The 144,179-nt window shown below is 42.6% G+C and overlaps 1 protein-coding gene across 1 annotated transcript; it reads left to right on the plus strand.

The window, feature by feature from the left end:
- Positions 1-13,984: 13,984 nt before the first annotated feature.
- On the plus strand, positions 13,985-105,301 carry SH2D4B (SH2 domain containing 4B; the record flags this gene model as incomplete). Its single annotated transcript, XM_081953593.1, has 8 exons — positions 13,985-14,165; positions 39,169-39,328; positions 43,345-43,495; positions 59,654-59,801; positions 71,832-72,042; positions 76,120-76,247; positions 103,603-103,823; positions 105,209-105,301. 8 exons carry the CDS (start codon positions 13,985-13,987, stop codon positions 105,299-105,301), a joined length of 1,293 nt encoding a protein of 430 aa, XP_081809719.1.
- Positions 105,302-144,179: the final 38,878 nt, after the last annotated feature.

Here is a 144,179-nt window from a genome sequence, read left to right on the forward strand (position 1 = left end):
CTAAAAATGTAAACCCTTGTATTCAGGGTTTCGGGTGAGTGGTAGTGGTGTTACTGATGAAATACAGCCAGGCATATCTGGAAGTAGGTAAAGAAGAATTTACTCATAATTTTTTAAAGCAGGAGCTTTTAAATATTGCACAGTACTTCACAAAGAGGATGGAAGAGAATTTTGTACAGGGTGAGAAGTTATAACGCGGGAAATTATTTTAATTTGTAAGCACAGTACATGTCCCCTCCCCCTCCCTCCTTTCCCCTCTCTCTCTCCAATAGTAAGTCCAATGCAGGTAGTCCTCGGCTTACTATCATAATTGAGCCCAAAATGTATGCTGCTAAGCAAGACAATTGTTAAGTAACTTGTACCTGGTGGTCAATCTGCAGAGGATTTATCAATAAGGAAGCAAAATCCAGTCCCAAACTCAAACATATGAACTGGCAATGAGTCCATTTCCTAAAATGCCATTTAAAGTTCATTAAAATCCACCAACAGCAAACCGATCATGAATGAGGGTTAGGTGTCAAGAAAAGATTTGCAAGAGAAAGGATGAATAAAAGAACAATGGGTGCCCCAATACGAGGTGGCAATTTGGTTTTGCTCAGGAGTTTGTTCACTTGGCTTTGCAATACTCCCTTCCTCTACCAGAGAGGAATGATTAATTTATGGATAATAGAGTTGGAAGGGACCTTGGAGCAGGGGTGAAATCCTCCCAGTTCTCCAAACCAGGCATAAACATCCCTGGTGGCCCCGCTCTCGCCCGGTCACCTGCTTGCCCGTTCACTCATCGGTTTGCTTCAGGCCACTTGGCGTTTCGCTTCTGCCCCACCTGCCCCATTTACCCTCTGTATAAGGTTCCTTTGCCCTGTGGCCTAGCTATTAGGGGACCTTTGCTCCATGGCCTATCAACTTTCCCCCCAGCTTCTAACTTACTTACCTTCGCTCTTCAGATCGAATCCGAGCTGCTTTGCTGTTTGAAGAACCGCCTGCCTTGCTGTTCGCCTGCTCAGTTGCTTTTGAAATCCCTGACTTTCTGCCTGTCCTCCATCTCTTCGGCTAGCAACTGAATCTGCTTGCCTGCCTTGTGCTTCAATTGGGAAAGTAAGTGAGGTGTTCTTTTTTTACTTTTTTAAAAAAAAGGTTATTTGGTTTTTTTTTTTTTAGGATTTTATTTTAAGGAAATAATATTCATTGTGTGAGAGTTGCACAATGGCATTGTGTTTTTGTTAAATGTGTAAGTTGCTTTTTGAGCTCTTTGTGGCTCTGTGAGTTTCCTGCTTGTGGCCATTTTATGTGCTTTTGCAATTCTGCTTGGGCAGGCGGTTGGACTAGATGACCTGCAAGGTCCCTCTGTTAGTCTGTTAAATGTATTAAGTCTTTTGCAGGGGGCCAGTTGCTGTGAGGTACAGCTGCTTTTGCATTGTGAGTGAGTTGCACAATGTTGTGAATCAGTTGTGTTGTTTTTGTGTAAAGTGTGAAAGTTGCTTTTTGAGCTCTTTGTGGCTCTGTGAGTTTCCTGCTTGTGGCAGGGGCTGTTTTGTGTGAGGTGCAGCTGCTTCTGCATTGTGTTGTTTTTGTGTTAAAACTAGTTTTTGTGTTTTGTGTGCTTTTGTATTGTTCCCATCAGTGGTCTTCAGCTAACAAAGCTCTTTTTCTTCCTTTTGCAGTAGCAACCTTTACCAGCAAGGATGAAAAGGCAACAAACTATTATTGCTCTTATGTAAGTATTCTTACATAAGTATTCTTCATAATTCTTATTTAAGTATTAAATGCATGAAATAATTGGTATATTTTCTTTTTGTAGGTCATAAGGGCAAAGAAGTGACATTGACTTGGCCACTCTCACCTGGTCACATGACCACCAAGCCATGCCACCAAGCCACACCCACAGAACTGGTAGAGAAAATGTTTAAATTTCGCCACTGCCTTGGAGGTCTTTTAACCCAACTCGTGTGGCTGGCTGGGGAATTCTGGGAGTTGAAGTCCACAAGTCTTAAAGTTCCCAAGTTTGGACACCCCTGTCCTAAACCATTCCAGACAAGTGGCTGTCCTGTCTCTTCTTAAAAACCTCCAGCAATAAATCAATTGTGGGTATATTCTGACCAAAAGAGAATCTCCAAGAGACCCTATGGTTGGTGAAGCTCATTAGGGCTTGTTTTCTTGCTTGGTACTATCTATATGTCATGCCAGGTGATCCCACCTGTACAGTAATTTTGTCACCACAACTGATTGGTTCAGGAAGAATGCTGGAGAATTGTCTTATCCTGAATCAGACTGATGGTCTGCTTGTCTCAGGGTGGCTAAGATCAATTTTCTGTTGTTCTTCAGCCATTCAGAGTAGAATCTTTCTTGGCCTGAGCAAAGAGATTCAACTAAGACTTTCCTACATGCAGAAGGAAGATGCAACAAGGATGCACCCCTCCTCCCAAAATAGGAGCGTGTTTTGCAATAGGAAAGGATGTGTTGACTAATGCTTCGGGTTTATTTTTCCTTTTCCTTTTCTATTCATCAGAGAATCCCAGACTCTTTTTGTCTTTTGCTCTGTATTTTTTAGAATTACATGGTTGTTCCCAAAACTACAGAGTTTACGTGGGCTGCCCTTGTGATGTTAACAATACTACTATCCTGGCAGCACCACAGAAAGCATTCATCATTTCTGCTTAAGTATAGTGATTGTCTACAGATTTAATAACATAAAAAGGACTAATCCTGAAAAAGCATCATACTGATGTACCTCTTTTTTTTCAGTGATGAAACCTGGCATTCAGACACCTATATAGGCAGCCCTCGACTTATAACCATAATTGGGACAAACATTTCCATTGCTAAGCAACGTAGCAATGAGTGGCACTTGATTTTACGACCATTTTTTGATATGGTTATTAAGCTTCTTGTCCTGCCTTCTGATGCTTTGGAGAATAGGTTGCCCCCCACTTCTTTGTGGCAGCTCCTCAAATATTAGAACACTGCTATCATGTCTCCCCAGGTCCTTCTCTTCACTAGACTAGCCATGCAAGGTTTCTGTTTTAGCCTCCAGTCCCCTAATCATCTTGATTGGTCTTCTCTGCTCTTTCTAGAATCTCAACACCTTTTTATATCATGGCAACCAGAACTGTATGCAGTATTCCGTGTCTAGTCCAATTCTCTGTGAAGTACGGGAAAAGCAGTTAAATTGTTTATATATTTAGAACAGAATAGAATAACAGAATTGGAAGAGACCTTCCTATCTTGTCCAACTGCCTGCTCAAACAGGAGTCCCTGTACCATTTCTGACAAATGGCAGTCCAATTTCTTCTTGAAAGCCTCCAGTGATGAAGCTCCCACAACTTCTGAAGACAACTTCTGTATTATTGGTTGATTGTCAGAAAATTTCTCCTTATTTCTAGGTTGAATCTCTCCTTGTTCCGTTTCCATCCATTATTTCTTGTCTGGCCTTCAGCTGCTTTGGAAAATGGTTGACTCCCTCTTCTCCAGCCCAACCGCCCAACCAAAGAATCTCTAAGACTGCCCCCACCCACACAGACAGTCAAGACACCAGAATATAAACTGACAGCAAACAGCACTCCTTACTAGCACTCTCTCCCTCCCTCCCTCCCTCCCTCCCTCCCTCCCTCCCTCCCTTTGTTCTTCCCTCCCTTCCTTGTTAGGGTAATGAAACTTCTGCAAAAAAAACAAGCAAGCTAAGAGAGCACCAAGGACTCCTAATCAAACATTCCCTCCATGCCAGTCATGAAGATCCTCATGGAATTGACTTCCAACCATGTATGGGGAAAAGATTAGAAATATGTACAGTAGAAGACAAGTCGGAAGACAGAGTTTAATAATCAATTTATGATGTCAGTTATTTTTAAGCAACCTAGTTCAAGCCAGGTGGTGTGTTCAATTTCAATTTCAACATTTAGCTTGTATATCTTTAGAAAACAATGTGTAGAAGATCCATGGTTCCACTAAAGGTAGGATAAGCCACAATGTTTTTTCAGAACTTATTTGGCATGCCAGATTCTCCAGTTGGACAGACAACAGCCCGTCCTTATTCCATCCATATATTGGGTGGTGAGCCATTTTCTCATTATTTCCCTCCCACTTCCTCTTTGTCACGTCTGGTGTCCAATCCTGCTCTACATCCCCTTACTTGGAACCACTGCTATTCTTGGCCAAAACATGACCATGAGATATCTTCCCCAGCTATTATGGTGTCAATTAGTTTCTTGAGATGCATCCCTCTCGAAGGGATGCCCCCATGTTTTCGAATGATAGTGCCTGGCAACCCCTGCCACAACTACCTGCTAGTATTGAAGAACAATGCAAATTGGAGTTTATCAACATCTGTAAACCCATTAAAGGAGTGATAATTCTCCTCTTAGAATCATGATTTCCAAAGCAGCTTAGAGGATATTGATTGTTGCATGAGCTAGTGATTCTAAGAACACTTCTAAATGATGACAAAATAGACATTCAAAAGTATCTTAGTTCAGGGAAGGGTTATGTTTCACTTAAGCCCACCCTCCCCTCCCCTCCCCTCCCTCCCTCCCTCCCTTCCTTTCTTCTAAAGAAAACATAGTTCAGTCTGTCCATTGGAGGTCACTATAGGCTTAGGCATGTTCTTGGAAGAACTGCATGAGACAAACCAATCACATTAAGGAGAGAACAGTGATTTTTGGAATAGTTCAAAGCAGGAAATATTTGTTTCGCCATAAAATCCTCTCTATATTTTTCTGAAATGATCCTAGAAGCGGAAGACAAAGTTGATGACAATGATGCCTCATGCACAGTGGTGGGATTCAAGTAATTTAACAACCGGTTCTCTGCCCTAATGATTTCTTCCAACAACCAGTTCACCAAACTGCTCAAAAAGTTAACAACCGGTTCTCCGAAAGTGGTGCGAACTGGCTGAATCCAACCACTGCTCGTGCCATACCAAAAGTTCTGAAAACTGTTTGGATGTAAAATGTTATATTTATTAGAACAATGCATGTGTTCCTGCAATATCTTTAGCTAGCCCAGACCCTTGGGAATCAAATCCAGTCAAAACAATCTGGCAGATAGTGGAAATAGTAAAAGCAGCAATAGCAACTTCCAAAATCTTAGGCTCAGATCTCTTCAATATCTTCATAAATGATTTAGATATGGACTCATCAGATTTGTAGATGATCCCAGGCTGGGGAGAATAACCAACACTTTAGATGATAGACTCAAGATCCATAAGGATCTTCACAGGGGTTGGACTAGATTACTTCCATGTTCGCTTGCATCTCTCTATGTTCTCTGTTCCATTTAGTCACAAACAGCCCCATTCATTTTAAAGTTGGTCGCAAACTCCACTCACCCTGCGCACGCCCTGGTCCCACCCAAGGAGGCAAGCTGTGGGGTGGGGGAAAGGGGGGAGTCTGTGGCTCCACGTCTCTCGATCTTCTTCCCCGCCTCGGTTCTGCAGGTGAGAGGTGCTGCTGCTGAAGTGGCACAGCGGTGGCAGCGGCGGCGGGGGAGTCAGGGCGCTGCCCACTGAGCAGCATGACCCACAGCTAGCCCAGGAGCAGTAGCCGCCACCAGCCCCCCTGACACCATCGCTTGCTACCACTTAGGCCAGAGGCCGGGCATGCAGAGTGGGCGTGGTGGCAGCAATGGCAGCCAAGCAGCAGCAGCGCTTTGGTGGGCGCTGAGAGAAGGAAGGAGTGAAGGAGGCTGCAGGCTCATTTGCCCTTGGCAACGCAACCTCCTTTTGTTCTCTGCTGCCTGAATGAATGAAGGAGGTGTCAACGTTCCAAATATCATGCAGAATTAAATCAGAGTCCAAGGCAGAGCTATCCTTAAAGTTCCAATTTAATAAGACAGACATGTTGGCACAAACTGTGGAACCCCAAATCTGAAAGCTTCCTAGGTTTCCACCCAGTTGAAAGTTCATGATCTTGTCCCCACACTCACAAGTTCATCACATGGTCCAATCTTCCTCTGCCACACTGGCATTTCCACCCATCTAGTTCCACTCAGATGCAGAGGTGCAGAGACAAAGAATGACCTTGATTTCTAGAAAGGAATTTTTTATTTTGAAAACAAACACATTCTACTCCTTACTATTCCCCCCTCCCAATTCCCCACTAATGAACAGCATAGTAAAGAAAGAGAGAGTGTGTTGCAGGCCAAAGATCTTAAAAGGAAATATAACTGCAGGCCTGACAGAAAGGAGATCGTGTAGCCAAGGCAAATGAGCCTGCAGCTTCCTTCCCTCACAGTTCACACCTTTGGGCAATGGGAGGGGGGCTTTCTCACACGCTTTTGGAGAAAGAAAGAAGGTGTGCAAGAAAGCCCCCCCCCACTGCCCAAACATGTGAATGAAGGAGGCTGCAGGCTCCTTTGCCCTCAGCTACGCGACTTCCTTTCGTTCTCTGTTGCCCCAACGATTGAAGGAGACAGAGAGGGAATGAAAGGAGATCATGTAGCTGAGGCAAATGAGCCTGCAGCTTCCTTCCTTCACAGTTCACACGTTCGGGCAATAGGGGGAGCTTTCTTGCATGCCTTCGGAGAAAGAAAGAAGGTGTGTGAGAAAGCCCCCTCCCCCACTGCCTCTCAGAGGTGGGGCGATTGGTGAGCCAGCCAATCAGTGAGCGGTGGGTGGGGAAAGCTTGGTGTGGATGGGCGGGGCGAGCGAGTGAGCGGTGACCAGACGGGGTACTCTCCCACCAGATGAACGGGTTCTAAAAGGTACGGTAAATTTGACGAACCCCTTCTGGCATACCGGTGTGAACTGGGAGCAACCCACCCCTTAATCACTCCTTCAAGTTGTCCCTCCATTCCTGTCTCTCTTATACATTCCCAGATATACGGTACATTAATTTGCAGAAACAGTTCATAAAGTCCTATTTGCTCAATCTGGGAATCATCCATTTTCAAATGTGAAATGTATGAATTGGTTCTCTAACTGGAAAAGTTTTAGAAAACCATCCAGTAAACCCTTCTATGAAAGCTTCCCCATTTTAGTGAAGATCTTTTTGTCAAATGTAGGAAAGGAGTGGAGTCAAAAGAGGAATCAGTCTAGAATCCCTTTGCAGTCACAAGCAAACTGAGTCCAGTCTCCTTTGAATTCTATTTATTTTTATTTATTTATTTTGTTAAGCATGTATTAGATAACGTATATAAGTATAAACATGATTTTGGATACATGAAATGGATATGAATAAAAAGAAACATTAGGACAGGGATGGTAGGCACGTTGGTGCGCTTATGCACGCCCCTCACAGACCTCTTAGGAATGGGGTGAGGTCGACGGTAGACAGTCTAAGGTTAAGGTTTTGGGGGTTTGGGGAAGAAACCACAGAGTCGGGTACAGCATTCCAGGCATTGGCCACTCTGTTGCTGAAGTCGTATTTTCTGCAATCAAGTTTGGAGCAGTTTACCTTAAGTTTTATCTATTGTGTGCTCGTGTATTGTTGTGGTTGAAGCTGAAGTAGTTATTGACAGATAGGACATTGTAGCGGATAATTTTATGTACTACGCTTAGGTCAGACCGAAGGCAGCGTAATTCTAAATTGTCTAAGCCCAAAATTTCAAGTCTGGTGGCATAAGGTATTCTGTTACAAGCAGAGGAACAGAGGACTCTTCTCATGAAATACCTCTGGGCTTGTTCAATTGTATTAATGTCCGATATGCAGTGCGGGTTCCAGACAGATGAGCTGTATTCAAGAATTGGTTTAGCAAATGTTTTGTATGCTCTGGTTAGTAGTACAATATTACCAGATGTTGATCTTATCTAACTCTAAGCAGCTGCTAATCTTTAGTTGAAAAGATTCCTGTCCATAAGCATGAGTGACAATAAATCAATTGAATTAGACCTTCACGTGTGGACCTGATCTTTCCTGCCTGACCCTGGAAGACTGATAAAGAATTAGAAAGCCGGTGTCCTAATATACATGGGATATATGAGTTCTAAATGATAAGTAGATCACTTGCTGGGATATTCTTGTAAATAAGTCTCATTAAAGAAACATATTTGGCACCTAAAACACAACATTATTACTTTCCAAAATGCTCAAAATTGGGCTTACAGTGCTGGTGGGCAAGAGGGCCCAACAGAAAGTTGTTAAAATTATTTAGTTGAAATAAGACTATTCCCTCTTTTGCCAAATTTAGATTCTAGGGGATTATGGAACAGTATCAACCATTCCCTTCATTAAGCACTAATGAAGTGGAACAGTAATGTCCACTAGCCATAATCTAGCAGCACATCATGAGATTTCACAAATCAAAATGTCTGGAGAAATAAAACAATTTATCACCCAGTATCTCCAGGATTGTTAGGTAGGGGCCAATTAGCCGCATTGAGAGCGGCTAAACGTAGACATTGTGCCGCTCTCATTGCATCTGCGGATAACCGCCCTGCCGCCCTGTTTAGGGTGACCCGCTCTCTCCTGTCGCAGGAGACGCGAGAGGCACCCTTGCAGGGAAGAGCAGAGGAGTTTGGGGAATATCTGCAAGACAAAGTCGCTCAGATCCGGAGCGGATGGCCCCCCCCCCAGTGGACCGGACGAGCCGACATCAGTGAGTCTTGTGAGCCCACTCTGGGAGGAGTTTGACTCTGTTGCCCCCGAGGATTTAGACGGGTTGCGTGGACGGCTGCGACCCACCACATGTTCAATGGACCCGTGCCCCTCCTGGTTGGTACTGGCATCCTGGGAGGTGACGCGAGGCTGGCTTCTGGGCCTGGTGAACGCCTCATTGAGCGAGGGTTCCTTATTGACTGCCTTGAAAGAGGCGGTGGTGAGGCCCCTGCTCAAGAGGCCTTCACTTGACCCAACGGAGCTAGCTAGTTATCGTCCAGTCTCCAACCTCCCCTTTTTAACGAAGGTTGTTGAGAATGTGGTGGCGCAGCAATTTCCACGTCACCTCGACGAATCCGTATATCTAGACCCACGCCAGTCCGGCTTCCGACCCGGGCACAGCACCGAGACAGCCTTGGTCGCGTTGGTGGATGATCTCTGGAGGGCCAGAGATAGAGGTTGCTCCTCTATCCTGGTCCTATTAGACCTCTCAGCGGCTTTTGATACCATCGACCATGGTATCCTATTGCGCCGGCTAGAGGGGATGGGAGTCGGAGGCACCGTTTTACGGTGGTTCGGCTCCTACCTCTCCGGCCGGATGCAATATGTGTTGACTGGGGGGCAGAGGTCGACCCTGAGGCCACTCTCTTGTGGGGTGCCGCAGGGGTCGGTCCTCTCGCCCCTTTTGTTCAACGCATATGTGAAGCCGCTGGGTGAGATCATCCGTGGTTTTGGGGTTGAGTACCATCTGTACGCTGATGATACTCAGTTGTACATCTCAACCCCAAGCCACCCCAACGAGGCTGTCGAAGTGATGTCCCGGTGTTTGGAAGCCGTCAGGGTCTGGATGGGGGACAACAGACTCAAGCTCAACCCCTCCAAGACTGAGTGGCTGTGGCTACCGGCACCTCGGTTCAGCCAGTTGATTCCATCACTGGCCATAGGGGGCAAACAATTGCCCCCTGTGGAACGGGCGCGCAATTTGGGCGTCCTCCTAGACGCCCGGCTGTCAATGGATGATCATGTGGCAGCCGTGGCAAGGGGGGCATTCCACCAGGTTCGCCTGGTGCGCCAACTGCGCCCCCTTCTGGACCGTGATGCCCTACGCACAGTCACTCACGCACTGGTGACGTCTCGCCTGGACTACTGTAACACTCTCTACATGGGGCTTCCCTTGGGACGCGCCCGAAGACTGCAGCTAGTCCAGAACGCAGCCACGCGGGTAGTCATGGGGAGTACTAGGTACTCCCACGTAACACCTCTCCTGCGCGAGCTGCACTGGCTACCTGTGGTCTTTCGGGTGCGTTTCAAGGTTCTGATCACCATTTTTAAAGCGCTCCATGGCATAGGGCCTAGTTACCTGCGGGATCGCATCCTCCCACATACATCCCTGCAGCCAATCCGCTCTCACAGGGAGGGCCTTCTCCTGGTGCCGTCCACGAGGCAATGCCAACGGGCGACACCGAGGAGTAGGGCCTTCTCTGTGATGGGCCCAACCCTCTGGAACGACCTCCCCCCCGACATTAGAACCACTACTGACCTCCGCTCCTTCCGACAGAAACTGAAGACACACCTGTTCCGACTGGCTGGTTTGGCATAATTTATAACGTCTACCTCCTGGCATACACATTCTTACTGGTTTTTAGAGGGATATTGTTTTAAATTTAATCTGATATTTTAAACTTTTGTATTGATTTATTTATTAGCAGTACAGTTTGCCATATTTTATCCTCCTTATATATATATACATGTATTTCTGTAGCTATTTCTATGTTTTAATCTGTTGTATTTTAATACGGACTGTACACCGCCCCGAGTCCCTTTCGGGAGAGGGGGCGGTATATAAACGCTAATAATAAATAAATAAATAAATAAATAAATAAATAAATAAATTACTATCCCGTTAGCGACAACATCCAAAATTTTGCTATCTGGGAGCAGATAAATCAATTTCTCTGCCATTATCCCAAGCTTGCTTTTGTGTAAATAAACTCTTGACCCAGCTTTCCAAAAGACATCCATTTCCCCCCTTATTATGCCAAGCAAATCTCCATTTCTTAAAATGTGAGGTTTTTTTTTACAATACCAACTAATGGTCCAAAAAAATTGGGGGGAATCAAATATTTTTATATTGTTTCTGACAAGGAAAGTAGTTTAATTTTGGTCCATGAATGATAGTAAGAAATGGCTCTTCCACATCCTATGGAAAAATATAACATACAGTGAAGAAATGAGGAGATGGGAGATAATTCTTGTGTCCACAGTGTACACTTCATAGCCAAATTTATGGACTTCAGGCTAATTTATGGACTTCAGTTGCTATGCTCTTCAACAATAATTCTCATTTTGCTCAGAATGGAGGTACAAAAGGTTTTGGGCTGTTGTTAGATTAAAAAGTGGGAATTGCTTCGGGTAGATTTCCATGAGATTCTATATTCCTGTGTGGAATGCAAATTTCTGAAAATGAAAATTCGATAGATCCTGAGAATAATCAGTTCTTATTTGGCAATTTTTTGTTTCTTTCTGGGGAATGGCTGCCCCCCCCCCCCCCCTTTTAGTATGGCTAACTCTAGGGACACTTCAGCTTGTTGATGAATATTTCCATCTTGGGTTTGAACAGGTCTGTCTTGTAGGGCTATGTATAACTTTGAAATTCCAAAATTTCAAAAAAAAGTGCTTGCTATTTGACAACCACTCTCAAGAATATCCAGTTCAGTTTTGCAGCCATCTCACTCTCTGTGTCAGCCTCTGCTTCGCTACTTGCTGCCATAGAAACGGGGAGGGGGGGCATGGTATTTGAGATGGGAAATAATTGGTACAGGAGTGATAGTTAAAAAGGGAGTTTTGTTCTCACCATCTTCTGTGCATGCTGATGGCCAATGTTTGGAGTTGGTCAAGGCCAACCGTCCTGCATACCAACCTGATGATGCTTCTTGGAGATGCACCCACATGACACCTAGGGGATTTGCAGATTGGGCAATGGGGTGGGGGTTGTTGGGGGGAGGGGGTTGGGCAAATGTTTGATATGTATGCTTTCGCATGTTTCTGCCTCAGACCTTGCTTTACTTCGCTGCTATCTTTTCATAACCAGTAAAAGTATTCTTAATTCTACAAATGGAGTTAAGTGGTTTCTTTCTTGGTTGCTGAAGGAGGCGTGCTTGACACTCAGTAAATAATGATATCCAATTCTAGCAGCCCTTTTATTTTTATTTCGATTGTCTATAATAACAGAATCTCAAAGATCTGATTGTAGTGAACCTCTTCCTTCGTTTTGTAATCAGGGAAAGGAATGTCTGAGTTATTTTAGGAGATTAATTAGAATAGAGCGAGAAGATCTTGAAGGTCTTCTAGGCCAACCCCTTGCCCAAGGCAGGAGTTTTTATGCCACCCTGGACAAATGGTTGTCCAATCTTTTCCTGAAAATCACCAGGGAACACCCACACTTCTGGGGGCAAGCTGTTCCATTGCTTAGTCATTCTCATCGTTCAGAAATTCCTCCTTAGTTCCAGGTTGGATCTCCCTGTGATGAGTTTCCACCCATGCTTTCTTATCTTGCCTTCTGGTGCTTTGGAGAATAGGTTGACCCCCTTTTCCCTGTGACAGCCACTCAAGTACTGGAAGGGAGCTATCACATCGTCACCCCTAAACCTTCTCTTCATTAGACTAAACATACCTGATACGAATTAACCCACAGACCCCTTATCATCTTTGTTGGTCTTCTCTGGTAGGTCTAAGCAAAATGTTGTTGAGACCCCAGAAAGAGTGCAGAGAAGAGCAACAAAGATGATTAGGGGAATGGAAGCTAAAGCATATAAAGAATGTTTGCTGGAATTGGATATGTCTAGTTTGATGAAAAGAAGGACTAGGAGTGACATGATAGCAGTGTTCCAATGTCTCTGGAGCTGCCACAAAGAAGAGGGAGTCAAGCTATTCTCCAAAACATCTAAAGGCAGGAGAAGAAGCAATAGATGGAAACTAATCAAGGAGAGAAGCAACCTAGAACCAAGGAGACATTTCCTGACAGTTAGAACAATTAATCAATGGAACAACTTGCCTCCAGAAGTTGTAAATCCTCCAACACTGGAAGTTTTTAATAATAGATTGGGTAACCATTTGTCTGAAGTGTAGGGTTTCCTGCCTAAGCAGGGGGTTGGAGTAGAAGACCTCCAAGATCCCTTCCAACTCTGTTATTCTATTCTATTCTAAAATCTCTGGTTATTGTTAATTAGGGAAACATGTTCCTTCCTTATCTCAGAATCCTACGTGAAACTCTAGAGCGCTTCTAAAGGTTCCACTTATTCCATTTGCAATCAGGATCTTTAAATGGGATCCAAATGTGGACTATGAAATGGGGGGGGGAGGGGGGAAATCAGACTATTTAGGTCCATTTCTCTCTGATTTGATGCCATTCTGACGGGAGTTCATAAAGGTATCAAATTTGGGAAACTGAACTTGTGCTGCTTGATAGCTTGGGATCATTGCAGGCAATAAAAAGTGGCATCTGTGTTATTTTAACAGAGATCCTAAAGGGCCATCAATATTATTTCATTAAGAACAAGGAAATACCAGTAAGCAGCCAAAGGTCACTGTTGACTTAAAAAGCAATCTTGTTTCCTTCTCTTTCCCTGCAATGGAAAATACACTGATGGGTGAAAAGACTTAGTGCACCTGAGCTGCCAAAGGCTAAATTAATATTAATTATCTGCCCTATGAATCTGGAAAGGCGGCCTCCCTCCATCTTTCTCTCCACCTCTTTCTGCAAGACGAGAAATCCTTTTTCATTAGGAGATGCTGAATCACCGTGCTGGTGTTTTTGTTTGTGTGTGTGTGTTGTTGACAGTAACTAAACATGACCCTGGAGCGAGCAGGTGGTAGCATAGGTTACAGCGATGAAGGTATTCAGGTGTTCATCTATTCCAAGGGGAGATCAGTTCCCTGAGATGACATGGATATCACTGGTGTAGCTGTTACTTTTATCCATGACATCACTGATTTAAAAAATGGGAAAAAAGCAGCAGAGGGATGTATACTCAGTGCAATGCCTGGTATTGTGCTACACACCGAGCAGAAACCAGGTGCCATATTCTGATTTTAAAGATATTCTGAACTCTCCTCCGGCAACTAACAAGAGCAAACATCTCATGTTTCTTGTCTGCCTTTTGGGCACATACAATAAGCCTTGGCTCCATCCTTCTTATGGCATATCTGATGATGGGTGAAACCCTCAAGAGTTGTTTTTGGAATCCCTAAAGGAATGCCAGGGGACAGGAAGGAACCCAACAACACTTACTAGAAGTATCTCCCCTTGTGTTTTGTTTTTTCCTCATTGGTTCTGAAAAAAAATTCGGATTTTCACCTGGTAGGCTTGGATGGAACTTGAGTGACTTTGAGCTGAGCCTCCTTTCTTCCCTTCACCTTGCTTTTTGAAGGCTCTACCTGTCTGGTAGCTCAGCCTGGCCATGCTGCAGCAAATTTTGCGAGACCTGTACATTGATCCTGAGCTTCTGGCGGAGCTGAACGAAGAACAGAAACACATCCTCTTTTACAAGATGAGGGAAGAGCAAGTCAGGCGATGGGAAGAAGAAGAGCAGGGATGCCAAGGAGACGTTAGCCTGAAGAGGACAAGGAGATTTCAACAGAGTAAGATGGGCTATTTTTGTTTCCCTCTTGTCCATAGATCAATCCTGCAAAGTTGTGTACAGTCTACATATTCTTCTACTTAGCAGTTGTCCATGAATTCAATGGGTACAAATGAGGAAAATGATATTTACTGATTTATTGACTTAGCGACTGCCTGGCTGAGTGACTGACTGACAGATGTTTGTTTGTTTGTTTGGTTCATTCATTCATTCATTCCCTGCCTTTGTTATTCTAGTGGCTTGCCCTGTCGGTGTTGCTGGGAGTGAGCTTAGAGGTTGCTTGGTTGGGCAGTTTACTGTTAGTTTGTTCCTTGATTGGGGCATTGTTTACTTTTTGATTGTTGGTCTGATGTTAATCTTGGAGATAATCTCTGCTCATCTTGGTGTTGAATGCTGGTGGGGAGGTGTTTTGCTCCTTCTGTTCACTTTTAGGCAAAGCCTTAGAAGAGGGATCCCCAACAGGGGTGGGTTTCAATTTTTTTTTACTACCGGTTCTGGGGGTGTGGCTAGATGGGGGCATGTGACTGAGTGGGAGTGGCCAACTTGATGCATTCACGCCCATGCCCACTCAGTCATATGCCCCCCCACCTAGCCATGCCTACACAACTGGTGAAAATTTCTGTTTTGTCAGCTGGGAGGCTGGCAAAGAAGCCTCGCTTTCCCACCGTTGCAGCTGCTTCTTCCTCAGTGCCAAATGATCCATGTCCCCTCTACACACACACACACACACACACACACACACACACCATCTATCTGCTTTGTGCAGCCGGGAGGGTGAGCGTGTGCAGGGAGACACCCCTCAAGCGAGCACCAAAGCACAGCAAGGATGCATGCAGGGCAGGTGACTGCTTGCTTAAGGAGGGTCTTAACAGGATGCAAAAGGACTCAGCTTCTCTCCTGCACTAAGGCTCCAACCATCACTTTGCTGTGTTATTCTGAGCAGAGCCAGAAGAATTGCGGGGCTTCAGGACTGGCTGGTGGGGAGGGCGGGTAGGCTAGCATGAATGCTTACCTGTGTGTAGGGAGCTACGCTGGCTTTGTCCTTAAAGGCTGCTGCTCCGCACCTTTTGAACTTTATCAGGCGTGGAGAAAAGCAACCCTATGAAGGGACCAAGCCTCCTGCTGAACTTGGAAGCTGAGAGGCTTCTTTTCCACCCAGCGGCTGGTGCAGGACACTGAAAAGATCTCTGGTCGCTGCTGCCATCTTCGCACATGCGCAGCTTTCTTCTCACCGGCTGGAGGACTTTTCAGCACCCCGCAGCCAGCGGCTGGGTGGAAACGAAGCCTCCGAAGAGGAAACTGAGAGGCTTCTTTGCCAGCCAGCAGCTTCCAAGCTCTGGTCAGCTTGCCATCTGACAGATGTGGCTGGGAGAGTGAGCAGCAACTAGGGGACTGGTTCGAGGATGTGGTCAGCCTGTCAGTAGTACCGGTTTGGAGAGCCAGCCCCAATTTTTACTACTGATTTGGCCGAATCGGTCCGAACCGGTAGGAACCCACCTCTGATCCCCAACCTCCAGGCCATGGACTGGCAGAAGTCCGTGGCTCACCCAGAACCAGGCTTTGCAAAGGAGTGAAGCCCCATCTGTGCATGTGCAGGATCCAGGCAGAGCATGAAATCACACATCCTCAAATCTGTGGAAAAACCTCCCTCCATGGAACTGGTCCCTGGCGCTGCCTTGGAATGCAAACTAAGAGCAAACCCCACTCCTTTTTGGCACTGATGATGTTACCTATTTGGGTAATGAAATGTCTGCAAGAAAAGCACTGAACTCAGAGAGCACCAAGAACCCCTCAGACATTTTCTGCTTTACAGGACTTGGAAATTGAGGTTGTTTAGGTTGGATACCTTTTTCTTTTCAGCGTCCTTACTTAATCTTGGCTCATCCCTTTGGGCTTAACGATATGGTGTTTTCACTTCGCTGGGAAATTTTTTATTCCCTTTTAAAGGGTGCACTTAAAAAGGAACAATTCACAACTCCAACAAATAACCTTGTTATACGATCTGTGCTGCATGACAAACCTGAGCAATGTGGCAGAACATGAAAGTTATTAAATAGCCCACATTATGTTTAAGCTGCTAGACGTTCGGCATGGCACATTATAATGGATATTTAATGCAGTATTAATGCAATCTTCCTTTTCTCTCTCTTGCCGATAAGATAAGAAGACAGAGCATTTCATTTTGCAATCACCGACAAACAGTTCCTAGAAACTTTTGAGAAAATCAGACAGAGAGATGAGGCAGCTCTGTAGAGCAGAGCTTCCCAGAACGAAGTCCTTTCGGTCAATGGCTGAAAAGGAAAATAAATAGAATGTTCTGCTTTATAATTTAGCCAGAAGCAGAATACCAAGCTTCTAGAAAACCCAGAGGCTTCATCTTTTCTGTGGACGCTTCTTTGTGGAGGCTGAGATTGCAAACTTTAATTCTCTTTTGAGCCAGAAGACTTAGACTTTGAATTTGAACAGAATAACAAAGGGACCGTAGAGATCTTCTAGTCCAATCCCTTGCTGAGACAGGAAACCCTATATACCTTTTCATATAAATGGTTGTCTTGTAAAACCTTCCAGTGATGGAGCAGCCACAAATTCAGGAGGCAAGCCATTCCACTGATTGATTGTTCTCATTGTGAAGAAATTTCTCTTTAGTTCTAGATTGTTTCTGTCCTTGATTAGTTTTCATCCAACTTAGTTTTTCCCATTTTCCAGAATTCTCCAACCAACACAAGCATTGCTAGGAATTCTGGTCTCTCTGTGTGCATATGTATGTGTAAAGTCCACACACTTGGAGGTTACCAAGACTGAGTTAGGTCTAGAACAAGACTATAGAACAAGACTATCAAGGAGAGAAGTGACCTAGAACTAAGGAGAAATTTCCTGACAGTGAGAACAATTAACAGTGGAACAGGTCACTTTCAGAAATTGGGGCATTCCATCCCTGGAGGTTTTTAAGAAAAGATTGGACACCATTTGTCTGAAATGCTACAGGGTCTTTTGCTTGAGCAGGGGGTTGGACTAGAAGACCTCCAAGGTCCCTTCCAACTTTGTTATTCTTCATTCTTTAGAGAGGCTTATCCAGGTATGGACAACATGTAATGGTCACATTCCAAAAGGTGAATCAAAAGATATAAACTAGCAGAACTTTCATCTGAAGTGGAGATGGATGAAAACTTTCCTTGCAGTAGAGAGTAATATTTATGAGTCCAATACAATAGCTACATAGCTATGAGTAAATTCCACAAAATAAAATTTGACTTGCTTCTCTGTGGACATGTAAAGTGGCATGCTGTGATTTCTTTCTAAGATTTACTGGCTGGCTGTAGCTGGTAGATCTAGAGGCAGTGTAAAATAAAAACACAGATCAATCCATATAAATGAAAGAAAAGCACATTCAAATAAAACCATGGATTAGAAATAGAATAGAATGGAATGGAATGCAGAATAGAATAGAATAGAATGGGATGGGATGCAGAATAGAATGGAATGGAATAGAATGGAATGGAATGCAGAATAGAATAGAATAGAATAGAATAGGATGGGATGGGATGCAGAATAGAATGGAATGGAATAGAATGGAATGGAATGCAGAATAGAATAGAACGGAATGGAATGGAATGCAGAATAGAATAGAACGGAATGGAATGGAATGCAGAATAGAATGGAATGGAATGGGATGGAATGGAATGCAGAATAATATAGAACAGAATGGAATGGGATGCAGACTAGACTAGACTAGACCAGAGGAGAGGAGAGCAGAAGAGAGCAGAATAGGCTTTATTTGGCCAAGTGTGGTTAATCACATTAGGAACTGTCTCCTGTAAGAGATAAAAGTGGAAAAGTGCTATTTTGTGTCCAGTGGCAAATCCAGAGGATTTGTTTTTCAAAGAACATGACAGTAATTTCCTTCATATTTCCATCCATATGATTCCTTGAATTTTCCTCTTTTTCACCTATCCCCTGCTTGCATCACATGCCCCAAACAGACTCATTATCTGGGCCAATCTGTTTGAGATTTTTGAGACATGCCTCTTCAGTTGACTTGGCAACAATTCCCAAGTTTGATTTTGAATTTGGAAGCTGCTTTCCTAGGTTGGTTAACTTCATTTATACAAGCACTTCTCAACCATCATGGATTACTTTCAGCTTCTCCCTCTCCTTTTGACTTTAGCACCAAGAGGAAGCCTACCTGGGCTCTGACGTCCTGTAACATTAGTCTCAACCTCACTGAAGTCACATTGTACCATGGAGAACATTCTTCTACGATAGAAAATACCAGATACATGGTCTAACATGTGTCTGAAATTAAATAATCAGTCAAAACAATTGTTCAAAAATTATCAAATGGAATTGTTGGCTTTGGGCCACATCACTCAATTGCTCATCAACTTAGCTTGTGTCAAAATTATAGAATTCAAGTAATACTCTGATTATGTCAGTAATTAGCCGTGACTTCCATTTTTGTTAACAGAGCAGTTTTGTTAATCAACTGCTGTCATCAATTATATAATAATTAAAGTATACTTAAAAATCTGATCTTGAAGGGTTGAACAGGATGATCAGAGTGATTTTACTGATGCTAAGAGAATTGCAGGTTTTAGGAAATAATGTTGTAGAATTGTGCAGCATCTGGCTGGGTTTTGGCAGGGTAAAAATTGCATCTTTCTTTACATTAATAGCTGGGTGTGTGAGACTCGCAGCATGTTTTGAAATTCCCCTTTGTTGGAAGAAAAATGCTAGTTTCAAATGACTGGAGAGGCTCTAAATGATCGTTTTATTTAGCAAAACTAACAGGTTACACTGAGTGTGTTGCATCTATGCCATGCTATCTCTCTGCCTTGCAGGACTACACAAAATCTATATAGGTGGTTTCATCAAAGAATTACAGAAAAAGTGCACATTATACTGGAATAACCACCACCACTAAATACATAGAAATAGCACAGGAAAAAGAAATGTGTGTATTTCTCAGATGTGAGAGGCGACAAAAATGGCACCAAAGATCCTTGATCACAGGCTCTGCTGCCACTGCTTTATTGTTATTCTAGCAAGCTGCCTTCTTCCCTTTTTCACAATTGCAACAGAAAAGAGATAAGTGCCTCTTACCTGTTACAGAGCACATTCCCAGTTCCTCAACAACTTCCAAGGACATTAAAATAGGACGCAAATTCTAAGCTATGTTGGTGCTCCTGACAAAGACCTCTTGATCTTTGATTATGTAGCACCTTGCAGTGATAATTGATAATTGATCAGGAGTTATATAAGATATACACATCACAAATATGTGTGGAAATCAATTCTATATGACCATCTACTGAAATGGGATGCAAGGACTTAGGACAATATTTTTCAGTGGAGGTTGCAATGGTAACCAATACAAGCTATAGGTACTGAGAGAAAATGCAGCATTACTAATAAATGTGGGTAGATTATAATATCCTCCATATATGAATATAGTGCTACCTTGCTACTCAGTGTTAATTGGTTTTGATGAGTCCAAAAATGGTGAGTACCAAACAAATTCCGCCCCTAAGGAATAATGTAGTGAATTACAAGACAGCTGACACTGACAGGTTTCAGTTTGTGCATTGAGTACCAAACAAACGATGAGTAGAGGAACAAAATGTTTGTGTCAAAATGTGTTGAGTATCAAATTCAATGAATTGCAAAGCAGTTGAGTATTGAGCTACTGTTGTAGTCAGCAACTCTATACATTGGAATGTATTGAGCAGGTCTGAAAAAAGTGAGTGTGAGTTGGGATAGATAGATAGATAGATAGATAGATAGATAGATAGATAGATAGATAGATAGTAGTAGATTGATAGATAGAATAACTTTATTGTCATTTTGAATGTACACTAATGAACTTACATTAAAATGAAATTTTATTGCATACAGCTGTCGAAGGGTCACCTTTGAGGGTCCAATATACACTACATAAACATGACAATACAAATAAAAATAAAATTTTGCATATACCCACATATAATACATAACACAGAGAAACAACACAGTCTAATCTGGATGTGTACATGTACAGGGTGAAAAAAATGTGAGTTTGCCAGATGAATGGCATATAGGGAACAAATTGAAGTTGACCTATAAGGTTTCTACCAGGACTTCTGTTCAAGTCTGAATTCCCAATCTCCTATCTCAAGCTGGTTATGGCCACTACTTAGAATGGATTACACCTTCCAGCATCCTTGCTGGTCTGCTTTGAAAGCTGGTGGACAAGAACCATCCTTTGCCTGATTATTTCCAACAGTCAGAAAATGTCTCCCTGCTCCATATTTTGTTAACATATTAAATAATTTAAAAGGATTGGCATACCGAGAAAAGTCTGAAGGAACTTGTCGGCCAAAAGTCTTTAAAAAAATAAAATAACCAACAATGAGCATGTGGCAGCTGTACGGAGTTGTTTTGTCCTAGCTTGATTTTTACAGGTGTGCCCAATATACAGATTCGGGTTTCCCCAGATTTGCCAATATGACATCTCTAATAAAATGGAACTTTGAGGAAACTCAACCCTTGGAGTCTTCTTTCGTTGGGGGTGTTGCTTGGAACCCTGACATAAGACCCTGCCGACTCCAGGGTGCACAGATAAAAATTAAGCTAGGGTGGGGATGAAAGGGGTGGAGCTGCCCCCCTTACCTTGGACAGTTGCAGCCAGGCCTCTCACACCTCGGCCCATTTCTTCTGCGGCAAGGCTTTCCTGAAGTCCGATAACAGAGCTCCTGATCAATGCAGAGCTCTGCTATCAGCTGCAGATGCCTTCAGGATAGCCTTGCTGGTCTTGCCGGATGAAGAAGTTCTTGAAGGCCTCTGATAGCAAAAAAAGAGGCTGGGGGTGACATGCGCAAGTTGAGGTGAGTCAGGGGATGACAAGCCTCCCCCCTGAAAATAAGACTTGGTGTCCTTTTTGGTGGCAAAAAATATAAGACAGGGTCTTATTTTTGGGGAAACATGGTAGAATATCTACCCTGAGAGTGCTTGCCAAATCAGAAGCTGAGCGTATCACCCATAGAGAAGGACTGAGACAAGTAGAAAATCGTAACAGGCAAATGACACCTGTCTTCTCTATTTGAACCGAATACTTAAGGAGAGACATATTGGGGATTATGAGCAGATTTTTCTGAATGGAAGAAGGAAAACAGAACAACATTTCCTTCCTGGAATTGCTGAAATGCTGGAAGCAAGTTTTGAGCTAAAGGAAAAGGTGAAAGGCAAAAGGCCCCCTCCCCTAAAATTGCAATCTCTATAAAGAGCTAGTATTTTCAGGTATTTGCTAGTGCATGAGAAGTAACGGAAGCAGCTTAGCTAGTAAAATTCTCAAAACATGCTTGCTCAATTGCATGCAACTTCATGTAAAGGAAACCTGATGGTTGCAAGAGCAGGGAACAAATTATCATGCAATGGTTTGAGGAAAGAGGTTGGCATGCTGTGCTATTTGTTACTGGAAATTAAGGGCAAACATGCTGATGATTGTTAGACAATATTAACAAATCTTTTGTAAGGTTACAGGCTGACCTGAGAGGAGACATAGAGGAGATACTTAAGGAGAAGTTTCTGTAAAAACTGTACTGTTGAAGGAGTGGCCTTTGCAAAGGCCTAGTAGGAACGATCCCCTGTGGTGTCCTTTCTTCTACCTAGAACAGGGGTGTCAAACTTGATTTCATTGATGGCAGCATCAGGGTTATGTTTGACCTCGGGGGGGGGGCGTGGTCAGGTTGGGCATGGCCAGCTTGATGTCACTCGTGTCGGGGGGCGCCTGTGATGGCCCAAGCACTCTGCCAGGGAAACCTGCTCCCGAGCTCTGTTTCTGGCGGGGACAGCCTCCTGAAATCTTCTGCCAGTGTAAAAGGAACTGTGGCCCTCCTGAGTTCCATTTTCATTGGCAGAGGCACTGTGGTTCAGTCCTTCGCTGTTTCCAGGGCAGCCCCATGGGCCAGATCTAAGCACCCCGTGGGCCAGATCTGTTCCACGGGCTTTTACACCCCTGGTTTAGAATAAAGCTTTTGCAAATCTCCACCTCAAGGTGTGGTTTATTGGGCATTGCATACTGGGAAGAACCAGTTTTCTGAGACAACAGACCCTTAGTTTTGTATGGGTGTGGGTCCAAGTGTGTAAGCTTAGTATTGCATTGCTAGGCTTTGCTTACCTAGCCTTTGTGTTCTTCAAATCTCAGAAGTAAGTTGTTAACATGGTGATACCAGAGGTGGATTTCTGCCGGTTGCCCTGGATTGGTCAAACCGGTAGTGGCGGCAGCAGGAGGCTCCTCCCACCCATCTGGATGCTTCTGCACATGCACAGAAGCATCGCATGCGTGCATGAACACAAGCAGAATGGTAGCAAAATAAATTGAAACCCACCACTGGGTCATACAGTTATTGCCCTGTGCTGCTTCTGTGTTTAGAAGGCATGGTAATGTATAATGGTCTCCCAGGCTCACATCCTCTGGTTCTTTATTCTGAAATCCATACTTAATTATGCATAGAATACCATTACATGACATGCAATTTTTTTTTGGGGGGGGGGCGGGGACGGGAAGTATTCTTAAGAATAATTTCATTCAAATCAGGAATCTACTTACAAGTGCTTCACCTGCAAGAGTCATGATGTATACATGTGTGAGCTATTCATCTAAACTGGCCTGTACTCACGTGCAGAAATTGGATTCTCAGTAAGGGAAATAGAACGCAAATTGGCTCAAAGCCATCTCTTTCAAAATACCTAGAAACTCAAACTCCCAAAGTTTCAAAAGATCTAACTGGATAATTGTTACAGGTATTCACAAATGATTCCGGCTGAAAACAACAATACTAAATAATGCAGTTGGAGAACATCAAGCAAGAAGTTAAATATAAACCCCAGCATATTTTGTGACTAGGTCTGTAACTAAGAGTCTCTGGCCATAAGGCCTGGGAGAATTGGAACCTGAAGGATAACATTGATATGGCAGAACAAACTATTTCTTTCTTTTCCTTGCTGTTTGGTTCAGCTGTGTGGTTTTGAGTTTATTGGCCTTTTCCATCTCTCTGTTTCTTCATATACTTGTCTGGTTCAGTGGTGGGTTTCCATTTTTTTTACTCCTGGTTTGCTTGTGTGCAACGCTTGTGTGTGACGCTGTGCATGCATGCAGAAGCTTCTGGGTGGGTGGGCGGAGCCTCCCGCTGCCGCCACTACTGGTTTGACCGATCCAGTATGAGTAGGTCTGGAGTTCCTGTAACTTTGGTAAGCTTCTTATACCCTAATTTCTCCCTTTGCTGTTGGATTTAAAACTAAAACCTATCATTGTTTTTCCAGTGTAGGGTTTGGACTATAACCGCACCTACCTTCAATGATCCTGATGATCCTGTCTAAGGTGGGAGGGGTGGGGGGGAGAAGTGAAGGCTGAGGAGGGGAAAAGGGGACCTCTTTTCAATCAAACGTGGTGGATGCTTCACTGCATGTCTTAGGTGGAACAGATGGCCAGATACCCTGCAACACTGGTAAACAATGTAGAAATTCAGGCAGACTTGTGATATACATTAGTGACTGGACCATTACTAAGAACTGTGGTAGCATAGTGTATGTACATTGCATGTTGACTCTGCCACTGCCAAGAGTGCGATTCTGACAACTCAAGGATGACTCAGCCTTCCGAGGGGGGTAAGGACCCAGATTGTTGGGGGCAATACACTGATTCTGTAAAACTCCTGGTGCTGTAAAGACTGTGAAGTGTTGTTGTTGTTAGTTGTGAAGTCATGTCCAACCCATTGCAACCCCATGGACAATGTTCATCCAAGACTTCCTGTCCTCTACTATCCTCCATTTAAGCTCACACCTACTGCTTTGGTGACTCCATCCAGCCATCTCATTCTCTGTCATTCCCTTCCTCAATCTTTCCCAGCATTAGGTTCTTCTCCAGTGACTCCTTCCTTCTCATTAGATGGCCAAAGTATTTGAGTTTCATCTCCAGGATCTGGCCTTCTAAAGAGTTGTCAGGGTTGATCTCCTCTAGGACTGACTGGTTTGATCGTCTTGCAGTCCCAGGGACTTGCAGGAGTCTTCTCCAGCACCACAGTTCAAAGGTCTCAATTCTTTGGCACTCAGCCTTTCTTATGGTCCAACTTTCACAGCCATACATTGCAACTGGGAAAACCATAGCCTTGATTATATGCACTTTTGTTGGCAGGGTGATGTCTCTGCTTTTTTAGTATGCTGTCTAGATTTGCCATAGCTTTCCTCTCCAGGAGCAATTTCTTGACTGCAATCCCCTTCTGCGGTGATCTTGGAGCTCAGGAAAATAAAATCTGTCACTACCTCCATTTCCTCCCCATCTAATTACTACGAATTGAGAGGGCTGCATGCCATGATCTTAGTTTTTTTAATGTTGAGTTTGAAGCCAACTTTGCACTCTTCTTCTTCACCCGCATCAAGAGGCTCTTTAGTTCCTCTTCACTTTCTGCCATTAGAGTGGTAACATCTCCATATCTGACATTGTTGATATTTCTCCCGGCAATCTTAATTCCAACTTTTGATTCCTCTAACACTGCCTTTCTCATGATGTGCTCTGCATATAAGTTAAATAGGCAGGGTGACAGTATACAGCCTTGCTGGACTCTTTTCCCAATTTTAAAACAATCAGTCGTTCCATGTCCAGTTCTCACTGTTGCTTCTTGACCCGCATATAGGTTTCTCAAGAGATAAATAAGTTGCTCGGAGGGTCGTTTTAAGGAGGAGGAGGAGCTTCCGGGGAAATGGCTGCTGACTGCTGAGCTCCGTACTTCCACGGAGCTCTTTGACGGGGGAGGGGGCGCCCCTGGCCCTCTTTCCATCACGAGGGTTGGGAATTAAGAGCAACGACCACCCTGGCTTTCCATGGAGCCTTAATTGGCCCTCCAGGGTGGTCAAACAGCCAGGACAGATGAAGAAACAGCCCCAGCTGGAGCCGAAATGAGAGTTGGAGGTGGAGTCGGCATTGGAGCTTCAGCTGGAGGTCGGCGAATGGCGGCGGCGGCGACTGCGGTGATAGGGGCAGAGGCTGGATGAACGGGTGGCAGCGACGGCATCCCAGCGGCATCCCAGCGACCCGGGCGGCGCAAGGGCAGTATCGGCGATGCTAGCAAGGCCAAATTGGAGGGTGAGGACTGCAGAAAGGCCGTTCGGGGGTTTGCATGAGGCTCGAGACGCTGGAGGCCGAAGAAGGCCTGCGGGAGAGCCGTAGGCCGGCCGGAGCAGCGCTCGGGCCAGGACTAACATCGGGGGGGCCGCTGAAGTTGGGGGGAGGCAGGCTACGATGGGGCTTGCCCTTAAAGAGCTATGCTGGAGCCTGGCAGAAGGAGGGAGCCCTGTGGCACCAAGGGCAGGACAGGTCTGTGCCCAGGAGATTGGCAGGAGGCTTCCACTGGCAGGAGGTTTAGTGCCAGGAAGAGAAAGGATTTATCAACCCCTGCCATTTACCTGCCATGGCTAACCCGCCCGCTTGTCACTTGTTTACTTATTATTTTGACTATCTATAACTATGGACTACTGTGTGTGCCTGCGGGACTACCCCCCACCATCTTTCACCAGCTTTCACCCGCTTACCATCAAATTTACCATCAATTTTACCATCAAACTCCATCAAATATCTACTTAGACTGCCTGCCCACCCACACCACAGATTGCCTATTGGCCTCCACCATGTACCATCTACTTTCCACCTATTTGCCATTTATCCACCATCTACCTATTATCCACGTACTGACTTACCATCTGATGTGGAACCTGGCTTGCTGACTTAATTAACATCTATAGCACCCTGGCCCTTGCTGCAGCTCCCCCCAGTATACACTCGAGGTCAGATTTGCTCCTGCTGCGGGAGTCCCCCCTCTCGCAGGTGTGGCCCTCCGCCCTTTCAAGGGCCCACCTTGATGACGGATTCATTAATCCCGAGAGGTGGAGGAAGCGGAGACTCAGGGGGTTTTTAGTCAAATGTTTTTTAAATTTTTTTAGGGGTTCAGGGGTTGGGAGGTGGGTGGGTCAGATCAGGAGCGATGACGAAGCCAGGTCACCAGGTGGGGTCTTGAGCAGAAGGAGCAGAGAGGAGGAGGGGGGAGAGGATACCATTCCTATACAGGGCTCCTTGATTCCAACGGTCGTAGGGAGGGGCAGATATGAGGACAGATTAACAACTCGCAGTCGGTTGGGAGACCGTGGGTGCTGGTTACACCCGGTCGCTTGTACCAACCCCCGCGTTCTAGGTGGTCAGGATTTGCAGGCCCAGGGCCTGAGGCTGCTGTTATGCAATGCGAGGTCCGTTATCAATAAGGCCCCCCTCATTCATGATTTAATTTTGGAGGGGGAGCCGGACCTCGCGGGAATAACGGAAACCTGGTTGGGCCACGAGGGAGGGTTACCCCTCGTGGAGATGTGCCCACCAGGTTACCAAGCATTTCACCAGCCCCGGGCCCGGGGAAGGGGCGGTGGGGTAGCAGTGATTATCCGGGAGGACTTAGAGCCGAGGGAGTCCACTGTGCCACAGACGTCCGGTTGTGAATCCCTTGTTGTGAAATGGGGCCCTGGGAGGCAGTTGGGCCTGCTGATAGTATACCTGGCTCCCCGCCATACATCAGCGACCCTGCCTGAGCTCCTCGAGCTAATCTCATCGGTGGCGGTTGAGACCCCCAAACTTTTAGTAATGGGGGACTTTAACCTGCCGTCAGTGGGAGAAGCTTCAGAGGGGGTTCGGGAGTTCATGGCTTCCATGACAGCCATGGACCTGACTCAAATGATTCAGGGCCCGACACACGAGGGAGGTCACACCTTGGACCTCGTTTTTGTCTCTCGCCAGTGGTTGAGTGATCTGGGAGGAGTGAATTTAACCATCACTCCTCTATCATGGTCAGATCACTCACTCCTCCGACTTGACTTCCCTGGTGCTACCCCTCGCTGCGGGGAGGCGGAACCGGAAAACACTAGATGGTTCCACCCCAGGCGCTTAATGGAACCAGATAGGTTCCAGACGGAGCTTGGGCCACCTCCTGCAGCCCTGACCCGCCCTCGGGTAGAGGACCTGGTGGCCGCGTGGAATAATGCGACTACCGGGGCCTTGAACCGGGTGGCGCCTTTGCGGCCTCTCCGGCGGCAACGATCCACCCTGGCTCCTTGGTTCACCGAGGAGCTAAGGGTGATGAAGCGCCGCAAGAGATGCCTAGAGAGTCGTTGGAGATCCTCCCGATCCGAATTGGACCAAGCACAGGTACGAGCCCATTTAAGGACGTACCTAGTGGCATTGAGAACGGCTAAACGTCAATACTGTGCCGCTCTCATTGCATCCGCAGAGAACCGCCCTGCCACCCTGTTTCGGGTGTCCCGCTCCCTTCTGTTTCAGAGGCCGCGGGAGGCCCCTCTACAGGGTAGAGCAGAGGAGTTTGGGAAATACCTGCTGGATAAAGTCGCTCAAATCCGGAAGGATTGGGTCCCCTTCAGTGGCCCAGTCGAGACGCCAGTGGCGAGTCTTGAGAAACCTTTTTGGGAGGAGTTTGACTTGGTTGCCATCGAGGATTTGGACAGATTGCGTGGACGACTGCGACCTACCACATGTTTGCTGGACCCGTGTCCCTCCTGGCTTGTACTGGCTTCCTGGGAGGTTACACGCGACTGGCTCCTGGGCCTAGTGAACGCTTCGCTGGGTGAGGGGTCTCTCCCGGCCGCCTTGAAAGAGGCGGTGGTGAGACCCTTGCTCAAGAAGCCTTCCCTGGACCCTACGGAGCTGGCCAATTATCGTCCTGTCTCCAACCTTCCCTTTTTGGCGAAGGTTGTAGAGAGTGTGGTGGCTTCTCAGTTCCCACGACATCTGGAGGAGAATGATTATCTAGACCCGCGCCAGTCCGGCTTTCGCCCTGGGCACAGCACTGAGACGGCCTTGGTCGCGTTGGTAGACGATCTCTGGAGGGCCAGAGATAGGGGTTGCTCCTCTATCCTGGTCCTATTAGACCTCTCGGCGGCTTTTGATACCATCGACCATGGTATCCTGTTGCACCGACTGGAGGGGTTGGGGGTCCGGGGCACCGTTTTGCGGTGGTTCGGCTCCTACCTCTCCGGCCGGACGCAACGTGTGTTGGCAGGGGGGCAGAGGTCGACCCTAAGCCCCCTTACTTGTGGGGTGCCACAGGGGTCGGTCCTCTCGCCGCTCCTGTTCAACACATACATGAAGCCGCTGGGTGAGATCATCCGTGGTTTCGGGGTGGGATATCATCTGTACGCTGATGATACTCAGCTGTACATCTCCACCCCGAACCACCCCAACAAGGCCATCGAAGTGATGTCCCGGTGTGTGGAAGCCGTACGGGTCTGGATGGATGACAACCGACTCAGGCTCAACCCTTCCAAGACGGAGTGGCTGTGGGTTCCGGCCCCCCGGTTCAACCAGATAATTCCATCTCTGGCCATTGGGGGCATTCAACTTGCCCCCGTGGAGCGGGCGCGCAATTTGGGCGTCCTCCTGGATGCCAGGCTGTCCATGGATGAACATGTGACAGCCGTGGCCAGGGGGGCGTTCCACCAGGTTCGCCTGGTGCGCCAATTGCGCCCCCTATTGGACCGGGACGCCTTACGCACAGTCACCCATGCGCTGGTGACGTCTCGCCTGGACTACTGTAACGCTCTCTACATGGGGCTCCCCTTGAAATGCACTCGGAGACTGCAGTTGGTCCAGAATGCGGCCGCGCGGGTGATTATGGGGAGTACCAAGTACTCCCATGTGACACCTCTCCTGCGCGAGCTGCACTGGCTCCCTGTGGTCTATCGAGTGCGTTTCAAGGTTTTGATTACGATCTTTAAAGCGCTCCATGGCTCAGGACCTAGTTACCTGCGGGATCGTATTCTGCCCCATACATCCCTACGACCCATCCGCTCGCACAGAGAGGGACTTCTCCAGGTGCCGTCTACCAGACAGTGCCATGGGGCGGCGCCTAGGAGCAGAGCCTTCTCTGTGGCGGGCCCAGCCCTGTGGAATGACCTCCCCCCGGACATTAGGACTACTACTGACCTCCGCTCCTTCCGTGTCAAGCTCAAGACCCACCTTTTCCAAATAGCTGGCCTGGCTCGACCATAATTTAGTAACGCTCCTGATGGGTTTTTAATTTGGTAATTTTATTAGGGGATTTTAAATTGTGTTTTTTAACTGTCTTTCACTTAAGTCCATCCTCCTCCATGCACATATGTATATGTCTCTGTTTTTGTATATATGTTTGTCTTATGTGTATTTTTATCTGCTTGATTGTACGCCGCCCCGAGTCCTTCGGGAGAGGGGTGCGGCTAATCAAATAAAATTATTATTATTATTATTATTATTATTATTATTATTATTATTATTATTATTATTATTATTATTATTATTATTATTATTATTATTATTATTATTATTATTATTATTATTAAGCATTCCGAAGGCTTCAGGGATCGTCCGGAGGCTTCCCTGACGCCTTCGGAGCGCTTAAATGACCCTCCGAGCAACCCGGAAGTCACTTCAGGTTTGCTCAGAGGGTGGTTTTAAGCATTCCAAAGGCTTCAGGGAAGCCTCCGGATGGTCCCTGAAGCCTCTGGAGGGGCAGGGGAGGCTCTTTTCGCCCTCCCCAGGCTCCTATAAAGCCTCTGGAGCCTGGGGAGGGCAGAAAAAGCATGTAAAAATGGGGGGGGGTTGCACGTTGTGCACGCATGCGCACTGGGGGGGGATGTCACGCGTTGCATTATGGGTGCGGCACGCCCGCACATGACCCCCCTGCGCTCCCCCCACTTGTGGCACGTGAGCCAAAAAAGGTTCGTCATCGCTGTTCTAGGGTGTCTGGCTCGAGGTCAGTGACCACCCCATCGCGGTTATCAGGGATGTTAAACTCGTTCTTATATATAGTTATTCTGTGTAATTTTGCCACCTCTTCTTAATCTCTTCTGCCTCTGTTAGGTCCCTGCCATCTGGGTCCTTTATATGCCCACCTTTGCATGAAATGTTCCCTTCATATCTCCAATTTTCTTGAAGAGATCTCTGGTCCTCCCTATTCTATTGTTTTCTTCTATTTCTTTGCACTGTTCATTTAAGAAGGCATGTCACTTTATGAAGTGGTATATAATTCTAAACACTATTGCTGTTGCTACTATAGTGAGGAGCTTCTTCTTCTCTTCCTCTTTTTCTCCTTTTCTCCTTCTCCTCCTCCTCTTCTTCCCTCGTCCTCTACTTTCTCTTTCTCCTCTTTCTCTCCTTCTTCTTCTCTCCACCTCCTCCTCTCCACCTCCTTTCCTCCTCTTCTTTCTTCCTCCCTCCTCCTCCTCTTCTCTTCTTCTCCTGCTCTCCTCCTCCTCCTCCTCCTCCTCCTCCTCCTCCTCCTCCTCCTCCTCCTCCTCCTCCTCCAAAAAGGCAAGCCTGTCCTAGCAAGTACTACCAAAGGCAAGCATCAACACCATTTTAATGTGTGTCTAGGAGAAGGACATCCATAGGTGCAGAGGTAAGTGGGGAGAAGCACCACATTATAGAAGTTTCCTGCATCAGTTTTTATCAGGAAACTATCAAGTGTAGAAGTCCTTTAATTTTTCCAGTGATTCCTAAAGCCACATTTTAGTTAAACACTAATTAAATTAGCAGTTAATCTGTCATAGAATAGAGTGATGGAAAACTACCTGAATACTGCATTTGGCTGAGTGTTGCAACTTTGTCTAATGAGTGGTATATCTCTGAGATGTGATATTCGGTTGGGCTTGCAATAGACTTTCTGAAAAAGGGAATCAATTTCTGGAGGTGAAGATGGCTAGCAATTAGGATTTGTCAGGGGTGCCATAGTTGCTAAAAACAATGATAAATCAGCCTGCTTGCAATAAGCTGATTCCAGCAATATTTCATCAACTCCAGCTCCAGTTATTTTAGATAGTGTTTAATTAGCAACATGAATGCAAATGAATATAGGCATCAAATGAGAAAAGCATGACCTCCTTGTATCCACTTGACTCTGGGCCAGACACAGGTTTTCTTACAATATGGTGAATATCTGTAGCTCAGGTGTAGGAAGAGGGTGGAGTTTGAGTTTGTGGGTTGGTTTCTGAATGTTTCATTATCAGACTAGGTAATATCTACAGGAGAATTTGGGGAATGTCAGTGTTTGTGTTCTGCTTATAAGGGCTTCGGGTGGTCAGTAGGTCTTGTGATGGGAGGATCACACCAGGTGAGGGTCTAATGATGGGTCTTGTGATGGGTCAGGTGTGGGTCATGTCAGGTGAGGGTCTTGTGAAGAGTCTTATAATGGGTCTTGTCTTGTGGGAGGTCTTGAGATGGGGAGGTCACATCAGGTGAGGGTCATTGGGAGGTGAATTGCTGGTTGGGACTGGTTGTGGGTTGGTTGAAGGTCAGAGCTGTCACTGGTTGGTTGTGTGGGTGATTTGAATTCTCAGAGGTTGTAGGCCGATGTGTTTGTTGGTGGAATTGCTTGTGGAGTGCCAGGCTTCGATAAACTCGCATGCATGGCAGCGTGACCAAGGATTTTTGTATTGCTGCAATCAAATTGGTGTTGTTTGGTGTCAGTGTGGGTTATTAGGAATAGCCATTAGGGATTTTGGATTGTGGCATTTGATTGCCAGCTAGGAATCATGGATCCTGGTTTTCAATTGATGTGATCCCATATAGAATTGGTTGCAATAGTTAGAGTTGATTTTGTAAATTACATTGTTTCTTTCATCCTTCTATATCTTGTCATTGGTTCTGGATAATTCCTGGTGGAGTGTGGCTGTCGGTTTGTGGGCTGGTTTTTTTACATTGTCTAAAAAGGTCAGATTGTACTGGTAATTGTGGTATTTGCACACTTCGTTGCAACAGCTATCTATTGCAAGCTTCTTCAAACAAAGAAACGAACAGGTTGCAGGATTTTCAGACTTTGGCACTGACAACTAGGCATAAATAATTTATGTTCGGCCTCACTGTGACAATTTGTGGATTCGTTTGGCCTTGATATTTTCCATAGCTAAATATCAAGCATGCAAGTGGCCAGAGGGCAGAGATACAAGGGGCCATTAGAAATTGATCCAATCATATTTAGTTTCAGGTATTACCGCAGCTCCTACTTCTGTGTAATGGAGGCTTGGTTGATTCTTTCCTTTCTAGGAATCTGTGTTTGGAACTGACTTGGATGACCAACAATATTTATTATGGGGTGTTAAGGCAGTTCCCATCATTCAGAGGTGGCCTCTCTTGATGTGCAGTGCAAACAATAAACTTTATTCTTGCCGATGGAGGAGGCAGACAGGCCAAGCAATAAAAGACAACTCTTCACTATTTACCTGACTTTGTGTGCACTTCATATGCCAGTTCCATATGGTTTTCCATATGATGCCCATGCCATCAAGTAAGAATAACGAACCTCTTGAAAAAAATTCAACAAACCATGCTACATTGTCCAACAGAGAATGAATCAGAAAAGATTTGGCCCAAGTAGAAGGTCCAAGATTATCTCATGAATGATGATGATACTGATAATTATGATGTGAACTGTTCAGTTGTGTCAAACTCTTGATAATTCTATGGTCCACTTCTCTCCACATCTTCTAATCTTTCACATCTTTTTTGACCCAAAGGTGCTTTTTCAAGAGGCAACTAGACTTTCTGATTTTTCTTTGAAGACATGATCAGAAAGTCCAGTTGTCTCTTGAAAAAGTACCTTTGGGTCATCCATGACCTGGATGAAGGAGAATCTCCATAGACACTTCTTTTTTGAGTTGTTCTAGGCTCTGGATGGTGTGAGCTTTGATGGTGTCCAGTCACCATGTTCTTTGGTAGCCTGGTTTCCTTTTACTGCTAAGTCTTCCAAACTATCATTGTTTTCGTCAGCAAATTCCCCTCTTCTCATGGACTACGAACTAATGGTCAGTTGGTTTACATTTTTATACAACTGATACAGGACTTTATTAAATTTTAGAACAATTCCCCCTTCCTTCTTCTACAGCTTGATCTGCTATTTTAAAGCTGAAACATTATTTTTATCTAGGAATGGTTTCATTGTCTTCATTTATAAATACCTCTGCAATTTTTCTGCCGAAAATTTTCACCAAGCTCCTTCTCCAATTTTCTCTGCACTTAAAACACATCATCTGGTAGAACAAGCAAGTACTTTTTAGTCGAAAGTGGCAAGAGTTACTTCTTTTCTTTCAACTGAAGCAGAATATTTGAAAAAAAAAGAATAATAAAAACAACAATAATGAGCACCATTCCAATATTTGAGGGGCTCCTACAAAGACGAGGGGGTCAAACCACTTTCCAAAGTACCAATATGCAAGACAAGAAACAATGGGTGGAAACTAACCAAGGAGAGAAGCAACCTAAGAACTAAGGAAATTTTTCCTAATGGTGACAGCAATCAACCAATGGAACAACTGCCCTTCTGAAGTTGTGGGTACTCTTATCACTGGAGGCTTTCAAAAAGAGATTGGACAGCCATTTATCTGGAATGGTATAGGACCGTGATGGCAAACTTATGGCACGTGTGCCAGAAGTGGCATGCAGAGCCCTCTCTGTGGGCACGCGTGCCATTACCAGCTGCACTTCCAGATTCTGTCTCATGCATGCACACTGGCCAGCTGGTTCTCACACATGTGCACGACAAAATCTGGAAGTACAGCTAGCGATGGCGCGCATGTGTGTGTGGCCAGCTAGTATCTTCCAGGTTCCATTGCTTGCATGCATGATGACTGGCTGGCCAGTGCACATGCACATGACGGAACCCAAAAGTGCAATTGGCTACCACGCATATGCACACTGCCCAGCTGCTCTCTTCCAGGTTTTGGGGCTCCAGCGTGTGTGCTCCTGTTTCGGCACTCCATGCCAAAAAGGTTAGCAGCCACTGGTACATGGTCTCCTGCTCAAGCAGGGGGTTGGACTAGAAGACCTCCAAGGTCCCTTCCAACTCTATTATTCTATGTTGTCCTAATTTGTCAAAAATTTGACTCCTTCCAGATGGGTAAAGTTGCCACCCAACCTACATAGATGGTGCTAACAGAGCAGCGATGGCAAACCTTTTTTGGCTCGCGTGCCACAAGGGGGGGGGAACGCAGGGGGGGCGTGTGCGGGTGTGCCGCACCCATAATGCAATGCACAACCCCCCCAGTGCGCATGCGCCCACAACGTGCGACCCCCCCATTTTTACATGCTTTTTTTGCCCTCCTCAGGCTACAGAGGCTTTATAGGAGCCTGGGGAGGGCGAAAAGAGCCTCCCCCGCCCCCCTGGAGGCCCTCCGGAGGCTTCAGGGAATGTCTGGAGGCTTCCCTGAAGCCTTCGGAATGCTTAAAATGACCCTCTGAGGAAACCGGAAGTGACTTCCGGTTTGCTCGGAGGGTCGTTTTAAGCGTTCCAAAGACTTCAGGGAACCTCCAGAGGCTTCCCTGACGCCTTCGGAGCACTTAAAACGACCCTCCAAGGGTTGTTTTAAGTGTTCCAAAGGCTTCAGGGAAGCCTCTGGACTGTCCCTGAAGCCTCCGGGGGGGAGAGGCTCTTTTTACCATCCCCAGGCTTCTATAAAGCCTCTGGAGCCTGGGGAGGGCGAAAAATGGCTTTTAAAAAGGTGAACTTAGCTGGCCAGCGCGTGCATGCGCGCTGGCCAGCTAACAGGGCAGCACCTTGCGTGCCCTGACAAATGGCTCCGCGTGCCACCTGTGGCACGCGTGCCATAGGTTCGCCATCACTGTAATAGAGTGACTTTCATAAGAAAGTCAGCTGAGCATGTCCACTGTACATTAACCGTTGTCTTTTGCAAACTCTGAGATTTTTTTTTAAAAAACAGGTTTTTTCCCCCCAAACCCGAGCTTGGAAAAGAACAACCTCAGCTTCTGGTGTGCACTGTATTAGACAGGTCAGTTCATTCGAGATGAATGATTCTTCAACAGCCCCATCTTGAACTTGCTATTGCTCTCTAGGGTCTTGTTTCTGCGGTTCATTGCGATGAATTTCAGCCAGAAGCCATTTCTATTAATCTGTTGTACAAAGGACTGGAAAAGCACAAGCAAATATTATGGTTCCAAAATGAGGATTCTCTACATTTTACAAGTACTAACGAAGGTTCATTTTCTGGGTTACATTAGTCAGAGCCTTGTGCTGATGCTGCAAATTGGGCTGCCGGAAGGAGAATTTGCCCTAATGTCATTTCTTGGATAGGGGCTAAAATCACTGGTGCTTGGAGCAATTCACCATTAAGCAGATAGTTCCTGGATTCTTTCTGTTCTTTTTAAGTCAGGAATTGGGGATGGTGGTTTTTTAAAATGATTCTTCTTTACTGGAAAACTGTATGTGTTAATACGTTTAGATATTACATGGTTAAGCCTTGCATTCTTGGACTACACACTGGTTTCTATTTAGTTAGGTGCATTGAAGGTATTGATTGCAAAGTCTATGAAGGTTCTCCATCATCCAGGTCTTGGTTGTCCCAAAGGTGCTTTTCAAAAGGCAACTAGACTTTCTTGGTGTTTTCCTTGAAAACTTTTCTCTTCTCATGCAAAAACCTTCTTGAGTTCTGATTAAATGGTGAGGAATGGAAAGGTTTATATTCTTTGCAGTCTTTTGGTCATTAGCACCTTTGGGGGCTGTTGACTGTGATATAGCAAAGCATGAGAAATATGGGACCAAGATACCTGGCAGATAGTTCAGGTCCCTCCATTAAAAGGGTCCATTTGGTGGGACCACGCAGAACCTTCTCCATGGTAGTTCCCTCCCTCTGGAATATCATCCCCTTGGAAATAAGACTGGCCCTCACTTTATCATTTCTTCAAATAGTCCAAAGACATGTTTTTTCCATTCATTTAATGTTCAACTATTCGTGATGCCTCCTCTGGATGCTTTCCCAGATACCTCTCCAGATGTCAGCCCGGAGGAGGATGAACCAGTTGTAGACATGTCTGGAGGGAAGTTGGTCAATGGCTCCAAGCAGCCGTCTGAGAGGGATTTGGCTGAAGCACAGCTGCAGCAGGAGCAGTGCAGACTCATGAGGAGGCAGCCTCACCCTTCTTGATGGGCTGTACCAAAAGCTCACTCCTGCCTTTTCTCTGACTTATGTATTCTTGGGTCAGGTGAAGAAGCAGTTCCTCTTCCTCATCTCTGACCAATGGCAGCTGCCTGCTTTCCCCATCTGGAGCCTCAAGGCTCTCCTGCTGCAACTGTGCTTCAACCAAATCCCTCTCCGATGGCTGCTCAGAGCCACTGACCAATTGCCCTCCACACGTGCCTGGAACTGGTTTATCCCCCTCTGAGGTGACATCTGGAGTCATCACACTATTTCACCTAATTCACTACCTTATGAACTTACGTCCACGAGTTTTCTCTTTGTCCAGAGTGGGATTCCAAGAATTGGGTATGTCTACTCTAGTGAAAAGAATGACTAGGGGTGACATGATAAGCAGTGTTCCAGCATTTCAGGAGCTGCCACAAAGAAGAGGGTGTCAAGCTATTCTCCAAAGAACCTGATTGCAGAACAAAAAGTAATGGATGGAAACTTATCAAGGAGAAATCCAACCTTGAAATAAGGAGAAATTTCCTGTCAGTGAGAACAACAACAATGGAATGACTTTATCTCCAGAAGTTGTGAGTGATCCATCACTGGAGATTTTCCAGAAGAGATTGGACAAAGATTTGTCCATAATGTATAGGTTTCCTGATTGAGCAGGGGGTTGGACTAGAAGACCTCCAAGGTCCCTTCCAACTCGGTTATTCTGTATTAAGCAGGTCTCTTCACTGCCTCTCCATTCTACTGTGGTTACTGCCTCTGCTCTCAGTACAGCCATCTTCAATTCACCATTGCTTCTCCAGAAGTCCTCTCTATTTCTGTATCTTTAAATCTGGAAAGAAGAATAAATACATTTAACAGTAAAGTAAGATACAACATGAGAGCATGATAAATACAATAAAAAGATATGAGAATTATAGACATTGGGAAAATAAAGATGAGTGCATTTCGGGAAAGAAAGATTGAGCAAAGATTAGAAGGTTGGCTGTTTGATTCAATCGGCAAGTAAATTTTTAAACACACAACTAACTGTAGATAACACAAGCTATGTAGGAAAACAGCAATGATTAATAATAGTCATAAAATAAACAGAACACATGGAGGAATGAAATTTTTAAAAGTCAGTGGGAAAGAAAATTGGAGGCAGTTCTTATGTATCCAAAACAGATTAGCCTAGCAATATAAAAGCATAATAAGGCATTGCAGCTTACAAGTCCACAAATATGTTTCATTAGAGATGAGAGCTAATGAATCTTAAATGTATTAAAAAGGAAGCCAAAAGCTGAATAAATACACATGTATAATAGCTGAAAAAACCCCCCACCTTGATTTACTGTGATGTTATTCTTGGAAAAAGACATAAGAGGAGGTAACAAAGAGCCTTTCCCAACCAGTTACTCATGTTGGAATTAAATTGTCATAATCCTCAGCCAATACATCTAGGATCATTGATTGATTATGTACATTCAAGTCACTGTTGGCTCTTAGTATAATACAGTTATAATAATATAAATTTAGTTTGATTGATTATGTACATTCAAGTCACTGTTGGCTCTTAGTATAATACAGTTATAATAATATAAATTTAGTTTGTCCATGATGATTCTCTCTAACTTGGTCCTTCAGACTTAAAGTTATTTTGATTTTTTTCTTTGAATAACCCTGTAATCTCTTCCATCGTGGTGGTCTTGGTGACTGAACGGAGCTTGGGAATTTACTGGCTGGATGCCCTTCCTGACACCTGCATGGAGTTCACCGCAGACAATTATTCCACAGAGAGAAATATCTGCCACTACCTAGGATCGAACTCACAGCTTCCAGATTGTGAGGCGAGAGCTCCACCTCTAAGTCATTGCGCCTCTTAGAAAATAAAAGAAAGTATATAACTTAAAAAAGATGGCAGAAAAACCAAAAATTTTGGCACAGTGCAACAAGGTGTTTATTTATCTCTATAAAGTCTGGATCAACAAGAAAAACAGTAATAACCGTGTTGCTTCTATGAAAGCCAATTTATAAAACAACCATGCCTTCATTTGCAGGAAGTCAGTTTATCGTATCAGCCTATACCCAGAAAAAGATTAGCTTGTGACAATAGGGAAGTGGTGAAATTTATTTTATAATTTAAGGATGCAGGAGATAGACATTGTAGATCCTTGTCAAGAGCCGATGCATACTTTGCATCTGGTTATTCCAAGAAGTCAAGGAAATACACAGGTCCCCTCCAAGGTCTCTTCCAATGCTGTTATTTTGTAATTCATGTAATTCTATTATTCTGTATATGGTGAAGACTCTCTTCAAGCCAGGGGTGGGTTCCTGCCAGTTCTAACCTCTTCTATAGAAGAGGTGCCACAAATCTACAGTGCCATTTAGAACCGGTTCCAGCTCCTTCCCCCCGCCCGTCTGCACATCATCAAGATGAAGAATGAGAGGAGGAATTCTGGGAGTTGAAGTCCACAAGTCTTAAAGCTGTCAAGTTTGAACACCCCTGGTTTTTTTTCTAAAGGGTTAGGGGTGCAAGGGACTTGTAACCTGACAGCTTTAAGACTTGTGTGCTTCAAATGTCAGAGTTTTTGAGCCAACATTTTGATTGCTAAGCAAGAGCGTTGTTAAGTGAGTTTCATCACATTTTACAAGTTGGCCATGATCACCCGGTCACATGGCTGGCAAGCCACTCCCACAAAGCAGCCACATCTACAGAAGAGGTTCTAAACATTTTTGAAACCCACCACTGCTTCAAGCACTACCTTAACTAGGCCCTTCCAGATACAGTGAATGCCCTTTCTCCAGCAAAGTAAAACAACTTGGCCCCTCTGCTCATTTTTCTAGAAGCAGGTGGTCAGGTCCTTTGCAAGGCAACTTCAGAGAAACGCTTTGTTTGCACCATGGCTGAAATGAAGTTCTCCTTCATGAACTTGAACAAGGCCAGTGCTTAGTTCTCATTCCTTGTATTTTAAGACGTGTGTTGTTTGATTGATGGCTCTGAGACTTTCCCTTCTGGCAACATGTTTGCATGGCTATTCCAGGTGACAGGAAACATGTTCAGTGGCTTCAGGGAGCTGATGGCGAGGTCTGGGTTTGGATCATGGGAGAAGCCCCTGGAGACAAGTCATATGAGCAAATTTCAGAGGAGCGTCTTGCAGAACGAGCCAGACAGCAGGCCCAGAAGGAAGCAGAAGAACTATGGTGAGTATCTGCGAATCAATCACATCTAGAATATTGCTGTCAAAAAAACTACTGAATGAGAATTATTTTGGAATTCTATTGGATAATGTTGTCTTTGAAATGTATACTCATTTCTGAAAATGCCAAATCTCAGTGGGAAATAATATCTTGCTTGGACTCAGAAACTAAGCTGGGTCATACATAGATATGTTTGGAGTATAAGACGCAGCCCCCCTGCTAAAAGAGGGTGAAAATTTGGGTGCATCTTATACACCTAATGTAGCCCCACCCACCCACTGGGCCCCACCCTTTGGCCTCTGCCTCCCAGCAATTTACCTCTTTGCAGCAAATGGGACTTGCGGAGGCTTCAATAACCTATAGCAATCCCTGCAGCTTCTAACAGCTGATGATCCGGAGAAATTGAAAGTGAAACTACCTGTTTGCTCCACATGGCAATTTGCTGGGGGGCAGATTTTTTTTCTTGTGCTAATCAGGCTGTTTGCTGCAAGGAGGTAAGTCAACAACTATAAATGCCTATGGAATGTTCAAATTGTTAGACTTATTTTTTAAAGACTGCTTTATTATTGTTCTAGACAACTTAATAAAATGAAGAGGCTTTTTAAAATAAATGCTTGATCTGAAGAGGCCCAGTGCTATTGTTTTAAAAAGTGCTATTTTTTTAAATAGCAGAGAATAACTATACTTCCAGAAAGCACATTTCAACAGCGTCTGTACAAGTATAGTCTGAAATATAACACTACAAACAGTGTATTTTGTTTGTACTGTTTGTTGCAAGGAGGCAAATTGCTGGGAGGCAGAGGCAGATATTTTCCCCTTGTTTTCCTCCTGGAAATCTAGGTGCGTCTTATACTTCGGAGCATCTTATACTCCGAAAAATATGGTACATATGAAGAACGGTTGCAGGAACTGAGCATGGCTAGTCTAGTGAAGAGAAGGACCAGGGAAGGCATGATAGCATCTTCCAAAACTTGAAGGGCTGCCACAAAGAGGAAGGGGCCAAGCTATTTTCCAAGGTACCTGAGGCCAGACAAGGAATAATGGATAGAAGCTGACCAAGGAGAGATTCAACCTAGAAATAAGGAGAATTTTTCTGACAGTGAGAACAAGCAACCGATGGAACAGAAGTTGCCTTCAGAAGTTGTGGGACCTTCATCACTGGAGGCTTTCAAGAAGAGATTGGACTGCCATCTGTCAGAAATGGTGTAGGGTCTCATGCTTGGGTGGGGAGTTGGACTAGATGACCTACAAGATCCCTTCCAACTCTGTCATTCTGTATTCTATGGTTAGTATTTGGATGGAGACCATCAGAGAATCCCAGGGCTGTAGTTTAAACTGGAAAGTCAAAAGAAACTCCCAGATGGAGACAAATATGGATGCAAGCTATTTGTGAACATGGACATGTCCATGAAGTCACGAGGAATTCCATTGGATAGAAATTTTAAATTTCTTTCAAAACTCTTCAGAACTTCAAGTCTCTCTCTTAAATTATCTCTCTTAAGTATCTATCTTAAATCTAAAATGATATAAGAATAACAAGTAGAACTGTTTGATTTATACTTGAATATAAAATAATGTTTTGTTAGACTTACCAAAATCAGTTTCTCTCTCCCTCTCTCTCCCTCTCTCTCTCTCTCTCTCTCTCTCTCTCTCTCTCTCTCTCTCTCACACACACACACACACACACACACACACACATGTAAGTTGCGGAGTCATGTTCTACCCATAACCCTAACCCTAACCCTAACCCTATGGACAACATTCCTCCAGGCCTTCCTATCTTCTACCATCCTCTGGTAAGCTCAAACCTACTGTTTTGGTGACTCCATCAAGCCACCTCATTCTCTATCATCCCCTTCTTCTTTTGCTATCCATCTTTCCCAGCATTAGGCTCTTCTCCAGTGAGTCCCTCCTTCTCATTAGATGGTCAAAGTATTTGAATTTCATCTTCAGGATCTGGCCTTCTAAAGAGCTGTCAGATTCTTGATGCTTCTAAAAACTCTGGACATGAATTGAGAGAATGAGGATATAGGCAGTTATCCTGATCAGCAATCAGCAATGTCCCCTGTGAACTTCAGTGTGTGTACATAATAATAATAATAATAATAATAATAATAATAATAATAATAATAATAATAATAATAATAATAATAATAATAATAATAATAATAATAATAATAATAATAATAATAATAATAATGATAATAATAATGATAATAATAATAAAAAAAATATTTATTTCTTAGCCGCACACTCTCCCGAAGGACTCGGGGCGGCGTACAACAAAACATAGGAAATAAATATATCGACATACATATAACAAAACATATACAAAGACATATACATGACATATACAAGGAGGAGGTGAACTGATAGATAAAAACAAGTAAAAACACAATGTTTAAAAACCCCTAAATAAATTGAATGCAATTAAAATACCCCAAATAAAAAAACCCGTCAGGAGCGATATAGTTGGATCAAAGTTGAGCCAGGCCAGCAACTTGAAAAAGGTGGGTCTTGAGCTTTACACGAAAGGAGCGGAGGTCAGAGGTATTCCTAATATCCGGAGGGAGGTCATTCCACAGGGCTGGGCCCGCCACAGAGAAGGCTCTACTCCTAGGCGCCGCCCCTCGACACTGCCTGGTGGACGGCACCTGGAGGAGGCCCTCTCTGTGCGAGCGGATTGGTCGCAGGGATGTATGGGGCAGAATACGATCCCGCAAGTAACTAGGTCCTGAGCCATGGAGCGCTTTAAAGATTGTTATCAAAACCTTGAAACGCACCCGATAGACCACAGGAAGCCAGTGCAGCTCGCGCAGGAACGGTGTCACATGGGAGTACCTAGTACTCCCCATAATTACCCGCGCGGCTGCGTTCTGGACCAACTGTAGCCTCCGGGTGCATTTCAAGGGAAGCCCCATGTAGAGAGCGTTACAGTAGTCCAAGCGAGACGTCACCAGCGCATGAGTGACTGTGCGTAAGGCGTCCCGGTCCAGTAGGGGGCGCAATTGGCGCACCAGGCGAACCTGGTGGAACGCCCCCCTTGCCACGGCTGTCACATGGTCATCCATGGACAGCCGGGCATCCAGGAGGATGCCCAAATTGCGCGCCCGCTCCACGGGGGCAAGTTGAATGCCCCCGATGGCCAATGATGGAATTAATTGGCTGAACCGGGGAGCCGGTACCCACAGCCACTCCGTCTTGGAGGGGTTGAGTTTGAGTCGGTTGTCATCCATCCAGATCCGTACGGCTTCCACACACCGGGACATCACTTCGATGGCCTCGTTGGGGTGGTTCGGGGTGGAAAAGTACAGCTGAGTATCATCAGCGTACAGATGGTATCCCACCCCGAAACCACAGATGATCTCACCCAGCGGCTTCATATATGTGTTGAACAGGAGTGGCGAGAGGACCGACCCCTGTGGCACCCCACAAGTAAGGGGGCGTAGGGTCGACCTCTCCTCCCCTGCCAACACACGCTGCGTCTGGCCAGAAAGGTAGGAGCCAAACCACCACAAAACGGTGCCCCGGACCCCCAACCCCTCCAGCCGGCGCAGCAGGATACCATGGTCGATGGTATCAAAAGCCGCCGAGAGGTCTAATAGGACCAGGATAGAGGAACAACCTCTATCTCTGGCCCTCCAGAGATCATCCACCAACGTGACCAAGGTCGTCTCCGTGCTGTGACCAGGGCGGAAGCCGGACTGGCGTGGGTCTAGATAATCATTTTCCTCCAGATGCCGTGGAAACTGGTAGGCCACCACACTCTCTACAACCTTCGTCAAAAAGGGAAGGTTGGAGACAGGACGATAATTGGCCGGCTCCAAAGGATCCAGGGAAGGCTTCTTGAGCAAGGGTCTCACCACCGCCTCTTTCTGACATGAGATTATGTCATTATGATGGCTGTTGGAAAAAATGCCAAGGTTGTCCAGTATTCTTAGACTTTTGTTCTACATGAAAACTTAAGATTGACTTACTCTTCCTTACCTTGCCTCTCTTTCTTTTTTCTTTTTGGGAAGGAAACAAAAGGAAGCTGAAATCACGAAGAAGTTCCGTGATGCTATGGCAAAGGAGAAAGCTCGAATAGTGGCAGAGAAATGGAAGATAGAGGCAGAAGATCGCAAAGCAGCCAAATTGATGGAGGAGGAGAAAATCCAGGAGGAACTAAAGGTTGGGTCATTCTTTCAACGATCTTGCCTTCTAATGTTTGAGTTTGTACCTCTTAAGAATATTTCTGTTCTGTTCTGTATCTACTCTGCTCTGCTCCTCTTCACATCTATTCCATTCATAGTACATTGGGATTTAGTTATTTCCAAGATATTAGCTATCAGAAAGTAGATGAGGAGGTAATCACTCTCCACCCACATTAAGAGAAATATACATACAGAATGATCATGTTACCTATTGTAGATAGGTTTTGAAAGGTTTAATTTTGGTTAGTAATTCAATGGAGGTGAAGTAGAAATTACCAGGGCTACTAGGAAATACTAGAAATACCAGTAAACATTTCTTAGGTTGGAATCTTACAGAAGGATATTGTTTTTGAAAAAGAAAGACTAGGAGAGTAACCTTTGTTGGAATGGGACAACTCACCATGGCCAACTTGCTGCAGGACAATTCAACTATTCAATTTAATTATTTAAAATCATTAAAAAATATTTTGATGTTCATCCTCCACATTTCATTTGTCCTTCTTTTTCATTCTTTCTTTAACAATTATATTGCACCATTTCTTCAATATTAGTGTAACCTTTGTCCTGCAATGAGGCGTCCTGCAGAAACTTGGCTGTGGTGAGTTGGGTGCGATGAGTTGGCCATGGCAAGTTGGCTGCAGTGAATTGTCCTTTGATTGCATAGGTCTTTATCATGGAAAATAGTTGCATGAAGAATTTGTACAGTCAAGAGTAGTTTCATCATGCAGCTTTCTGACAGCTTGATATATGCACGTGAGAAAGAGAGGTTATTATATATTGGTTGATTTATGGTAAGTGTATGATAAAGCATACTTGGAGGTAAGGTTGGTTGTTATGAATATTAAGTAAAGCTTACAAAAAATAAATAAATAGAAAGCATCACAAATGTTTCACATTCAGGAGCAAGCAAGACAAGGATATATGACATTCCCTTGTTCTTTAACATCCTTATGTATAAGGAATGCTTCTTATGATGTTAGAGGTTGGGAACATGAATATAGATGTACGTTTTTATGTGGATGATGCCGTGTTGTTGACTGAGAATCCAAAGGATTTTCAGCTAATGTTTAGGTTAGATGATGCAAATAAGAATTGGACCTAAAAATATTTCAATCATTTGTATGCTGCCCATTTCTCCAGACATTAATAAAATCTCAGGTCCTCAAATTAGCATACATCTATATGTGTACAAGGTCATTAAATAAATGAAAGCATAAAATTATACTTTTCAGGATCAAACCTGACAACCATAACTTTTAAAGACCGTTCTCCCAAGACTTGACGGAAAAGGTTGATTTTTCCAAAAAGTTGGAGCAGTGATGGAGAAACCCTCAAGCTATCAACCTATCAGAAACTTAGGTCCTTGAAAGAAAAAGAAGTGAATCAATCCAAACTAAACCTAAAGTAAAGAAGCTATCACGAAGAGATGAATCTGAGTAGCATGTTTATTAGCAGTGGAAAAATGGAAGAATAAATTTTGAGTTGCGCAAAACTCAATAAATTTAGAATGGAAACATGAGGTCTGACGTTGAATGGATGCTTGTAGAAAAAAGCCACAACATTAACCAATGAACTGGAATAGCGGTGACCATGTTTCAACGCATGCACCCAATTTGGTCTGTGGCAGCCATAAGTATTACCACAAAGATAAAACTGTTCAAGAGTATTGTTATAAAAACTGCAAAAGAGAATGACAATATTTTAGCCTCAAATTTTTTAAGGCTGGGGGGACTAATTGTCCTCCGCCTGTGTGACAGTGTTTGAAGACCTAATGGTTTATGGCATTGTGGTCCAGATGTGTCTTCCAAGTACCTTTGGTATGTAAAGCCACTGCAAGGTATTTAAATACGTTGACCTCTTTTAGGTCATACCCTTCTACTCTCCATGAGTATAAAAAAACCTAGTAAAAACGAGGATTTTCGATTTATCACAATTGAAGACTGAATTATTTTGTCTACAGTACTTTAACGTTGCTGCAACAGCTTTCTTCAGTCCAATTGAGGTTTCTGAAGTAATAGCAGCCTCGTCGGCATAAAGGAGCATTAGGAGGATGCAAGTCTGGGTTGAGAAAGGAGAACATCAAAAGGCAACTCATCAAGGCAAAAAGCAACATATAAAACTTTCATATGGAGTTCAGGGAGACAAAGATAGTTTGTAAGGGTATAAAAATAAAGAGAGGTATATCGAATGGCAGGGTATAATTTAGATTTTCCTTTATTTTTTCTTATCATCCATCTTCGGTTTCATAGTTTATTACTATTTTCTCTTTATGTTTTTTTTAATCCTATAGAGAACAGTGTCAGAAATACATATTGTATGATGGATGCTATCTGTTTGAGCAAAGAACCATTGAAACCTAGATTTATGCATGCAGAAACACAAAAGACAACATGCCATGACTAGCCTCCCACCATTTTAAAAAAGTGAACTATGAGAGGCATCTTAAAGGTTATTTTTCTGATGTTTCATGTCTTTCAGATTGTTTATTAAATCAGTGTCATGTGGCAAAGAAGCAGAGGAGAACCAGGTTAAAAATCAACCTCTCTCAATTCACTCAATATTTGTTTTGTTGAGCTACAGTAGGAGCAGAATGTAATAGTTTACAATCAAGCTGTGCATTCAAAATAATAAGAGGTTGCCTCAACCCCCCCCCCCAATTATTATGCAGTTTTCTACTTTGCTTTAATTAAAACTCACTTCATGATTAAGAATCCAAACAAAAACTTTGGAAAACGAAACAGTTTTCCCACCAAGGAAGAATTCTCCTGCAGTTCCCTGAGGATTCTCGCAGTAGCTTCTAGCGATATTTTTTTTTTGCTTGATCAATTTCCCAAAGATAAGGAAAACTGCAGAGGCATTTATATGATGTGACAGGTCTCATTATCCTCTGTAGCAGATTGCACCTGTTTTATGGCTGCAAAATGGGCATAACGCTCAGCTAGAGAAATGCTCATGTCTTGATAAAATAAAATAAAAAGCTGCACTGTCTTTCTGAAGAATTTTCATTGCTCCCTTAAAAATACATTTTGCAGAAATATACAACCTGGTATTTCCGGTCTCCCCCTTTCCCTCCCTCAATCTCTGATGTGCTTCCCAAATGTTGAGCAATATGTGAATTTAATTGCAAGCCACCTCTTCCAACTTTTGGGCCAGTTCCTGCTGTTCTCTCCTATTCATTTTGGGAGGGAAATGAGGACAGATCCCAAGTATGTTGCCCTGAACTTTCAGGAGAAAAGGCAGGTGTGGGAGATGACCAGGCTGAGCCCCGAGGGAGGAGTCAAACACGTCATCAGTCTCAAATCCCTGCATGCTCACAAGAGATCTAAGTCCAGCCCACCTTGAATTCTTATCTACTGCCAATTTGCTTTGACTGTTACTAGTTCAGATTCTTGCAAAGAGCATTAGCATGCAATAAACCAGTATTCCTTTGAACTGCTTGGACTCTTGATTTCCTGAGCTTGACATCAGGACATAAATGTAGTAAGTCTATACATAAATCAGTAGAAAAGGAAGAGCACTGAAGGAAGAACAGGCTGTGGAAATTTTACTTTGTTTTTCTACATTCTCAATAAATTAATATTTTTTTCTTTATCTACTGTTTCTTTTTCTTTTAAATTGCTGGGTTTGCTGAGATACATTACGGCATTTTTAGGCACAGTCTGGGTTAATATTGGTCCCATACCTGTTCAATATGGGACTTGTAGTATAACTATTCTTAAAACCTTAACTTTATGATACCATCCAAACCCCAGATTGTAATATTGTAATTCTAATGTTTTTTTAAAATTTAAAAATTTCTCAGCAAAACTCACATTTAGACCAAGTTATGCTGTAAAACATAATTTTCAGATCAGCAAATCTAAATCTCCTCTTTCCTTTGCATCTTTATATGTAACCCTTGACTTTTTCCCTTTCCATACAAAACTAGATATATCTGTTTCCCTTAAATGGTATATTAGTTGTCAGAACAGGTATTGTTTGAAGCCATAACATCATCCTGGCAAACCATACATTTTTATCACTAAAATTGTCCCCAACAAATAACAATTGCAATTTCTCCCATCTTCATATGTTCTCCTTAATTTCATCCCATTTGTTAACCTAACTTGGTAATTTGGTTTGGTGAAGTGGTTAAGATGCTGGTGTCAAAACCAGGAGGCTGTGAGTTCCAATTCTATCTTACGAATGAGACTGATTGAGTGATTCAAGATGCTGGACATACCTAAGACTTCCTCCTCCTCCTGTTTTCCCCATCTGTGAGGTGGGTTGGGCTAAGAGTGAGTGACTTGCCTAAAGTTATCCAGTCAGCTTTCATACCTAAAGGCAGGAATAGAACTCACAAGCTCCTGATTTTGACACTAGCACCTTAACCACCAGAGAGCAAAAAAACAGACCTACAGGCAAAGCAGAAGTTCAGGAACGGACTTCCGGTTTGCTCGTAGGGCCCGTTTAAGCCCTCCGGAACCTTCAGGGGCCTTCCGGAGGCTTCCCTGAAGGCTCCGCAGGATGAAAAACAACCCAATAGACAAACCAGAAGTCACTTGAAGGCTCCGGAGGACTAAAAATGGCCCTACTTCTGGTTTGCTCATAGGGTCATTATTCGTCCTCCGGAGCCTTCAGGGAAGCCTCCGGAAGGCCTCGGAAGGCTCCGGAGGGCTTAAACCGGCCCTACGAGCAAACCGGAAGTCCATTCCCAAACTTCTGGTTTGCCCATAGGGCTAGTTTTTTGCCCTCCGGAGGCTTCAGGGAAGCTCCTGAAGGCTCCAGAGGAGTGGGGGAGGCTGTTTTCACCTTCCCAGGCTCCTATAAAGTCTCTGGAGCCTGGGGAGGGGGAAAAATTGGGGGGGGATCACACCTGTCATGTGTGCATGGGCACTGGGGGTGTGTGTCGCACATTGCATTATGGGTGTGGCATGCATGCACATGACCCCCTTGCACTCCCTCCGCTTATGGCACGAGAACCAAAAAAGGTTCACAATCTCTGGTGTAGGGTCTCCTGCTTGAGCAGGGGGTTGGACTAGATGACCTATAAGGTCCCTTCCAACTCTGTTAATCTGTTATCTGTTAAAATGGTAAACAGGATAAAGTGAGAAAGATAAGATAAAAGCATTGGGATCAATGGACCAGAAACAGATACTGGCAGAAAGAAAAATCAGTCCAGCTAACATCAAAAACTTAGGATAACTGGATAGTCTTTAATTCATGAGTGAAATATCATTTTTCTTTGCCTACTGGGGTCAGACTCTCAGATTTATCTTTTTAAAAAGATAGGGATAAAAACACAATCCTAATGCAAACTGTGTTTTCATTTTTTGAGGAGTAGAGCACCATTTCTTTTAGGTGATACATATTTTCAATTTTATGCAAAGAAGAATGAACATATTGTTCATCTATGTTCACCAGTTGAGTTGGGTTGTGCATATTTTAGATACTTTTCCTCAAATGTATTTTTCCCTTTCTTACTTTTCTCCTCTAAGCATTTTCTTATATAGGAGAAACTATAGGAAACAATTGGTCCATTGCTGGGAGAAAGTGGCAAGAAGGTGACAAGCAACAGGGAGAAAGCAGAACTATTTAACTCATTTTTTGCATCTGTTTTTATACAAAGGGATAAAACAGTCCAACTTTTCAAAAACAGCACCACAAAAATCAGATTAGGAACACAAATTGAAATAGGGAAGAAAATGGTAAGTGAGCACCTGCCTACCCTAGACGAGTTCAAATCACCAGGACCGGATGGATTACACCCCAGGGTTCTGAAGGAACTGGCAGGTGAGATCTCAGAACCACTGAACTATATCTTTCAGAGATCCTGGAGCATCGGGGAACTGCCAGAGGACTGGAAAAGAGCTGATGTGGTTTCCATCTTCAAAAAAGGAAAAAAAAGATAGATCCAGGAAACTACAGACCTATCAGCCTGACCTCAATACCAGGAAAGATTTTGGAAAAGATAATCAAGCAACGAATTAGCGAACACCTAAAAGTAAACAAAGTAATAGCCAAAAGCTCAATAGTAGTAACTGTGAGAGGGATCTTGAAGTCCTAGTGGACAACCATTTAAATATGAGCCAGCAGTGTGCAGCAGCTGCCAAAAAAGCCAACACAGTTCTAGGCTGCATAAATAGAGGGATAGAATCAAGATCACATGAAGTGTTAATACCACTTTATAAGGTCTTGGTAAGGCCACACTTGGAATACTGCATTCAGTTTTGGTCGCCACGATGTGGAAAAGATGTGGAGACTCTAGAAAGAGTGCAGATGATTAGGGGACTGGAGGCTAAAACATATGAGGAACGGTTGCAGGAACTGGATATGTCTAGTTTAATAAAAAGAAGGAGTAGGGGAGACATGATAGCAGTGTTCCAATATCTCAGGGGTTGCCACAAAGAAGAGGGAGTCAAACTATTCTCCAAGGCACCTGAGAACAAGAAGCAATGGGTGTGAACTAATCAAGGAGAGAAGCAACTTAGAACTGAGGAGAAACTTCCTGACAGTTAGAACAATTAATCAGTGGAACAGCTTGCCTCCAGAAGTTGTGAATGCCCCAACACTGGAAGTCTTTAAGAAGATGTTGGATAGCCATTTGTCTGAAATGGTATAGGGTTTCCTGCCTAGGCAGGGGGTTGGACTAGAAGACCTCCAAGGTCCCTTCCAACTCTGCTATTGTATTGTATTGTATTGTAATTTGGGGGTGCCATTATCCAGGGAAACATCATTATTTAGAGTGAAGGTCAGGTTTTGCTGCTGCTCAGTGATGCCCCCAAATTTGCACCAAATGTACTTGGCTCTATTAGTCTAGTCTATGATCCTAATAAAGATGGATTTGATTTGATTTACGCTGTCCTATAGGATTTAGAGGGAGCAACTCGAGTTTCAGATTTTTTTTCTGAAATAACTTCACTCCTTTGTGAGCACTGTTGTGGGTCTTGTTTTTTTGTTTGGACTTTGCTACAATTCTGATGAAAATGATTAAAGAATTGTATTTTTAAACTGAAGAGCACTATGGGTATATTGTTTAACCAACACAAAAATGTTGCAATCCCAACCCAAGCTACTTTTCTCATTCTTTCCCGGCATTAATTTTGGAAGATTATAAGTAATATTGAAAGTGCTGATTTCTAAATGATGGGCCAGAGCAAACGGTAACTTGGACATTTTATTTTTTTATTTATTCATTTTTACACATTTAATCAGAGATTTTTGCCCACTACAATCAAGAGATGGAGTTGCCATGTTAAAGGGCAGTAAAATAATAAGATGTTGAGACTCTGGTAAAACACAGAGAACTAAACTGATTATGGGGGGCTGGAGGCTGAAACATATGATGAATGGTTGCAGGAATTGGTTATGTCTAGTCTCATAAAAAGAAGCACCAGAGATGACATGATAGCAGCATTCCAATATTTGAGGGGCTGCCACAAAGAAGAAGGGCTCAAGAGATTCCCAAAGCATCAGAAGGCAGGACAAGAAGCAAGAGATGGGAACTAATTGAGGAGAGAATCAATCTAGAACTAAGGAGAAATTTCCTGACGAGAGAGAACTATGAGCTAGTGAATGGCTTCCCTCCAGAAGTTGTGGGTACTACATCACTGGAACCTCTTAAGAAGAGACTGGACAGGCATTTGTCTGAAACGGTATGGTCTCCTGATCAAGCAGGGGATTGGACTAGAAGACCTCCAAGGTCCCTTCCAACTGTTACTCTATATTCTATGGAACAAATGCAAATTGTTTTCTGCTTACACTGCCTTGTTTCAACACTGGAATTTAAGATCAAGATGGCGTGCTTTGAACTGGAAATATTTTGAACATGAACAGTTTGCACAGTCCTAAAGCTGGCTGCATCCTGCCCCATGTGATTTTAAGAGTAAAGAAAGGAACGGAATAAAGATGCTTGCTGCTCTCTTTCGACCAAGGATGATGTCATTCCTGGGCTCTGCAGCTGTCTGCAGGTGGGAGGTTATATTTGGAAGGAAAATTTCTGGGCTGTTCTCCAAGTGCAAGGAAGATCTTCATCCATAATTCTTCAGACTGTTTATCTTTCATAATATAGCTGGGTCTCCATTTATAATCCAGGGAAAAAAAAGCTATCAAGAGCTTGGAGTATTCAAAAAAAGAAGAGGCGAAAAACCCTCCCTTAAAAACAGAAACCCTGCAGAGATCTATTAATCATGGCAGTCTTATGCACCAAACTCTCTGGATATTTTTTTTAAACGCTCCCAAGTTCCCAGCTAGTACAAATAACTATGCTTACCTTTTCCAGTGATAGCAACCCTGTTGCAGCTTGAAGAAATGTAAGCCTTATACCATTTTTCACACACTTGGCAAAGCCTCTTGATTTCTGGCCAACAGTAAGCAACCTGCCCTGATTCCCTATGTTGCATCCCATTGTGTATGATACATCTTTGTAATTAGCAAATTGCTACCCTTCCTACCGCTCATGTTTGAAATGTCAATGGACAAAAAGCATTTTGAAGGTCGTCAGCTCCAGGTTGCTCTGAGCAGGTTATCTTTCTGAAACCCAAAACACCTGTCCTTGTTTATTTACACTTGAAAGAACACTTCTGTACTCTCTCCTCCTTGCTAACAAGAAATGCCAATATTCCTTAACTACTTGTTCCTTTAAATATAGCTTTGGCCTCTGAACCATCAAGCCATTGGAGCCTGGCTGGTATCTTAAAGGTCATGGAGACCTGCTGGAGAGCCTTCTGAAAGATGGTAAATCTTCAGAGACTTCATGCTCCTACTACACATATTTGCCAAAGTGCAACATAGCAAGCTTTCATAAAGAGAATCCATGGATCGAAGTGATTTCCCCAGCCTCCTGAGAAGCTTCTGAATCTGCATCAGGTCTATTAATTTGCTTCTAGGTAACTGATTAGTAGAGAGCTTATGAAAAAAAATGTGAAGAGTTGACGTATATTCTTGATATTATACTTAGCCAAGATAAATAGAAGAGATTATTTGTAGCTCAGGGTTTAACTGTGGGGTCCTTGGTGCTCTCTGAGCTTGTTTTTTTTTGGGGGGGCAGACGTTTCATTACCAATGTAGGGAACATCATCAGTGCTAGTAACCCTATTCCCAGCACTGCTGATGTTCCCTACATTGGTAATGAAACACCTGCAAGAAAATAAACTAAGCTCAGAGAGCATCAAGGATCCTACAGCCAAGATAAAGCTGAAACAAGTAAGGGGTTTGTTGCTTCATATAGTACACACTTCGTGGCATTTCAATTTTATTCAACAGGGCTTCTTTTTAAGTCCATTTAGATAGGATAGGTTTATTTATTTATTTTTTGTTAAAGGCAGGTTTTTGGCACAATGTTGAATATCAAGATTTCCGAGGTTCAGCCATTCTGTTTCTGTTTTGCCTTTTTTCATATATTTATCATACAAGCAAACAAGAACCTTTGGCTTATCTAGCATTTTAAGCCTATGCTCCTTCACCAGATACTGAAATCTTGGAATTAAACAAAGTGTTTTAAAAGCAAATACTACTCCAAACTTTGGCTTACCAAAGTTAGGGATGATAGAATTAGAATATGGTAACTGCCTTGAAGGTTGAAATATTGGAATGAAGATAGGATCCAAATTCAGGACACAAATGTTTTCAAAACCAATTTCCCCTGCAACATCCATAGCCATTCTCTCTCTTTTTTTAAACTTTTTTTAATGCAAACATAACATCCTTGCAATACATTTCACTTCTTTTACTAATTGTGTTTCTTTTATCTGTACATGTAAATCATGTGTGTGTGTGTGTGTGTGTGTGTGTGTATGTTTGTGTGTGTGTATGTGTATATGTGTATGTATGTATGCACACACACACACACACACACATTTTATTTCATATTTCTTTTCTCTCCATTATATATATATGTATGTATGTATGTATGTATGTATGTATGTATGTATGTATGTATGTATGTATGCTGGTTTTGTTGTATTCGGGTCTTTTCCCGTGTAAGGTTGAGATTGTCTTTGCAACGTTTCGGCAGGATCTCACCTGCCATCTTCAAGCTGTGGGCTTTTAAGCCCACAGCTTGAAGATGGCAGGTGAGATCCTGCCGAAACGTTGCAAAGACAATCTCAACCTTACACGGGAAAAGACCCGATATATATACTATTATATACATTTAAATCATCTGATATCCATTTCTTACTGTTAATTTGCTATAGTCTATTTTATATTTCTATCTTTCATTCATTTTCTGGTTTTGTAATTACTTTTTTGATTTGTTGATCTTTCGTCTTTTCTTTTTTGCTTTCCTACTTTTTTCTCTCTTTTCTCTAGCCAATTGTACCATAATCCCCATACTAAGTAATATTCAGATTCTTCTTTATCTTTTAATTGTTTCATAAGCCTATCCATGTTGGCACATTCCAATATTTTTTAAATTATATTTTCTTCTGTTGGTATGTATTTATTTTTCCAATTTTGCGCAAATGAAATTCTTGCTGCTGTAGTTATATGTAAAATTAAATATCTAATGCTTTTCTCGTAATTTCCTTTTATAATTCCTAGCAGGAATAATTCCAGTTTTAGTTCAATTTGGTGTGTGGTGATCTCTTCCAGCCAATCTTTTATTTTTTTCAATATTTTTTTGCAGATGCGCATTTCCACCATGTATGGTAATATGTTCCTTGTTTTTTTTTTTTTAATAAAGAATTTTATTGGTTTTACAAAAATTTTTAGGAAAGGGGTATTGGATATGTGTACAAATTTTGACAGCTACATCGTGCAGGAAATGGTATTCCCCCCAAGACTCATAACTTTTACAAAAAGATAAACAAGATGTTATTGCTTAACTAACTTCTGACAGCTTATTCTTACATTGTATCTTTCAATAATTTCAATCATTTACTTTGTATCAAACAAAAAGGTTCATTATATCAACAATTGCACTATTTTTCTAACTTACTTTGTGATCTGAGTTTTCTCATTGTTGCCTCCTCCCCCCCTGCCTGCCAGCAAAGCCTCGGCACCTTCCATGTCTTGTGTAGTGTCCTCCGCTTTATCTAGGAGAGCTTTATTTTTTTCCATGAAGGCCTCCGCCTCCATAGTTGTATTAATTCTAATTCTACTGCCCTCCCAGAAAATCAGCATACCTTCTGGCAGAAGCCACCAAAACCAAAAACCTTTATCAAATAATTTTTTTGCTAATTGTGTATATTTTTTCCTCTTATCTCTTACTATTTGGTATTTGTTTCAGAATGGCTATCTCTCTGTCCTTGTATTTTAATGTTTGCCCCCTTTGTGCCCCCAAAATCTCATCTCTTGTAGCCTTTCTAAGAAATTTAATATGAACCTCTCTTGGAACATTGTGTGTTCTAGCATAAGCTGAATTAACTCTATAAACTAAATCAATATCCCACCCTAACTGCTGTTTGTCTTTTTTAATATATTCAGCTAAGATTGTTGTCATTATCTCCTTTAGGTCTTCATTGTCAGTCTCAATTACATTTTGAAATCTAAGGAAAAAATACATCCTTTCATTTTCCATTTTTATCATGTGGTTCTCCAGTTCTAAAGTTCCTCTCTGGACCCCCCTCACCTCCCCCCTCATCTCAGCTGTCCCCTCCTCCAGAACGTCCAGTCTCTGTTTGTTTTGTGCCGTTTGATTTTGATTTTCTCTGAGCTGTTCATTCATTTCTCTCAGTTGATTTTTCATTTCTTCCTGCCCCTTTAAAATCTTTTGAAGCAACTGATGGGTTACAGATTCCTCTTCAGGGGCTTTGGGTTGTAGAAAGGATTGTAAGGATTGTTGCCCAATGGGACTGGATGTTGAAGATGTTGGGGCAGAACCTGGCTTCCCAGGTGGTGGTTTCTTCGGAGCCATCAGGAATATCTATGTCCATACAGAGAAATGGCGACTGTAGAAAGGCACAACCAAGAGAGACCACGAGGCAGGCAGTCCAGATAGGAGTAGAAGCCTTCTATATAATTCAATTCCAGCCAATTAAGTCAGTTATTCCAAGTCCAAGATACTATGTAGCAAGAGATGTTTCTGGGAGTCACGGAGACAAAAGCACAATGCAAGTAGGTAATATGTTCCTTGTTGTTATTGCATTTCCAACACATAGGTGAACACTCCGGGAACATTTTCGCAATTCTCGCCGGTGGGAGATGCCATCTGTAGAACATCTTATATATGTTTTCTCTGTATGCCGTTGCCATCATTAATTTATAATTGGGAAATTTTTCCCATTCTGCCAATTCTATAGTATACCCAAAATTTGTCGCCCATGTTATCATCATTTCTTCCATTTGGAATCTTAATAAATAATGATATATCTTTTTAATCAATTTTTCTTCAGTTCCCTGTAGAATTTTATCTAACTCTTGTGGCACCTTATAGAATCCATCTCTTTCTCTGTCTTTTTTATATCTCACCTGTATTTGTAGATATGGCCACCAGTCTATATCTATTCCCTCACCTTTCAATTCTTGCCTTTTTTTTAACCTCTCTTGATTGTCTAATATGTCTTTGTATCATATTATTTTATTTATGTCCAATACATTCTGGTACATCAATGCTTCCATAGTGGATAGCCAAATTGGGTTTTTGTTACAATGTTTTCTTTTAATTTTTGATCAAATTTGAAGTAGGTCATTTCTAATTTGATGTCTTTGGAAGTAGCTGTGGGTTTTGTCCTTCCTGTCCCGAATAAAGGCGTGCCAATCCATTCCCTTATCCAGGTGAGAGCTGCTGCTTGATAGTAGAGCTCCCAATCTGGGAGTCCAAAACCTCCTTTTTCTCTACTGTTCTGTAGGAGTTTTAATTTAATTCTTGGTTTTTTCCCTAACCAGATGAATCGTGCTATTAATTTATTTAAATCTGTGAAAAGGTTTTTTCCTGGGCTTATTGGCACCACTTGAAATAGGAACAAAATTTTGGGTAAGACATTCATTTTAACTATGGCAATTCTTCCCATTAATGGTATTTGCAGTTTCCTCCAATTCTCCAAATCTTTTTTAATTTTCTGAATTATTTTCTCATAATTATCTTCCTTAATTGTTGAACATTTCCTTGTTAGCCAAATTCCTAGATATTTTACCCTTTTTACTATCTGCATTCCCATAATTTCCTCTAATTCTTGCTCTTGTTTTTTGATAAGATTTTTTGTAATAATCTTTGTTTTATTCTTGTTAATTTTAAGGCCATCTACATTACCAAATTCTTCTATATTTTGGATTAATTTAGTTCCTGTTTCTATTGGCTCCTCTAATATACCATGTCATATGCGAATGCCTGCATTTTGTATTCCTCCTTTTTAATTTTTAGTCCCTTTATTTCCCAATTGTTTCTAATTTCTATTAATAGAACCTCCAGTGTTTATATAAATAATAAGGGTGAGAGTGGACATCCTTGTCTCACTCCCTTCCAAATTTTAAATTCTTCTGTGGTGTCCCCATTTATTATTACTTTTGCTGTCTGAGCCGAATATATTGTTTCTATCATTTTAAAAAATTATCTCCAAATTTCATATTTTTAAACTGCGTAATGATGAACTGCCAATTTAGATTGTCAAATGCCTTTTGAGCGTCTAAAAAGACCAATGATGCCTGTTTCCCTGGGTTCTCTTCATAATATTCTATTGTGTTCATAATTACTCTCATATTATTATTTAGCTGACCCATAGCCATTCTCAAGGAATCTCAAGGGATCTCAAGGAACATAATTGGCATCCATGTTACCTGTTCTGCCTTTTGAAAAGTATACAAATGCTCCACATGAGTAGAGAGAGTGAGTGGTGACTGTTTCTTGGTTACTGGAATCATTATAACTCGACAAATGTAGGATAAACATGTTTCCTTTTGATGCCTAAAGTCTCCAGAGAAAATCAGTATCTGTGGTGTCCCACTCACTCACATACATGTAACTATGGTTTAGTGGGTTTATTATTTCCCACCAACTCCCTTCACTAAAAACCTAGAACTGTCCCAAATAAATCCAGCCAAAAGCAGACCAATGCAGACTGACAGAGCAATGGCCAATGAGTCCACAAGGCACTTGAAAGTTTCCCAAACAAGATAAACCTACCAGGCAAAATTAAATCCACAATACAAGAGGATTCACAAGGTGAGAAAAGTTCAGAGTTTACAAGGCATGATCCAAGTCGAGGCATGGTGTTAATCCAAAGCAAGGCAGGATTCACAACAATCAGGAAACACACAGCTAGGAAATGAACAATACAATACAATACAATACAACACAACACAACACAACACAATACAATACAATACAATAGCAGAGTTGGAAGGGACCTTGGAGGTCTTCTAGTCCAACCCCTTGCCTAGGCAGGAAACCCTATACCATTTCAGACAAATGGCTATCCAACATCTTCTTAAAGACTTCCAGTGTTGGGGCATTCACAACTTCTGGAGGCAAGCTGTTCCACTGATTAATTGTTCTAACTGTTGGGAAGTTTCTCCTCAGTTATAAGTTGCTTCTCTCCTTGATTAGTTTCCACCCATTGCTTCTTGTTCTACCCTCAGGTGCCTTGGAGAATAGTTTGACTCCCTCTTCTTTGTGGCAACCCCTGAGATATTGGAACACTGCTATCATGTCTCCCCTTTTTTCATTAAACTAGACATACCCAGTTTCTGCAACCGTTCTTCATATGTTTTAGTCTCCAGTCCCCAAATCATCTTTGTTGCTCTTCTCTGCACTCTTTCTAGAGTCTCCACATCTTTTCCACATCGTGGCGACCAGAACTGAATGCAGTATTCCAAGTGTGGCCTTACCAAGGCATTATAAAGTGGTATTAACACTTCACGTGATCTTGATTCTATCCCTCTGTTGATGCAGCCTAGAACTGTGTTGGCTTTTTTGGCAGCTGCTGCACACTGCTGGCTCATATTTAAATGGTTGTCCACTAGGACTACAAGATCCCTTTCACAATTACTACTGTTGAGCAAAGTACCACCTATACTGTACCTGTACAGGTTGTTCCCAGGATGACCTCCATAACTCTGCTGTATAAATAGTCAGATTCTGGTATAGAAGGGCGAAGCTGCCTCCTTGCGAATAGTCGGGCAGATCTTCTCTGCTCCTGCCTTTTCTCTGCCCTATGTGTTCTTGGATTAATGCAGAAGGCAGTTCTTCTTCCTCATCACTGACTGGCTGCAACTGTGCTTCAGCCAAATATTTATTTGGTGTACAAATAAATTTGTTGTACAACTGTACTTCAGCCAAATATGTATTTTTAAATTTCGCGGGTGGTCTTAGGCTAAGTTTTTAATTTTTATAAATTTGTACAGGGGTTTAAAGTTTAATTCGATTTTAACTATATTTATGATTATTTGTATGGTTTTTAATTTGGTACCTGTACACCGCCCCGAGTCCCTTCGGGGAGAGGGGGCGGTCTAGAAATCAAATCAAATAAATAAATAAATAAATAAATCCCTCTCAGCTGGTTGCTCAGAGTCACTGACCAACTCCCCTCCTGATATGCACAGAACTGGTTCATCCTCCTCCAAGCTGACATCTGGAGAGATATCTGGGGAAGTATCCGGGGGAGTCATCACAGTATCATGGCCTAGCATGACCATGCTTATTCAATTCAAATTCAGTTCATTGTCTATATTTGCCTTTCCAAAGTCCCAAATTGTCACTTAAATAGCACAGGTTGATTGGTGGTGGATCACAGCACAGTGCTTAGGACTCCTGACAATAAAATTCTTTGAGAACAGCATTGCAGAAAGAGGAATTGTCAGGATTGCCATCCCACCAGCTGTGCTTTGCTTTGCTGGCACCGTGCCACAAACCAGGGGGATGGGTGGGGGGAGAGGAAGAATACTGGGAAGGGGGGGATGACAGGAACCAGAAGTGCCAAACAAAGAATGGAGGAATGATCCAAAGACACAGGCGTGGGAAAGCATGCAAATGTTCACCAGAGGTGCCAAAAGCAGAACTCTTACCAAAACAACTAATTTATGTTTCATTGGACATTAGCATGATGGAGGGGGGGGGGGCTGGGAGAATGGGGAAAATTAGTCAGTTTACTCAGAAACTTTCAGATCCAACTTTTCTTATGTTTTAACTACAACCACACTGGGACAGGTCTGACAGGAATCTTTTTCATATGCTTCTCCCCACCCCTTCTCAAATTTCTTGTTCTCCTCTTATTTTTAGAGAAGAGAAGAAGAAGAGAGGCAAAGAGGAGAGGAGCAAATTCGAAATCAGGAGGAACTCAGAGCTCAGGAGCTATACAGGAGTCTCAAGGAGGCCCACCAATGCAGCAAATACAGTGAGAAAGAAGACCATGAATGGAAAGAACAGTGTGAGTAAACCATTGGAGGATTTCAAATGAGGTCATGATCTTCATGCAGCCTGAACAAATTTTACATGATGTATGAATTGAGTCTTCTTTGAAGGAAAACTCACATGTCTAAGAACCTTTCTCCACTTTTATGAGTTGAAGTGCTCTTAAACTTGTTTGGTCTCCGTCCTTGAGTAGACACAAAATAATACCAGCATGACCTCTTCTGTACCCATTCTGTCCCTCTTATCTTCAAACCTTGAAGTCCCTTAACTTTTCCCCAAGATAATAAGTGACAGACCTTAACAATTTCCACTGTGTTAGAAAAAGGCAGGAAAGATTATTTTAGCCCTGCTTCAGTTACAAATGACTTAAACCTATCTCAATCCCAGATATTTCTACAGGGACGCCGGCATTTTAGTGGGAGGAAGCGGGGGGGGGGGGGAATGGAGTGATCTCTATATGAAGTTTATGTTTCCTTGCAATGATGTAGTGTGGGAGGGGTTTGGCTAGCATTGGTTTAAGTAGCTGGTCTTAAGTGAGAAGCTTCAGTTGTTGCCTAGATCTCTTGTTATCACAAACCTTCCAATAAAAGCTCCTTTTGGAACCACTCCAGTTTCAAGAGTCCTGCGTTCTTGGGAAGATTGGAGAGGCAAGACCTGACATTAGGCAAGAACTGCAAACTGGTCAACCCAGAGAGGTAACAGCCCTACTGTGGGGACCGTGCACAACATGTCTGCCCAGGGCAGTGACTACAAAGAAGCTGAAGACTGGGGGACAAACTCACCCTCAAAATCTCAATTGAGACCCTCAATGCCTGGGTTGAGGAAAACATTGCCTCAAGCACTGCTGCCAAGCCGAGGTGGCCCATCGGTGTTGGGAAGATGGAAGATTGGGGTGGCAGAACCAAAGATGTCACCCTCACCCATGGGAGCCAACGATCTGGTTGAAAGCAGGAGATGGGGGACTTTTACAACAATGATGAATTGGAATGAGCCCCAGCCCAACCAACTCTTGAGGGAAGCCATGACCCACATGGGGAAGGGCATCCATGGCGTGCAGATCCAGGATGCCCAGGCTTGAGCTGCAAGCCAGTTACGAATACAAAAGGGAACTAGCAATGAACAAAAGGGACCCCCAACCCCAGGGGCATTGGATGAAACCACGGGGGCTACTGATGAACTCATTTCCACCATGGAACATCTGCTCAGGAGACAATTCAATGCAAAGCAAGGCTTGCGACTCGATGAGAGAAAGCTTCCACCATTAGAATAGAAGGCATCCCCTCTTGGCATCAAATTCGATAGGAATCCCCAGCAACTAGGGTTTTTTCTCACAAATGTACTGACCTACATGCAGTAGTATGGGAGGGATCTCCCTACAGAAGGCACCAAAGTCAGGGTTGTCACCTTGACTCTAGGAGGATCAGCTGCACGTTGGATGGTGAGCCTCCATAATACAGATGCACCAGAGCTCCACAACTTCAACTGTTTCATGACAGCCGTGAGACAGAGATTTGAAGACCTCCTAGCTGATCGCAAGGCTAGAGACCACATAAGGCACATCAGACAGGAACACCATCCAGTCACCGAGTACATCAAAGAGTTTCATGATCTGACTTGCCACATAGATTGGCCAGAGGAAATGCTCGTGAGTTGGTTCAAATATGGCTTAAACGATGACCTGTACAATGCCCCCTTTGATTGTGGAGCCCCAATTTGCCTGCCCAGCTGGTATGTCTTGGTTGAGGAAGTGGACTATGGACTGCCAAGCAGCTTTTGAAAAACTGAGAAAACTGAACCTGTACTAAAACACCCAGACCCAGAGAAACCATTTGTAATCCAGGCCGATGCCAATGATGTGGCAGTCGGTGCTGTTTTACTCCAAGAGAACCTTATAAAGTTGGGGACAAAGTTTACCTTTCCATCAAGTTTTTAAAATCTTTGCAGCAGTATAAAATGTTGGGTCTTAAATATATTGGGCCTTTCCCCATAGTTTGTATGATTAACCCTATCATGGTGAAATTACAATTCCCTAAGTCATTATAGCAAGTCTACCCCGCTTTCCATTGTAACCTGAAGTCACTTCTGATCTTTTTCCAGCTACTACCCCTGTTCCGCCATCTATTATCATAGAGGGTAAACAACATTTTGAGGTTCAGGAAATTCTTGACTCTAGGAAATTCTATGGGACCACTCAGTACCTGGTGGCTTGGAAACACCCAGTTTATTGCATGCCAACACCTTCTACAAGAATCTGAAGTACTAACAGTCAGAGCAAATTGGTGATAGATAAGAGTCAACAGAATACCCCCTTAACTTTTTTTAAAAATGTTGATACTACCTTGGTGTAGTACAAGGGCTACATAACTGAAGGTGTGTGTGTGTGTGTGTGTGTGAGAGAGAGAGAGAGATGATACGATCAATCAATCGATCAATCAATAGGTAGATTATACAGAATATAGAGATAGAAGGATAGAGAGAGAGATGACTTTAATTTTTTTAATTAAAGGTTTTAACAAATTTTACAAATATTACCCCTTCCCCTTCCCACCCTCCGACCCTCCCTCCCCACAACCTCCCAGAGCAACATACAGGGTATAAACATTTAACAATCATACGCTAACATAAGCTAACTGATTTTGACATCCTACCTCCTCTTGTGCTTTAATTCCCCTTTTGTTAAGCTAACTTTAGATAAATTGTAACATTCTTTGTGCCTTCACTCATAAGCTAATTGAAATTTCCTAGTCCGATATTTATTTTGAATATAGTCAATCCATCTTCTCCATTCCAACTTATATTTCTCATCCGAATGGTCCTTCAACTATGCTGTAATTTTGGCCATCTCTGCTAGATTTACTACTTTTAGCGTCCATTCTTGAATAGTAGGCAATTCTTCCCTCTTCCAGTACTGCGCCACCAACAATCTTGCTGCCGTCGTTAAGTTCAAAATCAAATTAGTCTCCATAACTGTACAGTTGTAAATTCGGATACATACAAGATAATTTTTTGGGATCTAAATGCCATCTATACAACATCTTATAAAAATTCTCTCTCAAATTCTGAGCTTGCGTAAATTTTACATTTCTTACCCAAATCTTTTCCCATGTTTCCATCATTATTGGCTCTTCGAAATTTTGTGCCCATTTTATCATACAGTCTTTAACTAACTCTGTTTCAGAATCTATTTCTATCAGTATATTGTGCAACCTTTTTATATGCATTTGACTCTGGTCCCTAATTTGTTTTACCAAACTAATCCTCATTTTGCGTGATACCAATTGTCTGATCTTTTTTCCATCTAGCTTGTAACTGTCCATACTGGAACCAGGTTTGAATTAGCCTTTCCTCTCTTAATACGTTCAAAGGCTTCAACTGTAATACACATCTCTCTATATTAAGAAGTTCTCTATATGTAATTACATCCTGTTTTTGTTCTATACTTATATTCTCTATCGCGTGTCTGGGTACTACCCACATAGGTATCTTATCATTTAACCTATATTGGTATTTTTTCCAGACACGCAATAGGGCATTCCTTAATATATGATTTTTAAAAATCTTATCCACCTTCTTATCATATATTAAATAAGCGTGCCAACCATATACCAAATCATATCCCTCAATATTCAATATTCTATCCTCTGTTAGATTAATCCAATCACTAATTGTTGATAAAACTACTGCTTCATAGTATAATTTTAAATTGGGCATTTTCAAACCTCCTCTTTCCCGTATATCTTGCATTATTTTAAGTTTTACTCTTGGTTTCTTCCCCACCCAGACAAAGTTGTTAATACCTTTCTGCCATTCTTCCAAATTTGCATCTTTTTTAAGTATTGGTATCATTTGAAAGAGAAATAGAAACTTAGGCAAAACATTCATTTTTACTGCTGCTATCCTTCCCAACAATGACAATTGTATTTTTTTTCCATTTATTCATCTCTAACTGTATTTTATGCCATAATGGTTCATAATTATATTTATATAATTTCCCATTTAAGGTTGTAATGTAGACTCCTAAATATTTAACCTTTTCTACTATCTCACATCCTGTTGCTCTTTGTAGTTCTTCTTTTTGATTTGTGGTCATATTTTTAACTATCATCTTTGTTTTTCCTAGATTTATTTTGAACCCAGATACTTGACCATATTTATTAATTATTGATTAATTAATTATTGATTAATTATGTTCATTAAACCTCTAGCTGATTTCCTGGGTTGGGTTAAAGTTACAACCAAGTCATCCGCGAATGCTCGTACTCTGTATTCATAATGCCTGATCTTAATTCCCTGTAGGTCATCTGACCCACGTATTCTATTCAACAATAACTCCAAGGTTAAGATAAACAATAATGGAGATAAGGGACACCCCTGTCTTGTTCCTTTTTCAATTTTGAAGGATTCTGTTAAACTACCGCCAACTATAATTTGTGCTGTTTGTGCTGGTATATTGCCTTGATAGATTGTGTGAAGTACTCTCCAAAATGCAAAATGACCACAGCTTTTTATTTGACTGGTTTTTTATCCTGGTGTGGAGGAAAAAATGTCAAATTCCAATTTTAATGTGGATTTATACACTTTATGCTTCTCAAAGCTGTGGACAAACCAGAATAAGCTTCTCAAATGCTGCTGGTAGGCTCCTGGATTGTATGACCTCATTTGAAAACAGAGAAATGGAAAATGGTCAGGTTGAGGAAGTCTGAGAGCAAGATTCATTTTTCATAATATGCCAGTTGATATTAGTGGAGAGTGTTCACACAAAAGTTTAGATTGCAAAAAATAATGTGAACTACTTATATTTCTTTCTCTCTCTCTCATCTATTTACTGTCTCTCTCTGTGTCTGTCACCTCCCTGTCTGCCAGCCTGCCTGCCTGCCTGCCTGCCTGCCTGCCTCCATCCATCCATCCATCCACCCAAACCCACCCATCCATCACCTATCTATCTATCTATCTATCTATCTATCTATCTATCTATCTATCTATCTATCTATCTATCTATCTATCTATCATCTATCTATCTATCTATCTATCTATCTATCTATCTATCTATCTATCTATCTATCTATCTATCTATCTATCTATCTATCTATCTATCTATCTATCTATCATCATTATCTATCTATCTATCATCTATCTATCTATCTATCTATCTATCATCTATCATCATCATTATCTATCTATCATCTATCTATCTATCTATCTATCTATCTATCTATCTATCTATCTATCTATCTATCTATCTATCTATCTATCTATCTATCTATCGTCTATCTAACCACTCACCCACTCATATCCATCAATCCATATATTGATATTGATCAGTGCTAATAAACACTGAAACTATCTACAGATCTCTCATCTCTCTCTCATCTCTCTCACAAACATGATGTCAACTCTCTGTGTTGACATTCCACACATACTGTCAGCGGAGCCGGATCTCAGATTATAGTAGCTGGTTTGAGATGGGTGTATCTATTGGATAATGTGATTTATGACACAGACTGAGGGGAGGAAAGGAACAGGGGCAAAGTTCAGAAGCAGATAAACAAAGCAAAAGAAATGGCTGTGAATAAATCTTGCCTAATGAATAATGCCTAATGAAGCTGTTAATAAATCACTAGTTTCTGTATTAAAACATTGGCTCTTATTATGAGTCAGTTACGACATTGTTGGGAAACTTTACACTACCCACTTCTCTACCTCTATCATTTCTCTCTGTCTATCATATCTCTCTCTCTCTCTCTCTCTCTCACACACACACACACACACACACACACACACACACACACACCTATATCTAGAGCAGTGATGGTGAACCATTTTTGGCTCGCGTGCCACAAGTGGGGGGAGCGCAGGGGGGTCGAGTGCGGGCGTGCTGCACCCATAATGCAACGCGTGACCCCCCCAGTGCGCATGCACGCACAACGCACGACCCCCCATTTTACATGCTTTTTTCGCCCTCCCCAGGCTCCAGGGGCTTTATAGGAGCCTGGGGAGGGCGAAAGGAGCCTCCCCCGACCCCCCGGAGGCCCTCCGGAGGCTTCAGGGACCGTCCGGAGGCTTCCCTGAAGCCTTCGGAGCACTTAAAACCACCCTCCGAGCAAACCGGAAGTGACTTCCGTGTTGCTCGGAGGGTCGTTTTAAGCGCTCCGAAGGCATCAGCGAAGCCTCGGACGGTCCCTGAAGCCTTCGGAACGCATAAAACGACCCTTCGAGCAAACCAGAAGTGACTTCCGGGTTGCTCGGAGGGTCGTTTTAAGCACTCTGAAGGCGTCAGGGAAGCCTCGGACGGTCCCTGAAGCCTTCGGAATGCTTAAAACCACCCTCCGAGCAAACCAGAAGTGACTTCCGGGTTGCTCGGAGGGTCGTTTTAAGCGCTCCGAAGGCATCAGGGAAGCCTCGGACGGTCCCTGAAGCCTTCAGAACGCTTAAAACGACCCTCCGAGTTCCGGTTTGCTCGGAGGGTGGTTTTAAGCGCTCCGAAGGCGTCAGGGAAGCCGCCGGATGGTCCCTGAAGCCTTCGGAATGCTTAAAACGACCCTCCGAGCAACCTGGTGTTTTTAAGCGTTCCGAAGGCTTCAGGGACGGTCCCTGAAGCCTCCGGCGGGGGGAGAGGCTCTTTTCGCTCTCCCCAGGCTCCTATAAAGCCTCTGGAGCCTGGGGAAGGTGAAAAATAGCTTTTAAAAAGGTGAACTCAGCTGACAGGGCAGCGCCTCGCAGGCCCTGACAAATGGCTCCAGAGGTTCGCCATCACTGATCTAGAGAAAAGAGTCTAGAGAAAAGAGAGAAAAGCTTGTTACAGTTTTTAAAAACTTGGGGTTCCCTAACTGGATGCCTACAAGAGATGTTGGACTCCAACTGCCATCATTCCTATTCCATCACTTTTGGAGAGCTGCAGATTGATAAAAGGTATTTAGGAGTGGGCATCCAGGTTGATGGAGCATTCAGGAGAAAATTTCCAGGTTGATGAAAGGTATCCAAAAGATGGTACCTGGGTTAATGAAGGGCTTTCAGGTGGTTTCCAGGTTGATGAAGGCTATCAGGTTGATGAAGAGTATCTAGGAAAAGGTTTCCAAGTTGATGAAGGATACCCAAAACCTGGAATCTAAATTGTTGATAAAGGCTATCCAGGTGAATGAAGGACATCCAAAAGCTGGAATCCGGGTTGATGAAGGATTTTCAAGAGAGGTTATCCATATTGATGAAATTGTGTCTTGCTTTTGGCATAATTCTTGCCCACACCTACTTTAGTTAGCATCTCTGGACTGTGTCTGACCCAGGTTTATGCCTTCACACAACCCAAGAGATGATTCCTGATTCTTCCTATGTCCCTCGTCTTCCCCCTCAGTTCTACAGTAATGCTAACCTGGCTTTTCTCAGCCAGCCTTGGCAGCCAAGAAGATGCAGAGATGTTAGTGTGGACCTTAATTTGCTACTTTGTGCTGTCAGTAGAAGCCCAATTTATCCATGAGGGGCAGAGCTGGCCCCATCAGGTTTTTCAGCTTTCAAGTCAGCTGCTCTGCTCAGCACTGCCAGGGGTCAGAAGGGGTGGTGTTGGACTGAGTGCAGCTGCTGTGAGCAGTGAATGTTGCAGGGATATTGACGATGCAACTAATTTAGTTAGTGGATAGAATTTCTAAATGAATGAGGATTCATCTCGTCCCAATGCTACCGACTGCCAAGTCAATAGGCGAAGCGTTACTAATTTCAGTGTTCCGCTTAATTCACTGCTGTGGTTCTTTTTTTGCTGAGCCAAACAAGTAATAACATTGCTTACTTCTAGGTAATTGAGATAAACCCTTTAATCCTCTTTTTTTTAAAAAAAATCAACTTTTTAAAACGCAGAAACGGGGTCTCTTCTGACTTTCCATCTGAGAACTCCAACTTATTTCAAAATAAGATGGAGTTCAAAGTAAGATCTATCTGGTCTATTACTTGGACAGTGGCCCAGTCAGGTACCTTGGCTTTCTCCAAGCGGGTGTGATGACTCTGGTGGCCTTTTTCTTCTTGCTTAACTTAGGATCTAAACTACAGGGGAATTGCATTCTGTGAATGCAGTGAAAATTCAATTTAGCTGTCACAACTAATAACCACGGAAAAAGCTGCCTTCCATGAATTAATCTACCCCCCCTTTAAAAAAAAAACAAATGAAATTTGAATGTTTGAGAAGGGAGAAAAGGCTTACTTTTTCCCTTGCCTATTTATAAATATCTCTACTGCTGTTTCACCACAACCAATTTGCTTTTTCTAAACGATTATGCAGACAAACAGAAATAACATTCTTATCATCCTTATATTCTGTCTTCAAAAGTTCTTTCTGCTACAGCAACCTTTTTTTCCCCAGGAGTTCAAAGTCACATGCCTACTGTCTTCTCCTTCTCTCCCATGAGGTAAGTAGAAAATGGATGGAAACTAATCAAGGAAAGAACCAATCTAGAACTAAGGAGAAATTTCATGAGAACAATTAATCAGTGGAATGACTTGCCTGCAGACATTGTGGGTGCTCCATCAAGGAGAAATTGGAAAACCATTTGTCTGGGATGGAGTGAGTCATGCTTGAGCAGGAGATCGGGCTAGAAGACCTCAAGGGTCCCTTCCATCTCTATTATTCTGTTTAAAATAATTAGCTCAACATTTTCTAGTGTGCTTCCGTAGCTAAGGAGGGATCTCCTCAATGCAGCTGATACTTTTAATCCCAACTTACTTATCAGTGAGGTGATATTGATGCTGGGATCACAAAAGACCATAGCTTGCATTTAGGCAATGTGTTCTGAAGGAAGGCCAAAATAGGCCCCTTTTTTTGTAAAATTAAAGCCAGCTCACCTCTTAATTGCAATCAGTTCCTAAACAGATACTTTGGTGTATTAATTCAGGCGCTGGACTGGAAGACTGTCTCTCAAGTCAGACTACCTCATAGGTTTTTGTGAGAAATTAGGAGTTTGGGACATTGTGTACTCATCTTGAACTGTAAAAAAATGAAGTTAGGAGATGATGGTGGTGTTGGTGATGATGATGGTACTGAAAATTCAAGAAAATTCCTAACAGTCAGCATCTGGTTAGAGTTAGATAAGGGTGATGATATTCCAGGAAGATTGGAGTTGGAGTTTGCTTGTGGCTACATAGGGGTTTCTAGGCTGATTCATCTTTTCTCTCCACCCCCCAGGTTCTGCCATGTGTTCTCCTACAGCTACACAGGATTAGATTGACTTTTAATAACTTTGGTTATTCCTTACTCCTATTCTATTTCCTAGCTATAGGTCTTTGCTTCCCATGAGATCATTGAACAGCGTCATTTTTGACTCTCCAACATTTCTATGGAGTACAGGGAAGCACTGCAGTTGGAAACTCAGGGGAGGCTAAAACATTCCTTCTTTATCTGGAATTTCAATTGTGCTCACTGGAAATGTTCACATGAAAGTGTATGTATGAGAGAAGAGGTGGAGGAATAGGAGGAGAAGGAGAAGGAAAAGTAGAAGGAGGAGGAGAAGGAGGAGAGAAGAAAGCAAAGGAAAGGAGAGCAAGAGGGATTTATAGTCTGCTTGCAAGACTCATATCTCAATGGGACTCACTGGGTAATTTTGATCCAGTCAGTTCTTCTCCATCCAATCCATTTCTCAGAGCTGAGTGAAGAAGACTGAGAAAAGATATCCAAGAAGGTTGCTTTGAGCTCTCAGATGAAAGATGGGGCTATCACAGTGAAGACTCATCAAGTCAGATACAATCATTTCAGACGTAATCAATATTAGCCATGATCTGCTTAAGTTTTCATTGGCAACCTCATATTTTTTCAAGAGTCAGGTTTTGTTTTATGGCTGAAGACAATCATACGATGCAATATTTGCAGCTAAATACAGTTCGAATCCAAATTATTTGTTGTAAGTGCAACTCAGTCCCAATTAGCTACAGACCAAGGACTATTAACAAGCAAGCAGCTGGAGGAAATGATAAAAAAAGGAAATGCTTATTAAAGGACCTCTTTATGATATGTTTCACTGTGACTAGCAGCTCTTCAAAACAGTAAATGGAACCATAACATATGAACATCTTCTAATCTGTCCCAAATGATGCCGTTTTTCTCAAATTCAGCCCCAAGAGCAGGAATTCATTGATGTCTTTATATTAAAAAATGCTGTTGGATATCACATCAAAGCAGTTCATAAAATTTACTGTTAAACGGAACTAGAGCAATAAAATGTTTATGCGCTTTTTTAACACAGTGCTTCATTTTGGACATGGAGAATCAAAAATGAAGGAGAAAGAATTTATCCAATTTTTTATTTTCTAAACATTTAGAGAAGTTTAGGATGAGTGTCTTAAAGGTGCTTTTGCAAGAGGCAACTGGACTTTCTGGTTTTTCTTTGAAGACATTTTGCTTCTCATCCAAGAAGCTGCTTCAGCTCTCTTGATGAGAAGTGAAACACGAGAAGCTCTCTTCTTGGATGAAAAGTGAAACATCTCCAAAGAAAAGTCAGAAAGTCCAGTTGCCTCTTGAACATGCACCTTTGGGACAACCATGACCTGGATGACTGAGGGTCTCTGCCAAGAAAAACATTTGAACTCACAATTCCACATCAGATATTATAGTGGGGGCAGCATCCAGACTGCCTATAGAAAGATCTTGGATAAAGGTGATTCAACCTGAAAGAAGAGATCTAAGTTTTTTTTTAAAAAAGGATATCGCTCATGAAAGAAAGAAAGAAAAAAAGAAAGAAAAGAGAGAGAGAGAGAGACGGTTGGAAGGAGGGAGGGAGGAAGAAAGAAAGAAAAAAAATTTCTGCAAAGCATTGTCATTTTTATTTTGCAATTGGTGCTTTCATTGATTAACTTCCCTTTACAATCACGATTATAAACCATCAACTCTGTGGGGAGGTTTTTGCAATAGAGCTCAAAATTAGCTATTTTTGAACAAATCCAAGATTGTTGGTCTTTGTGCATTGAGACTGACTCTTTAGCTCCATTTGGAGAGGCTTCAACTCCATCTTACTTGCTGCCTGACTCAGTGGCTTTTTGAGTTTGATCTTACTTTGGGGAAACATTATTTCCTGGACAAATTTTAATATGGTAGCTCAGCATATAGAAAAATAAAAATGAAGTTTCAAGTCATATTATTGCAATTTTATTGGTGATTGCATACCACTGGTTTGTTCATAGCATCCAGGATGCTTTTGATTTCCCAATCCTACTTAGTTACCAAGTCTGGGCAAGGACAGTGATTATTGCCACCAAATGAGATTCTGCCCCACTGTTATTTTTACAAATAACTCAAGGCGATGGATGTATCCAAAACACCTTCCTCCTTCTATTTCCCCCATAACAACAACATTGTAAGGTGGGTTGGACTGAGAGAGAATGAGTGGCTCAGGGTCACGCAGTCGGCTTTCATGCCTAAGATAGCTCCACTTGAGGTTGTGAGTTTGATCTTTCTTCCTCAGCTTCCTTCTGGATCCTGAGGGTTCACTCTTGAGCATCTACCTTCCAGAGCACAGGTGGGTAATGTCATGGCATAAGAGTATGTGTGAATGACCTTGGAAGATGCGGGGAAGAGATGCTGCCTATGGAGCAATCAGATAAGGGGGAGAAGAACCCAAAGATGCCCAACAGACAGAGAAAGACCTTCAGTCAACTCAGAAACCTGACACCGCCCTAACATATCAGGCTACAAAAAGAGATGGTGAGAGGTTTATACTTTTAGGCTTGTAAAATTCTGTTAATGCAACCTTACAGTGAAATTGAATTAGCTCATCCACTCTTTATATGTTTAGTCTACTTGGGAAGGCTGGCATGTGACTTCACCTTGTTCAGAAAAGCTCCAGAAATCCAGATTTACTGCCTGATTGCCATTTTCTGCCTCGTCTCCACTATGTGAAGGTGTTTTAGAGGTTTTTTTTCCACCCTGAAGGCCAAGACATCTCTCATCTGATGGTTGTCTGGCCTGTAGCTTCTCCTCCTCCTGCATCCCAAGGTTCTCACAGACCATTACAGTAGATAATGCAAGGGATACATTTATGATTCTTTCTTTCTTTCCTTCATGTTGGCCTGCCTGCAGTACGTCGTTCCAAGGTGGCAGATGAAGAAAGGAGCCACAAGGCTCGCCAAGCTCGTGATGAGTATCAGAGGCACTCCTTACGGGCCATCCGTAAAGGAAAAGTGGCTGATCTAAGTAGCCTGTTCCAGGCAGCTGGTTTGAATATGAAACAAGAAACCAAACTGGCCAATTCTTGCACCATCCCATCCTTGAATGTGGTGACACCAATCAGGTTGGTTTGTATTCCAATAAAGGAAAGTGGAATTTAGAATTGATTTCCCTGTTGTATTCAGAATGGTCGTATGGAATGGTTTTCCAATAAAAGGGGATTTCAGCTGAATAGTAGGAGAACTGCTGAGAAAGTAAGAGCTCAAAAGCTGAACAATTGGGAAGAACAGAACAGAACAGAGCTGGAAGGGACCTTGGAGGTCTTCTAGTTCAGCAGGAGAACATATACCTGTGATGGCTAACCTTTTTGTCCTTGTGTGCTGAAAGCGCGTGCCCACACCCATAATACAATGTGCACGTGATACCCCCCATACCTCCTCCCCATGCGCATGCACATGCATCCCCCTGTGCTCCAACCCCCACACATGTACACACCATCCCTTCGCAGCCTGTTTTGGGCTTAGTAGGCCTCTCTGAAGCTCCTGAGACCAAAAACGGGGCACCGAGGGGGAGTGCTACCCCCGCAGCTTGTTTTGGGCCTAGTAGGCCTCCCCGAAACCTCCTGGGATAAAAAATGGGGCACGGGGAAATGCCCCCCCCCCACATGCCCCCTGACACATACATGTGCATCTCCCACATGTGCAGCAGAGACCCCAAAATCAGCTGGCTGCCAGGAGATGCACGGTGGAACTGAGCTGGGGGCGACGGCTCGCGTATCTGCAGAGTGGGCTCTGCGTGTCATAGGTTCGCCATCATCTAGCTATACCATTTCAGACAAGTGACAGTCCAGTCTCTTCTTAAAATCCTCCAGGGATGCAGCACCCACGATTTTTGAAGGCAAGCTGTTCCACTGATCAATTGTCTTCCCTGTTAGGAAACATTTCCTTAATTCCAGGTTGCTTCTCTCCTTGATCAGTTTCCATCCATTATTTTTTGTCCTGCTTTCTGCTGCTTTGGATAATAATTTGACCCCCTCTTCTTTGAGGCAGCCCCTCAAGTACTGGAATGCTGCTGTTATGTCACCTCTAATTTTTCTTTTCTTTAGACTAGCCAGGTTCAAATTCTGCAGCCATTCTTCATATGTTTGAACCCATAGTTGTTCTTCTCTGAACTCTTTCCAAAGAAAGATGAAAGAAGCCAAAGGGGGAACTGCCCCGCCCCCAAGTTTACTTCTGTTTAAGAATGGGTAGGAAGCAGTCAGTTTTGACAGGAGATTTGAAGGAAGAAGAGATGGCTCCATAATAAAATTCTGTGATGGCCACTTCAAGAAGCAAGTTGCTGTGTTATGAATTAGGAAGAAAGAGATGGCCCATCTATCTATTTCCAGTCTGCTTCCCTTCTAGATGCATAGATTCAAATGTCGATTCTGTCTACTTTCATCAATAGTTTAGATTTTATTTTAAAATAGGCACGTTGTTGCAAGAGTATGCATGTGTCAGCCAAGAAATGGCACAGGATGAAAGGGCAATAATGGAAGGACAACTAAATTCAAACATGAAGATGGGGAAAGACAATTAAGGTTGTTTTGTGAATTTCCAAAAGAGTCCCTATTAGGATGTGAAGGCAAAAAAAGGTTGAAACATAACACTTAAATATAAGGAAGAAGACAATGTCAACCCTCTTCCAGTGTCAGGTCAGGAAACCCACCTAGGTTTGGGTTTGACGTGAGCTAGACCTGAAGAATGGTTTGGTTTGAAAGGTTGCTAACTTATTGGATTTCTCAGTTTTTAAAAATGTTTTCCCTAATGAAGTCAAATTGCAGAGAAAGATCATAAGGAAAGAGTAACTTCAACAGATTATTTGCCTGCAGATGAGGCATGCTGCGGGCCCCATCAGGCTGGGTATTCTGACTGGCAGGGTCCAGGAAAAGAGCCTTCTCTGTCATGGCTTTTGGAACATTTGCTCCCTGGAGTAAGATCAGCTCCAAATCTCCTGATCTTCCATAAGACCTTAAAAAACCTGACTCTGGTAGTTGGCTTGGAGTTCCAGTGGAGGGGCTTCAGATTGGGGTTGGTTGATTAATCAGTGGAACGAACCTGCCTCCAGAAGTTGTGAATGCTCCAACACTGGAAGTTTTAAGAAGAGGGTGGACAACCATTTGTCTGAAATGGTATAGGGTTTCCTGCCTGAGCAGGGGATTGGACTAGAAAACCACCAAGGTCCCCCCCAGTTCTTTTCTGATTTTAATTGATTGAAGTCAGCATCTTCCAACCACCTCACTCAGCCTTTGGCATGCTGTTAAACAGATGGAAATTAATCAAGGAGAGAACCAACTTAGAAGCAAGGAGAAATTTCCTAGTGAGAAATGATACAGTGAGAACAATTAACCAGTGGAACAACTTGCCTCCAAAAGCTGTGGTTGCTCCATCACTGGAGGTTTTCAAAAAGAGTCTGGACAACCATTTCCCTGAAATAGTACAAGGTCTCCTAGTTGAGCAAGGGATTGGACTAGAAGAACTCCAAGGTCCCTGTCAACTCTTATATTCTGTTCTGTTTCTATTCTATTCTAAACAGACCCCACCTTTTGGATCCTTATAGTATTTTATTTAGATCTTTTAGGTTTGCATAGTTTTTATCTTTTTAAGATTGTAAGCCACTCGGTTACCCTGTGGTAAGATGGGTGGCCAATAACTTTGATAAACAACAGAGCAAATAAATACGCATGCACACACACAACACGCACGCACGCACACACACACAGTGAGATCCTTTGTGCTCTTTGAGTTTGGTTCCTCCCAAGCTCAGAGAACACCAACGATTCCACAGTTCAACCTTGAGCTACCAATATTCACTTTTGTTGGTAGATTGAATTGAATGGTGCTTCTAGGTGTCCCACCTGATAGCCAGGTGACCAGTGTCTTCAAGGAACTTTCCTAATCTCATCCAAAAAGCTTTTGCTCCTGGCCACCACAATATTAACTGCGGCAATGCATTCTCACCTGTCAGTTTTCTCTGTAATCTTGCTCTCTGTCTCTTTCAATACTTATTATCTCAGCTGTGTGATTTAGAGAGTGTTACTCTTGTAACTCCCTGTAACTCAGTCTCTTAATTCTTAATTTTAAACATCTCTTACCTCCCTCCAGATGGCTTCTTTTCAAATGGGAACATCCCAAGTGCCTGGGGACATGGACAATCCCAATGATACTATTAGTATGTGCTAAATCTTTCTCTCCGAGACAGCACAAGGGTTTTCCTTTCAGCATTTCTTAGTGGGTTGCATCCACAAGTGCAAAATCAAAGTCTTTGACCCATTGGTTTCCCTCAGTTGTAGTGGACAAAATTATCACCAAGAAGTCTTCTCTTGCCTGTCATATTCATCACCTCTCTTTCACATTCCTACTTCATTTAAAGAATATTTGTAGTTCAGGGTTGAACAGTGTGGCCTTTGGTGCTCCCTGAGCTTTTTATTTTAAGGGTGGTGACAAATAAATATTTTCTAAGACATATTTTTACTGATTTTACTGGAGGGAGTGCTGGAGGGAGGGAGGAAAATGGAATGAAGGGAGGGCTGGCAGGAGAAAGACAGCAAGGAAGGAAGGAGGGAGGAGGGAGGGAGGGGGGGAGAAAAGGAAGGAAGGAAGGAAAGAGAGAGAGAGAAAAAGAGAAAGCTCTAATATATTTTATGAACTGTAAGCTGCCCCAGAATCATTGACTGAGATGGGCGATCATAAAAATTGAACAAACAAATAAATAGAAGATGCAGAATTGTTGCCCACTGCTCTTTGAAAGAGTTTTCCTTTCAGATGCTGTTGCTTTTTATTATTTTCCTTATCGCCTATCTGGCAAGACCTCCTTGTCACTATCAATCCATCCTTCAACCACCTCCTTACCAGGACTTTAATAGGTGCCTGTCAGCCCTCGTGTTTCAAAAGCCTCGGGATGAGAAGAATAGCAAAACTGACTTATTCAAAATGCTGAAAAGGCTTTCTCCAGGTAACCTTGCCTCTCCTGGCTTGCATTGGGTCTAGATTTAATACCCAATTACGGCTTCACTTTACTTACAGAAGGTGGAAAATATTATTGTCACCTTCTGTGAACAGAACAACAAGTCCCGCTTATTTTGTAACTACTATGAGGTTTCTTCCTAATGCAGCTCCTCCCTGTGTGGCCTTAACCTCTATTTCTTTTTAATTTAACACAGCAAAGCATGGGAATGGCCCCAGAGGCCTTTGTCCAGAGAAGTCATCATTCAATGGTTCAAAGAGGAACAGATTCCACGGCGGGCTGGCTTGGAAAGAAACTCTAACGCGATCGCTCCTTGGTTCCATGGTAAAAAAAAATCTTGATTAGCATTCTGAAGTTTGAAGGTCCTTCACCCATCTGTTCTCTGGGTGATGGTGAATTTCTAGACATGCTTTTTCTCTGAAAGGTTGATGGCTTTGAAATGTGTCCAGCATACGTTTATAAGCAGAACTGCCTTTAAAGTATTTCCTTTTTTAAAAAGATAATATGAAGCTGATATATCTCCAAAGGGTATACCTGAGCTTCACACACACAATATTTATTAGCTGGAGTAACCTAGTAACTAATGGTGACCAACATGGGTACCTAGAGATGAAGAAGGTTGAGAGTTCGATCCTAGGCATGGCAAATGTTTCTCTATCATGGCATCAAGAGAAAATATTTGCTGTGAACTCTGTATAGGCATCAGGAAGGGCATCCAGCCAGAAAATGCTCAACTCCATTCAGTTGTCCTGACTCCACCTTGATAAAAGGGATTACAGTTTTTATGAACTTTGCAAAAAGTGACCAAATAACTTTATTCTCCAAGTGGTTTACAGCAGTGGTGGGATTCAATTTTTTTTACTACCGGTTCTGTGGGTGTGGCGTGGCTTGGTGGGAGTGGCAGGAGAAGGGTACTGTAAAATCTCCATTCCCACCACACTCCAGGAAAAGGTTACTGCAAAATCCCCATTTCCTCCCGATCAGCTGGGACTCGGAAGGCAGAGAATAGATGTCGTATTTACCGGTTCTCCGAACTACTCAAAATTTCTGCTACCGGTTCTCCGGAACTGGTCAGAACCTGCTGCATACCTCCTCTGGTTTACTGTATGAAACAATAAACTACAGTTTATAAATACAGTAGCGTATGTTGTCCAAGATAAAAATTGGCAACTAGATAATCAGAAACATATATTCATAGTGGCACAGAATGCTCAAATACATTTTACAAAAAAGAGACAAAGGGGTTCATAATACTTTGAAAAAAACAAACAAACACAACTCTGACCCTTTCAGGTATTTAAACACTCTTAAAAGCTTTTTCTAAGTAACAACTCTGTTCATAATTTGCATCTCACCAGAGCAGAACTAGAGAATTTGTGGTGGCTATTTTTAATACCAGGCACTTAAAAATAAATGACTTGGAGCAAATGTAATTGCATAGAATGGGGGGGGGGGGGTTTGTAGGAAAGAGCGGGAGGAAGGGAAGGATCTTGGAGAGGAACAAACCACACCTGATCAAAAATATAATGTGTAAAAGAGAGGAGGATATTCTGAACTAGGTACTACTCTCAGAAAATATCTTTTCTTTTTTAAAAAATTTTTTATTTTATTTTAAAACAAGCAAAAACATACATATAGCATAAAAATATCATCAATTACATATCTATTTAGCATGTTGTTTGGTCACAAAACATGTGTGCATCACCGCTTTCAGTTATATATAAAACCAGTAGTTTTCAACCCAATATACATTAGTACATTGATTATCATTGTAAATCATATATTCAGTTTACTCTCATAATTTCCTCCTTTTAAACATGAATTCTAAAGATTAAATACATATGTATGGTAATTATCTGTTACATCATTGTAAATCTATTTAGTAATAACATATCTTCATGGTATCATCTATCTTATTCTGGTATTTCTTGCAGTATATATAAAAAGGAAAAAAAAGGTTCACCAACCTTTTATATTTGTGTATCATTACTTTCAATTATATGTAAAATCATAAAATATCTATCAAGTGTATATAAATACATCTTTATCATTGTATCTCATATATTCAACCTACACTTATTATTTCTTCATTTTAAACAGGATATTCTAAATATTCAATTCACATATATACCAATATTCCATTACTTTGTTATAACTCTATGGAATCTATATATTCAATTCATATATATACCAATATTCCATTACCTTTTTATAAATCTATACAATCTATATAAAAGTAATATGTCTTTATAATATCTCCTATCACATTCTATTATTACAATTCAAGATTATGGTAATTGTATCCATTGATAAAAAATATCTTTTCTGATAGACATCACTTTCTGAAACAGAGAATTTCAAGCTTAGTGTGCAGAATTAGAAGGAAAGTGATCTTTCAGCATATCAAGCTACCTGAAAAATGTTTTCAATATTATTTCAGTAAAACAGAGTTGGCAGGGACCTTGGAGGTCATCTAATTCAACCCCCTGCTCACTCAGAAGACCTTCTGGTATACTATTTCTGACAAGTGGCTGTCCAGTCTCTTCTTAAAAGCCTCCAGTGATGGAGCACCCACAACTTCCGAAGGCAAGCCATTTCACTGGTTGATTGTCCTCACTGTTAGGAAGTTTCTCCTTAGTTCTGGGTTGCTTCTCTCCTTGATTAGTTTCCATCCATTGCTTCTTCTCCTGTCTTCAGGTGCTTTGGTAAATAAGTTGGCCTCCTCTTCCATGTGGCAGCTCTTCAAATATTGAAACACTGCTATCATGTCACCCCTGGTCCTTCTGTTTGCCAGACTATACATACCCAGTTCCTACAATTGTTCTTTGTATGTTTCATGCATTCTCATCTCACTCTTGCCTTGAATTACTACTAAGGTTGTAATGATAAGCAGGATCACCCTTTGCTGAATTGGAGAAATCAGGATGTTGGATATAAAATATGTACAAACAGTTCTGGTGTAAAAAGTCATTCAGAATCATTGATGCTTGTTAAAAATTAGGGGTGAATGCAGATTAAGCATGTGCTTAGGGCACCAGGCCCAAGGGGGCACCACAAAGTTGAGAAAGAAAAGAAAACAATGAAGATTTGTACAGTATGTACAAAGGAGGGGGGCACCAAGATTTGTCAGTGCTTAGGGTACCCATGAGTCTTATTCTGCCACTAGGTGAATGTAAAAACACTTCAGATGTTGATGTGAGAGGGATGTTTGTATTTTTGTGTATCTATGATGTCGTGTTGACTTGTAGGGAATGTTAGAAAGAGGAATATGACTTGAATATTAATGGATCAAAGACCGAAAGAGTTGAGTTGGATAGGAAACATGTAGCGAATAGTTGCAAGTCATATATAAATGAAGAACAGTTGCAAGTATTGGGTATGTCTAATTTAGTGAAAAAAGGAGTAGGGGTCACAACCTTTGAGGGTCTGCCACAAAGAATAGGAGGTCAACCTATTTTTTATAGCACCAGAAGGCAAGACAATGGATGGAAACTAATCAAGGAGAGATTCCTAACAGTGAGGACAATTAACCAGTGGAACAGCTTGCCTCCAGATGTTGTGGGTGCTCCATCACTGGAGGCTTTTAAGAAGAGACTGAATAGCCATTTGTCTGGAATGGCAATGGGGTCTCATGCAAGGTCCCTTCCAACTCTGTTATAGAATAGAATTCTTTATTGGTCAAGTGTGATTTGTCTCTGGTGGACACAAAGAATTTGTCTCTAGTGCATAAACTCCCAGTGTACAAACAAGCAACAAGTGATACATTAATAAATAAATCATTGTTCTGTTATTCTGACAATAACCCCTCTATCAAGTAGATTTATTTGCTTTCCACAGTAGAAAATTTTCTAATGAGTAGAAATTATTAATATGTACAAATGCCGGCAGAAAGACAGTAATGGTATCTAGTCTATGGCAAGGGATAAATGCTGACATAAGGAGTCCTTGTTTCTCTCTGAGCTTGGTTGTTTTCTTGTACACGTTTCATTACCAAATTAGGTAACATCACTGCTAATGAAACACCTGCAAGAAAGGAACCAAGCTGGGAAAGCACCAAGGATTTTCTCATGAATACAACAATCAGTTTTCTTCTGAACAATATGGAAATAGTTTACCACTGTCGTCTTCTAGATTGTGTCTCAATTTCTCAGTCTGGCCTAAAGGCCTGGACTTCCTTGGTGGTGTTCTACCGGTCAAATACTAATAAGGTCTCATTCGGCTTTGCTTTTCCAGGGTAAGTTAAGCTTGGTGAAAGGCCACATAGCTAGTCAATTAGGACCAAATTTGAAAATTCAGCATACACTCACAGTCATTGTCTACCTTGTTGTATGGCAATCGGATATCTTCCAGTAATGCTAAAATTTGGGGAAGTTTATGATCTAGTTCATAAAACTAGAGAACCAGCTTGGTCTAGAGGTTAAAGCACCAAGCTAGAAAGTGGGAGATTGTGAGTTCTAGTCCTGCCTTAGCCATGAAAACCTGTTGGGTGACTTTGGGCCAATCACCAGTAGATGGTGAGTTCTAGTCCCGCCTTATCTATGAAAGACAGCTGACTTTGGGCCAGTCACTCTCTCTCAGCCCAATTCACCTCACAGGGTTGTTGTTGTGGGTAAAATAGACAGAAGGTTTGTTGATATGTTTGCTGCCTCAGGTTATTTGTAAATATAAAAATGGTGGGATACTGATGAAAGAGAGAAAGAAAGAAAGAAAATTCTTTTTGCAAATAACTATGGCCACTTTCAAGATTGCCTCTTCAATAATATTTAAAAAAAAGCAATTTCCTAGATAGATTTCCCCTCCTCTTTATTCACAAATACTTTCATTCTTCTGGTAGTGCGTTGCTTCACTCTAATTCTGAATCATTGTTTACATCTGTTCATCTTTCTGAATGGACTGTTATTCTAAAGCTGTGGTAGTTGATCAAAGGGGAATCAAGACATTATCAGCCAACTTGATAAATGTTTCAGAGCTGCTCCCTCCCAAAGGAAGCAAGCAGAATATCCAAGTAAGGTAACATGAGCTGTGACATATGGCAAGGAGAAAGGAAGGGAAATATATATAAAATACCAGCATTGCTATTACGGTGAAACGAGAAACCTAGAATCCTGAATTATTCATAGTGATGATCTAATTGCTAATGGGAAGATAGGTTTTGCTAACCTCCTACAATATGCCAAACATCCTTGGATTGTGTTTAACTCAGACTCAGGTGTTTATGTAGTAAGACCAAGGATGAAGTTGCTTCTTGTGATTCAAAAAAGAAAAGAAAAGAATGATGGCATTAGGATGTGGGGTTGGCATACATATATTCAAAGGTTTATGAATTAAAGCATAATTTTGGCTTTGGGTTCCATTCCCTGACTTCAAGATGACTTTCCAATTCAGTGTAAGCTTTTCATCTAACCTTGTGGTTAAAACAATGAGGAGCAGCATGAAGGCCCAGTGGTGAAGACAGTTGCCTCCCACTTGGAAGGTTGAGAATTCAATCCTAGGTAGCAGCAGAGGTTTCTCTCCAATGAAGGAGAATATTTGTAGTTCAGGGTTGAAATGAGGAGTCTTTGGTGCTCTCTGAGCTTGTTCGTTTTCTTGCAAATGTTTCATTATCTTTAGGTAACATCATCAGTGCTAGCAAATGTTTTATTACCCTAACCTAGTTAGGGTAATGAAACATTTTCAAGAAAACAAGGAAGCTCAGAAAGCACCAAGGACCCCTCAGATGTTTCTCTCCTTGGGAGCAAAGATGAAAAATGTCTGCTGTGAACTTCATGTAGGCATCAGGAAGGGCATCTGGCCAGTAAACACAGTCACCCTGACTCTATGCTGAATTAAGGGATTACAGGGTCATAAAAAGGAAGTGTTTTTAACATTGTAGTTAAAGTAATAGTAGACTCATTAGGCAAATGGGGCCTTAAAAATGTCCATAGTCATCTGTAGAGATGTTGTAGTTTGCATTGGCTACACTTACTATAAATATTTTTTCATTAGGAGCATCACAGTGATTGAATGAAATGTTGGTGGTCCAAAGAGTAAATTAAAGTGTTTTTGTGCAAGTGTTTTAGTGGTCCTGAAATTAATCAAATTCAATGCAGAGATTCGCTCCCAAAGATTTGGGCATCTCAGGCAAATAAGAAGAATTTTCAGAATGTTTATGAACATCCGAATTAGACCCACTTTGCACAACTCTGATACCAATCAAAAACTGCATGGATCAAGCTTTAACATTGGACTAGTGAAAAATCCCATTTTACATGATTAGGCTCTGGATTTAATGTGTCCAAGACCTTCTTTTTAATGATAGTTTCTATGGGAGACAGAAGATATTTTCTCTTTGGTCGAGGATTAAAATAATTAGCATATTTCTTCATTAGAAAATGGGGGATGAACTCCAGAAGTTTGAATGTGAAAGAAAGTAAAATGGGTAATTCATCTCTCCTTAGGGCTATGGTGGTCAGTTTGCTTTCTGCTTATTTGTTTACATATTTATCATTTTTATATACCCCCACAATCTTACAAGGAGTCTTGTCTGCTGAGAAAAAAATAAATTAACCACAGTTCCTGAAGTGACTGTAAAAAGCTCTGTGTGCATTCTTGCAAACCAAATTGAAATTAACAAGAGCTCTGATTAGAAGTCAATTGACCCCAAAACTACTGAAGTTCTTAGAAGATTTCCAGTAGCAGTTCCTCCTTTGGAAAAGAAAACCCAAGCTGTTGGATGTCATGTAATGGGCTATTAAAATCCTTTATTCCCCAGAGAATGAAAATGTTGGCAAGATCATCAGTCAGTAGCAAGACGTTTCTGCCTACTTGGTTGCCTTGCATGTTCTTGAAATGTTTGTGCTTTGCATGAAAAAGATATAGATACATTTTTGGTATTTCTAGCTAGGTATGAAACAATCCATAGAGTACATGGACCCAGCATCATCTGATTTGGAATGTGATCATTTTTGTTGCTACACTTTTCTTGAAAAACATCCTTCTTGTCATTCCAAAGAAGCTTCTTGGATGAGAAGTGAAACGTCTTCAAGGAAAAACAAAGAACATCCAATTGCTTCTTGAAAAAGCATCTTTGGGACAACCATGGCATGGATGACTGAGAACCTCCATAGAAAACCTTCCTGTAGGTTGTCCATCTCCAGTGGAGTGTTTCGGAATCTGTTGCAACCAGTACGGTTGCAATGGGGCCTGGTGTCCACCACATGAACGCACACAGCATGCGTACATGCATGCAGCATGCACATGTGTCCTTACCTCTTGGGACGCCTCTGCGAGCCTCCGCGACGCTCCAGCTGCTCAGCGGAGTGTTGCACAGGCGCCATGCACTTTGTGCACGGAAGCACATAAGAGCTCAAATACAGGTAAGGAGCTCGGGCGGATGAGTGGGCCGTCCGGAGCACCATACCAGAACGGTACCTGGTGCTCCGGGCAGGCACCAGTACGCCCATACCGGGGCATGCCACCTGCAACCCACCACTATCCATCTCCTAGTAGAAAGGAAAATGAACAATTAAATTAGAACATTTAAGTCTTCCTATAAGCTCGACATTCTCTCAAGCATTGCTAGAATTCAACAGGAACATAGAGGGTCTCCAGCAGTACATGTGGTCCTTGATGTAGGGCTATAATTGACTCCAGAATTACAGTCATAAGTCATGCCTGTCATTATGTAGGTCATCATATGATGAACCCAACTTTATGGCATTTTCTTTGCAGTAGATGTGAAGCATTAAAATGAGTCCAAAATGTGATCATGTGCCTCAGAGGGGGGAGGGATATCAGAACTTCAAATCCAGGTCATAAGTACAATCTGTTGTGGGGAGGGTCTGTCAGAACCTGATATGGTTGCTAAGCAGTAAACAGTAACAGACTTGGAAGAGACCTTGGAGGTCATGTAGTCCAATCCCTTGCTCATGCAGGAGACCAGAACAAGGAATTTGAACCACCAAACTGCTGACCTTTCTGATTGACAAGCTCCATGTGTTAGCCACTGAGCCAAGGACTTATCTGTATAAATATCACCAGTGCTTTAGTGATATAGACACTAAAAAGATGTGCGCCTGAGCAGTTTAAAAATATTTTTTTAATATCTTTTTTATATGGTATTAAATGTTTAAAGTAAGTTTGAAAAAAATAGGATTGAGCAGCCCTTTTGCTATTCTATGGTTAATGTCAGTGGAATTTGGCAGCAAAATGACTGAATTTTGGTGGCTGGTGGTTGATTACCTTTTTCTTTTTTACAATTATTATACATTTGATTATTTCCAAAAATAACATTGTAAATGAAAGTATGAAGTCACTGGGAGGGGACAATTCTTGTTCTGATAGAAAATGCTAATGGTTGTTTATATAATTGGTATTCCTAACCTGAAAAATTATAGTCTCCAAAGCTCCTCCAGCACATTGGCAGTTGAATCTAGTAGGGATCCTATAATCCAGTGATCGAATTACACTCTTTCATAAGCATCCATGGCAACAATGTCACTGAAATAGTGATGGACTTTTCAAAGTTGAAAATCTTGCTAGCAATGAATTGCAGGCGTTAAATTCCTCTGTATAATAAATGATCTGAATCTAGCATTACAAATGTTAATACCCACTTCCTCCAATGTTGGCCTTCATTTCATGGTTTTTCTTTCTCATTTGATTTAATTGGAATGCTATGAACATAACAGCAAAATGTTGACCCTACAGGCGGCTTCCTTACAAACGGTCTCCCTTTTGACCCACCTCGTGGCTGCAGAAATTATAGGGAATATTTTATTGATTCCGCCTTTAGGCAGCAGCCACTTAAACTGTCAGTCTGAAATCTTCCTTGGCAGGGGTGAAATTCCTGAGGTTCCTTGAGGCGACATTATGCTCATGATCTGCCCTCACTGGATTTGCTTGCAGTTGTAGAATCATACGAGGGAAATGTGTTTGATTATGCTGCACTATAAGGAAGAGTCAGACAGCAAAACAGTTGCCATTTAGGAAACAGCAGGAAGCTGTATTAACCGACTTGATATTCCAGTGGAGAAGTAACAGGAAACATTGAAAAATAGAAAGGCTCAAAGAATGCATAGAAAAGCAACAAGGATGATTAGGGGCCTGGAGGCTAAAATATATGAAGAACAGTTGCAAGAATTGGGTACAGCTAATCTAATGAGAAGAAGGGCTACGGGTGACATGATAACAATGTTACAATATTTGAGGGGCTGCCACAAAGAAGAGGGGGGGGTCAACCTATTTTCCAAAGCACCTGAAGACAAGACAAGAAGCAATGGATGGAAACTTTATCAAGGAGAGAAGCTAGAACGAAGGAGAAATTTCATGACATTGAGAACAATTAATCAGTGGAACGGCTTTCCTCCAGAAGTTGTTGTGCTCCATCACTGGAGGCTTTTAAGAACAGAATGGACAGTCATTTGTTTGAAATGGTATAAAGGCCCTGATGGTGAGGGTGCCAGAAGCGGCATGCAGAGCCCTCTCTGTGGGCATGCGCACTGTCGCCAGCTGCTCTTCTAATTTTCAACGCACACATGGATGCTGGCCAGCTGTTCTTCATGGGTGCTGGAACATCAGAAAACATCCCAAAAATGGCCTGAAAAGAACCCATGAAATAGCCAAAAAGCAGCACGCACGTGCCAGTCAGCTGGACTTTGGGTTTCTAGTGCTCTGGGTGTGTGAAGAGCAGCTGGCAGGTGCATGCTGGAAACCCGAAGACCAGCTGGCCGGTGCACACATGCACAAACGTTCTGGTTAGGGGACTAGGTGCCAAAAAGATTTGCCATCACTGGTATAAGGTCTCCTGCTTGAGCAGAGGATTGGACTGGAAGACTGTCAAAGTCCCATCCAACTTTCTCTCTCCCTCCCTCCTTCCCTCCCTCCCTCTATCTAATATGCACAACTCATGAGTTCACTTTTGTAGACAACAGGGATTAGATATGTAAATGAGAATGAGCAACCTATTCCTGACTTCCAGGCTCTGTAAAAACTGGAGCTGCTGACCATAGTAGAATTAAGAGTCAGTGAGTAGAATGGTTCTTTAATTCCTCTTTGGACAAGGAGAAGCCTTGAGGTTGCCCACAAGTACTCCTCACAAGGAGACCACAAAACAGCAGTCTCTGAGGGTTTACTGCTGTGGGAGATGAGAAGTCAGGTACCCAGTCTGATTGTTTCTGTCTGAACAATCAATTGTGCACACCAAATATTCCTAATGATTTGAGAATTGCTTCTTTTTGAAAGTAAGTTGATTGAACCCTGCTTTACTGTACCTTGGTTTCTTCATGTCTAACCTAGCTAAGTATTCATATTTTCCATTCGCTCCATGTTCCCCAATACTCAGATTGGGCTTTCTGCGCTAGGCTTCTAGAATAAGCAGCTATTTTCAAATTAGCACAAGTACCCAGTTAAACACAGCAGATGAAGTTCTCTGTAAGTGGCTACCTAGAGAAAAGCTGTGAATGGTAAGGGACAGGAATCAGCAACTGAGTATCTCATCAATGGTAGTAATATGATACCTTGTCTTTTATCAAGTTGCCCAATTAACCTTTAGACAATTCAATATCCACACAACATGCCAATCTTTTTGCCCTTCCATCACTAAATAATTGAAATGATGTCAAGAAATTGTATCATTGAGTACATTGTTGTTGTCAACAAAAAAATATACTCTGTTGACAATAACCTCAGAGGAGACAGAAAATAACGTCAATTAAATCAGTATTATTCCTTCTTTTAATTATTGATGTTTGCATGCAATAGATGAATTAATTCATACAGTGTGCCTGTAACACAGAGAATTTGCTAATGTAAGATATTTTCATAGCTTCCTGAAATCAGAGAAAGGTTGAAAGTATCTCATCTAATCTGTTGTCTTTCTCACTACAAAATCCACTATCAGAGATCTTGGTGGATCAAACAAATCCAAGATCTAATCAGAAAAGTTATTATGACTTGGAAATGCAATCAAACTTTCTCCCCATGAAGAAAACCAGAGCTTTCTCTAATGAACCTAGAATGCATTTGTTCCTACTTATCTGAGTAGTATTGAAACAAAAGAGAGAGAGAAGAAAAGAAGGAGGGAAAGAGAGAGGGGGGGTGTGTAGAGACAAAGATAGAAATGTGGCGAAAGGCCATAGTGATTCATTCATGCTCCATATATAAAATAATTTTTATTTCAACATTCTTGATAGGGGCATGTCCACCACATACGGTAGTATGAGCCTGGTGTCTGATTGCATTTCCAACATTTAACAGATTTGTTTTTATACATGTTCGCTAATCTTGCAGGTGAGTAATGCCATCTATAAAACATCTATAAAATACTGGAAGAAATACACACATGGCTGGAAAATATGACAAGACAATGTATAGATTAGAAACCTGGGATATTTTTGTTGGGCATGCTTCCAGGAAACTATAATAAGGGTAACACGTATTTGGTTTTACATATCCTAACAGCAGCTAGGATTGTATATGCACAATGTTGTAAAAACCCAGAAATTCCTGCAGATGATACTATAATAAAAATAAAAAAATCTGAAATGTGCAGAGATTGATAGGTTAACCCTAAAAATTAAAGAAAAAGAAGATTCGGATTATTTTACAACATGGGAACTATTCTACAATTGGTTAAAGGACAGATATTGAGGTTAGAGGAGTGGAATTAGGTGAAATATGGTCTATATGAGAAAGAAAAACAGATGAGTAAATATTTTGATGGTTGCATAATCGATACTATAATGGAAGATAGTATATGTTGTAAAGATGATTTATATTATTGCATATTTGTTTATACATGATTGCTTATTTGTTTATATATATAATTATAATGACGATTATGATGTTTGTATGTTAACATCTTGAACACCTGGAGAACACACTGCTCAACATAGAAATGGAATATATAATATAAAACAATAAAAATATTTCAAAAAAAAAATCTTGATAGGATAGCATTTCCTCTCTAGAAAAGAGATAGCAAGGAGGTTCATGTCAAACTTTGTTCTGTCCTCTGTCCTCCACAATAGATAACTTTTTGGGATATTTATAAGGTAGGTGGTTGCCATAGAGTCCTAATTGTTCTACCAAAGATAATGACCATGTTCTACTTAGCAATTAAAAAAGAAGAAATTCAAAGGTAAGAGATGAACCCATCTATTTTTCTTAAAGAACTTGACTTTTCCTGATTTTTCTGGAGTCTTTTTACTAGTTGAATTGGTTTATTCCAAGGGAGGCAAATCAAAGCAAAACCTTGAACAGACTTCGCATTTAAATGCTATTTTACCAATTCAAAATTGCAAGATTTACTTAGAACTCAAGAAACTTGCTTTCATGGTGAATGCTCTTGAATGAAAAATAAATAAAGCACAGAATAGTTTCAACTTCCTTAAACTTTTGCTAAGGTAAAGAGTCCATCACAAAACAATCTGTTTTGTTTAATTAACATACTGTGATGGAGCGGTAAGACAGCCAGAAATGCTAAAGGAAGCTGGTGCTGAGATATATTTTTTACGCTACTTCAATATATCCCTCAGGATCTGGGGGAAAAAAGATACTGCTCTCAGTGGGATTTTCTTTGATGAAACTCTTCATAGTTTTTGAGTGTTTAGGCTAGACTTTTGTAAACATTTGTTTTCTGGCTGAGGAAAATGGCATTTGAAATGCTTGGAAGGGTTTGCTAATCAGGAAAAAAGCGAGAACTGCAGAAATGATTGAAAAGTACATTTTTATATTTGTTTTTACATATGAATTACTTTTCCTTATTTTTAATGCAGTTGAATATTCCTTGCTTTGGAATCTTGAGAGTTCTTTAAGATAATAATAGCAATAGAATAACTGAGTTGGAAGGATAGTTCATCTAGTCCAACTCCTCCCCCTCAAGCAGGAGACCCTACACCATTTCTGACAGAGGACAGTCCAGTCTCTTCTGAAATGCTTCCAGTGATGAAGCTCCCACATCTTCTGGAGACAACTGTTGCACTGGTTGATTGCTCTCACTGCCAGGAAATTCCTCATTTCTAGGTTGAATCTCTCTGATCAGTTTCCATCCATTCTTCTCTTGTGAGGCATTAATCTATTTTTCCATTTTTGTGCATGTAGAATTCTTGCTGCAGCCAGCATTTACAATAACGAAGTTCTAGACTTTTCCCCCAAGCTTCTTGTTCAGTAGTCCTAAATGAAAAATCTCTGGTTTCAGTTTTATATTCAATTTAAGAATCTTCTGTATTACAATATGAACCTGACTTTTCCATGTTCTTCTAAATGATAAAGTTTTATGTGCTCAGGTGTGGTGGAATGCAGTATGGATTCCCAGGAAGGAAGGGTTGCATTCCAGAAGACCAAGAGACACGGAAGCTTAGAGAGTTGGCAGAAAGAGAGTTAAGATGGTTCTTCCCTAGAAGTTCTCAGAGTAGAACTTAACGATGCAAGTAGTTGCTTTAATTTGGTAAGATTCTGTCTATAGGTAAGGAAGCTGCTTCGGAGAAACTCAGTGTAGTTTTTTGGATTTTGGGGACTGACACACAACCTATTTTAATTTAACCTACCAGTGTAGTATGTATCCTGGACCTCATTCATTTTTCCTCCCTGATGCACAGCATTGGTGAAACAAAGTCTCCTCTGATGAATGGGTGCATATATGTCATTGAGAAAAGCAAAGGCTGTGTGTTTACTCCCAATGTATGAGCATCTAAAATAAGTGGGAATAAAATGCCTGTTGTTTTTTCCCCCTTTCCACTGCCAACTAATTAACTGGAACAAAGGCTTTGTCAGCTTCACGTGAAGCGTAATAGAGGTGGCATCCCAAATTACATATTTTTCTTTACAAGCGTTCATAATATGGAACACACAATGAACCACATGCTTTAGGTTAATAACTAGTTTCACACTTTGAAAAGAGCTGTGAAATGAAAATCAATAGTTTTCTTCGCCTATGTATCATTTTCTCTCTCTCTCTTTTTCCTCTTTCCCTCTCTCTCTCTCCTTCTCTCCCCACCCCTCTCTCTCACTCTTTCTCCTCTTTCTCTCTCTATCAATCTCCCTCTTGCTCTCCATCTCTTTCTCTCTTTCTCCTTCTTTTATTTCTTTTATCTCCTCTCTTCTATTTCTCACACTCTGACCCTTCTCTCTTTCTCTCCCTCCCTCTCCCTCCCTTTCTCTCTCTCTCTCTCTTTCTATATCTCCCCTTTGCTCTCCTTCTCTTTCTCCCTCTTTCCTCTTTCTTTGTCTCCTCCTCTCTCTTTCATTTATTTCTTTCTCTCCCTTCTCTCTTTCTCTCCCCTCTCTCCTCTCTTTCCCCTTCCCTCTCTCTCCTTCTCCTTTTCTCCCTCTTTCTATATCTCCTTCTTGCTCTCCTTCTTTTCCCCTTCTCTTTCTTTCTCTACCCTCTCTCTTCTATTTCTCTCTCTCCCACTTTCCCCCTTCTCTCTCTATACATCTATCTTTCTCTCCCTTTAGCACACACATTTTCATAACTTCTGAAAGAATTCCCCAAATTTTATTGCAGAAACAGAATATATTATTAATCTCTTTTGAAATAATGATATGGCTATTAGCTGCAAATGGGTTTTTATGCACTGGACTGTGCTACACCTTGCATATGAAGATCACTTGCTTGATGGAATTCATTTATTATAATTACTGCATACCTCTCTTGCTGGAAGTTCCTATTTTTAAATGTTTATAATTAGGTTGCACTTTTTACAGTTGGTAGTGCTAGAATGCTTGCAGTTTGGCACTTCTCAGACAGATCTGTGGAATTTTACACTAGTTTCCAGCTGATCGATCAATCTCAATCTCTCTCTCTCTCTCTCTGTCTGTCTGTCTGTCTCTCTTCTATCTATCTATCATCTATCTATCTATCTATCTATCATCTATCTATCTATCTATCTATCTATCTATCTATCTATCTATCTATCTATCTATCATCTGTCTGTCTCTAAGGAGGGACTGTCCTAAAATCAATCTTTAATTGAAGAGAGGATTGATAGTCAGGTCAAGAACAAAGGACATCTATATGAAACTGAACACAGACATTGACTGAAATGTTGAAATCTAATTCATCAAGAAAACCAATGAGAGGTTGGAAGAGAGTAATTGCCACAAAACACTTAAAGCTAATTTGGAAAAGGGTGAACTAAATAATTTAAAAGAGACTGAAGCAGAGACAGAAGGTAGGTGAGCAGAAGGAAATGCAATTAATAAAACAGATGGACAGCAAAACTGAACAGCCACAGATGTGGGTGGAGAAGAAAATTGGGAGATCCATCAGGATACAGATGAGGGAGAAAGTCATGTTAGTTGCACAGACATTTATCACAAGTCGTTACATATTTTTTCATAAACAAGTTAGTAAAAAAAAGAATAAGGAATTAATGTTTGCGTCTCTCTCTCTCTCTCTCTCTCTCTCTCTCTCTCTGTGTGTGTGTGTGTGTGTGAGAGAGAGAGTTTGATTGTGGGTCCCCATGTATTCATCTAAGAGTATGGTGTTACTAACAAATAAGATGAAACAAAGCCTTCTTTACTTATGTTGAGATTAAAAAAAAAGTTTCCATTCTTCTGGGTGGTGGGTGTCTTCCTTAATCTTGGGTCCTCTACTGAGGCCTGGGGGGAGTTGAAGATTCTGCCCAGAATCATAGCTATTCCTAGCACCATACTCTTCTAGACAGGGAGCTATTGTTATTTCCTACGACCTGTTGAAGCAACACTCCCAGCTTAAGAGTCACAGCCCTGTGTGGTCCTACCACCATTGGGACTGCTTTTGCCTTTACTTTCCACATCTTCTCTAGCTCCTCCTTCAGGCCCTGGTGCCACTCTAGCTTTTTCCTTCCAATTTGGCTGGTTGCTTTCACCACCACTGTCTTCTGCTCTATGTCTACTACCACAATATCTCATTGATTAGCTAGTACCAGCCTGTCTGTCCGGATCTGGAAATCCCACAGGATCTTAGCTTTCTTATTACCTTTCTTAATCTCCACAACCTTCTGTGTGGTGTCTAATACACACACACACACACACACACACACACACACACACACACACTGGAGGTGGCTGCTGGATTGATGACCAACTCCATTCCCCCCAATTCCGTTCTCTGCTTTCCATTTGTCCATCTTTTTGGTTATCATATTGATGTATTCTCATAGTATTTCCTTTTCATTGTGTTCCCTTTTGATTTTCATCATTCCAGAAAAGACTGGATGGCCACTTGTCTGAGATTGTATAGGTTCTCCTGCTTGAGCAGGGGGCTGGACTAGAAGGCCTCCAAGGTCCCTTACAAATTCTATTCTATTCTATTCTGTTCTATTTTACTCTACTCTACTCTACTCTACTCTACTTTATTCATTGTTTACTTTATGGTTCTACTTTTTTACTTCTGTTTACAAGTCATTTTGTTTTTTCCCCTTTTTATTATTGTAAGCAGTCTTGGCTAGCCCCGCAACGACATAGGGAACAAATAAATGTAACAACAACAACAATGCACACACACCCACACCCACACTTTCCCATATTATGGATAATTTTGTACTCAGATAACATGCATCATTCTTCTAGACAAGTTTTATATGTTCATTTTTCTATACAAAATCCAGACAATTGGGAAACAATCTAGACAATATGTTGCAAGGAAAGTGTGCTTAAAAGTGGAAAACAATTTTCTCCAACATTTAAAACATGTTGAGTCCAGCAAAGTGGGACTTGTCACTAAATTAGAAGTGGAAAAAAGAAGAAGTGGCATCTTTTATTTGTCTCAGTGAGTAACACAGCCAAGTCAACGACTGGTGGCAGATCCTTGCAGTCTTCTGTGATAGTTGAAAGGGAAGACAGGAGGGCGAAGACAAAAAATAGAATCAGCCCCAATGGTTTGTTTCAAAAGGCATTAATTTGCAACTCCACTTTGCAAGCAATGTGCATCAACTAATATGGCAGTCTATCTTCTTGTGTGCGGCACAGCTTGTTAGTGAACAGAGGGAAAATATTTTGACAGCATGAGAAATACTCTGTAGTGCTCAATAGCCTGGATGGAACAAAAGTTCAGGGACAACAGGAACCTAAGTATGAGTCAACAGTAGTTGCATAACTAATTTGCAGGGAAACTGCTGAAAAACTAGAGAGCCAGTTTGGTCTAGTGGAGAAGGTACCAGACTAAAAAATGGGAGACCATGAGTTCTAGTCCCACCTCAGCTGTGAAAGCCAGCCGGGTGACTTTGAGCCAATCACCAGGAGACACTGAGTTCTAGTTTCCTCTTAGCCATGAAAGCTTCCTGGGTGACTTTGGGCTAATCATTCTCTCTCAGCCCAAACTCACAGGGTACTTGTCCAGGACAAAATAGGAAGAGGAAGGTGTGTTGAATATATTTGCCACTGTGGGTCATTTGTAAAAAAATATTAAAGGCTGAATACAAATAAATACAAATAAAACCAAGTCTTGAACTACAGAATTCCTTCTGATCCTCTGGAAAGAGATGTGGCATTAGTGGTACCAATGGCCCCGATAAGCCATAACAGGCTTGCCTCTCTGGTATCTGCTCTACAAGGACCCAAACTGCAGCATTTCCCAACTGGATTGGATAACATCTCCTTAATTTAGATCCAAGAGAAAGAGACTTTCCTTTTTTTTAATTAAAGTTTTTTATTTTTTCATTTTCATAACACATAACCACATGTATACTGTTACAAAACCAACATAATTTTATATTATTAAATATTAACATCAATTCGTCTTACCATCAACTCCTAAAAACAATTATTGGTTCCTCTGCTCGCCATACACCATATTACCCTGTCCACTTTGTTCTCCCTCTCTCCTCCTCCTCCCTACTTCCTTTCTACCCTCTGTCATTCTTCTCTTCTCTACTTCCCCTTCCTCTCTTCTTCTCTCTCCCCTTTCCACTCCTTCTTTCTCTCCTCTTCCCCCCTTATCCTCTCTCCTTACCCTCTCTTCTTCCCTTGCCTCTCTCCTCTGTTTCACACTCTCCCTCTCATTCTCTGAGCAAGCTCCATTTTATGTTGGTGGTATTTATAATTTCATATCAATAAACCTCTTTAATTTTAACATCTTTTTTGTAAGCAATGAAGAAAAAAGTAGACATATATAGCAATTATATATTTAAAACATCCTCCACCAACTTATTTTAGTCCGGAATGTGTACCTGATTGCAATTCCCAGCTATTCTCATCATAATATTGTATAGTTATATATCGTTACCTGCCCCAAATTTTTAATCTGTCTTTATAATCTCATTATAAGTATACTTCATGTTCCTCCACCATTTTTCCATATCTTAACTTAGCTTATATTTGCTTGTCTTTAAATAACAATCCCTACTGCTCAGTGTTCATTATAATTCCATTGATCTGCTATGTAAAGTAACAAGCAATACACACCTCACTTTGTTCATTTTCTTAAACATTCTATATACATTCATATTTCTTATATTTTAACCTATATTTAATTGTCTTTCCATTATCATATTCAATCAATTAATAACTCAGTTTAATTTATCACGTAAAAGAATATTTCATATATTTTAACTTTTATTTAATTATCTTTCCATTATCCTGTTCAATCAGTTAGCAACTCATTTTAATTATCATGTAAAGATGTAAATCACATGCCTCAACTTTATATTCTTCCCATAACAATTTCTAAATATCAGATTTTTCCCTAACAAGTCTTTTGTCCCAATTCTCTATTCCTGTCGTCTCCCTTTTCTTTGTTGGGACATGTCTACCCTTTTCAATTTTCCCCAAGCCACTGTCAAGCCCAGTGAAATCTTTTGTCTTCTTTTTATTTCCCTTTGTTAGGACATATCCCCCTTCTTCCATTTTCCCCATGCCACTGTCAGAGTCAGTGAAATCTTTTTTCTGCTTTCTATTTCCCTTTATTGGGACACCTCTCCCCCTTTCAATTTTCCCTATGTCACTGTCAATCCCAGTAAAATCTTTTATTTGCTTATTATTTCCCATTGTTTCTGCCCTTTCATTACCCTCCCCCTCTTCCTCTTTCATTTCTTGCTTCTCCTCAGATTCTGGCTTCAAAATTCTGTTTAAACTTAATTTTAATGATTTATGCATATTTTTTATAATTTCATGGAACTCTTCAAATGCCGACTTTTCCATAATGTCCAGTTCCAAAGTTATAGTTATACTGTTAATTATAATTTAAGTTTCAAATTTTCCAAGGTTCTTCTTATTTTACAATTCTGGTCCAACTTATATTCTAGTTCAATTAAAACAAAGAGACTCTGATCCAGCTATATATTTCGGTTCAGCTAACATAGAGGGAAAGAAAAGGGGGAGACATCTTAATCACTTCGCTTTCTTTCTTCTTTCTTCTAGCAAATGATTCGCCAATAGTTTCCAGCAATACAGCTTGATAATTTTAAATCCAATTTTAAATCCAGGCTAGTGTTTTTCCTTGATATTTTTTCTTATTACATTACACCTCTGATTGATTAGAATTGCTTAAAATATGTTTTAATTAGAACAAAGTTGAACAGGCTTGGACAAAGCAAATCTCCTTAGTATGCTTTTAACTTTCGTTTCTCCTCCCCCTCTTGCTTTTTCCAAATTCTGATTTATGTCAGTTGGTTAATTAAATCTTCTTTCCAAACTTCTTTCCGAAGTTTCTTTCCAAACTTTACATTCCATTCATTGCTCAGACAAGATTAGACTATAAGGGAGAAAATAGTTGTTTAAGATATGTTAATTAGGACAAAATTTGAAAAAAGCAAGCCTTCTTGGTATGTTTTTAACTTTCGTCTTCTATTTCTTTATAGAGTTCTCCATTGTCAATTAATCTCTTTTAAAGACACAATCTTTTCAAATCCAAATTCAAAGTTTGTGTTTCAGTAGGTTAGTCAATTCTCTGTATTCCTCATTTCTGTCAGCAAACAAGCTGTTCTTTTTGGGCTTGATTATTTTTAATCCCATCTCCCCCCGGTCTTTCTTTTATTTCTGCCAAAATCGCAATCTATCCATTACTATTATTTATACTCACAAGGTTCTTTGCCTTTTCCAAATTCTAATTTATGACAGTTGGTTAATTAAATCTTCTTATCAGGTTTCACATTCCTTTGTACATCGCTCCTGCTCACAAGCTTTGGCCAAAAGCCTTCATCTTAATGGTAGCCATGCTACCATGTTACCTCCCCCGATGCCGGTTCAAAGAACTAATCTCTGACCTACAAGGAACATGTTACCCTCCTCTAGGTCTGATGAGACCTAGTTCCCTCTTTGCTCCCCCCCACAGCGGAGTTCTGACCCCAAAGCATTGATTTGTCAGACAGAATTTATGTGAGGTTCTTCAGAGCCCACATTTTTTCCGTCTGTCTCGCTGAGGTACTCCCGCCCCCTTCCGAGAAAGAGACTTTCCTAATGGCAGAGGTTTATCTATGCCAAGAATTGTGATTGTTCCTTTGATCTTAGAACATAGAATCATAGAGTTGGAAGGGACCTTGAAGGTCTTCTAGTTCAAGCAGCTCTTGAAAACTGAAAACTAAATTCACCAATGTGTCCTATTTTAATACAAGAACATTTGATAATTCTCTCTAAGAAATGTCCATAACATTCCTTGGGACACCAAGCTGACATTTTGAGAAAAGTTGAAATGATCTCTGAATACATAGTACACAGTGTTTATTTCCCGCCTTTTTTTCTTCCTCAAATACAATTATATGTATAAGCGTAGGATTATACGATTGATTGCCTAGAAGGATTTCTTTCTTTTACCTAATTTCATTTGTATTAGTTAATCCTCATTGTTTCTTCCCAGTGTCATGATTGTCCTTTTGCCAGTAGCACAACAAGCAGTTGGGTATTATTTTGTGTCGGTGAGTCCATGAATTCAGCATTTTTGTACTGGCAGATGGTCTATCCTTCCAGCAGTTTAGTTTTCAAGGCCAGCTGTTTTTGATTTATTCTGCATTGCTTTGTTGAAAAAAGGTTTTTAATTTTCTTTTAATGCTTCAAGTGAAACAATAAAAGAGCCGTAATATTTTGGAAAGATCATTTGTAGCGTGGTAGATGGGATTCATTTTTTCCACCTGTTCTTCCTTCCTCTTCCAAATGCACATCTGTAACACTTAGGGGAAAAACACAATCATTTTTTGCATCACAGAATTTTTGTGAAATTTTACCATTTCAAACCAAGGTTGGGTTTTCTGAATACGATATTATTCAACTGCAGGATTCAACCAGAAAGGAATGTCTTGTTAAACAGTTTCAACAGTATCTATCATCTAATTTCTTTGGGTAAGTAACAGAATAACAGTTGGATAAAGTTGGAAGGGAGCTTGGGTGTCTTCTAGTCCAGTCCTCTGCTGAAGCAGGAAACCCTATACCATTCCAGACAAATGGTTATCTAGTGTCTTCTTCAAACCTCCAATGTTGGAGCATTCACAACCTCTGAAAGCAAATTGTTCCACTGGTTAATTGTTCTCACTGTCACGAAATTTCTCCTTAGTTCTAGGTTGCTTCTCTCCTTGATTAGTTTCCACCTGTTGCTTCTTTTCCTGCCTTCAGGTGCTTTGGAGAATAGTGGTTAAATATTCTTTAAATCTTCTCAAGCATTAAAAGCCAGCTTTGCTTTTGAGCCTCATCTTAAGTCCAACATTTCAAACAATATCTGAAGACAGTTGTTGAAGAAATTGTAAATAAAAATAAGCAAAATAAATATACCCAATTTTTCATGTGAACCTCTTTTGCTTTAAAGCAGTGGTTTTGTAAATCCTTTTGTATAACTATTTTTTTTAAAAAATAAATAAAACTGAAGGGACCATGAAAAGGAAAAGGTCAGCCTTGCTGATTGCCTCAGAGATCAAAATTGTTCAAATAAACCAGATAACAGCAATGGTGGTTCAGAGCAGAAAATTCTCTGGAGAGACAATGAGGAAGCGAGATCACTTGATTTCAAATGTTCAAGAAGGATTTTCACAGGTGTTGTTTATTTTTCAATAGCCATCCGGAGGCAAACAGCAACACATTTGTGAGTTTTCTCCTCTTCTCTAGTTGCTTTCTTGTTGCCATGAAAACAGCACAGTCTCTTTCGGAGCCCTAGAAGGTAACATTTCCGTTGCCGTAAAAAGCACCACCTTGGCAAATGGTAGAGCCAAGCAAAACCCAACTGGAGAAGGAGGGAAGAGAAGGTTTTCTCCAGCTGTGGGGGAATATCAGAAGATTAAAATCCATATGTGAAGGGTGTGTTGAGAAATGTAATAATCAGAGGCATGGAAAAAATGAGAAAGTGCAATCAGAGTTATTGGAGAGAGAGGCACTGTTATTCTTAGCCACAGCTTTAGTGAGAGTCAGGCTTTATTTATTTAAGAAGAAACTACTTGAAAAGTTTCTCAGCTTTCATGGCAAGATAATTCAGGCTCACTCCTCTTTCCTCTCTCCTTCTCTCCCTACCCTCCTCTTTCTCTTTTTCCCCTCCTCTTCCCTCTCCTCTTTCTTTTTCTTTCTCTCTTTCCTCTCTCTCTCTCCCCTCTCCTCTCCTTTTCTCTTTCTCTTTTTATATCTCCTATCTTTCCTCTCCTCTTTTTCTTTCCCTCCTCTCTCTCTCTCTCCTTTCTTTCTCTCTTTCTCTCTCCTTTCCACTCCCCCCCCTCTCTCTGTCTCATCTTTTAAATCTGACATTTCTCATCTTCACTTCCACAATGGCTGACTAGGAATGAAACTAAATATTATTTATTCATTGGAATAAAGAAACAAGATTTAGAGCATAGTTGGTGTGCTTTATCTGTTAATCATGGACAAAGAAAAGCTGGGTAGTTTTGAGTTCAGTGTTTCTATGGTAATAGCAGGTTTTAGTGTGTGAAATGGGACATGGGTTAAATTCATGACTTTTCTCACTGCTTTTCAGAAGAACAGTATTGTTAATTGCACACAACTCATGAGTTGATGAAATTAACTAACGTAAACTTAAATTAACTCAAATGTGGAGAATCTTAAATTCAGATTAGGAAGAAATTTCTGTGTTTATTCAGTAAGTTATGAGGTATTGAAGAATCATCAACATTGGCTTTAAACCTTCAACAACATTAACTTTACCCTGATTCACTGCCTTCCTTTTCCAAAATGTCTTGCATTGTTATGAAGCATATACAATCTTACCCCTTACTACAGCAAGCATATTGTTACATTGAGCAGTTCCCAGCCCTTAGGATAAAAACATTGGATATCAATTTTGGAAGCAATTGATTTCTTACTATCTGTATTATTCCAAAGATTGGCCTGTATGGGCAACAATGCACGGTGTTAGATTACTGACCTGGTGGAGAATGAGAGAGCATGAGAGAAGGGAAAGATTTGTCTAGGGAATGGCAATCATTACAAAAATCTCAGTGGTTGTCTTTGAACTAATGTGATCATACTGGATTCTGAACAAACAGTTGCTTGATCTGATGGTTGGGGAACACTCAACAGCTGGACGTTGAAATTTTTCATTAACCAAGTGAGAACTTGCTTCAAGGAAAATATTGATTGAATGTATTTGACTTTGAAGTATTCCATTTATTAGTAGCTGCTTAATTGTCATGTGTACATGTGTGTAAGAGAGAGAGAGAACCCCATCTAGATGTAAAAGTCAAGCTACCAATCTAAAAAGCAAGACAGAAGAGTATATTTGTAGCTCAAGGTTGAACTGTGGGGTCCTTGGTACTTTATAAGCTTGATGGTTTTCTTGCAGATGTTTCATTATCAACTACTTTCAGTATCAGTTTTAGAAGGTTGAATAGAAGGTTGAATACTAACTCTCCTACTTCCAGCACTGATGAAATTACCTGGTTGGGTAATGAAGCATCTGAGACATCCAGGACCCCACAGAAACCAAGACTTTGTGAACTCTAGTCCCAACATAGCCACAAAACACTTTGGACCATTCACTTTCTCTCAAGCTAAAAGGACTAAAGCCATGGCAAACCACTTCCAAAAAGATTACCAAGAAAACTGCAGGAATTTGTCCAGAGACATGAAGGTACACAAGGACACACTCACTTTTGTGAGATGTATATGATCTGAGGTAATATCAACTTCTCTCCCTAAACTGTAAAATATTTCTATGCTAACCTTCGCTATATTCTCTCTCTGAAAGATCAGCTTCAATAGCAAGGTCATATTTCTAATATCTGATTTTTAACAATCCTTCTTTTCTCCAAGTTCCTCTAATATATCAGCTGGATAATGAGGTCAAAGTTAAAAAAGAAAGACAAGTTAAAATCTATCAGCATATCTTCTTTTCCCAGAATTGTTTTTCATTTTGTTGACTTAGGTCCCTTCTAAATGTTTGATATTTGATCCACTAACATTGCCATCCAAATTAATTCATACACTGGTGCTTCCTCTTTATAAAAGATGAGATTCCTTTTGCCTCTAGCACTGGGCAACTAGAGATACTGAATTATTTCCAGGCACATTTGATTAAGATTGCTGGTTTGCTGCCACTGGGAACTGTGTTTCATTACCAGCATTGTTAGCAGAGGTGGGTTGCTCCCGATTCAGACCAGTTCAGGAGAACCGGTAGTGGTAATTGGGCATGGGTCAATCCAATAGTGATGGCTCGCTGGCCACACCCCAAACCAGCCCGCTTGGATACTCATCCTGCCTTGCCTTCGCCATGTGCATCCACACAACTGCCTCCTCCTGCCTACACACAGCTAAGCAGCATTCATGCTAGCATAGCCCCTCTCCCCACCAGCCAGTGTTGCAGCCCAAAAGTTTAGCATGCTGGAGAGGGCAGTAGCAGGAGGAGAGGGCATCGGCAGGAGAGGGCAGTGGGCTCAGCTGCATCCCGGACGAACCAAGGAACTGCGGGGCATCTCCCACGTGTTGCACGCCCCTTCCCACTGGCTGCAGCTCGGGCCCTGCCCGGTCAGCTGGGCAGCTGGCCAGGAAAGTGGCAGGTGAGTGGGTGGGCAGCCGGGCCTGGCCTGGCCTCCAAGTTCTGTTTGGCAGGGGCAGCAGTGGTGAGCAGTAATGGAAGTGAGCCCCAGGATGGCATCCCTTCCTCCTTCCTCTGAGAGCCGTGGTGGCAGGGAAAACAAGGTGAAGTGGGAGGTGCCCCACTTCCAAAGGCTCCACGTGGATGGAAAGAGAAGGGTGCAGTGGCAGGGGAGACTGGCTGTTCCCCAAGGAAGGAGGCAGGGATGCTGGCTGCTTCCTAACTTCAGAAGGGAGCAGGGCGACGTGAGGCTGAGCCACAATGCTCCAAAAAGGCTGCCTGGTGGGCGAGGTCCGAGCCTAAAAGCCCCGGGCTGAGCGTCTCAGAGCAGAAGGTTAGATTTCTCAGTGGGGAAGCCTCCGCGCAGTCTGACACTGCTCAGCAAAGCCTCCCGAGGCCCTTCCTGGGAAAGCGAGCGAGCTGGTGGGCAGTGGCGAGTGGTAAAGGAAGCGAGGCTGCCTCCTTCCTCAGAGCCATGGCAGTGGGGAAAACAAGGTGAAATGGGAGGTGCCCTGCTGGCAGAGGCTCCATGTGTAAAGCGAAGGAAGGACGTAGTGGTGGGGGAGGCTGACCGTCACCCAAGCCAGCTCTCAGAGGAATGAGGCAGAGATGCCAGCCTGGGTCTTGCTTCCCTTCCCACCCCCACCCACCCGCCGGCTGCAGCTCGGGCCCCACCTGCTTAGCTGTGTGGCTGGAAAGTGGTGAGTGGCAGGGAGTGATAAGGGGAGTGAGCCCCAGGCTAGCATCCCTGCCTCCTTTCTCTGAGAACCATGGCAGCCGGGAAAGCGAGGCTTCTTTGCCAGCCTCCCAGCTGGCAAAACAGAAATTTTCACGCTTCTGTGGGCATGGCTAGGTGGGGGGCATGTGACTGAGTGGACAGGTGTGTGAGTGATGTCAAGTTGGCCATGCCAACTCAGTCACATGCCCCTCTAGCCACACTCACAGAACCAGTAATAAAATTTTTTGAAACCCACCCCTGATTGTGGGAAGCAACACATATTCCCTGTCACTCCTAATTATTCTGAGCCGGGTTGCTCAGGGTTTATCAGTGATAAGCATTATTAATCTTCTGCTGCTTTTATGGTGCTTCGTGGGAGGGAGCAAACAGAACCATGGTTTCTCTATTTGTTATCAATTCTGCCCCTGATTAACTGCTGTTTGGACAAGAGGAGGATCCAATTTGAGTTGATCACCAGGATGGAAGGTTTATTTTTCCAAGCTTTCAGACTCATGTTGTGCCCATCCTCAGGAAACTTCGCACTCTTCAGAAAGGGACACAATCTGGAGAGTGAGAAGTTCCCTGAGGATGGACTGTGGCATGAGTCCAAAAGTTTAGAAGAATATACCTCTGATCCTGGTGACCTACAGCATTATCCTGGGACATGTATATTTGGCTTTATTCTAAATAACTGTTGACTTTTGACCACCCATGGTGATTGAAAGCCAGAAATTCTTTTTCTCTCAGTTGGTCATTTGGCTCCCAGAGAAAGTTGGACAGCTATAAAAGATGGCTAAGAATTATTTGGCACCCACAAGCTGCAAATGGATCATGTGGGATTGAAAACCGATGGCTATAGAATGAGTCTCTATTCAACACTTCCTTCCCCCTCTATCAATATTTATTAATTCAAATATGAATAGTAAAGCTATTGAATATGCCATGTCATGTTAAAGAAACAGATATGATATTTATAGCATGCAGGCAAAACCTACAGACTGGATTCATAGTCTGGGAGCATCACGAAAGAAATGTCTCCCCTACGTGTTGGAAAGATGGACCTCTGAAGTGTATTCAAAAGGGCATTTCCTACAGATTTTAGTTGCCATGAGTTCACAATGAGAATGTTAGATTTGTGCTATTTAGGGCTTTAAAAGTCAACAGCTTTAAACTCTGCTAGAAAGAAAAATTTCAAACAGTATTATTTTGAAATGGCTCAGGGGATAAGACTAGATTAATTGCAAACTATTACCAATGAAGCTTAATCCTAATAACAAAGATGATTAGGGGACCGGAGACTAAAACACATGAAGAATGGCTGCAGGAATTGGGTATATCCACTCAAGTGAAAAGAAGGACTAGGGGTGACATGATAGCAGTCTTTCAATATCTATGCGGCTGTGACAGAGGATGTCAAACTATTTTTCCAAACATCTGAAGGCAGGACAAGCAGCAATGAATGGATTTTGCCTTCAGAAGTTGTGGCTTCTCCACCACTGAAAATTTAAAGAAGTGATTGGACAGCCATTTGTCTGAAATGGTATAGGGTCTCCTGTTTGAGCAGGGGGCTGGACTAGAAGACTTTCCTATGACTATCATTAAGTGTTGTACCTTATGATTCTTGATGAATGTATTGTTGTCTTTTTATGTACACTGAGAGCATCTGCCCCAAAGACAAATTCCTTGTGTGTCCAATCACACTTGGCCAATAAAGAATTCTATCTATCTATCTATCTATCTATCTATCTATCTATCTATCTATCTATCTATCTATCTATCTATCTATCTATCTATCTATCTATCATCTATCCACCCACCCACCCACCCATCCATCCATCCATCCATCCATCCATCTATCAGTCAGACTACCTGTAGTCTGTTCCAAAGCCTGATTAAAATTGATGTGACACTTAATAAACTAGGAGTAATACTATAAGCTTCTATTTTCTTTTCTTTGTATGGTTTTTCTCTTTGTGGAAGGCCAGAATCTGTTAGAACTGCCAGTAACATAAGTCACTTTTGTTTTATTTTGATACTGGTAGGTATTATTACTCGTGAAGAAGCAGAAGAACTGTTGATGCACAAGCCTGAAGGGACATTCCTCGTGCGGGTCAGTGATAAAATCTGGGGATATGCCCTCTCTTACCGGCATCACAACGGCTTCAAACATTTCTTGGTGGATGCATCAGGAGATTTCTACAGCTTCCTGGGAGTAGATCCCAACCGTCATGTGACACTCACAGATCTTATCGATTTCCATAAGGTAAGAGTCACTAGGGAAAGAAGGACCAGCCCCTGAACTGGATAAATAAATAATTTTTAAAAAAAGGAAGTGTTTTCCAGTGGTACTGGTCTATCCAGGCAACCTGGTCTACCCAAGTATAGGATGGAGCATACTGCTTCCGCTTTTGCCATTCAGCCCCAATCCAGGAGTCTTTACAGGCAGTCACATTCGCAACAAACTATTTTTGTGTTGAATTTACATTTTAAATTTGTAAAATGTAAATTCAACTCAAAAGAATGGAGTGATACATTAAGCATTTGATCTATGGACAAAATTCATAATTATCAACAGACTTAACTCCAGGAAGGTGCTAGATAAACTGGATCTAGCTCCAGAAAAGTCAGAAGCAGCTGTGGTCATTGCAGAAGATTGAAGCAGGACAGGCACCAGACACTCTAACTTGTATTTCTAAATTCAATTTACCCTTTAAATATGAATTCCAAAAACAAGGTTTGTCTGCATTCAATTGCAACACAGCATAGCAGGAAACTGAGAGGAAACTATGTAGATAAGGCAGGGGTATCAAACTCATGTCCTGGGGGCCGGATCTGGCCTGCAGGAGGCTTAGATCTGGCCCACGGGACCACCCTGGAAACAGTGAAGGACCACTCCACTGCTCCATTTTCGCTGGCAGAGGGTTGCAGGAGGCCATCCCAGTTGAAAATGGAGCTCAGGAGCCTATTTTCACTGGCAGAGTGCTCAGGCTGTCACAGGTGCCCCTCGACACGAGTGACATCAAGCTAGCCACACCCACCCTGGCTGTGCCCCCCAGGGTCAAACACAACCCTGATGCAGACCTCAATGAATTTGAATTTGACACCCCTAAGATAAGGTGAAGATTTTGTGTGAATGTCACTTGTGTTATGCGTGCGTGTCTAAAATTATTCTGTCAGTTACTAAGTGAGCAACAATTTGTCAGATTTTAGAAGATAAGCAGGGTCATCCTTGGTTAGAACTGAGATGGAAGACCACTTGAGAAATTCAGAATAGATCAGAGATGATGGTGACAAATCACACAGCCAAGAAAACTATAAATGTCATCACTAGAAATTCGATTCCCTTCAAGATCATCCATACCTTTCTCCCCTTCTTTCATTTGGTCTGGTTGGGGATGTTGCGACGGGACTAGGTTAAACAGAGTTATTTTGAAGCTCTTTAAAAATCCTTCAAAATTATGCTAATATCCCCTCTACCCCCTGCTTTATTCCTACTCAGTCAAGCACAGCTAATTTCACAACACGACAACATGGTTTTAAGTTTGTAGACTGAGAAGCACTTCAAACTTACTTGAGATACCTAGACCTGAAGACTTGTGCTAATCAATATTTTTCATCCCGCTGATGACATTTATTTTGTATTTGCAGGAAGAAATAATAACATCTTCTGGTGGAGAGTTGCTTCTGGAACCTTGCAGACAGACGAAGAGCACTCCTGACTATAATTTGTTATTTGAATGACTGCTTTTATGGTTTACTCACCCCCTTCAGGACCCCTAGTAGAGGTTCTGAAGAACCAAAATTATTAGCAGAAGAGCCCCTCTCTGAGAAGTAAGGTACTTATTATTGTCAGATCATCATCTGCAACCTGTACAAGCAGATGCTGTATGAAGAAGATCCAAGTTTCTATCTGTATGCATTATTTATGTCATACATAATACAAAGCTGGGAGCAGCTGGACCTGGTGGTTCTATAATTGTACTCCCAAATATAGTAAATGCTCAGTAAAGATCAAATCCCTTTTGATTTTTAAAATCATTTTCATATGAACCATTACAAAATTATATGATTGATCCTATAGCAATGGTCCAAAGGCTTGTTGAAGTGTATCACCTGTTGAAAATTAGGAATAGTTCTTTGTTATTCTGATACCATGTCTATTTTTCTGAAGACAATATAGCTAAAAATACTGTCAACAAGGAAACTGCAATTGGCTACCTTAATAGTAGGAGATAACTTGTCTACCAATTGTCCCAAGATAGACAAGGTATTTGTCACCTACTGACTTGCAACCATGAGAGGTGTCACCAGAATTTTTTAGCTGATACATTTTGCAATTGTTGGACAAACACCTATGGAGAGTCTTAGTCATTCAAATCATGGTTGTCCCAAAGGTGCTTTTTCAAAAGGCAACTGGAGTTTCTTTGTTTTTCTTTGAAGATGTTTTGCTTCTCATCCATTCTTCAATTGAACTGAAGTCCAGTTGCCTTTTGAAAAAGCACCTTTGATGATCTGAATGACTCTCCATAGGTGTTTGTCCCAAAATTGCAAAATGTAACAGCTAAAAAATTCTGGAGACACCTGTCACAGTTGCAAGTCAGTAGGTGAGGTTGTGACTTCTAAAATGACATTTCTTGATACATCCCTTCAATCAGCCTCTCTAGTTTGTGGGAGAATGGTTGAAATTCTCCAGAATTTCTTGTCTGGACTACTGCAACACTCTCTACATGGGGCTGCCCTTGAAGAGCACCCAGAAGCTTCAGCTGGTCCAGAATGCGGCCGCGCGGGTTATCATGGGGGTACCTAGGTGCTCCCATGTTACACCCCTTTTAGGCAGCCTGCACTGGTTGCCGGTTGTTTTCCGGGTACGATTCAAGGTATTAATTATGACCTTTAAAGTGCTCCATGGCTTAGGCCCAGGGTACCTGCAAGGCCACCTACTGCCACCAGTAGCCCCACACCGCCCAGTATGATCCCACAGAGTTGGCCTCCTCAGGGTGCCATCGGCCAGACAGTGTTGGCTGGTGACCCCCAGGGGGAGAGTCTTCTCTGTGGGAGAGCCTTCCCTCTGGAATGAGCTGCCCCCGGAGCTTCGCATAATCCCTGACCTCTGGGCCTTCCGACACGCCCTAAAAAGTTGGCTTTTCCAGCAAGCAGGCCTGGCCTGTTAATTTTATCTTATTTTTAAAATGTATTGTCTTATAAATTGGGTTTGTTTTTTGGGATATGTATTTAATTTCTTTTTAACTTTCAGGATGTGTGTTTTTTAATGTTGTACGCCGCCCTGAGTCCTTTGGGAGAAGGGCGACATATAAATCCAATAAAACAAAGCAAACAAACAAACATAATGAAGGAATGGACAGTGAAGATGATGGAATTTGTTGAGAAAGCCATCATTTCTTTCATCTGACCTCTTTGATGAAATAAAACACAATATCTACATTTATTGCTGACCCAAAACCCCTTATAGAATTTTTGCCTGAAGGGGGCTTGGGTTATGATTGAAGTTTTGATGTTTAGAAAGGATAGATTATAGAAAGAAGAGAATCATGGTAAATTTAGAGGTAATTGTATAATTATATTTACAACTGCTGTAAAGAAGACGAAGTTACTTCTATTTATTATCTTTCTTCCTTATCTATTTTTCTTTTACCTTTTTTCATTTCTTGCACTTTTTAGCTTTCCCTTTTATTTCTTTTCTTTATATTGCTTTATATCTGCTTGTATTCATTTTTAGCTTCTTTTAAAAATTCTTTAATAAATACTATATATGAATATCTATCTATATATGAAATGAAGTTGGGTGTCTTCCTTTTGCTATAAATGTCAGGCGTCAGTGCAAGAACCATTAAAATATTCTCTGCTGGGCTCATTCTGAGTGGATTTTAAATTCCTTGGAGATTCATCCACATTGGAAGGAAGGACGACTTTCCTTGACATGAGACCCTTGAGTCGCTTTTTCACTTGCTTCACTGAATTCTTTTTGTCACTGAATTTTGAGATGTAACATCTGTCACTGGGAGACTGAAAAACATCTTTTAATGCAAAAGTTATCTACACCCAACTGTACTAAAGTTGGTGTATTCCCTGCTTGTTTCCCAATGGCAAAGAAACTTTATGTTTATGAAAGTGAGTTTATTTTCAAAATTTTGGGTGAAAGTATACCCTCAAATTCCATTAATACCCTTTCAATATCTAATACATTAAAAGTCACATATATAGACACAATTCCATTAAGCAAACAATGAAAACTTTCAGAGTAAACAAACCAAATTGTTTAAAACGTTAAAAAAAGAATATTAACAAAATGGTAAATTGGAATTATTTTGAAATTGTTGTTAGTTGCGGAGATGTGTCCGACCCATTGCAACCCCATGCACAATCTTCCTCCAGGCCTTCCTGTCCTCTATTATCCTTTGGAGTCCATATAAGCTCATGCCTACTGCTTCGGTGACTCCATCCAGCCACCTCGTTCTCTGTTGTCCCTTTCTTCTTTTGCCCTCCCTCTTTCCCAGCATGAGGCTCTTCTCCAGTTAGTCCTTCCTTCTCATTAGGTGGCCAAAGTATTTAAGTTTCATCTTCAGGATCTGGCCTTCTAAAGAGCAGTCAGGGTTGATCTCCTCTAGGACTGACTGGTTTGATTGCCTTGCAGTCTAAGGGACTCCCAGGAGTCTTCTTCAGCACCATAATTCAAAGGCCTCCATTCTTTGGTGCTCACCCTTCCTTATTGTCCAAATTTCATAGCCATACATTGCAACTGGGAAAACCATCACCTTGATTATACGCACCTTTGTTGGCAGGGAGATGTCTCTGCTTTTTAGTATGCTGTCTAGATTTGCCATAACTTTCCTCCCAGGAGCAAGGGTCTTTTAATTCTTTGGCTGCCATCCCCATCTGTGGGGATCTTGGAGCCCAGGAAAATAAAATCTGTCCCTACCTCCATTTCTTCCCCATCTAATTGTCAGGAATTGAGAGGGACAGATGCCATGATCTTAGTTTTCTTAATGTTGAGTTTCAAGCCAACTTCTGCCCTCTCCTTCCTCACCTGCATCAAGAGGTTCTTTAGGGTTAGCTGCAGAGTTCTGATTAGTAAAATGTTAGAAAGAAAGCTGTAGTAACAACCCAAGAATTTTGCTACTTTTCCAATTAGAAAGCAGTATTTTTCTCCACACATTGAATAGTGTCAGCCTCTACTTTGCTTGCTTGCTCTTGGCTGCCATAGTAACGGGGAGGGACTTGTGGTATCTGGAGGTGGGGTGGAATTCTTAGGTGCTGGAGGAGTTATTACGAAGGGAGCTTTGTTCTCACCATCTTCTGCACATACTGATGGCTCGTCTTGGTCAAAGTCAGCAAGATCTGTGTTTGCACCCATCCTGGAGTTCAAAGCTTTTTTTTTGGGGGGGGGGGGGCTGCATCAACATGTCTAACCCCTGGATCCTCCCATCCGGAATGGATGGCTGAACTGAATCTGGAAGAAAAATCAGTCCAACCCAGATGGCCGGTGGGAGTGGGACAGATGAGTGATTCTAAGGAGATGCTGTCAGGGGTTATGACTACCGGTGACTGGAGGCTGTCTGGCAGGAAGATGAAAAAGAGGATCTCATGATGACCCAGGCTTTACACCTTTTACAAGAGGCCTGGGGGAGTTGCCATTTCCATGAAGGTCTCACTGAAAAGGAGATTGGAATTGCCAAGCAGGCAGAGGGGGGAGCAGACATCCTGGTTAACCCTGAATCAACCCTGGGAGCTGCTACAGGAGCTGGGAAGGATGGAGGAGTTCCAGCTGCAGCAGCAGTTCAAGCTCTGCCCAAAAGTCCCACAAAGGCATCGAAAACCAAAGATTCCTCCTCTTGGAGTAAAGTTTGGGGGAGATCCCAAAAGGTTGGGGGGAGGTTGGTTCAAGTCTGGAATTACATGCAAGAATATGGAGAGGACTTCCCATCAGAGGTTGCCAAAGTGAGAAGTGTTACTATGGCATTGGAGGACAAAGCAGCTGACTGGATAGTGGCTCTACACAATGATGATTCCCCCCAGCTGAGGGATTACAATGTGTTTATGATGGCTCTGAGGGCATGCTTTGATGATCCCCTCACAAATCAGAAGGCAAGAACCAGGATGAAAACCTTAACCCAGGGATGGAGATTTGTGGCAGAATACACTCAGGAGTTTTGTGAGCTGTCGGTGCATATACGGGGGAGGTCACAGGAGGCATTGATGGACAGCTACATGGATGGACCTAACGACAATGTGTATCAAAGCTGTGTGAACACTCCCCCACCGCAACCTGCAATTCTGGTATGTGCTGGCAGCTGATGTGGAAATTGACCTAACCAGAAATCGATACGATGGAGGCAGCAACTGAAACAACCCCCTGTACCGCAAAAGAGGCACCAAGAGCAGGAAAAGGGGGGCCAGCAACCAAGCCCAGATCAACAGCGTGTTTACAATGTGGAAATGGGGGACATTGAGCTGCCGACTGCTACTTTAAGCTTGGCCCAAAACCAACTTCAGCTGGAGGGAAGAAACCCAACAAGCAGCCAGGGAAATGCCACAAAACAGCCCTGAAAGGCATAGAAGTTACCGATTTCCTTCCTCCAGGCCAGGAGGAGAAGGAATCCCCCCTTTCTTCAGGAGAAAGAGAAAATGACTCCAATGATGACCCTATGGTAAGTCCTTATGCGGGCCCATGACCATCCCAGTAGAACTAAAAGTACCCTCAACAAATGCTTGGGGGAAGATGCTGGTCACTTTAGATTCTGGCTGCACCACATGTTTTATTAGCCCAGAAGTGGTGGAAAAAATGGGTTTAAGACTGAGAACTATGAAAGTACCCATCACTTTTTTCCAGTTGGATGGGTCAGTTGCCAGAGGGGGGGGGCATTTTGTAACTGAACTGGTAGAGATGTGATGGGGGGACTACTAAGAATCCTTGAGTTTTGTTGTGGCACCAGGGATGGAACGCCCCTCATACTGGGATTGTCTTGGCTATGGAAATGGAACCCTCAGGTGAACTGGCAGAAGGGGTGGCTATGCATCCATTCGGCCAAGCCGACAGAAGGGGAGGGGAAGACTTCCCATCAAGCCAGAACTGTAACAGACCTGGCAGCATTTTCGTGTGAGAAAATTGAGGGAGAGAAAAAAATTCTGAAGGAGTATTGGGATGTCAAAGAGGCTTTCTGTGAAAGGGCTTCTGACAAGCTCCCCCCCCCCCCCGCCTGTGCCACCAATTGCAGCATGGAAATCCTCCCAGGGGAGAAGCTCCCTAAACCACAGATTTACTTGATGACCCCACGCGAACTAGAGGAATTACACAACTTCATTGATAAAAACTTAAAAAGACTGTTCATCCAGCCTGCTAGGCCACATGTAGCCACAACTGTCTTATTTTGAGAGAAGAAAGATGGCTCTCTTTGCTTATGGGTGAACTACAAAACCTTGAATACCATTTGCGTGGAAAACGTGTACCCTTTACCCCTCACAAAGGACATGTTAGCGCACTTGGCGAAGGGAAAATTTTTCATCAAATTAGATTTAAGGGAGGCCTACTACAGAGTCTGAATAAAGGAAGGAGATGAGTGGAAGACTGCTTTCTTAACTTAACTTAACTTAACTTAACTTTATTGGATTTCTAGACCGCCCCACTCTCAAATGAGACTCGGGGCGGTGTACAGTCATATTAAAACAGTTAAACAGTAAATATACATGTTATAAGTATACAATAAATAAATTAAACATGGGACTGGAGGAGGTAGTAGAAGTTCCCTGTACAATTTAGTTAAGTTAGATTAAATTTTTAAAAAAAATTTAAAAAAGTTAAAAACATTAACCTTAAAAGCTATCCCAAATAAAATATCCGCCAGGAGGTAAGAGTAGAACTATAAGTGAGCCAGGCCGGCTAGTCGGAACAGGTGAGTCTTAAGTTTTTGTCGGAAGGAGCGGAAGTCGGTAGTAGTTCTAATATCGGGGGGGGGAGGTCATTCCAGAGGGTTGGGCCCATCACAGAGAAGGCTCTACTCCTAGGTGCCGCCCGTTGGCATTGCTTGGTGGACGGCACCCGGAGGAATCCCTCCCTGTGTGAGCGAATTGGTCGCAGGGATGTATGTGGTAGAATGCGATCCCGCAGGTAACTAGGCCCTGTGCCATGGAGCACTTTGAAGATGGTAATCAACACCTTGAAACGCACCCGAAAAACCACAGGCAGCCAGTGCAGCTCGCGCAGGAAAGGTGTTATGTGGGAGTACCTAGTACTCCCCATGATGGCCCGCGCGGCCGCATTCTGAACTAGCTGTAGTCTTCGGGTACATCTCAAGGGGAGCCCCATGTAGAGAGCATTGCAGTAGTCCAGACGAGACACCACCAGCGCATGAGTGACTGTGCGTAAGGCTTCCCGGTCCAATAGGGGGCGCAATTGGCGCACCAGGTGAACCTGGTGGAACGCCCCCTTGCCACGGCTGCCACATGGTCATCCATCGACAGCCGGGCATCTAGGAGGATGCCCAAATTGCGCGCCCGTTCCACAGGGGGCAGTTGTTCGCCCCCTATGGCCAGTGATGGAATCAACTGGTTGAACCGAGCCTCCAGTAACCACAGCCACTCAGTCTTGGAGGGGTTAAGCTTGAGTCTGTTGTCCCCCATCCAGACCCGGAGGGCTTCCAAACACCGGGACATCATTTCGACAGCCTCGTTGGGGTGGTTTGGGGTGGAAATGTACAGCTGAATGTCATCAGCGTACAGATGGTATCCAACCCCAAAACCACCGATAATCTCACCCAGCGGCTTCACATATGTGTTGAACAGGAGAGGCGAGAGGACCGACCCCTGTTGCACTCCACAAGTGAGTGGCCTCGGGGTTGGCCTCTGTCCCCCTGTCAACACACATTGCCTCCGGTCGGAGAGGTAGGAGCCGAACCACCGCAAAACGGTACCTCCGACTCCTATCCCCTCCAACCGGCGCAATAGGATACCATGGTCGATGGTATCAAAAGCCGCCGAGAGGTCTAATAGGACCAGGATAGAGGAACAACCTCTATCTCTGGCCCTCCAGAGATCATCAACCAACGCGACCAAGGCTGTCTCTGTGCTGTGCCCGGGTCGGAAGCCGGACTGGCGTGAGTCTAGATACTCGGATTCGTCAAGGTGTCGTGGAAACTGCTGTGCCACCACATTCTCAACAACCTTCGCTAGAAACGGAAGGTTGGAGACTGGACGATAATTAGCTAGCTCCATTGGGTCAAGTGAAGGCCTCTTAAGTAAGGGCCTCACCACCGCCTCTTTCAAGGCGGTTGGTAAGGATCCCTCACCCAATGAGGCATTCACCAGGCCCAGAAGCCAGCCTCGGGTCACCTCCCAAGATGCCAGTACCAACCAGGAGGGACACGGGTCCATTAAACATGTGGTGGGTCGCAGCCGTCCATGCAACCTATCTAAATCCTCGGGGGCAACAGAATCAAACTCCTCCCAGGATGGTCTCACAAGACTCGCTGTTGGCGGCCCGTCTGGTCCACTGAGTGGGGCCCATCCGCTCCGGATCTGAGCAACTTTGTCCTGCAGATATTCCCCAAATTCCTCTGCTCTGCCCTGTAAGGGTGCCCCCTGTGTCCTCTGTGACAAGAGGGAGCGGGTCACCCTAAACAGGGCAGCAGGGCGGTTATCCGCGGACGCAATAAGGGTGGCACAATATCTACGTTTGGCCGCCCTTAATGCCACAAGGTAGGTCCGCAAGTAGGATCTTACCTGTGTTCGATCAGATTCGGAGCGTGAGGACCTCCACCTGCTCTCTAGACGTCTCCTGTGGCGCTTCATCACCCTCAGCTCCTCGGTATACCAAGGAGCCCGGGTGGGTCGCTGCTGCAGGAGAGGTCGCAAAGGCGCAACCCGGTCCAAGGCCCCAGCCGCCGCCCTATTCCAGGCGGCCACTAGGTCCTCCGACCGAGCGCGGGTCAGGGCTACAGGTAATGGCCCAAGCTCTGTCTGGAACCTTTCCGGCTCCATCAGGTGCTTGGGGCGGTACCAGCGTGGACCGTCTGGTCCCGCCTCCTCGCGGTGGGGGGTAGTGCCAGGGAAGTCAAGCCGGAGACATGAGTGATCTGACCATGACAGGGGTGTAACAGTAAAATCCCCTCTACCCAGATCACTCGTCCACTGCTCAGATACAAAAACAAGGTCCAATGTGTGGCCTCCCTCGTGTGTGGGGCCCTGAATTAACTGGGTCAGGCCCATGGCTGTCATGGAAGCCATGAACTCCCGAGCTACCTCAGACGCTGTTCCCATCGACGGCAGGTTGAAATCCCCCATAACCACAAGCCTGGGGATCTCAACCGCCGTCTCCGAGATCAGCTCGAGGAGCTCGGGCAGGGCTGCTGATGTATAGCGAGGAGCCAAGTATACAATCAGCAGACCCAACTGCCTCCCTGGGCCCCATTTCACACTGAGGGACTCACACCCGGATATCTGAGGAACAGTGAACTCCCTCGGCTCTAGACCTTCCCGTATAACTACCGCCAGGGAAGGTTGGAGACAGGACGATAATTAGCTAGTTCCATCGGGTCCAGAGAAGGCCTCTTGAGTAAGGGCCTCACCACCGCCTCTTTCAAGGCGGCCGGTAGGGACCCCTCACCCAATGAGGTGTTCACAAGGCCCAGGAGCCAGCCTCGTGTCACTTCCCAGGATGCCAGTACCAGCCAGGAGGAGCACGGGTCCAATAAACATGTAGTGGGTCGCAGCCGTCCACGCAACCTGTCCAAATCCTCGGGGGCAACAGAATCAAACTCCTCCCAGAATGGTCTCTCAAGACTCGCTGTTGACGACTCCTCCGGTCCACTGAAGGGGGCCCATCCACTCCGGATCTGAGCGATTTTATCCTGCAGATATTCTCCAAACTCCTCTGCTCTGCCCTGTAGAGGCGCTTCCCGCGGCCTCTTTGATTAGAGGGAACGGGTTACCTGAAACAGGGCAGCAGGGCGGCTATCAGCGGACGCAATAAGAGCGGCGCAATGTCTATGTTTGGCCGCTCTTAATGCCACAAGGTAAGTCTGTGAATAGGCTGTTACCTGTGTTCGATCAGATTCGGAGTGCGAGGACCTCCACCTGCTCTCTAGGCGTCTCCTATGGCGTTTCATCACCCTCAGGTCCTCGGTGAACCAAGGAGCCAGGGTGGTTCGTTGCCGTAGGAGAGGCTGCAAAGGTGCAACCCGGTCCAAGGCCCCGGCAGCTGCCCTATTCCAGGCGGTCACTAGGTCCTCTGACCGAGAGCGGGTCAAGTCTACAGGAAGTGGCCCAAGCTCCGTCTGGAATCTAACCGGTTCCATCAGGCGCCTGGGGCGGTACCAGCTTGGACAGTCTGGTTCCGCCTCCCCGCGGTGGGGGGTAGCGCCAGGGAAGTCGAGCCGAAGAGATGAGTGATCTGACCATGACAGGGGGGTAATAACTACATCCCCTATTCCCAGATCACTCGTCCACTGTTCAGATACAAAAACAAGGTCCAGCGTGTGACCACCCTCGTGTGTGGGGCCCTGAATTAATTGGGTCAGGTCCATTGCTGTCATGGAAGCCATGAACTCCTGAGCCACCTCGGACGCTTCCCCCGTCGACGGCAGGTTGAAATCCCCCATAACCATAAGTTTGGGGGTCTCAACTGCCATTTCTGAGATCAGCTCGAGGAGCTCGGGCAGGGCTGCTGATGCATAGTGAGGAGCCAAGTATACAATCAGCAGACCCCACTGCCTCCCTGGGCCCCATTTCACACCAAGGGACTCACACCCGGATATCTGAGGTACAGTGAACTCTCTTGGCTCCAGATCCTCCCGTATAACTACCGCCACCCCACCACCCTTACCCAGGGCCCGGGGCTGATGGAATGCACGGAAACCCGGTGGGCACATCTCCACGAGGGGTAAGCCACCCTCGTGGCCCAACCAGGTCTCCGTTATCCCTGCAAGGTCCAGGTCCCCCTCTGAGATCAACTCATTAATGAGGGGGGGCCTTGTTGATCATGGACCTTGCATTGCAAAGCATCAGCCTCAGGCCCTGGCTCTGTAGTTCCTGGCCACCTAGGCTGCGGGGGTTGGTACAGACGACCGGGCGTGTCCAACAGTCACGGTCTCCCAACCGACTATGAGATCTTCTTCTGTCCTCACACCCACCCCTCCCTACGACCGTTGTAATAAGGCAACCCTCTGTTGAAGTGTCATTCTCCCTCCCCCCCTACTACACTCACTTCCCTCCTGGACTCACCTGTTCGCCTGGCACTGGTCCCTCTCCTGGCCTGATTAACCCACCCCCCCACCCTGGAGCCCCCTCTGGGGTGTTTACAGTTTAGAGTACTCCCATTTGGACTGCAGGGGGCACCAGCCATTTTTATGCAGTTGATTAATGAGGTGCTACATGAACACCTGTATAAGAGGGTGTTAGTTTACCTTGATGACATCCTCGTCTACATGGAAACACTAGAGGAACACGTAAAACTGCGCTCAGTCCTGAAAAAACTCCAAGCCACTGAACGTTATGCTAAATTGTCTAAGTGCGAATTTCACCAGGAGAAAATTGACTATTTGGGGTACCGCATTTCTCATGAGGGTATTGAAATGGATCCGGAGAAAGTCCGGGCTGTTACAGAATAGGTGACACCCCCCTGAACCCGCCAGCAGCTACAAAGTTTTTTGGGATTTGCCAATTTTTACCACCAATTTATTCCCTCATTTGCTAGCATTGCATTGCCAATTATGAACCACCTAAAGTCAAAGGAAGAAGCAAAACTAGTAAGTCCTTGAAGTGGACTATGGAATGTCAAGCAGCCTTTGAGAAATTGAAATGGCTGTTTGCAGCTGAACCTATTATAAAACACCCTGACATGGATGCACTATTTGTGGTCCAAGCAGATGCAAGTGATGTGGTCATGGAAGCAGTATTACTTCAAATGAATGCAACTTTGCGCCTACACCTCCCAAAAATTGACGGAAACAGAAAGGAGATGGGCAATTTGGGAGAAATAAGTTTTTGAAAGTCTGGTGGGCCTTAACGAAGTTGGTGACATTACCTCAAGGGGGCTAAGCACCTATTTGAGGTATGGATGATCATAAAAACCTTGAAGCATTAAAAACCCCATGGAAATTGCCACCTAAACACGTTCGCTGGGCACAACATTTAAACCAATTTCACTTTACATTGAAATACCTCCGGGGGGGGGACTTTATGTCTGATGCCTTGTCCAGGCTACCCCAGTACAATAGTGCCAGGTCGAAGCGTGGTTCAGGAGGCGGAGGCCTTCACCAAAAAGAATTTTCAGCTCTCAGAGGAAGAATTGAGTGGGAGTAGTGAAAGAGACAGTAAAACACAAGATAGTAAGACTGAAGACGGGAAGGAGGGGGGCACTGAGGCTCTCTCTGGCGACAGGGAATAAGAAGCAATATCGAAAAGGCTTAGATCCCAAAAATAAAAATATTTGGAACAATAGCAGTTAGTGATATATTAGAAAATGACAAAGAGAAACAGGTAGGAACACAAGACTAACAATATAGAGTAAGATTTGATTTACTGTTTTCTTCTATAAATTTGTTGTACAATGTTATATAAATGAGTATCGTGATGGGAGCTCTACCAACAGTATGAAAGCTGCCAAAAAAATTTGTATACCTATTTACCCTCCCCTATATATTTGAAAACCAATAAAATTTTGTTTAAAAAAAATAGTGCCAGGTCGGTGGTGATTCATCCAGTTATTCCCGACAGACACCTAGCTGTTCCGGTGGTCACCAGGAGCCAGGGGAAAGTGGATTTGGAGATGCCCACTGATTTGACGAAAAGGCTGAGGGAAAGCCTTGCATTTGATGAGTGGTTCAAGTTACACTCCAATGAGTGCACATGCAGGATGGCCTTGCATGGGTAGGAGCCAAGCTGTATGTTCCTGCTAGTCTAAAAAGTGTTGTCCTCCAACAGGTCCATGACTCCAAAATGGCTCGGCATTTTGGTTTCATGAAAACATTACATTTGGTTAAAAGAAGTTTTGGTGGCCTTCTCTGAAAAAAGACATAGAATCATACATTGTTAGTTGTCCCGTTTGTGCCACAGCAAAGAGACCACGAGGAACTACTTCAAGGACTACTTCAAAGTGTCACCCGACCTGGTGCACTGTGGAAGGAGATATCAATGGATTTTATTGTTGAGTTACCAGAAAGCCTTGGAAATATAGTCATCTGGGTGATCACTGATTTGTTCTCCAACAAGTGCCCTGCTCCAAGATTCTGTCAGCAAAAATACTGGCTAAACTGTTTATTTTACACGTGTATAGGTTACATGGAGTTCCCAAACACAGTATTTCAGATAGTCCAGTTCACCTCCCTCTTCTGGAAGGAGTTCCTGAAGTTAATAGGCTCCACCCAGGGTCTAAGCTCCACCCACATCCGCAGACAAATGGGGCTTGTGAAAGGGTTAGCTCATTTCTAGAGCAGCTTCTTAGATGCTATATATTATCAACAGGATAATTGGGTTGACCTCTTGCCCTCTGCAGAGGTGGCATACAACATTCAATACATAGCAGTACTGGAATGACTCCTTTTAAGGTAGTGTTGGCCAGGATTTTGTACCTATTCCTGAATTGCCTCGGGAGAAACCACAGAACCTGCCTGAGTGGAGTGATCAGCTTCAACATTTCTGGCTTATGACTCATAAAGCCTTAGACGAGGCTCACCAGGCACACAAAAGACAAGCTGATAGAAAAAGGTCGAAGCCAAAAGAATACCAGGTTGGGGTTAGGATGTTCTTGTCCATTAAATTTATTCAGATGACCCAGAAGTTGAAGAAACTCGGTCCTAAATATGTGGGGCCTTTCCCCATTGTTAAAATTGTGAATCCTGTCCCAGTGCAATTGGAATTGCCAAAAACGCTTAGGAGAATCCATCCTGTGTTCCATGTGAACTTACTGAAACCAGAACATACATCTGCATCCACCTCAACCTCCACCACCTGTTCCCCTCCTTATTGAAGGGGAACAACATTTTGAGGTTAAGGAGATCCTGGATTCCAGGAAACATAGGGGAAGAATACAGTATTTGGTGGCCTAGAAACATTTCCCTCCATTCCATGCTGAGTGGGTGAATAAGTCCGATGTCAGAGCTCCCAAACTCTTGCAAAAATTCAATTCTAGGTATCCTGATAAACTCTAATTGTGATGTATATATGTTTTGTTATTGTTGTTGTTTTATCTTTTTCTCCAGGGATGACATCCTTTCTGCAGGAGGGCCAAATGTCAGCCTCTATATTGCATGCTTGCTATTGGCTGCCATAGTAAAGGGAAGGGTGGGAGCTTGTGGTATTTGGGGGGGAATTCTTAGGTGCTGGAAGAGTTATTATGAAGGGAGTTGTGTTCTGTGCATGCTGATGGCTCATGTTTAGGCTTGGTGAAGGTCAACCGTCTCTGCATACCAACTGAATGAGGCCAGTTGAAGATGCACCCCACATGACACCTCTGGGAGTTGCAGATTGGACATTGGGTTGGGGTAACTGGGGGGAGGGTCCTGGGTAAACGTTTGATATGTACACGTTCGTGCCTTTTTGCTTCAGATCTTGCTTTTCTTTAGCTGCTTTCATTTCATGTCTAGTAAAAGTACCTTTATCTCTACTCAAATGGAGTTGGGGGTTTTCTTTCTTGGCTACTGAATGAAGCACACCTGGCAGATAGGAAGCTTCTGGTTCTTTTTCTCCTGGTATTTTGAAGTAAAAGTGAAAAGTCTCATCACATCTCCTACAAAATGAGGCTAGCTTGCATAGTGGATTATTTTTGAAATGGTGACTCAACTTATTACCAATCTAAGAATCAGGTCTTACAAAGCCAGTAACACGCAAGCAGACTGCGCGATCTGTGCCACTTTCCTTTCATTTACCCATCTCATGAGGTGATGAATCAGGAGACATTAATATTCTCAATTATTTTAAACCAGTAGCAATTTTTGTTGGACTAAGAACATATCTAGAAGGCAATGGAACATCCTTCAAAGGACTGGAACATCTTGCTGTAAATACGGCCGATCCCTGCAACTTTGGATATATTTCTGAATGTATTTTATAAAATAGTCTACTAGGAAAAAAATTGCAGTCAGACCTGCCTCCTTTCATCACAATGGCCAAAAATACTGCCCCTTTGCTTTGCACTGAGATGGATACACATATACATTATTTAAAAAGATGTTTATATGTTTCCACCATTTAAAAAAAAACCTCACTCATACTCACCCATTACTACATATGTTACAGAACACAATGCAACCCAATAAAGGAGAATATTTGTAACTCAGGTTTGAAATGAAGGGCCATTGGTGCTCTCTGAGCTTGGTAGTTTTCTTGCAGACATTTCATTACCCCCAAACTAGGTAACATGATCAGTGCAGCATCAGAGCACTGATAATGTTACCTAGTTTGGATAATGAAATGTCTGCAAGAAAACAACCAAGCTCAGAGAGCACCATGGGCCACTCACTTGGAAGTATGACAGAGGCAGTTACATCTAGTGGTGAAGGCACCAGGCTAGAAAGCAGGAGACAATGAGTTCTAGTCCCACCTTAGACATGAAAGCCAGATGGATGACTTTGGATCAATCACCAGAAGAGGATGAGTTCTAGTCCTGCCTTAGGCCTGAGAGCCGTCAGGATGACTTTGGGCCAATCACCAGGAGACAGTGAGTTCTAGTCCTCCTTAGACATGAAAGCTGGATGGATGACTTTGACCAATCACCAAGAGATGGTGAGTTCTAGCCCTGCCTTGGCCATGAAGTCCAGCTGGGTGACCTTGGGCCAGCCCCTCTCTCTCAGCCCAAAGCACCTCACAGGATTGTTGTTGTGGGGAAAATAGGAGGAGTAAGCCATGTTGGATATGTTTGCTGCTGAGTTATTTGTAAAAATAATAAAGCTGGAATACAAACAAATAAATATTTTGCTCATCAAAAATGTTGTAACCAAAAAATATCCATTCTTAGAGTAAACTTTTCAAGATATTGTCTTGAAACCACTACCCTGCAGACTGAAATGATTGTCTGGGATTGTTCTCAAGGGGCAATAGCTGGATTTTTAGCAGCATAATACACCACTGGAACAATTCCTAATGTGGCAACAGTTTATGGATTATTGTATGATGCTAGCATAGAGGAGAGTGAAAAGTTGTCCTTTGGCCTGTCACCCCAACTATTTTCTAATGAACATATATAGCCTAGCAATGTAATTTTTCATGCCGCTGTCTATTCCCCCCCCCTTTTTTTAATGGGCACTTTTTCCATACCTCATATTTTTTAGGTTTTACCTGGCTTAAAATAAATTCCTTCCAAATTCTCCTGCAAATGAAGTGACTGGCTAGAAAATTGCAATTTCATCTAGAGAGTTTTATTATGCTAATAAATGTCAGGGTTTTCAAATAAAGGAACTGCTTTTTCTCCCTGCAAAAATAATGGGGGGAAAAAAATCAACCTTCAGCCAACTCATAGAGTACTGGCAAGGAAAATCCTGACCATATATAACCAGAAAGCATCTAATAGAGAAGGACTTGGCTGATGATAAATGTACAAGAAAACAGAAAGAGATCCCAACAGAGAGGAGTTTAAAAGAATAGAAGTCTCACCAGGAAAAGAAGATGCATAGCTACTCTGGAGGAAGTGCAAGGAATCAAAATGAATGGGGGTTATGTCTTTTCCTAAGGTCAGAAGGATGTCCAGCTGAATTTCAGAAAAATACTCAAAAGTCATCATTGGAAGAGGAGGAGCAAGATGAAAATGATTCTGGAAGTTTCTACATTTGACCATATATTTTATGAATAACATAATAGCAGAGTTGGAAGGGACCTCAAAAGTCCCTATACCTGTGACGGCGAACCTTTTTCTTATGGCATGCCAAAATTGTGTGTGTGCGCGCTATCATGCATGCATGCATGCCCACACCAATTTAATCCTCCTTGTCCACCTGCACATGCATGCGCAACCCCCCTGCACATGCGCACACAACCTCCTCAGGCTCCGGAGGCTTTCCTGAAGCCTGGGGAGAGCAAAAACGGCCTCCCCGCAGGACCCAGAGGCCCTCCAGAAGCTGGAAATAGATTGTTTCCAAACTTCCAGTTGGCTCATTGGGACCCTTTACTCCCCTCTGCAGCCGCTGGAAGCTTTCCCAAAGCCTGGGGGAGGGTGAAAATGGCCTCCCCCAGCCCTCCAGAAGGCCGAAAATCAGCTGGCCAGTGCACAAATGTGGGGGTGCAGGGGGTGGACAAGTGGTTGTCCAGTCTCTTCTTAAAAGTCTTCCGTGATGGAGCACCCACAAGGTCTGGATTTGGATCTTGAGCCTATCTTCTGGGCTGGTAGCTATTCTTTCCAGTTTGGTGTCATCTGAAAATTGACGGTCATCTCAGTCTTTGACCAGCTGGTATACTTTAGACATGTGGAACTATCAGAACTTAAATTCTCAGCCAGTTGAGTGGCAGTTGAAGTCCCAAATGTATATGGAGGGCAACGTGTTGGAAAACATGGATGGATCTAATTTTGACCTCTCTAGAGACTCAAGTAAAAGGGTTTTTTTCTCTCTCACAGCAATTATATGAAATATTGTATTCATTAATGCTGAAAATAGCCTGAGGTATTATTCGGGTTACCCATTACTGCTTTTGCTAATAAGAGGTTCTGTTGGAAAGAGGTGTCAAGAATGGGAGAAAGGAAGAAACAAGACAGAGGTATTAGTAGGCTTGGGTAGGTAAAAAGGTAACGATTTCCCGTGTCCAGTCATGTCTGACTCTAGGGCATGGTGCTCATCTCCATTTCTTGGGTGAAGGAGCCATCATTGTACAAAGACATTTCTGTGGTCATACAGCCATCATGGCTATATGCCAAGGGTGCACAGAACATTGTTACCATTCCACTGACGTGGTACCTATTCATCTTACTCGCATTTGATGCTTTCGAACTGCTTGGTGAGCAGGAGCTGGAGCAAGAACAGGAGCTCACCTCATCATGTGGCACTCAGGTCTCAAACCCAGCTGACAATCTGTCTCTTTACCTGCTGAGCCATCACGCCCGGTTGAAGGATTCCGTTATTATTACAATATTAATAGCAATAACCCTTAGACTTACATACAGCTTTACAGTGATTTAAAGCCCTCTCTAAGTGGTTTACAGAGTCAGCATATTTCCCCCAACAATTGGGGTCCTCATTTTACTGACCTTGGAAGGATGGAAGGCCTGTGAGCCTGGTGAGATTTGAACTGCCAAATTGCAGGAAGCCAACAGTCAGCAGAAGTAGTCTGCAATACTGTGTTTTAACCACTGCACCACTGTGCCTCTTTTATTATTATTTTATTAATATTAATATTTAGAGGCTGCCATTCTTCTGGATGATTACAGGAGACATATGATTAAAAGAAAGTATAGCCAGGTGTGTGAGAATGAGCCAGCTGATGAGGACCCATTTTAAAACAGTAACCACTGGCTTTTTCTCAAAACATTTTATTTACAATAGCCTTTGGCACATCTCCATCCATTTTTCTCCTTTTCAGCACTGTCAGCTTAGTTTTCCTCCCACAATTCTTCTCCATGTATAGAGAAAATCTTAGTCATTGGTTACAGGGAATGGATCTTTTATGGTCTTTAAAGAAGATACACTGTTTGACATGACATAACTTACAGTTTCTAGAAGCCAGAGTTGCTTTTCCTGAAAAGGACAATCTGTTCCTTCTTCCCTGACCATTCTCACAAGTATTTACTTTGATTTGTTGTTCTTGGTCAAACTGACCAGCATCAGAAACACGGCACTGGGGACAATACTAGTTTAGCTCATCCATCTAAAAAACTCCAGGTAACTATATTTTTGGAGACGCATGAGCACTTAATGAGATCATAGACATATTGAATACTGAATATCCTTTGCAGCCACAGAATTGATGTGAAACATCACCGGAAATAGAAAATTGGGGGTGAGTACAGTCATCTGAATACCAGAAGAGATTTCTGGGTGTAACCCCTAAATAGAAATTCTTTTCTTCAAATTCTACAATTTCTTCTGAAAATTGTATGGAAAGGTAATATACGCAGCCTTGCTTGGTTGAACTCCAATGATTTATTTTCGTATTTGGTCTTGTTGTCAACATATCACCAAGATGATAGAACTGGAGAGCAGATGCTGTACAGAATTCAGTATGAAGCCATGTTCTCTGCTTTCATCTCACTGCTTTTCCACTATTTTCTATACATCTCACTATACCTCCATTTTCTAAACTGTCTGGTTTTTCCAATATCACAGTCCAAATCTATATTTTCTTGATGTTGGGTTCCTATTATATTCTGAATGTTGTTGGTTTCCTGCAAGTGTTCTGTTACCAGACATAGTAACATCATCCATGTGTGGGAGAATGAAGTTGGCTGGTTGTTTACGTATAGTAGCTAGCCCTGCCATTCTTGGTTGGGTGGTGGTTTCTTCCTTGAGGAGTTTATGAACCATCTATTGGGCACTCTTGACCACAACACAGAAACAGTTTGTCACCACCTTTTCCTAAAGTGCTTCTCGGTATCTTCTGAGTGAGGTAAACCTCTGATATATTTTCCCCAAAATTAATTCAATAACCGTTGTTTGATACATATAATGCTAAGTGTTACTGACTTAAAGTAACACTTAAGTCGACAATGTTGTCTACTCGCAGGACAATCAACCTCCATTAACTCTTCTGATAGAAGGTGCTTTATTGGTTTTATTGTTTCTGATTTTTTTACAGAAAGGATGCCGAGATCCTAGAAAGAGTGTAGAGAAGAGCAACAAAGTTGCTAGAAGGTCTGGAGGCTAAATTGTACAAAGAACAGCTAAAGAAAACGAGGTATGTTTAGCCAAAGGGTCTGCAACCTTGAACACTCAAAGAGCCATTTGGGCCCCATTTCCCACAGAAAAGAAAACACTGGGAATCACAAAACCTGGGTGGGCGTGGCCAACTCAACGTCACTCCCACCCAGTCACATGATCCCCTCAGCCATGCCTACCCAGATTTCATGGCTTTCGGTGTTTTCTATGGGAAATGGGTCTCTCGCCCTCCTTCTCATGTCTGTTTTTCTCTTTTTCCTCTCCCTCCCTCCCTTCCTCCCTTCCTCCCTCCCTCCCTCCCCCCTTCCTTCCTTCCTTCCTTCCTTCCTTCCTTCCTTCCTTCCTTCCTTTCTTCTTTCTTTCTTTCTCTCTCTCTCTCTCTCTTCCTTCCTTCCTTTCCTTCCCTTCCTTTTCCCTCTTTCTTTTTCTTTCTTTCTCATTGAATATGATAGCAAATCCAAAATAAAGTTACTAATTGTGGGAAATTGTTTCTCTAATCTTTTCATAGTGAACTCTAAGTTGATAGAAGCTGGCAAGATTGTACTAACAGCAATAGCATATATATATATTGATTTATTTTGAGTTTGACAATATAATACATTATCAAAAATTTTAAATAATCTTATTTTAAGATGCATTTTTTGCCATCTCTGCTATTTCCTTTAAAAAAAATCAGACTTGCTTTCAATTTGTGCCTTCTGGCAAACTGCAGTTTTTATGGCAAGAGATCTAGCTTGCCATTGCTTTTGTAATAGGTCTGAGAGAGTTTTTCTTTCTTTCTTTCTTTCTTTCTTTCTTTCTTTCTTTCTTTCTTTCTTTCTTTCTTTCTTTCTCTTTCTTTCTCTCCCCCTTCTCTCTCTCATTTGTTTTCCTCTCTTTTCCCTCTCTCTCATTCTCTCCCTCCATCTCTCTCATGTCTCTCTCCCTCTCTCCCCTTCTCTCTCTCAATTGTTTCTCTCTCTTTTTCCTCTCTCTATTCTCTCCCTCCATAATTTTCTCGTTTTCTCATCTCTCTCTCCCTCTCTCTCTCTCTCTCTCTCTCTCTCTCTCTCTCTTTTGCCCGAACACGCACACAAGCGGGATACCCTCTTGGGCTGGGATCATGGTGGCATGCATGGTGACTCCTCCTCTGCTGCCACCACTGCACGCTCAGGTGTGTAGCCGCCCCCACTGCACAGGAGAGCAAGAGCTCTTTCCTCCCTGTATCCGGTAATGGCGGCTGCTGCTCCTTCCCATTCTCCTCCTTCCTGAGCTGACATGAAGGGGACTGCAGTTGGCGCTGAGCTGCCCGTGAAGGACACAGAATTGCAAAAAGTAGCAGGTCGCGGGCAGTGCGGAGAAAATGCTAGGGGCGCTTCAGTTGCATGGCTCTGCGGAGAGGATTGTGCCTTCTTGGGGTAGAGAGCAGGTCGCACGTTCGGGTTGGCAGGGAGCTGCAGGAGAGGGGTCAAAGAGCCACATGCAGCTCTAGGGCTGTGGGTTTCCGACACCCGGTTTAACCTAATGAAGAGAAGACTCGGGAGACACATGATTGCCATCTTCCAATACTTGAAAGGGTGGAGGGCATCAATTTATAGCATCTGAGGGCAGCACAAGAAGCAATGGAAGCTCCTCAGAGAAAGATTCAACTTGAAAATGAGGAGGCATTTCCTAACAGTGAGATTGATTAATCATTGGAATGGCTGGCCTTCCAAAGTTGTGGGTGCTCCTTCACTGGAGGTTTTCAAGAAGAGAAGATTGGACAGCCATTTGTCTGTAATGGTATAAGGTCTCCTGCCTTATGATTAGACTAGACTAGAATAGAATAGAAATTTAATTTGTTAGCCGCACCCTCTCCGCAAGGGACTCGGGGCGGCGTACAATGAAATACACATACATACATATAAACATAAAAATACACACATATACATACTTATACATACATGCATGGAGGAGGTAATAATTAAAAATACATTACATTAATAATAATAAAAATTAAATTAGTCATTAAAATACCCCGAAATAATAATACAATTTAAAAAAGGACTGTCAGGAGGAAAAGGATAAACTACGGTTGAGCCAGGCCAGACAGTTGAAAGAGGTGGGTCTTGAGCTTTACACGGAAGGAGCGGAGATTGGAAGTAATCCTGATATCAAGGGGGAGGTCATTCCACAGGGCTGGGCCCATCACAGAGAAGGCCCTGCTCCTGGGTGTCGCCCCCCGACACTGTTTAGCGGACGGCACCCTGAGAAGTCCCTCTCTGTGTGAGCGGATTGGTCGTAGGGATGTATGAGGCAGGATGCGATCCCGCAAGTAACTAGGTCCTGTGCCATGGAGTGCTTTAAAGATCATGATCAGAACCTTGAAATGCACCCGATAGACCACAGGAAGCCAGTGCAGCTCGCGCAGGAGAGGTGTTACATGGGAGTACCTAGTCCTCCCCATAATCACCCGCGCGGCCGCATTCTGGACCAACTGTAGTCTCCGTGTGCATCTCAAGGGAAGCCCCATGTAGAGAGCATTGCAGTAGTCCAGGCGAGACGTCACCAGCGCATGGGTGACTGTGCGCAAGGCATCCCGGTCCAATAAGGGGCGCAATTGGCACACCAGGCGAACCTGGTTGAACGCCCCCCTTGCCACGGCTGTTACATGGTCATCCATGGACAGCTGGGCATCTAGGAGGACCCCCAAATTGCGCGCCCATTCCATGGGGGCCAGTTGCTCGCCCCCGATGGCCAGAGATGGAAGCAACTGGTTGAACCGGGGGGCCGGAAGCCACAGCCACTCCGTCTTGGAGGGGTTGAGTTTGAGTCGGTTGTCATCCATCCAGATCCGTACGGCTTCCAAGCACCGGGACATCATTTCGACGGCCTCGTTGGGGTGGTTCAGGGTGGAGATGTATAGCTGGGTATCATCAGCATACAGATGATATCCCACCCCAAAGCCACGGATGATCTCGCCCAGCGGTTTCATGTATGTGTTGAACAGGAGTGGCGAGAGAACCGACCCCTGCGGCACCCCACAAGTGAGGGGTCTCAGGGTCGATCTCTGCTCCCCTGCCAACACACGTTGCGTCCGGCCGGAGAGGTAGGAGCCGAACCACCGTAAAACGGTGCCCCTGACTCCCAACCCCCCCAGTCGGCGCAACAGGATACCATGGTCGATGGTATCGAAAGCCGCCGAGAGATCTAATAGGACCAGGATAGAGGAACAACCCCTATCTCTGGCCCTCCAGAGATCATCAGCCAATGCGACCAAGGCAGTCTCCGTGCTGTACCCAGGCTGGAAGCCGGACTGGCGCGGGTCTAAATAATCATCTTCCTCCAGGTGACGTGGAAACTGTTGGGCCACCACACTCTCTACAACCTTCGCTAAAAAGGGAAGGTTGGAGACCGGACGATAATTAGCTAGATCTGTTGGGTCCAGGGAAGGCCTCTTGAGTATGGGTCTCACAACTGCCTCTTTCAAGGTGGCCGGCAGAGACCCCTCGCCCAACGAAGCGTTCACTAGGCCCAGGAGCCAGTCGCGTGTAACCTCCCAGGATGCCAGTACAAGCCAGGAGGGACATGGGTCCAATAAACATGTGGTAGGTCGCAGACGTCCACATAACCTGTCCAAATCCTCGATGACAACCGAATCAAACTCCTCCCAGAATGGTCTCTCAAGACTCGCCTCGGGCGTCTCCACTGGACCACTGAAAGGGACCCATCCCATCCGGATTTGAGCGACTTTGTCCTGCAGATATTTCCCAAATTCCTCTGCTCTGCCCTGTAGAGGGGCTTCCCGCGGCCTCTGAAACAGGAGGGAGCGGGTCACCCGCAACAGGGCAGCAGGGCGGTTATCTGCGGACGCAATAAGAGCGGCACAATGTTGACGTTTGGCCGCTCTTAATGCCACAAGGTACGTCCTTAAGTAGGTTCGTGCCTGTGCTCGGTCAAATTCGGAGCGGGAGGATCTCCAATGACTCTCTAGGCGTCTCTTGTGGCGTTTCATCACCCTTAGCTCCTCGGTAAACCAGGGAGCCAGGGTGGTTCGTTGCCGCAGGAGAGGCCGCAAAGGCGCCACTCGGTCTAGGGCCCCGGCAGTCGCACTATTCCATGCGGCTACCAGGTCCTCCACCCGAGGGCGGGTCAGGGACCCTTCAGACGCTTCTCCCATCGACAGCAGGTTGAAAACCCCCATCACTAAAAGTTTGGGGGTCTCAACCGCCACCGATGCGATCAGCTCCAGGAGTTCAGGCAGGGCCGCTGATGTATAGCGAGGAGCCAGGTATACTATCAGCAGGCCCAACTGCCTCCCTGGGCCCCATCTCACGACAAGGGACTCACACCCGGATGTCTGTGGCACAGTGAACTCTCTCAGCTCTAAGTCTTCCCGGATAATCACTGCTACCCCACCGCCCCTTCCCTGGGCCCGAGGCTGGTGAAATGCTCGATAACCTGGTGGGCACATTTCCACGAGGGGGAGACCTCCCTCGTGACCCAACCAGGTCTCAGTTATTCCTGCGAGGTCTGGCTCCCCCTCCAGAATTAGATCGCTGATGAGGGGGGCCTTATTAACAACGGACCTCGCATTGCATAACAACAGTCTCAGGCCCTGGGTCTGTAGATCCTGACCACCTAGTATGCGGGGGTTGGTACAAGTGACCGGGTATAACCAGCACCCCCGGTCTCCCAACCGACTACGAGTTCTTAATCTGTCCTCGCACCTGACCCTCCCCACGACCGTTGATATCAGAGAGCCCTGTAATGGAATGCTGTCTTCCGTCTCCTCCCCCACTCCGCTCCCTCCTCTTTCGACCACACCTAATCACCTGGCTCTACCATCACTCCTGACCTGGTCCATCCCCCCCCCATCCCTGGAACCCCTTACAATTTTTAGAAAACAATTAGTTAAAAAACCCCTCAAAGAACGCTTCCTCCACCTCTCTGGGTTAATCAACCCGTCCTCGAGGTGGGCCCTTGAAAGGGCTGGAGGCCATAACTGCAAGAGTGGGGACTCTCGCAGCCGCAGTAGGTCTAGCCTCGAGTATAACATGTTAGAACAGGGCTAAAACACATCAAGTGGGAGCTGTCGATGTTAGTATAGGTTAGTGAAACCACAGTTTCCCACTAGGGGATAAATCCACATCCTAGATGGAACGGATGGAATAGTCCTGGCTGAGGGGATAGGCAGATGGATATAGTCCTCATCTTGATGGAAATGATGGGCTGATGGAATAATAAGATAAGATAAGATAGAAGACCTCCAAGGTCCCTTCCAGCCTTATGATTCTTTGTATCCTATGAAGGTATTTATTGTTATGAAGACATTGACCTTCTGGTCTCTTGAAGGATATGGGAGATCTGGAGTTCCGTAGTCCTTTCAGGAACAATGACTAAGGGCCCTCCTTTTTGCTGTTATCCAAAAGAAGAACGAGGAAAACAGACAATTTTCCTGAGCTGAATTGTTGTCAATTTGTTTCAGTGGCAGTCATACTTCAGGTCCTCCAAGTTTAGCAAAGTGGCACTTAAAAAATCAGCTGTCAAAATGGCAAAGAAGAACAGAAAACCCAGAAGAAACAGGGAATCTACCAACTCTGAAAAGAAATGTCAGCTTAGCAAACATCCCGCAGGGAAAGTGCCTTACTGATGAGGTCCTAACCTTTGATACCTAAGACAAAATAATACAAGGCAAATAATGCGAAGGGCTCTTTTAAGAACCACTCTGGGATCGGCAAAAGAGCTGGTGGTATTTTTACACCAGATCATTTGCAAAGTTCCATCAACAATTACTGATTGTTTCCCTCTTGAATGGTCTCTGGGTGAATTCGTACTAGATTAGCATACTTGGGGGTGGGGGGGATAGAAGATATTTTTGAATTGCTGCTGGTAGAGGATTATTGTTCCCCTAATAGTTTCTGCATTTTGGGCATTTTGTTTTTAATAGAAATTCCTCCAAGATGCAAAAGAACATTTTAAAAGGCCAAGACTCTTTCTAGTTTTATTTTCACTTCACAATGGGAATATTGACTATCCCGGTGCCTTTTGAGCTTGGGTTTTGTTTTTTATTGCAGACATTTCATTACCTAGTCAGGTAATGAGATGTCTGCAAGAAAACAACCAAGTTCAGAGAGCACTAGGTACCCCTCATTTCAACCCTGAGCTACAAATGTTCACTTTTATTGATGTTGAACTCCTATGTTCGTATCTGAAGATTTGGATTTCATCTTGCCAAAGCTCCACATTGAAAAGATGGGAGGAGTGGTCTCTCTTTGGCCAAATGGGGCCTAGAAGAGCACCACATTTCAAAGACCCTTCCTCTATGCACCCAAAACATCTGCATGAGACAGCTTCTGTTGGGATGTTAAAGAAAGTCCTACTTCCATGTTGGAATATGTTGAACTGGCTTCTGGTTGCTACCTTTGTGAGCTGATGGTTAGATAAGGCAACATTATGATGTCTGGAGATGGACCCATGGCACCACCAAATGTTTGCTATTACCTTCTTTCAGATGCACTTTCACCCAAACGTTAAGTCCAAAGGTGCTTATTGTTTGCAAGATCCACCAAGCTAGACAAAATCTCCCAATTCACCACAGTGAAGAAATTTACATATTAGTTGCTATCTGGATTTTCGATAGGAGAGTGTTCCATGTTAGCGGAATAATTTCCACAAACTTTTATACAGACATTTGCCAGAAACCAATTTCTGCATGTTTCCTATCAGATCAAGAGCGAATTGAAGAACATTTAATGAAAGTGAATTTAGAGCTCAGCCCTAGAGCTTCTGTTATGGAAAGCTTGACTTTGCAATAAGAGTTCAATATTATTCTCTTTAGATTGTGAATTTTTAATTTTGTCTTGAAAGTAACACAAATGCTTTCAAGAGTATTTGAAATAATATTTTCTAAGGGGTAAATGAGATTGGTTTAACAGGGCTTGACCCAAAGACTTTTTGGCCACAGTCTAATGAAAGTCAGGGAGAACATAGACTGCATGACTAAAATGTTCCTTTTATGGAATTCATACTCTGTTATTCACAAATTCTATTTCAGGTTTCAATCAGAATAGAACTGGAAGGGACCTTAGAGGACTTCTAGCCCAATCTCCTGCTCAAGCAGGAGACCCATTTCCAGTCTTTTCTTAAAAACCTCCAATGATGAAGCCCACAGAGCCTCTGAAGGCAAACTGTGCCACTGGTTAATTGTTCTCTTAGGAAATTTCGCCTTAATTCCAGGTTGCTTGATTCCTTTCCATCCATTGTTCTTCTCTTTCCTTCTGGTGCTTTGAAAAACAAGTTGATCCCTTCTTCTTTGTGGCAGCCCCTGAAATACTGGAAGACTGCTATCATGTCTTCCCTAGTCCTTCTTTTCTCTAGAGTGGCTGAACCCAAAACCTGCAACAATTCTTCATATGTTTTTGTCTCCAGGCCTTTAATCATCTTAGTTGCTCTTCTCTGCACTTTTTCCAAAGTCTCAACATCTTTTTTGTAATGTGGTGACCAAAACTGGATGCAGTATTCCAAGTGTGGCCTTACTAAGGATTTATAAAGCAACATTAATCACTTCACGTGATCTTGATTCAATGCCTCTGTTTATGCAACCAAGAATTTTGTTAATGTTTTGGGTTGCCGCTGCACACTGCTGACTCATGTTTAATGGCCATTTCACTTAACTTCATCAACTGCTTCAACTACTTTAAATAGTGAACAACTTTGTCAACTACTGCATAAACTGGGGGGCGGGGGAAGGGGGGAAAGCACAGCCAACCTATTATACAGAATATTTCTGTCAGAGAAAAGGATGAAATGTGTAGTGAAATTCTCATTGGCTTGATAAAGACAAGCTTTGCTGTATCTAAAAAAAATATATGTGCCAGTAGTTTGCAAATACCCTTCCTACTGATGTATGTTGTAGACCCAATTATTGTATTACATGTTCAGCCTTCAAGTATTGTCAATGTTCTTATTGGAGAGATATAGCCAGTTCCTTAAAAAATATAGCAACAAGAGTAGCAAATGTTAAGCAAGTTTAACATTTTAGCAGGAAATCCCATGGATGTGGGCTTAATCACCAAAGAATACAGGTAGTCCTCTAACTTACAACAGTTCAGTTAGTGACCTTCAAAGTTACAACGGCACTGGAAAAACTGACTTATGACAATTTCCCACACTTTCATCCTTTGTAGCCTCCCTGTGATCATATGGTCTAAATTCAGATGCTCAGCATCTGGTTCCTACTTATGACCGCTGCAGTGTCCTGGTGTCACGTGATCCCCTTTGAGACCTTCTGACAAGCAAAATCAATGGGGAAGGCTGATTCTCTTAACAACCAGGTTACTAACTTAGTAATCACAGTGATTCACTTAACCACGGTGGCAAGGAAGGTTGTAAAATGGGACAAAAGTCACTTGAAATGTCTCGCTTAACAACAGAAATGTTGGGCTCCATTGTGGTCGTAAATCCAGGACCACCTATATAATGTGAAACTGCTTCTCCAGGGTGCTTTGTGAATAAAATAACAAGATGCCATGAAGTCAGCTCAGCTCAAAGAGGGTTGCCATTACTAGGGAGGATCAACCGCTTTTTCATAAGCTGAGTGATTTGAAACCAGTTTGCAATGTAACCAGTCATTTAGCTATATATAAAGTAACAAGACTAGGCTCAAAATCTAAGTCTCTTCTCCAATAGATATCTTCTATTTTCATGTTTTATATTGACCAGACTTCAGTAACTTCTTGTTTAAAGTAGGTAAGATCAAGGAATGAGAAAGAGGAGGAAGAAGGCCGTTACACTGAATTTCTAAGGTAAGTTTAAAGTATAGATTTTGGATTGCAGAAGGATTTAACTATCAGGAAGGAATGCATTCCCAGGACTATATCGTTTTATGTCCTTTGGACATTGTTTGAATTATGATTATATGAAGCCATTGTCTTAATTAAAAAGCATCAAACTAGTCCCTTTTTCTTTGTTTACATCATAAAACAGAGAGATGTGAAATCTAATTGCTAATCATCATTTTTTTTAAAAAAAGTATCCTCCACTGCAAAATCCTAGGAGTCTACAATTAGTCAAAGTACTATAAAAATGATCCACAGGAAGATAATAATTGAAATATCAAGCAATAAAATAAATCTCAGCATGAAATAATACCAAATTCATTGTTATTTAATAAAGGTAAAGATATCATTGTTATTTAATGGTTGGATGGAATAGTTTCCCCAGTGAAGATATGAAAGAAGCTGTCTCATAAAAAGAATATGCGTGTGTATGTGTATGTGCATATGTGTAATATAATAACAAATATAGCCAATAATAAATAATAAAATGCAATATTTTATAATGTTATTATGCATTCATAAATAATAATATCCAATAACAAATGCAACTATTGTAATCAGTTTTGTTACATCAGAAATGGAAACTCTTCCTTCATTTAGGCAGTCTCCCTTTAAAAAAGAAAGCTATTATTATTAAAGAGTAAGTAATGGACTTATGGAACACCCACTCTACTCATACTTTGAACTAGTTGCGAGTGTTCCCCCTCACCTCCTGATACAGGTCCCAAGCAATATTCTAGATATGTACTTTAAATAAAATTGGAATGGAATACCTCTAGACCATTAATCAAGAAGCAAAAATATCCCAATCAAATAACTACCAACTCCAACAAACAATCAAGAAGTAAATGACAAGCCAATGAAGGAACCACCAAGAACACTGACAGGGCAAGTATCTAAAATGAGAGGAATCCCCACTGCCTATTAGCACTGGTGATGTTACTTAGTTTGGTCATGAAATGACCAAGAAAATATCCAAGCTCAGAGAGCACTAAGAACCCCACAAATAGATCTGTTTCTGTATGCTGGCATCTGTTTTTTAAAAATTGCAGAAAAATCATTGGAATCTGTCCTTGTTTTCTAGGTCTTCAGAACAATTTTGCTAGGAGTAGAAGTTCAGGACATTTCAAAGATATTCCCCCAAAGTTTTTGTATTCTAGGTGAATCTCTGAACTCTTGGAGATTAATCAAACTCAAATAAAAAACAAGTCCTTATATAATTTTTAATCTAGTCTGACAGAAGCATGGTATGAAGTTATTAAATGCTTAATATCTCTTGGGAAACCATCCAAATGTCAGATTGTATAATACCGTGCCATATTACGCAAAACCCAGAAGCTGGTTTATATCACTCTCTCTATGAAGTAATACCTTGGGAGATCATAGTGGATTACAAGCTTTGGAAAATGTCAGTTTCAAATTGCAACAAATCCCATTATTATCAATATCGTAGCATTGATTTAGGATAAAAAGGCTGGCATGATACATTTAATTCCCTTTGACGGCAACCATGTTATTTGTAACGATCCAAGAGAAACAGATGTGAGATCCAAAACATTTTTTATGATTCCTGGTGTACAGGAATGGGAGTGGGTTGTATGAAACTTATAATGGTGGCTTTCCTCACTGTTCAATGCAAGAATAAATCCCCTGTTTTGCATACAACGGAGATATGGATCACTATGAGAAAGGAATGGTCTGCTTTCAATTTGGAAGCAGACTTCTGGAATGGGATTGAAAGCATCCCCCCCCCTGCATGATTATTTAACTGATTATTTATTCCAGTTTGGAGATTCTGATGCTACTGTTTGCTGCAGAGGAGCAAATTGGGGAGGCATGCAAAGCAGATAGCTTATTATAATGGAAAGATTAGATATAGCAGTGGCAATATCACAGGGCATGCCGGGCGAGGGTCCGCGTGTGAAGGTTCAATTAAGGTGATTTATTGCTAAACGCCTATGAACGTGAAACTTCTCAACTAGTGAACAGCCCCATCAGAGTCCGATAAGGGGCAAAGGCCTTCAAGGGAGGTTGGACTTAGTTTATTTGTAGCTATGTAGGGATTCTAAGATGGTCCCTCTTTTCACTCCATCCCCAGGTTCTGACATTACTTTTCCTACACAGAAAGGATTAGGTCACACTCAGTAAATTTAATCAAATCATTCCTTGAAGGAAAAGATATGGGAAAGTATCTCTATTCAATTAATTCATATAGTGTAGGCTTATGGAGAAACATAATCATAACTGTGCTATATTTCCTCACTGCAGAGAAAGTGGATACTGTACATGACATCACAGCTCCCTACAAATCCTTCCTTCCTTCCCTCCCTCCCTCCCTCTCTCCCTATTTTCCTCCCTCCCTCCCTGCTTCCCTCCCTCGACCTGCCTGCCCTCCCCTCCCAGAAACCAGAAAACTTCCTTGGCACATCCTCAGGGACTTCACACAGCTAAAAGATACTGTCAAGTTGGCCTCCCCCAGCAACCAAGAAAGAAACCACTTAACTCCATTTTGCAGAATTAAGAGTATTTTTACTGGTTATGAAAAGATAGCAGCTAAGCAAAGCAAGATCTGAGGCAAAAGCGCACGAAATGATACATATCAATATGTGACCAACCCCCTCCCCCTGGTAACCCTCATCCCACTGCCCAATCTGCAAATCCCTTAGATGTCATGTGAGTTTCATCTTCAAGGAGCATCATCAGGTTGGTATGCAGGACGGTCGGCCTTGACCAACACCAAGCACTAGTCTCCAGCATGCGCAGTAGACGGTGAGAACAAAACTCCCTTTTTACAATCTCTCTTGCACTAAAACTTCCCCTCCCAAATACCAGGGCCCCCCTCCCCATTTCAATGGCATCCGAAAGCAGATAGCGAAGCAGAGGCTGACATCCGGCCCTCCTTCAGGAAAAGAAGTCATCCCTGCAAGAAAATAAAAAATAGAAAAGACAACATAAGATATGTACATGTCAAATATTATCAAGGCTTATTAGGGTACTAAGCATAGAACTTCTGTAAGAGTCTAGGAGCTCTAACATGAGATTTATCAACCCACTCAGCCTGGGAGGGGGGAAATGCTCCCAGGATACTAGATATTGAATTTGATTCCTATGCTTCCTGGAGTCCAAGATTTCCTTAACCTCAAAATGTTGCTCTCTCTCAATAAGAAGAGGGGCAGGGGGTGCAGGTAGGGGTACACGAAAAGAAGAAGTGTGCTCTGGTTTCAACAGGTTTACATGAAACACAGGATAAATCCGCTGAAGATACTTTGGTAATTCCAATCGTATAGAAACAGGATTAATGATTTTCACAATAGGGAAAGGACTGACATACTTCGGCCCCAGTTTTTTTGATTTTTGGGTGGTTTGTAGAAACATGGACAAAAACACTCAATCCCCTACTTTGTACTCCCTTTTCTTCACCCTCTTTTTGTCAGCCTGTTTCTTGTGCGCCTGGTGAGCAGCCTCCAACGCCTTGTGGGTCATGGGCCAAATTTGGCGAAGCTGGTCACTCCACTCGGAGAGGGACAAAATTTGTGGTTTTTCTCGAAGCAACTCAGGAATTGGTACAAAGTCCTGCCCAAACACAACTCTAAAAGGGGTTAAGCCGGTACTGCTGTGCGGCAGCACAAACGGGACAATTGGCTATGTAGGACTCAATGTCTTTTTTCAATGAAGTCCACAAAAATTGCCTCTTAACCAGATGTAAAGTCTTTACAAATCCAAAATGGCCTGCCATTCTGAAGAACAATAGTTTTCAGGTTAGCAGGAACATACAATTTAGCCCCTACCCAAGCCAGTCCATCCTTCATAGTACATTTGTTTGAATGTTCCTTGAACCAGTCATTGGACTCAAGGCCACCCTTGAGTTTGCACATGAGGTCCGTCGTGACCTCTAAATTGGAAATGCCTTGGCTTCTAGTTATCACAGGGGCAGCTAGACTTTTTGCTGGGATGACTGGGTGAACTACACTCAGCTAGAGCTGTTGTATTGGGGAAGCCTAGACAAAGCATCAGCCATGAAGTTCTCCCCCCTGGAATGTACTTAAGGGTAAAGTTGAAACTGTTGAAATGTTGTGCCCAAAGCAGCTGTTTAGGAGATAGCTTATGTGGGGTCTTCAATGCTTCCAAATTTTTATGATCAGTCCATACTTCAAACGGGTGTTTCACCCTTTCTAGAAAATGTCACCAGATCATCAAAGCCCATCTGACCGCAAAAGCTTCCTTTTTCCATATAGCCCATCATCTCTGTCTCTGTCAGTTTGCAAGAGGTGTAAGCGCATGGCTGCAATTTTCCATCAGCGTTCATTTGAAGTAATACTGCCCCCACCATCACATCACTGGTGTTAAGTAATTAAGCTCTCCGTTAGAAGAGCGAGTATGCAGAGAAGCGTAATGAGAGTGATATGGTAGAACACGCACAAACCAACATACAAAGACACTGAATAGTATAAAAATATAGTAGTTTACTTTGTAGAAATATAGAAGTATTCAGAGTACGATTAACAGTCCAAGTCATACACGGTTCAGTAATTCAGTTATCAAAATATTCAGTCTAACACACAAAGTAGCAAAGCACAATACCTCAAAAATACACCGACCAGCGTCTAACAAAACAGAGATCTAACAGCCATTCTGGCTCCCTCTTATATCTGCTTGAGGTAACAAACCAATTAAACCTCTTAAGCATTTAAAGTAACAGTAACATTTGTAACAATCATAGCTTATATACATTGCCAAGCCAAGCCTAGGGTTACATCCCTAACATTCTCCCCTCTTGGGTTGTCAATGTATTTACACACAACTTCACATTTTCAATCCATAAACATCACAACATTGTTTATGTTTGACCGTACCTTGTGCTTTGGTAAAATGATCAGCAACATTCTCTTAGACATACAATATTCTAGTGTAATCATTTTACAACTAACACTTTGCCGTACATTCATATATGTTAAGTCAGTATGCTTTGTCCTTGTCTTTACAGCAATATTTGTTGCCATTTGGATCGCTGCTTGGTTGTCCTTGTATGCAACAATAGGCTCACAAACATTAATTCCCATATCTGTCAGTAGTTGCTTGTAACAAATTAAATAAGTACATAACAAAGATAAACATGAAAATTCGGACTCCATTGTAGACAAACTTATATGCTTTTGACGAATAGACCACTATCCAACCAATGCCTTTCCTAAGAATATCGCGATGCCTGATGTAGATTTACGCATGGAAACTTCAGTTGCAAAACTTGCATCAGCATATGCGGTTAATATCAGCTCATCCTTAGGCTCTAAGTATAATGTATAATGTATTGTCTGTTTCAAATACCTTAATACACGTTTTGCTGCTTGCCAATGCTGTTCAGTGGGTTTGGCATTAAACCTTGCCAATGGATTAACGCTATATGAAATATCTAGTTTAGACCAATTGCTTAGATAAGATAAATTACCAATTAGGGATTGATAAATATTCGTATCAAACACTGGGCTTTTGTTATCATCATTGATAAATTCCTGACTCATAGGAGTTTTAGCAGGTTTACACAGTTCCATTTTGTAATTCCTAAGTAACTGATTGATCTTATCAGCCTGTGATATTTTATATCCTCCCCTAGTCTTATCTATCTTCACTCCAAGATATTTCTTTATTTCACCAAGATGTTTTATTTTAAACCTCTTTTTAAACAGTGCAATAATTTCAATGGCCTTCTGCTCTGTTTTAGTAATCAACGCTATATTGTCTTTAAACAATAATAATGAAGTCACACCATCACTTTCTATCTTAAATAAACAAGGATCAGCTAATCCAGCTTTAAACCCTATCCTTGCTAATTCCTTCACTATGCATTGATTCCATTCGTAGCCTGACTGTTTTAAACCATACAGGCTCTTTTTTAATCTCCAACAATCAGTGTTGCTATCAGTGTTTAATCCTTCAGGTTTCTTTAAATAAATAGTGTGTTGCAACGGTGCATGAAGATATACTGTTTCAACATCTAAATGATTTATTACATATCCATGCTTAGCTGCCCAAACTAATGATGCACGCAATGTTATGGCTTTTAAACTTGGTGCAAACACTTCATCATAATCAGTTGCCGACTGGTTGAAACCTTGTGCTACCAATCTAGCTTTATGGGTGAGCTGAAATCGAGATGAGAAAGGAGAAATATCTCTCCTTTTTGAAACCCTGGACTTTCGCTGGGTCCATCTTGATGCCATTGTGGGAGATGCGGTAGCCCAAGTAATCAATTTTCTCTTGATGAAATTCACATTTAAAAAATTTGGCATAAAGTTCTGCGGCCCGGAATTTCTTGAGTACTGATCGTACTAAAGTCACGTGTTCATCACGTGTTTCCATGTAGATAAGGATGTCGTCAAGGTAGACCATCATGCCCTTGTACAGGTGTTCATGTAAAACTTCATTTATTAATTGCATGAAAATAGCTGGAACCCCCTGTAGGCCAAATGGGAGTACTCTGAATTGAAAATACCCAAGTGGGTAGTTGAAAGCAGTTTTCCATTCATCTCCCTCTTTGATTCTGACTCTGTAGTAGGCCTCCCTTAGGTCTAATTTCGTGAAGATCTTCCCTTTACCCAATTGGGCCAGCATATCCTTCATCAGAGGGAGGGGGTATAAATTTTCCATGCACACACTGTTAAGATTTTAGTAGTTAACACAGAGATGAAAGGAGCCATCTTTCTTTTCTCTAAACAACATAGGGGTGGCCACACATGGCCTAGCATGTTCAATAAACCCCCTTTTCAAATTTTTGTCAATAAACTTCCGTAATTCCTCCATTTTGCATGGGGTCATTGAGTAAATGGGCGGGAGCCCCCTCAGCTATAGACTCATCTAGCTGGCAAAAAAGCAATGGGGACTTTCAAAGTTTTCAGTTTCAAGCCCATTTTTTCTACCACTTCCGGGCTAACAATGTAATGTGTACATCCCGAGTTTAAAAGGGCCAGCATTTTTGCTTGTGCACCAGTAGAGGGCACTTTAAATTCTACTGGGATGGTCATGGGGTCTGCTTGGGAACTTACCAGACGGTCGTCATCGGATTCAGTTTCACTTTCCCCCGATGAGGAGGATGGTTCTTCTCTTGGGATGGGAGGGAATTGCGCAACAGATTCCACCCCTTTCATGGCGATGTCCCTTCTCTTCCCAAGTTGTTTGTCTGGCTTCCTTTCCCACCCTGGCAGAGGGCTTTGGGCCAATCTTGGAGTGGCAATTTGCTGCCCAGTGCCCCTCCTTTTCCCCAATGGAAGCAGATGGTAGACTGGGGCTTGCTTGTAGAACAACTTTTTCCTCCTCTTGGAGTTCCTTTGGGGGGTTGGGAGGGGTAGCTTTCTCTTTCTCACTGTCTTCGCAGTACTTGTCTCTGGCTAGATCGATCTCCACGTCTGCTGCCAATTCGTACCAGCATTGCACGTTACGGGAGGGCCCTGTTCACAAAGTTTTGGTATATATTTTTGTTTAAGCCATCCATAAAACTGTCCATTAAAGCTTCTTCCGAACTATCCCGCATATAAACAGACAACTCACAAAACTCTTGTATGTAATCAGCCACTGGGTTCTTTCCCTGGGTAAGGGTTTTCATTCTGGTTCTGGCCTTCCGCTCCTTGAGCGGGTCATCAAAGCATTTCCTCAGGGTGGCCATAAACCTATTATAATCTCTCAGCAGGGGGGAGTCATCATTATGTAGGGCAACCATCCATGCCGCTGCCTTGTTCTCCAGCACCATGGTTACCTTGGCTTCTTCTGTGGGGAGATCCTCTCCGAACTGTTGCATGAAATTCCAGACTAGTTCCTTTGGGTCACCTCCAAATTTCACACCAAGCAGAGGAACTTTTGCCATCCGGCGTCTGTGGGGGGTCCCTCCTTGTCACTGCATTTTTTGCTTGCCAGCTGTGCTTAAACTCTAAGACATACGATAGACTGATCTGACTCGTATAACTAAGCTCACTAATTTTTCTTTTTAATTTTCTGTTCGCCTGCCAAAAAGGTAGGCAGGAACACTGCCAAAATGTAATCATTAGCTATTAAGTTTTGTTTTCATTTTTTTACAATAAAATGTGTTTCTTAGAATATATCTCAGGTTTATTTTTCTTAATTTTGAAGTATACTTCAAGGAAAAACCACAGTTCATCCCTCATTAAATACAATTACCCCAGGAGGGGAACAGGGCTGAAATTCCATCCTGACACTCCTCCTCTTGGAAGGGCTCTCGCGGCTGCTGCTGCTGCTGCCAGGGCTTCCCCATCCTGATGAGCTCCACTGTCTGCCCCCAGGGCCCCCCTTGGGTGGAATAGGGCTTCTGCAATTCTCTCCTCTAGGTCTGGGAGATCAGCTTCTCTTTCGGGACTGCTTTCGTGTAAACATCGCCTCTCCCAAGCCTCTTGAAAGAGTTTCATAGCCTGGGACATCATAAGGTTCTCCTCATCGGCATCCTGCCAAGCAGCTGCCAGTCACCGATGTCGCCTTGTGGTAACTCCAGCTGGAATTTCCTCAGGGTCATACTTCTGTCCCATTCCCAACGACCACCTGGGGCAGACAGATTGTTCCTCCAAATTCAGATCTGCCATCCGTTCCGTCTCCAAGGGACACGAGGATGCACCGCCCCCATGTCGTCCTCCTGGTCACTGCCTGGGTAGGACATTCCTTTGAAGGTTTTGGTTTTATTTACACTCCCCTCAGAAGGTGTTAGCTCTGGGATGAGTGTGATAGTGAGATCTTGCTTAATGTCAAGCCGCCCCCCCCAGCAACCAAGAAAGAAACCACTTAACTCCATTTTGCAGAATTAAGAGTACTTTTTACTGGTTATGAAAAGATAGCAGCCAAGCAAAGCAAGATCTGAGGCAAAAGCATGCGAAATCATTTCCCCTCCCAAATACCAGCCCCCTCCCTCCCGATTTCAATGGCAGCAGAAAGCAGATAGCGAAGCAGAGGCTGACAGATACTTTTTTCTGGACCAGTTTCAATATTTGGTATATTGTCTGTCTGTCTCCCCAAACAAACAAACAAACAAATGGGAAGATTTGGAAGGTGGAAAAGAGCATGTCTCTTTGAAGGTATCACCCCGAGTCTGGATTCTCATGCATTTAGGCTGAGATTTATTTATGTAGGTCAGCCCATGAAAGCTGAGCAGTAGAAAAACTTCAAAAATGTATATTACGTCTCTTGTGAGGAATTGAAAATGCAAACATCCCTCTGGATGGTCTCAGTTATCTGTTTCGGAGGGCTCTAAAAAATATTATCCTGATGTTCAGTATGAAGCTATAAACTAAAGGAGCTCTAAGATATAATGTTTCAGATAGGAATATTGGCAATTATTTGAAAAAAAATATAGTCATCTCTATTGACCCAACGTCAGGCACTTAAAAACTAAAAAGAGATATTAGAGATGCAGTTAATTTGACTTCTCTGTGACTGTGCAGATAAACCTTTGAATCTCATTAATTGTTCCCCTCTGCTGAAGAGGAAAATATATTCCTCAAAACACAGAGCTGAAATCGAGACGAGAAAGGAGAAATATCTCTCCTTTTTGAAACAAAATGCTCAAGGGGAAGAAAAAGGAAGCAAAATAATGTACAACCTTTCAGAGAATGTTAGTGTTTAATACAGACAGGAGATGTTCCGGGTATATAAAATTCCAGGTGTTGAATTAATATAAAAAGAGCTCTCCACTGTTGAATGTCTTTTTGCTACACTTTACTGAGTGTCTATTCAATAGGAGTAATCATTCAGAATGATACTTATGATACTCAACAACCTTTGGTTAATTTTGTGGTTGGTGAATTGAGAAATTGGGGAGATGCACTGTGAAAACTTTGAAAGGGATGTATTTTCCTAGACCTACTTCTGGACAGAATTCAGGGCTCTAAGGATATGTGCCTGATAGTATGCCAAAAACAACAACAACACCCTAATACAATCCTTGGTTGCATAAACAGAGGCATAGAATCAAAATCACATGAAGTGATTAAAACCACTTTGTAAAGCCTTAGTAAGGCCACACCTGGAATACTGCAGTTCTGGTCACCACATTACAAAAAAGTTGTTCAGACTTTGGAAAAAGTGCAGAGAAAAGCAACTAAGATGATTTAAAGGCCTGAAGATAAAAACACATGAAGAATGGTTGCAGAATCTGAGTTTGCCTAGTCTAGAGAAAAGAAAGACTAGTGGCGACATGATAGCATTCCAGGATTTGAGAGGCTGCTCCACAGAGAGGAGGGGATCAACTTATTTTCCAAAGCACCAGAAGGCAAGGCAAGAAGCAATGGATGGAGACTAACCAAGGAGAGAAGCAACCTGGAATTAAGGAGAAACTTCATAACAGTGAGGACAATTAACCAGTGGAACAGCTTGCCTTCAGATGACTCCCCCATCCCCATGCAACCGCATGTGATCCCCCCCACCCCCTGTGCATGTGTGCGCATCTCCTGCATATGCAACAAAGATCAACTGGCCTGTGGGAGGTGCGTGAGCTGGTGCAGTGGAGCTGAGCTGGGCGACAGCTCGCATGCACGCAGAGAGGGCTCTGCATGTCACCTGTGGCACGCATGCCATAGGTTTGCCATCATGGGTCTAGGAGGTTACGAGGTGATTCCCATGATGAGATGCCAAAGGATAATTTTGCAAATTAAAGAATTGTTTTGTTTTGGCATTCCCTGGAATCTGATAAATGTCACTGAATGAGTCACACTTGCACAAGGAACGATCAAGGGATCTTCCTCATGTATTCATGCCAGATATAGATTTTAAGACAAGAATTGAAAAACATCATGAAGTTAAATCAGAGTGATAGCTAAGCAGAATTTAATATTCATTCAAATTGCAGTTTCTAGAAAAGGAATTAATTTTGCTAGCCTGATGGTATTTCAAAAGCTTTTTAGGTGTCTCTTTGTGTACTAAAATCTTCATTACCTTTTCCTGTTTATTAAATATTATAGATTATTTAGTTTCGAAGGAGAGTATTCTCAAATCAGGGAAAGTGTCTTTCTCTTACATGGAAAGGTG

The sequence above is a fragment of the Natrix helvetica genome (genome assembly GCF_964273705.1).
Source record: "Natrix helvetica genome assembly, chromosome: 5".
Classification (NCBI taxonomy): domain Eukaryota; kingdom Metazoa; phylum Chordata; class Lepidosauria; order Squamata; family Natricidae; genus Natrix; species Natrix helvetica.